General features: G+C 44.8%; 1 protein-coding gene across 1 annotated transcript; it reads left to right on the top strand.

Annotated features, from left to right (window-relative positions):
- Nucleotides 1-27445: 27445 nt before the first annotated feature.
- Nucleotides 27446-119993, top strand: LOC121002204 (kinesin-like protein KIF18B). The gene is made up of 16 exons (XM_040433561.1): nucleotides 27446-27574; nucleotides 40194-40549; nucleotides 61156-61313; nucleotides 62466-62570; nucleotides 67796-67906; nucleotides 69036-69233; nucleotides 80071-80247; nucleotides 80900-80974; nucleotides 81063-81172; nucleotides 89702-89825; nucleotides 110612-110697; nucleotides 113035-113264; nucleotides 116155-116752; nucleotides 117860-117967; nucleotides 118724-118827; nucleotides 119523-119993. Exons 2-16 carry the CDS (start codon nucleotides 40228-40230, stop codon nucleotides 119648-119650), a joined length of 2634 nt encoding a protein of 877 aa, XP_040289495.1. The 5' UTR covers nucleotides 27446-27574; nucleotides 40194-40227; the 3' UTR covers nucleotides 119651-119993.
- Nucleotides 119994-144179: the final 24186 nt, after the last annotated feature.

The raw sequence follows: 144179 nt of genomic DNA on the forward strand, positions 1-144179 counted from the left end.
TATTTTGTTTCACTAATTCATTAAGTTGTACGCGCCGACTCCTGATGAATGGCTGGCAGTGTCCAGCTATGAAACGCGGTGAGACGCGATTTAGAAACAAAAGTACTTATGTAGCCTGATAGTAGTGAGGGCGATTATAATTGGAAACATGTAGGGCAAACACAGTCTTTATAGGCATCTCCAGCCGTAGTCTGATTCAAGTGAGCAATAGTTAGCTCAGGTGATCAGCAGCGGACTAGTAGGTGTGTGAATGGATGTGTGAGTCAAGTGTGCCCTATAATTTTGCACCCTCATTTCAGTTGGAGCTACACATAATAAAAAGTTCACACTTTTCACTTACACCAAAAAGAAACAAAAAAAAAGGGGGGGTCAAAGGACGTGATGGGTATGTGGTTCCCCACTGTTTGATAAAGAGACAGACAGCTAGTTTAAACTGACATTTTAATCAGTGGTTTTGAATGAAGTTTTTTTGTTTTTCTTTTACTTTTGGAGCTCTATCACCTAAATAGTTAAATGGGGCACCTATATGGCCATAACTACTGTGAGGGGGCACATATCTGGGCATAACTACTGTGAGGGGGCACATATCTAACTACTGTAAAGGTGTCACACTCTAGTGTGGGAGGGAAACCACCACACCCAACATAGAAGGGAAAGTGAAAAGGAAATAAGGCCTGAAAACTAAGGAAGGAAGATAAGACACCTCCTAGTGAAAACCCTAACCAAAACCCTGACTGACTACCGGTATGAACAGACCCCAGAGGTAGGTGAGTTCATACAAAGGAATACCTAAAGTCCTATCTAACCCTAAAGGACCCTGGTACTAATGACAGGAATGAGACATCCTGTTCCTGCAAAAGGAAGGATGAACAGGAGTCTCCCTAAGGCCTAATTCAAAGCAACACACAGAAAAGCCAAAATACAAAGGGAAAGGTAACACCTCACTTCCAAGAAGCTATGGCAGCACCAGGAACTCAGCTGAGATCCAAATACCAGCTATCCACAAGTCCAACTGAAGCTATAAACCGCACAGCATTGTGGGAGAAACATTGTCACGGATGGTGTACAGGAAACAAGATAATACAATACAAACAATGACTCACTGGACCCACAACTAAGGAACAAAAGGGAGACCCCTGCAATCGACCTGCCGCTCTCCCTTATTGCTCAGCCTATGCGACCACCCCAAAGGTGGATGGGCGCATATCCACGTACCTCGGCTATCTTAGACCTGAAGGCCCTACAATAGTGAGGGGACACGACCACTGGCTCCCTACACAGACACGGAGGGAGTCAGGGTCACCTGGATCCAGAAAACAGAAAATCATAAATACATAAACAGAACTTATCTTGCAGACGACTGTGGACAGGGAACTGGGAACTGGGAGCTGGGAGCTGGAAACTGGGAACTGGGACAGCATGCACACACACTCCAGGAAGTTGTATCAGCCGCACACTACTGCCTTATGGGTAGGAATTTAACCACCTCCGGACCGCTGTACGCAGATTCGCGTTCCGGAGGTGGCAGCCCTGCGCTCAGCGACGCATATACGCGTCATCTCGCGTGAGCCGGGATTTCCTGTGAACGCGCGCACACAGGCGCGCACGCTCACAGGAACGGAAGGTAAGAGAGTTGATCTCCAGCCTGCCAGCGGCGATCGTTCGCTGGCAGGCTGGAGATGTGTTTTTTTTAACCCCTAACAGGTATATTAGACGCTGTTTTGATAACAGCGTCTAATATACCTGCTACCTGGTCCTCTGGTGGTCCCCTTTGTTTGGATCGACCACCAGAGGACACAGGTAGCTCAGTAAAGTCCCACCAAGCACCACTACACTACACTACACCCCCCCCCCCCGTCACTTATTAACCCCTTATTAGCCCCTGATCACCCCATATAGACTCCCTGATCACCCCCCTGTCATTGATTACACCCCTGTCATTGATCAACCCCCTGTAAAGCTCCATTCAGATGTCCGCATGATTTTTACGGATGCACTGATAGATGGATCGGATCCGCAAAACGCATCCGGACGTCTGAATGAAGCCTTACAGGGGCATGATCAATGACTGTGGTTATCACCCCATATAGACTCCCTGATCACCCCCCTGTCATTGATTACCCCCCTGTCATTGATCAACCCCCTGTAAAGCTCCATTCAGATGTCCGCATGATTTTTACGGATCCACTGATAGATGGATCGGATCCGCAAAACGCATCCGGACGTCTGAATGAAGCCTTACAGAGGCGTGATCAATGACTGTGGTTATCACCCCATATAGACTCCCTGATCACACCCCTGTCATTGATCAACCCCCTGTAAAGCTCCATTCAGATGTCCGCATGATTTTTACGGATGCACTGATAGATGGATCCGATCCGCAAAACGCATCCGGACGTCTGAATGAAGCCTTACAGGGGCATGATCAATGACTGTGGTTATCACCCCATATAGACTCCCTGATCACCCCCCTGTCATTGATTACCCCCCTGTCATTGATCAACCCCCTGTAAAGCTCCATTCAGATGTCCGCATGATTTTTACGGATCCACTGATAGATGGATCGGATCCGCAAAACGCATCCGGACGTCTGAATGAAGCCTTACAGGGGCGTGATCAATGACTGTGGTTATCACCACATATAGACTCCCTGATCACACCCCTGTCATTGATCAACCCCCTGTAAAGCTCCATTCAGATGTCCGCATGATTTTTACGGATGCACTGATAGATGGATCGGATCCGCAAAACGCATACGGACGTCTGAATGAAGCCTTACACGGGCGTGATCAATGACTGTGGTTATCACCCCATATAAACTCCCTGATCACCCCCCTGTCATTGATCACCCCCCCTGTCATTGATCACCCCCCCTGTCATTGATCACCCCTCTGTAAGGCTCCATTCAGACATTTATTTTGGCCCAAGTTAGCGGAATTTTATTTTATTTTTTCTTACAAAGTCTCATATTCCACTAACTTGTGTCAAAAAATAAAATCTCACATGAACTCACCATACCCCTCACGGAATCCAAATGCGTAAAATTTTTTAGACATTTATATTCCAGACTTCTTCTCACGCTTTAGGGCCCCTAGAATGCCAGGGCAGTATAAATACCCCACATGTGACCCCATTTCGGAAAGAAGACACCCCCAGGTATTCCGTGAGGGGCATATTGAGTCCATGAAAGATTGAAATTTTTGTCCCAAGTTAGCGGAACGGGAGACTTTGTGAGAAAAAAAATAAAAAATATCAATTTCCGCTAACTTGTGCCCAAAAAAAAAAATTTCTATGAACTCGCCATGCCCCTCATTGAATACCTTGGGGTGTCTTCTTTCCAAAATGGGGTCACATGTGGGGTATTTATACTGCCCTGGCATTCTAGGGGCCCCAAAGCGTGAGAAGAAGTCTGGTATCCAAATGTCTAAAAATGCCCTCCTAAAATGAATTTGGGCCCCTTTGCGCATCTAGGCTGCAAAAAAGTGTCACACATGTGGTATCGCCGTACTCAGGAGAAGTTGGGGAATGTGTTTTGGGGTGTCATTTTACATATACCCATGCTGGGTGAGATAAATATCTTGGTCAAATGCCAACTTTGTATAAAAAAATGGGAAAAGTTGTCTTTTGCCAAGATATTTCTCTCACCCAGCATGGGTATATGTAAAATGACACCCCAAAACACATTCCCCAACGTCTCCTGAATACGGCGATACCACATGTGTGACACTTTTTTGCAGCCTAGGTGGGCAAAGGGGCCCACATTCCAAAGAGCACCTTTAGGATTTCACAGGTCATTTACCTACTTACCACACATTAGGGCCCCTGGAAAATGCCAGGGCAGTATAACTACCCCACAAGTGACCCCATTTTGGAAAGAAGACACCCCAAGGTATTCCGTGAGGGGCATGGCGAGTTCCTAGAATTTTTTATTTTTTGTCACAAGTTAGTGGAAAATGATGATTTTTTTTTTTTTTTTCATACAAAGTCTCATATTCCACTAACTTGTGACAAAAAATAAAAACTTCCATGAACTCACTATGCCCATCAGCGAATACCTTGGGGTCTCTTCTTTCCAAAATGGGGTCACTTATGGGGTAGTTATACTGCCCTCGCATTCTAGGGGCCCAAATGTGTGGTAAGGAGTTTGAAATCAAATTCTGTAAAAAATGACGAGTGAAATCCGAAAGGTGCTCTTTGGAATATGGGCCCCTTTGCCCACCTAGGCTGCAAAAAAGTGTCACAAATCTGGTATCTCCGTATTCAGTAGAAGTTGGGGAATGTGTTTTGGGGTGTCATTTTACATATACCCATGCTGGGTGAGAGAAATATCTTGGCAAAAGACAACTTTTCCCATTTTTTTATACAAAGTTGGCATTTGACCAAGATATTTATCTCACCCAGCATGGGTATATGTAAAATGACACCTCAAAACACATTCCCCAACCTTTCCCGAGTACGGAGATACCAGATGTGTGACACTTTTTTGCAGCCTAGGTGGGCAAAGAGGCCCATATTCCAAAGAGCACCTTTCGGATTTCACTCGTCATTTTTTACAGAATTTGATTTCAAACTCCTTACCACACATTTGGGCCCCTAGAATGCCAGGGCAGTATAACTACCCCACAAGTGACCCCATTTTGGAAAGAAGAGACCCCAAGGTATTCGCTGATGGGCATAGTGAGTTCATGGAAGTTTTTATTTTTTGTCACAAGTTAGTGGAATATGAGACTTTGTATGAAAAAAAAAAAAAAAAAAAATCATCATTTTCCACTAACTTGTGACAAAAAATTAAAAATTCTAGGAACTCGCCATGCCCCTCACGGAATACCTTGGGGTGTCTTCTTTCCAAAATGGGGTCACTTGTGGGGTAGTTATACTGCCCTGGCATTCTAGGGGCCCAAATGTGTGGTAAGGAGTTTGAAATCAAATTCTGTAAAAATTGACCTGTGAAATCCGAAAGGTGCTCTTTGGAATATGGGCCCCTTTGCCCACCTAGGCTGCAAAAAAGTGTCACACATCTGGTATCTCCGTACTCAGGAGAAGGTGAGGAATGTGTTTTGGGGTGTCTTTTTACATATACCCATGCTGGGTGAGATAAATATCTTGGTCAAATGCCAACTTTGTATAAAAAAATGGGAAAAGTTGTCTTTTGCCAAGATATTTCTCTCACCCAGCATGGGTATATGTAAAATGACACCCCAAAACACATTCCCCACCTTCTCCTGAGTACGGCAATACCAGATGTGTGACACTTTTTTGCAGCCTAGGTGGGCAAAGGGGCCCATATTCCAAAGAGCACCTTTCGGATTTCACAGGTCATTTTTTTACAGAATTTGATTTCAAACTCCTTACCACACATTTGGGCCCCTAGAATGCCAGGGCAGTATAACTACCCCACAAGTGACCCCATTTTGGAAAGAAGAGACCCCAAGGTATTTCGTGATGGGCATAGTGAGTTCATAGAAGTTTTTATTTTTTGTCACAAGTTAGTGGAATATGAGACTTTGTAAGAAAAAAAAATCAAAAAAAAAAAATCATCATTTTCCGCTAACTTGTGACAAAAAATAAAAAGTTCTATGAACTCACTATGCCCATCAGCGAATACCTTAGGGTGTGTACTTTCCGAAATGGGGTCATTTGTGGGGTGTTTGTACTGTCTGGCCATTGTAGAACCTCAGGAAACATGACAGGTGCTCAGAAAGTCAGAGCTGCTTCAAAAAGCGGAAATTCACATTTTTGTACCATAGTTTGTAAACGCTATAACTTTTACCCAAACCATTTTTTTTTTACCCAAACATTTTTTTTTTATCAAAGACATGTAGAACAATAAATTTAGAGCAAAATTTATATATGGATGTCGTTTTTTTTTGCAAAATTTTACAACTGAAAGTGAAAAATGTCATTTTTTTGCAAAAAAATCGTTAAATTTCGATTAATAACAAAAAAAGTAAAAATGTCAGCAGCAATGAAATACCACCAAATGAAAGCTCTATTAGTGAGAAGAAAAGGAGGTAAAATTCATTTGGGTGGTAAGTTGCATGACCGAGCAATAAATGGTGAAAGTAGTGTAGGTCAGAAGTGTAAAAAGTGGCCTGGTCTTTCAGGGTGTTTAAGCACTGGGGGCTGAGGTGGTTAAAGGGAAGTAATCAGTCCGACTGCATGACAGCTGAGATAGACTAACGAGGTGAGGAACAGAAACCAAAACAAAGAAACTCAAGGAGGAGGATCTGGACGGCTCCTGTCAGAGCTTCTCAGCTGTCTGGTTGTGACAGTACCCCTCCCTCTAGGAGTGGACTCCGGACACTCAGGGCCCACCTTCTCAGGATGGGACCTATGGAAAGACCTGATGAGACGAGAGGCCTTAATGTCCGTCACTGGGACCCACATCCTCTCCTCAGGACCATAACCCTCCCAATGAACGAGGTACTGGAGGGAACCGCGGACAAGACGAGAATCCACAATCCTAGAGACCTGAAATTCAAGATTTCCATCAACAATAATCGGAGGAGGAGGCAAAGGCGAGGGTACAATAGGTTGAACATAAGGTTTCAATAAGGACTTATGGAAAACATTATGGATCTTCCAAGTCTGAGGAAGATCAAGACGGTAGGCAACAGGATTGATGACAGACAGGATCTTGTAAGGCACAATAAACCTAGGACCCAACTTCCAAGAGGGAACCTTCAATTTGATATTCTTGGTAGACAGCCACACCAAATCACCAACATTCAGGTCCGGACCAGGCACACGTCTCCTATCCGCCACACGCTTATATCTCTCACTCATGTTCTTTAGATTATCCTGAATCTTTTGCCAAATAGATGACAAAGACGAGGAGAATCTGTCCTCATCAGGCAAACCAGAAGAGCCCTCTTCAGAGAAAGTCCCAAACTGCGGATGAAACCCATATGCACCAAAAAATGGTGACTTATCAGAGGACTCCTGACGACGGTTATTTAAAGCAAACTCAGCAAGGGACAAAAAGAACACCAATCCTCCTGATTCTCCGCCACAAAACAGCGCAGATACGTCTCCAGATTCTGATTGACACGCTCTGTCTGGCCATTCGACTGCGGATGGAAAGCAGAAGAGAATGACAAGCGAACCCCCAAGCGAGAACAGAAGGCCTTCCAGAATCTGGAAACAAACTGCGTGCCCCTATCAGAGACTATGTCTGAAGGAATCCCATGCAATTTGACAATGTGGTCAACAAATGCCTGCGCCAGCGTCTTAGCATTGGGCAAACCAGGAAAAGGGATAAAATGCACCATTTTGCTAAAACGGTCCACCACCACCAGAATCACAGACTTCCCCGAGGAACGAGGCAAGTCCGTTATGAAGTCCATGGACAGATGTGTCCAAGGACGGGAAGGAATGGGCAAAGGAAGGAGAGGACCTGATGGCCGTGAATGAGGGACCTTGGCACGAGCGCAAGTCTCGCAAGCTGCCACAAAACCCTCAACCGACTTACGAAGCGCAGGCCACCAGAATCTCCGGGCAATGAGATCCAGTGTGGCTCTTGTCCCCGGGTGCCCAGCAAGGACCGTATCGTGGTGTTCTTTAAAAATCTTGTGTCTCAAAGCGAGAGGCACAAACAACCTCCCAGGAGGACAAAGATCAGGAACTTCTGACTGAGCTGCCTGCACCTCTGCCTCCAATTCAGGAAAAAGAGCAGAGACCACCACACCTTCAGCCAAAATGGGACACGGGTCTTCAAAATTCCCACCTCCCGGGAAACAACGTGATAGGGCATCTGCCTTCACATTCTTAACCCCAGGGCGGAACGTAACAACAAAATTAAACCTTGAAAAGAACAAAGACCATCTGGCCTGTCTCGGGTTCAGACGCTTGGCTGACTCCAAGTAGGCCAGATTTTTATGGTCAGTAAACACGGTAATAGGGTGTCTGGCTCCCTCTAGCCAATGGCGCCATTCCTCAAAAGCCAACTTGATGGCCAACAATTCCCTATCTCCCACATCATAATTTCTCTCTGCGGAGGAGAGCTTCTTTGAGAAAAAGGCACACGGTTGCCATTTGGCAGGGGAGGAACCCTGAGACAAGACCGCACCCACCCCTACCTCAGAAGCATCAACCTCAACTATGAAGGGTAACGAAACATCAGGTTGTACTAGGATGGGAGCGGAAGCAAAACTCTCCTTGATATTAGAAAAGGCCTTACGCGCCTCTACCGACCAGGAAGAAAAATCTACCCCTTTTCTGGTCATATCAGTGAGTGGTTTAACAACAGAGGAATAATTCAAAATAAATTTCCTGTAATAATTAGCAAAGCCCAAAAAACGCATCAGCGCCTTCTGATTCTCAGGAAGCTCCCACTCAAGCACAGCGCGAACCTTCTCGGGGTCCATGCGAAAACCAGAAGCGGAGACAAGAAACCCCAGAAATTGGATCTCTGGAACCGCAAACACACATTTTTCCAGTTTCGCGTATAATTTATTCTCCCGCAGGATGAGTAAGACCTGACATAAGTGTTCCTTATGAGTCTTGAAATCAGGAGAAAAAATCAAAATGTCATCCAAATACACTAATACAAATTTTCCCATTAAATGATAAAAAATGCTGTTGACGAAATGCTGAAAAACGGCTGGAGCATTCATCAAACCAAAAGGCATAACTAAATTCTCAAAATGGCCCTCAGGGGTATTGAAAGCCGTCTTCCATTCGTCTCCTTCTCTGACCCTAACCAGGTTGTATGCCCCTCTTAGGTCTAATTTGGAAAAGACTTTTGCCCCAACAACCTGGTTAAACAAGTCCGGGATCAGAGGAAGCGGATAAGGGTCACGAATAGTGATACTGTTCAGCTCCCTGAAATCCAGACAGGGTCTTAAAGAACCATCTTTTTTCTTAACAAAGAAAAAACCAGGTGACTTCGAGGGTCGTATGTGTCCTTTTCTCAGACTCTCAGAGATATAAGCACGCATAGCGACCCTCTCAGGTTGGGAAAGATTGTATAAACGAGATTTAGGCAGCTTGGCGCCTGGGATGAGATCAATAGGGCAATCATACTCCCTGTGCGGAGGTAAACCCTGAACTCCACTCTCAGAGAAGACATCCAAAAATTCAGAGAGGAAAGGTGGTACAGTTTTAGTAGAAACCTCAGAAATAGATGTTATGAGGCAATTCTCTCTGCAAAAGTTACTCCAACCATTTATTTGCCTCGCTTGCCAATCAATGGTGGGGTTATGTTTAGTGAGCCAGGGTAGCCCCAACACTAGAGGAGTAGGCAAACCGCTAAGGACGAAACATGACACATCCTCAACATGAGCATCATTCACAATTAAACGGATATTGTGAACTATGCCCTTTAATGATTTCTGAGAAAGTGGAGCTGAATCAATAGCAAAAACAGGAATATCTCTTCCCAAAGTGCATACCTGGAAACCATGAGTTATTGCAAATTGATTATCAATGAGGTTGACAGCTGCTCCACTATCCACAAAAATCTCACAAAAAATGCTCTTGCTCTCTAGCGCCACCCCAGCAGGCAGGACAAAACGGGAACTACAAGCAAAAGGAAAACCTTCAATTTCCGCCTCAACCCTGCCAATAGTAACAGACGGAACATTCTTAAAAGATTTCTTCCTTTTTGTCTCTTTATTACTCCCAGAAAACTGCCTGAATCTCCTAGAGGGACAAACATTTGCCAGATGATTTATACCTCCACAACAAAAGCAAACCCTCCCCTGCGGGCTGAATCTTCTATTGTCAGAGGCAATCAACCCCAGCTGCATGGGCTCCTGCTCAGAAGGGGCTGACAGCAACTGAGACCCATGTGCACAGAATGAGACCGCTGCACTGTCCCGGGACTGAGTATGACAGGAAGGAGAGATCTCTCCTCTCTCTCTAAGACGCCTGTCAATACGAACAGCCTGAGACATAGCAGAATTCAAGGAGGTAGGTCTTTCATGAAAGGCAAATGCATCTCTCAATCCCTCTGAAAGACCATAGCAAAATTGACTTCGGAGTGCAGCATCATTCCAACCCGTATCTGCTGCCCATCTCCGAAATTCTGAGCAGTAAATCTCTGCGGATTGTTTACCCTGGCATAACAGACGTAGTTTAGACTCAGCCAGAGCAATACGATCCGGATCATCATATATCTGACCCAGGGCTAAAAAGAATTCATCCACTGAACGGAGGGGCCGTGCCCCCTCCGGCAGCGAAAAGGCCCAGGACTGAGCGTTACCCCTGAGCAGCGATATAATGATACCCACTCTTCGTTCTTCATCACCAGAAGAATGGGGAAGAAGGCGAAAATGGAGTTTGCAAGCCTCTCTAAAACGTACAAAATTCTCACTACCCCCGGAAAACGTATCCGGGAGCGAAATCTTAGGCTCAGCACAAACTCCATGAACGCAAGCTGAACCGGTCACTTGAAACTGAGAAAAAGTCTTACGGAGATCAGCTACCTCCAAAGCAAGACCCTGAAAGCGTTCAGCCAAAAGTGTAACCGGATCCATGCTTGAGACGGTTTTGGCGGCTGATAATGTCACGGATGGTGTACAGGAAACAAGATAATACAATACAAACAATGACTCACTGGACCCACAACTAAGGAACAAAAGGGAGACCCCTGCAATCGACCTGCCGCTCTCCCTTATTGCTCAGCCTATGCGACCACCCCAAAGGTGGATGGGCGCATATCCACGTACCTCGGCTATCTTAGACCTGAAGGCCCTACAATAGTGAGGGGACACGACCACCGGCTCCCTACACAGACACGGAGGGAGTCAGGGTCACCTGGATCCAGAAAACAGAAAATCATAAATACATAAACAGAACTTATCTTGCAGACGACTGTGGACAGGGAACTGGGAGCTGGAAACTGGGACAGCATGCACACACACTCCAGGAAGTTGTATCAGCCGCACACTACTGCCTTATGGGTAGGAATTTAAAGGGAAGTAATCAGTCCGACTGCATGACAGCTGAGATAGACTAACGGGGTGAGGAACAGAAACCAAAACAAAGAAACTCAAGGAGGAGGATCTGGACGGCTCCTGTCAGAGTTTCTCAGCTGTCTGGTTGTGACAAACATGTCACGACTGTGACTGATCCAGACAGGTCTGGGAGGAGAAGGTCGCAGCGACTTGCTACTCGCGATAGCTTGTGAGTTTGCTCCATGGTTCAGGGTATGTCATCCGGGTTTTGCCTTGTGAACCTTTTTGTCCTGACTGGGAGTTTGTAGGCATCCTTCTCAGGTGAGTCCTGTCTGCCACTCCCAGCTACTATATTAGTTTCAGTTTCACTTGCAGTCATTGCCAGATATAGTCCTTACTTCCAGTTCTATTCTGACCTTTGAAGGAGATCGTTTGATGGTGTTGCTGTGGAGCTCTTGTCCGGCGTGGACTGTCGTGATTGGGATCGCCTTCTCTGCTCGTGACTGGATAAGTCTATCTCTGCTATAGTTTGTTTGTTGCTGTCTTCCCCTGCTGTTCTCCTAGACATGAGTGATGGTGACTAGTGCTCCCATCGGCCTTTCCCCACTCTAGGCTTGTTAGGGTGACTGAGGGTTTAGGCATCCTGCTCGCCGCACGGGTTCACACCCCGTCTAGGGTATCAGGGCAGACAGGTGCCAGCTTAGGGTTAGTCAGGGGTGGCCATACTATTCCCATCCGTAGATAAGGGTCCCCCTTCCCCTCCGTCTGGTGCGACACGACTGCTGCTGGGATAGCGGTCGTGACAGTATATCTGGCCTTTTAAAAAAAAAATAAAAAAAAGGGACATTTCTTTTTTTTTTTTTTTTGCTTGCTGTTTTGCTTTGTATTTTTCTGTTCCACTATGGATCCGGTTACGGTTTTGGCGAAACAATTACAGGGATTATCCCTTGAAGTGGCAGGATTAAAAGCAACAGTGCTGCAGCAGCAGCAATCTTTGGGTTCCACCGTTGCTACGGGAAACCAAGGTACTCCTGAGCCAAAAGTGGCTTTACCTGATAGGTTCTCAGGAGGGAGAGACCAATTTGAAACTTTCAGAGAAGCTTGCAAATTGTTCTTCAGGTTACGCCCTAGATCCTCCGGCGGTGAGGAACAACGGGTGGGCATTGTAATTTCTCTCCTGCAAGGAGATCCGCAGCTTGGGCTTTCTCCCTACCATCAGACTCTCTGGCCTTACGATCAGTGGAGGAGTTTTTTGAAGCCCTGGGTCTCGTATATGATGACCCGGATAGGGTCTCACTGGCTGAGTCTAAGCTACGTAGACTTCGGCAAGAGAACCGGGCTGCTGAACTATATTGTTCCGAATTCCGTAGGTGGGCTACTGATACGTTATGGAACGACTCGGCCCTTAGGAGTCAGTTCTGCCAGGGGTTGTCTGAAAAATTAAAAGACGCGCTGGCAGTATACGAGGTCCCTGGGTCTCTGGAGGCTGCTATGTCTCTGTCCATAAGAATCGACAGACGACTCAGGGAGAGACTATTAAATTTTACGGAGGCCTCTATAGGGCAGGGATCGGTTTGTTATGATCCAGTCGAACCAATGCAAATTGGGGGCGCCACTAGATGGGTGAATCCTCCTAAGTTCCGCCGTAGGTCAGAGGTTTGTTTTCGTTGTGGGGGGAGGGGTCATTTTGTAAAGGTTTGTCCCTCAGAACCCAAGAGACCACAAACAAAGGAGCCGCCGGAAAACTAGAGTCCCCAGATTGTGCGGAGGAGAACAGTCTGGGCGTATTCGTCTCCTCCATACGCATGTCTCAGTTTTTGCTGTCCGCTACCGTTGAGGTGGTCAATAAGACTGAGATCTGTTCCGTCTTTTTGGACAGTGGGGCGGGGGTCAACTTGGTGGATTCACGGTTTGCTTAGGCTCTGGGTTTTACTCCGGAACCGGTATGCAGAACTATTCCTGTTTTTGCCATCGACTCCTCCCCTCTTACTCAGAGAGAGTTAACTCAGATCATCCATAATATCCATCTGCAGGTAGGGGACCTCCATAAAGAGCATATCTCTTGTTATGTCCTGGACGGTCTTCCGGCTCCTATGGTATTGGGGCTTCCCTGGCTGGTGACTCACAATCCAGTGGTGGATTGGCAGGCCGGGGAGATTGTGGAGTGGAGTGAACATTGTAAGGACAACTGCTTGAGTAGTAGGTGCTCTACACTCTCTGTAACATCTTTACCTGCCTTTCTGTCCGATTTTATGGATGTGTTCTCTGAGAAGGGTTGTCAGGGGTTACCACCTCATCGTCCATATGATTGCCCGATTAATCTATTACCTGGGGCAAAACTACCTAAAACCCGGTTATACAATCTTTCCGGCCCGGAGAGGAAGGCTATGAAAGATTATATTTCGGAGAGTTTGGTTAAGGGACACATCAGACCCTCTTCTTCACCTGTGGCTGCAGGGTTATTTTTCGTTAAAAAGAAAGATGGGGGCCTACGTCCTTGCCTGGATTTCCGGGAATTAAACCGGATAACTATCCGAGATCCCGATCCTCTTCCTCTCATTCCCGACCTCTTTAATCAGGTTGCTGGTGCTAAATGGTTCTCCAAAATGGATCTCAGAGGAGCCTATAACCTGGTCCGCATCAAAGAGGGGGATGAGTGGAAGACGGCTTTTAATACTCCGGAAGGGCATTATGAAAATCTGGTCATGCCATTTGGTCTTACTAATGCGCCTGCGGTATTCCAACATTTTGGCAATGATATTTTTAGTCACCTTATCGGGAGATTTGTTGTGATATATCTTGATGACATCCTGGTCTATTCCCCGGATCTGGATACACATAAGATCCATGTGAGACAAGTGCTGCAGATATTAAGGGCCAACAAATTGTTTGCTAAGTTAGAAAAATGTGTGTTCGCCGTAAAAGAACTGCCATTTCTGGGGTATGTGTTGTCAGATTCATGTTTCCGCATGGATCCAGAGAAAGTCCGGGCGATTATAGACTGGGATCTGCCTGAGAACCTGAAGGCATTGCAACGCTTCCTGGGGTTTGCCAATTTTTATAGAAAGTTTATAAAGAACTATTCCTTGGTGGTCAATCCACTGACGGACATGACCCGAAAGGGATCAGATTTTTCCAAATGGTCACATGCAGCCAAAACTGCCTTTGCATCTCTGAAGGAGAGATTCACCTCGGCCCCTATTCTCGTACAGCCAGATGTCTCGCTTCCTTTTATTGTAGAGGTTGACGCATCAGAGGTGGGGGTGGGAGCGGTACTATCTCAGGGCCCGTCCCCTGGTGAATGGCGTCCGTGTGCTTTCTTTTCGAAGAAATTGTCTACTGCAGAAAGGAACTATGATATTGGCAACAGGGAACTTTTGGCTATTAAGTTGGCTTTTGAGGAGTGGCGTAATTTTTTGGAGGGGGCGGTTCATCCCGTCACGGTGATTACTGATCACAAAAACTTATTATATCTGGAGTCTGCTAAACGTCTCACCCCTAGACAGGCTCGGTGGTCGTTATTTTTTACTAGGTTTAATTTTGTAATAAACTATCGCCCGGGGGCAAAAAATACTAAGGCGGATGCATTGTCTCAAAGTTTTCCTGGAGCGGGTGATGTTGAGGTACCAGAGCCCATTTTGCAAAAGGGGGTGGTGGTCTCTGCATTACACTCAGGTTTAGAGGGGAGGGTGTTGGAAGCTCAGGGGGACGCCCCGGCCTCCTGCCCCTCGGGTAAACTGTTTGTGCCAGAAAATTTACGCCTGGAGATACTAAAAAAACACCATAACTCCACACTGGCAGGACACCCAGGTAGTAGGGCAACCTCTGAATTAGTGTCTCGTCGGTTCTGGTGGCCTAAGTGGCGCCAGGAGGTGTTGAATTTTGTGTCTGCATGTGCTACCTGTGCTCGTTCTAAGGTAGATCATACTCGTCCGGCAGGGCGTCTTTTACCTCTAGCCATCCCCAACAGGCCTATCAATGGATTTCATTACGGATCTACCAGTATCAGCGGGGAAGACTGTTATTCTTGTAGTTGTTGACAGATTCAGTAAAATGGTGCACTTTATTGCTCTTGCCGCATTGCCTAATGCTAACACACTGGCTCAGGTTTTTATTGACCACATCGTGAAGCTTCACGGGGTCCCTTCCGATATTGTTTCGGATCGTGGTACCCAATTCGTTTCTAAATTTTGGAAAGCTTTTTGTTCTCGTTTAAGGGTTCATCTGTCGTTTTCTTCATCTTTCCATCCACAGTCTAACGGTCAGACTGAAAGTACCAATCAAAACCTAGAGACATATTTGAGATGCTTTGTTTCCGAAAATCAGGAGGAATGGTCATCTTATTTACCGTTAGCCGAGTTTGCCATTAATAATCGTCGTCAAGAATCCACCGATAAGTCACCATTTTTTGGTGCGTATGGTGTCCATCCTCAGTTTTGTACGTTTAGTGAGGGGGGGCCGTCTGGGATTCCCGAGGAGGAACGATTTGCGTCTTCACTTTCTTCAGTGTGGCAGAGTGTGCAAGAAAGTTTGAAGAGAATTGGTGGTAGATACAAACGTGTGGCTGATAGGAGGCGCTCTGAAGGTCCGGACCTTGGGGTGAATGACTTGGTGTGGTTGTCTACCAGAAGTATCAAGTTGAAGGTTCCCTCGTGGAAATTAGGTCCGAGATTTATTGGTCCTTATAGGGTAATTAAGATCATTAACCCGGTGGCTTTTCGTCTGGAGCTACCTCAGACTCTAAGGATCCATAATGTCTTCCACAGATCTCTGCTTAAGAGATATGTAGAACCTCCTGAACCATTGCCACTACCGCCTCCACCGGTGGTTGTTGATGGCAGTCTTGAGTTTCAGGTAGAAAAGATTGTTGACTCACGATATGTTCGCCGCTCTCTTCAGTACCTGGTGCACTGGAGAGGTTATGGTTCCGAAGAGAGAATGTGGGTTCCAGCTTCAGAGATAAAAGCGGACAGACTCATTCGGGCTTTTCATAGCTCCCATCCGGAGAGGCCTGGTCTTGAGGGTCCGGGGGCCCCTTGTAGAAGGGGGGGTACTGTCACGACTGTGACTGATCCAGACAGGTCTGGGAGGAGAAGGTCGCAGCGACTTGCTACTCGCGGTAGCTTGTGAGTTTGCTCCATGGTTCAGGGTATGTCATCCAGGTTTTGCCTTGTGAACCTTTTTGTCCTGACTGGGAGTTTGTAGGCATCCTTCTCAGGTGAGTCCTGTCTGCCACTCCCAGCTACTATATTAGTTTCAGTTTCACTTGCAGTCATTGCCAGATATAGTCCTTACTTCCAGTTCTATTCTGACCTTTGAAGGAGATCATTTGATGGTGTTGCTGTGGAGCTCTTGTCCGGCGTGGACTGTCGTGATTGGGATCGCCTTCTCTGCTCGTGACTGGATAAGTCTATCTCTGCTATAGTTTGTTTGTTGCTGTATTCCCCTGCTGTTCTCCTAGACATGAGTGATGGTGACTAGTGCTCCCATCGGCCTTTCCCCACTCTAGGCTTGTTAGGGTGACTGAGGGTTTAGGCATCCTGCTCGCCGCACGGGTTCACACCCCGTCTAGGGTATCAGGGCAGACAGGTGCCAGCTTAGGGTTAGTCAGGGGTGGCCATACTATTCCCATCCGTAGATAAGGGTCCCCCTTCCCCTCCGTCTGGTGCGACACGACTGCTGCTGGGATAGTGGTCGTGACAAAACAACTATAAATAGGAACATTTTAACCACCTCCGGACCGCCTAACGCAGATTCGCGTTCCGGAGGTGGCAGTGCTGCGCAGAGTCACGCATATACGCGTCATCTCGCGAGACGCGAGATTTCGCTCAAAGCCGGCCCGCGCATGCGCATCGCGGGCCGGCAAAAGTTAAAGAACAAGTTCGTCACCAGCCTGCCAGCAACGATCATTGGCTGGTAGGCTGGCGATTTTCAAAAAATCCAATCACAAGCCATATAACAGATCATATTAGTAAATATGATCTGTTATATGGCTTCTCTGCTGGTCCTTTTCGTCGGTTGGATCCAGCAGAGGAGCAGACTGAACTGTGAGTAGCACCAAACACTTCACTGTAGCCCCAGATCACCCCCCTGCACCCCAATTAACCCTTTGATCACCCCTTTGATCGCCCCTGTCAATCACTAGTGAAAGGAAAAAAAGTGATCAGTGTAAACTGTCACTTTTTTTTTTTCACTGGTATTGACTGTTAGGTTTTAGGGATAGTTTAGGCCCCTTGGTTAGGTAGTTTAGCGTGAGTTAGCGCCCAGCCCACCGCAGTCACTTATTCGCTGTTTAGCGTATCGCTAATCAGCATTTGTACTTTTATAGTATCTGTAAGTGATCAAAACTGATCACGGTCAGATCTATAATTGTATTAGTGTCACCTTAGCTCGCCCTCCACCCAAAACGCAGTGTTTGCCCGATCAGGCCTGATCGGTTGCCCACACGTGCGTTCACCCACGCCCGCCCCACCGCAGTGACAAAAAATAAAATTTTTTTGATCACTGCACATTCATTTTACACGCACTGCGGCGATAAAAAAATCAGTTTTGATATTTTTTATCAACCGCAGCGGCCTCCGGTACTTCGCTAGCCTCCCCTTTGTAAGACAGGCTTGCTTTTTTTCTTGGGTAGTCCTAGGGAATACCCCTAAATTTAGTAGTCCAAAATGTCAAACAGGGGATATTCTTCTGAAGAGGCCTACAGGATTCTGACCCAGTCGGATGAGGAGTGGGAACCCTCATCTGACGAATCTAGCGGGTCAGAATATGCACCTGTGGAAAGCAGTGGCTCTCTGACCCAAAGTTCGGACGAGGAGGTGGAGGTCCCTGATAGCACCAGGCGTACCAGGCCCCATGTCGCTAGACCACAGGTTATGCAGGATCCGCTTCAAGAGCAGCAGAGTGGGGCTGTCGCTGCCGGATCACATGGTGAGGCATACACCAGCAGCGCAGCCCTCCCTGGACCTAATACCAGCACTGCCGTAAAACATGGTGACGTGGCGAGCACCAGAAGGGCAGTTGAAGCTGGTACGGTGGCACGTGCAGTAGTTACCCCGTCGCAGCCACCGCACAGACAGGCCCGTAGAGCCCCTAGAATCCCTGAGGTGCTGGCAAACCCTGATTGGCAGTCACCAACTTCAGCCGCACCATTAGTTCCCCCTTTCACCGCCCAGTCTGGAGTTCGGGTTGAGACGGCTCAAATCGGTTCGGCCCTGGGATTTTTTGAGCTGTTCTTGACTGCGGAGCTCTTGGACTTAGTCGTGGCAGAGACAAACCGGTATGCCACACAATTTATATCCGCCAACCCGGGAAGCTATTATGCCCAGCCTTTCCGGTGGAAACCAGTCCAAGTTTCCGAACTTAAAATTTTTTTGGGCCTTCTCCTCAACATGGGTCTAACTAAAAAGCATGAATTGCGGTCATATTAGTCCACGAACCCGATTCATCAAATGCCCATGTTCTCTGCTGCTATGTCCAAGGCACGATTTGAGGTCATCCTCCGTTTCCTGCATTTTAGCGACAACACCACCTCCCGTCCCAGAGGCCACCCAGCTTTTGACCGGCTCCACAAAATTCGGCCCCTCATAGACCACTTCAACCAGAAATTTGCAGATTTGTATACCCCCGAGCAAAACATCTGCGTAGACGAGTCCCTAATACATTTTACTGGGCGCCTTGGCTTCAAACAATACATCCCAAGCAAGCGTGCCCGGTATGGGGTCAAATTGTATAAGCTCTGTGAAAGGGCCACAGGCTATACCCACAAATTTCGGATCTATGAGGGAAAAGATCAGACCCTGGAGCCGGTCGGTTGCCCTGACTACCTGGGGAGCAGTGGGAAGACAGTCTGGGACTTGGTGTCACCCTTATTCGGCAAGGGGTACCATCTTTATGTGGACAATTTCTACACAAGTGTGGCCCTCTTTAGGCATTTGTTTCTAGAACGGATTTGCGCCTGTGGCACCGCGCAAACTAGTCGCGTGGGCTTCCCCCAACGGCTCGTTACCACCCGTCTTGCAAGGGGGGAGAGGGCTGCCTTGTGTAACGAAGAACTGCTCGCGGTGAAATGGAGAGACAAGCGTGACGTTTACATGCTCTCCTCCATTCACGCAGACACGACAATACAAATTGAGCGAGCAACCCGTGTCATTGAAAAGCCCCTCTGTGTCCACGACTATAATGCGCTCATGGGAGGGGTGGACTTCAATGACCAGATGTTGTCTCCGTATTTAGTTTCCCGCAGAACCAGACGCTGGTATAAGAAGGTGTCTGTATATTTAATTCAATTGGCGCTGTATAATAGTTTTGTTCTCTACAGTAAGGCTGGGAGAACAGGATCCTTCCTCAAATTCCAGGAAGAGATCATTGAGAACCTCCTGTATCCAGGAGGTTCCGTGGCCCCATCCACCAGTGTAGTTAGCCGTCTACACGAGCGACATTTCCCCAGTGTCGTTCCTGGTACTTCAACCCAACCGTCACCCCGAAAAAGATGTTGTGTCTGTAGCAGGAGTGGAATAAGGCGTGACACCCGCTATTTCTGTCCTGACTGTCCTGACCACCCTGCCCTATGCTTTGGTGAGTGTTTCCGGAAGTACCACACACAGGTACACTTAGCATAGGGATTGCATCTCACAGGACAGGCACACAGGGCTATTAGGGCCCTTTTACTCACAGCTGCTGAAAACCTCTCCTTTCACCTGGGATAAAGTGCATAACGTACTTCGCCACATCTTTGGGCGATTTGCGCTTTGCACATTGTCCCATGGGGAAGGAGAAGTTTGTTCTATAAAGGTAAAAAAAAAAAAAAAAAAAAAAAGTTAACGTTCAGTTAAAAAAGGTTTATATGTTCTGTTCAAAAGTTAATAAATTTATTGCGTTGCAGCCTGGTTTTTTCTTTTTTACCTTCCAGGTGGACCAACCGATCGACTAGCTGCAGCACTGATGTGCATTCTGACAGAAGCATTGCGCTGCTGTCAGATTACACGCAAGTCGGTGTATGCGGCGCTGCAAGACGAGATTTCTCCTCTGCAGTAAAAGATACGTTTGCCGAGGCATATGAGCTGAGGAGGTGGCGGTGTTCATATACTTTGGCAAACACTTTGTATATATAAAAAAAAAAATCCCGGCAATGATTTATTCATCCACATCGATTGATGTGAATGGAGACATCTGTGCCGTTCATTTTTTTCTTCCAGCCCAGAGGCTGAACGGAAAAAAAAAATCGCATTACCCGTATGCTCAATATAAGGAGAATAGCAGAAACTCCTAATGCTGGCCATACATGTAATGATTGCGAAGACCCTCAAATGCCAGGGCAGTACAAACACCCCACAAATAACACCATTTTGGAAAGAAGATACCCCAAGGTATTCGCTGAGGGGCATATTGAGTCAATGAAAGAATGAAATCTTTGTCCCAAGTTAGCGGAAAGGGAGACTTTGTGAGAAAAAAAATCAAAACAATCAATTTCCGCTAACTTGTGCCAATTTTTTTTTTTTTCTATGAACTTGCCATGCCCCTCATTGAATACCTTGGGGTGTCTTCTTTCCAAAATGGGGTCACATGTGGGGTATTTATACTGCCCTGGCATTTTAGGGGCCCCAAAGCGTGAGAAGAAGTCTGGTATCCAAATGTCTAAAAATGCCCTCCTAAAAGGAATTTGGGCACCTTTGCCCACCTAGGCTGCAAAAAAGGGTCACACATCTGGTATCTCCGTATTCAGGAGAAGTTGGGGAATGGTTTTTGGGGTGTCATTTTACATATACCCATGCTGGGTGAGATAAATATCTTGGTCAAATGCCAACTTTGTATAAAAAAATGGGAAAAGTTGTCTTTTGCCAAGATATTTCTCTCACCCAGCATGGGTATATGTAAAATGACACCCCAAAACACATTCCCCAACTTCTCCTGAATACGGAGATACCACATGTGTGACACTTTTTTGCAGCCTAGGTGGGCAAAGGGGCCCACATTCCAAAGAGCACCTTTCGGATTTCACAGGTCATTTACCTACTTACCACACATTAGGGCCCCTGGAAAATGCCTGGGCAGTATAACTACCCCACAAGTGACCCAATTTTGGAAAGAAGACACCCCAAGGTATTCCGTGAGGGGCATGGCAAGTTCCTAGAATTTTTTATTTTTTGTCACAAGTTAGTGGAAAATGATGATTTTTTTTTTTTTTTCATACAAAGTCTCATATTCCACTAACTTGTGACAAAAAATAAAAACTTCCATGAACTCACTATGCCCATCAGCGAATACCTTGGGGTGTCTTCTTTCCAAAATGGGGTCACTTGTGGGGTAGTTAGACTGCCCTGGAATTCTAGGGGCCCAAATGTGTGGTAAGGAGTTTGAAATCAAATTCTGTAAAAAATGACCAGTGAAATCCGAAAGGTGCTCTTTGGAATGTGGGCCCCTTTGCCCACCTAGGCTGCAAAAAAGTGTCACACATGTGGTATCTCCGTATTCAGGAGAAGTTGGGGAATGTGTTTTGGGGTGTCATTTTACATATACCCATGCTGGGTGAGAGAAATATCTTGGCAAAAGACAACTTTTCCCATTTTTTTATACAAAGTTGGCATTTGACCAAGATATTTCTCTCACCCAGCATGGGTATATGTAAAATGACACCCCAAAACACATTCCCCAACTTCTACTGAATACGGAGATACCAGATGTGTGACACTTTTTTGCAGCCTAGGTGGGCAAAGGGGCCCATATTCCAAAGAGCCCCTTTCGGATTTCACTGGTCATTTTTTACAGAATTTGATTTCAAACTCCTTACCACACATTTGGGCCCCTAGAATGCCAGGGCAGTATAACTACCCCACAAGTGACCCCATTTTGGAAAGAAGACACCCCAAGGTATTCCATGAGGGGCATGGCGAGTTCCTAGAATTTTTTATTTTTTGTCACAAGTTAGTGGAAAATGATGATTTTTTTTTTTTACAAAGTCTCATATTCCACTGACTTGTAACAAAAAATAAAAACTTCCATGAACTCACTATGCCCATCAGCGAATACCTTGGGGTGTCTTCTTTCCAAAATTGGGTCACTTGTGGGGTAGTTATACTGCCCTGGCATTCTAGGGGCCCAAATGTGTGGTAAGGAGTTTGAAATCAAATTCTGTAAAAAATGACCAGTGAAATCCGAAAGGTGCTCTTTGGAATATGGGCCCCTTTGCCCACCTATGTTGCAAAAAAGTGCCACACATCTGGTATCTCCGTATTCAGGAGAAGTTGGGGAATGTGTTTTGGGGTGTCATTTTACATATACCCATGCTGGGTGAGAGAAATATCTTGGCAAAAGACAACTTTTCCCATTTTTTTTATACAAAGTTGGCATTTGGCCAAGATATTTATCTCACCCAGCATGGGTATATGTAAAATGACACCCCAAAACACATTCCCCAACTTCTCCTGAATACGGAGATACCAGATGTGTGACACTTTTTTGCAGCCTAGGTGGGCAAAGGGGCCCATATTCCAAAGAGCACCTTTCGGATTTCACTGGTCATTTTTTACAGAATTTGATTTCAAACTCCTTACCACACATTTGGGCCCCTAGAATGCCAGGGCAGTATAACTACCCCACAAGTGACCCCATTTTGGAAAGAAGACACCCCAAGGTATTCCATGAGGGGCAAGGCGAGTTCCTAGAATTTTTTATTTTTTGTCACAAGTTAGTGGAAAATGATGATTTATTTTTTCTTTTTTCTTACAAAGTCTCATATTCCACTAACTTGTGACAAAAAATAAAAACTTCCATGAACTCACTATGCCCATCAGCCAATACCTTGGGGTGTCTTCTTTCCAAAATGGGGTCACTTTTGGGGTAGTTATACTGCCCTGGCATTCTAGGGGCCCAAATGTGTGGTAAGGAGTTTCCGAAATGGGGTCATTTGTGGGGTGTTTGTACTGTCTGGCCATTGTAGAACCTCAGGAAACATGACAGGTGCTCAGAAAGTCAGAGCTGCTTCAAAAAGCGGAAATTCACATTTTTGTACCATAGTTTGTAAACGCTATAACTTTTACCCAAACCATTTTTTTTTTACCCAAACATTTTTTTTTTTATCAAAGACATGTAGAACAATAAATTTAGAGCAAAATTTATATATGGATGTCGTTTTTTTTGCAAAATTTTACAACTGAAAGTGAAAAATGTCATTTTTTTGCAAAAAAATCGTAAAATTTTGATTAATAACAAAAAAAGTAAAAATGTCAGCAGCAATGAAATACCACCAAATGAAAGCTCTATTAGTGAGAAGAAAAGGAGGTAAAATTCATTTGGGTGGTAAGTTGCATGACCGAGCAATAAACCGTGAAAGTAGTGTAGGTCAGAAGTGTAAAAAGTGGCCTGGTCTTTCAGGGTGTTTAAAGGGACACTGACAGGCCTTCTGAGCATAATTAGCTCTTTATATGCCCCCCTAGGTCTTATAATAAGTTCCCAATTCATATAAGTATTATCCCTGTGCGCATTATAAAACGTTAAAAATAATCTTTATAATCACCTCTCCTTTCTGCCCAAGGGGCGTTCTTTGTGGCGCATTTGTGCCCAGCCGCGTCCCAACTGCCGGGTCCTTAGACACGCCCATCTCATTAGTATTCACTTGGCGCAATGTGATCCCAGTGAGCGAGGGTGTCGGGCGCATGCGCATGATCTCCGAATGTCGGGGACTGAGAAATACCGCCCAGCGAAGTGAATACTAATGAGATGGGCGTGTCTAAGGACCCGGCAGTTGGGACGCGGCTGGGCACAAATGCGCCGCAAAGAACGCCCCTTGGGCAGAAAGGAGAGGTGATTATAAAGATTATTTTTAACATTTTATAATGCGCACAGGGATAATACTTATATGAATTGGGAACTTATTATAAGACCTAGGTGGGCATATAAAGAGCTAACTATGCTCAGAAGGCCTGTCAGTGTCCCTTTAAGCCATGGGGGCTGAGGTGGTTAATGACCACAATACCAACATCTGGATGTTAAGGGTGTGACCATTACCAGAAACAACACAGACAAGGTAAACATGTCAAATCCGTATGTCTCGGTATGTCTGTGACAGAAGAGGCACATATCTGGGTATAACTACTGTGTGGGGGCAGATATCTGGGTATAACTACTGTGAGGGGGCAGATATCTGGGCATAATTACTGTGAGGGGGCACATATCTGGGCATAATTACAGTACTGTAAGGAGGCACATACCTGGGTATAACTACTGTGAGGGGGCACATATCTGAGCATTGCTACTGTGAGGGGGCTGATATCTGGGCATCGCTACTGTGAGGGGGCACAAATCTAGGCATAACTACTGTGAGGGGGCACAAATAGGGGCATCGCTAATACAAACCGGATTCCAAAAAAGTTGGGACACTATACAAATCGTGAATAAAAACTGAATGCAATGATGTGGAGGTGCCAACTTCTAATATTTTATTCAGAATAGAACATAAATCACGGAACAAAAGTTTAAACTGAGAAAATGTACCATTTTAAGGGAAAAATATGTTGAATCAGAATTTCATGGTGTCAACAAATCCCCAAAAAGTTGGGACAAGGCCATTTTAACCACTGTGTGGCATCTCCCCTTCTTCTTACAACACTCAACAGACGTCTGGGGACCGAGGAGACCAGTTTCTCAAGTTTAGAAATAGGAATGCTCTCCCATTCTTGTCTAATACAGGCCTCTAACTGTTCAATCGTCTTGGGCCTTCTTTGTTGCACCTTCCTCTTTATGATGCGCCAAATGTTCTCTATAGGTGAAAGATCTGGACTGCAGACTGGCCATTTCAGTACCCGGATCCTTCTCCTACGCAGCCATGATGTTGTGATTGATGCAGAATGTGGTCTGGCATTATCTTGTTGAAAAATGCAGGGTCTTCCCTGAAAGAGATGACGTCTGGATGGGAGCATATGTTGTTCTAGAACCTGAATATATTTTTCTGCATTGATGGTGCCTTTCCAGACATGCAAGCTGCCCATGCCACACGCACTCATGCAACCCCATACCATCAGAGATGCAGGCTTCTGAACTGAGCGTTGATAACAACTTGGGTTGTCCTTGTCCTCTTTGGTCCGGATGACATGGCGTCCCAGATTTCCAAAAAGAACTTCGAATCGTGACTCGTCTGACCACAGAACAGTCTTCCATTTTGCCACACTCCATTTTAAATGATCCCTGGCCCAGTGAAAACGCCTGAGCTTGTGGATCTTGCTTAGAAATGGCTTCTTCTTTGCACTGTAGAGTTTCAGCTGGCAACGGCGGATGGCACGGTGGATTGTGTTCACTGACAATGGTTTCTGGAAGTATTCCTGAGCCCATTCTGTGATTTCCTTTACAGTAGCATTCCTGTTTGTGGTGCAGTGTCGCTTAAGGGCCCGGAGATCACGGGCATCCAGTATGGTTTTACGGCCTTGACCCTTACGCACAGAGATTGTTCCAGATTCTCTGAATCTTCCGATGATGTTATGCACAGTCTTTGCAATTTTTCGCTGGGTAAGGCTACTTTCACACCTGCGTTCGGGTGTCCGCTCGTGAGCTCCGTTTGAAGGGGCTCACAAGCGGCCCTGAACGCAGCCGTCCGGCCCTAATGCATTCTCAGTGGAGGCGGATCCACTGAGAATGCATCCGCCTGCCAGTGCTCAGCCTCCGCTCCGCGAGCGAACACCTGAACGCTGCTTGCAGCGTTCGGGTGTCCGCCTGGCCGTGCGGAGGCGAGCGGATCCGTCCAGACTTATAATGGAAGTCAATGGGATCCGCTTGAAGATGACACCATATGGCTCAATCTTCAAGCGGATCCGTCCCCCATTGACTTTCAATGTAAAGTCTGAACGGATCCGCTCAGACAACTTTCACACTTAGAAAATTTTCTAAGTTATAATGCAGACGGATCCGTTCTGAACGGATGCAAACGTCTGCATTATCGGAGCGGATCCGTCTGATGAAACATCAGACGGATCCGCTCCGAACGCTCGTGTGAAAGTAGCCTAACACCTTTCTGATATTGCTCCACTATCTTTCTGCGCAACATTGTGGGAATTGGTGATCCTCTACCCATCTTGGCTTCTGAGAGACACTGCCACTCTGAGAAGCTCTTTTTATACCCAATCATGTTGCCAATTGACCTAATTAGTGTTAATTGGTCTTCCAGCTCTTCGTTATGCTCAAATTTACTTTTTCCAGCCTCTTATTGCTACTTGTCCCAACTTTTTTGGGATTTGTTGACACCGTGAAAATTGGAATCAACGTATTTTTCCTTAAAAAAGATACATTTACTCGGATTAAACGTTTGATCTGTCATCTACGTTCTATTACAAATAAAATATTGACATTTGCCATCTCCACATCATTGCATTCAGTTTTTATTCACAATTTGTTTAGTGTCCCAACTTTTTGGGAATCCGGTTTGTATAAGTAGCACATATCTAGGTGTAACTACTGTTAAAGGGGGCACATATCTGGGCATCACTACTATGAGGGGCACATATCTGGGCGTAACTACTGTGAAGGGGCACATATCTGGGTAAAACTACTGTGAGGGGGCACATATCTAGGCATCGCTATTGTGAGGGGCACATATCTGGGCATCACTACTTTGAGGGGGCACATATCTGAGCATTGCTACTGTGAGGGGGCTGATATCTGGGCATCGCTACTGTGAGGGGGCACAAATCTGGGCATAAGTACTGCGAGAGGGCACAAATCTGGGCATAACTACTGTGAGGGGGCACAAATCTGGGCATAACTACTGTGAGGGGGCACATATCTGGGCATCGCTACTATGAGGGGCACATATCTGGGCATAACTACTGTTAAAGGGGGCACATATCTGGGCATCGCTACTATGAGGGGCACATATCTGGGCATAACTACTGTGAAGGGGCACATATCTGGGTAAAACTACTGTGAGGGGGCACATATCTGAGCATCGCAACTTTGAGGAGGCACATATCTAGTCATAACTACTGTAAGGGGGCAAATATCTGGGCATCGCTACTATGAGGAGCACATATCTGGGCATAACTACTGTGAGGGGGCATAAGAGGAATAATTACTATGTGAGAGAATTTAGGGGACTGGGTGGGCTTAGGTGTTTAGTTATGTTTTCCGCAGAGTTCGAGGCGTGGCCTAGTGCGTAAAACCTTTGAGCGCCGCACATGATGTCCATCTTCATCCTTTTCAAAAGTTGGGAGGTATGAGAAATTCATATTTCACGCCAACCCTGTCAGCCAAGCTTTTCTCTTCAAATTGCTAAACGTTTTTAAAAACGTTGCAGTCTCATGAGCGTCATAGGAAGGCACCAATAATATATATAAGGACTCCCAATGGCTGGCGTAACTCTGCATGATGTATACAAGACACTAGACTGCACTGACTACACGGCGGTCCAACTTCCGCCGCAATTCAAACATACTTCTAAACAGAGTCAGACTACAACTCCCGACACACACCGCGCAGTTTAATGACGTCACATCTTCGCCAATCAGCGTAGACAGAGGACCGCACCCTCCAATCAGCGTCCGCGTCCGGAAGAGCCCGCTTGATTTGAACTTAGTCTGGCGGAAGTGTGGAGAGATGGGGGCGGGGCCGGCGACTGGCATTAGGAGATAATCATAAAAATATGGAAGATTGATGGAAATTGGAGACGTTATCAGGAGCTGTGTTTATACTAGGTGAGTGGTCACGTGATGGGTGCTGTGCTCAGTGAGCGGGCGGTGGGCTCGCTGGTGGTTCTGCCAGGGAATGCCCTCTAGCACACAAGTCATGGCACAGCCTTTGCTGACCTAGGTGGCCCTGGGAATTGCTGTAATACGTTTACTCTATTGCTCTATATAATATTTCATGGTTTGGTAAAATGGCAGCATTTCTATATTCAGATTAGGTTTGTGCCCATGTAAATGAAAGGGGTTCCATACATTAGTAAGACCTGGTATTAACTGTGTCTACAGGATAAATGCCATTTGCAGTGAGACAACCCCTTTAAAGGGGTTATTTGGGCTTTTACTATTGATGACCTGTCCCCAGGATAGGTCAATATCAGATTGGCAGGGGTCCGACACCCGGCACCTCCGCCGGTCAGCTGTGTGAGGAGACAGCGCACGTGCCGTCTCCCTTGTCCACTGCGGTATGCCTATGGGACAGCTGCACTGTGCGTGCCGTCTCCTCATACAGCTGATCAATGGGGGTGCCAGGTGTCGGACCCCCGCCGATCTGATATTGATGACCTATCCTGGGGACAGGTCATCAATAGTAAAAGCCCTGCCAACCCCTTTAATGAAAGGCACTTCTCTACCCACAGGCTGGGCCATAAAGACACGCTGAGCAGATAGTTGTTGGGAAGGAAGCGTTCTTTCCTGATAACTGCATGCTTGTCAGTGGAGGTGAAAAGCTACATTTCCATGCAGTGATCTCCTCCACTGTATAGGGATGAGCGATGGCTGCTGCTATCTCTCGTCCTCATACAGAACCATTGCTTCTGGCAGCAGATCCCTGTTCACACAGTACTATCTGCTGCCTGGAATCGATGATTGAGCTGTCTGCATGAAAGATGAATTCGCCCAATAAACCAGCGTTTTGCTCCTTCGTTGGGTGATCGGCAGCACCTTTATATGGGCAGAGTAGTCATTTTCATTCTCCATAATCTGCTCCACAATTGGGCCGTGTAAACCTGACATAAGTGTCTGATTAGCGGTGGTCCAACAGCCACGACCCCTGCTGATCACCAGAATAGGGGTTCCCGTGAATAAACGGTGGTAAGATGTCTGCTGCCAATATAGTCCGCTCTATGAGACTGCCGGAGATGGCGCTCGCAGTCTCATAGTGATAAATAAAGCGTTGGCAGACACTGCTCTAGTCAGATAGGGACACAGGACTCGCGTTCTCATGATCATCAGGAACTCCAGCAGTCAGACCCGCCAGACACTTGTCACCTATCCCGTATATAGGGGAGAAGTGTTGTTCATGAGAAAACCATGGGTAATGGTGTCGAGTCACATGACCATGGCAGCCTGTCAATGCGTGGCAATGTGACCATTGCACAGAGCTGTGATTGGCTATAGGAATCATGTGATGTGTGTTAAAGGGGTTTTCAGATTTTTTTTTTTTTACACTGATTACCTATCCTCTAGATAGGTCATTAGTATCTAATCAGTGGGGGTCCGACACCTGGGACCCCCGCCAGTTTGAGAAAGCTGCGGCGCTCACTAAAGCCTTTTTGCTTTTCCTAGGCCAGTGATGTCACGTTCATCGTTCACATGGCATAGGAGCAGCTCAGCCCCATTGAAGCAGCGCTCCTGTTCTCAAAACAGCTAATTGGCGGAGGTCCAGGGTGTTGGACCATCACTGATCATATACTGATGACCTATGAGAATAGGCCACTAGCAAAAAGATCTTGGAAAACCCTTTTAAGTGTTAGAACACGGTACCCCAAGAACGGGAGTCCAGAAGTGGTGTCGAACTGCCCCGTGAAAGTGGAGCGGTAGTGCGCCTGTGCGTCTTTTATCAATTCAGTAGTATGGCTCTGCTGTGACCCCTGTACTCAGCAGTCCCATTAAAGTGAATCGAGCAGAGGATGCACTACCACTGCATTCTCATGGGGCAGTTCAGCGGCTCTTCCGGACTCCCATTCTCATCATCACTAGCAGTCCCAGAGGTTGGACCCCAGTGATCAAGCAGCTATCCCCTGTCCAGTGGATATGGAATGTGTTATTAGTGGAACAGCCCATTTAAAGGGGTTATTCAGGATTAGATAAACATGGCTGCATTCTTCCAAAAACAGCGCTACACCTGTATGCTCGTACGTAGGTGGTATCTGGTATTGCAGCTGGGCTCTGTTGGCTACACAACCTGTGGATTTGGAAGAAAGCAGCCATGATTTTCTCGTCCTGGAGAACCCCTTTAAGCATCGATTCCTGACATTCTAAACAGCTGAGCAGCATGGCGTCTTTCCTGGGAAGACCATGCGTGGCACTTGTTTGAGTGCTCATTCAGGTCAATGGATCTAAACGGCAGTACCTGACACAGCTGTATGGATGAGAGAGGCGCTGTTCAGGGGACAGACTGCCACCATTCATACATGGATGGCGTCTGCTGGGGAAAAGATGTCTTATACCCTTGAAAGGCAGGTAGGTTCACACAACTTGATTAAACTGTGAGCTATGGCCTGAAAGTTATAAGTATAGTAAAGATCGCAGTGATGCAGTTTAATATATTACCTGCTGGCCTCCGCGGGGCGCTGCTGCCGCTTTGTGCTGTTTGCTTTTCATCGCAGTCACAGAAGACATGTACCTGCCCATTACTTCCCTTTGTAAGCAGGTGCTGGTCGGTTAGTTTTGCCAGACTCAGGGCCAGTCCTGAATTTACAGGTGAAACCGAAAAATTTGAATATCGTGCAAAAGCCCATTTATTTCAGTAATGCAAATTAAAAGGAATTTCATTAATGCAGCTTAAAATTAGAATTTTGTGAAAAGGTTCAATATTCTAGGCTCAAAGTGTCACTCTAGTCATCTAATTAATCCATACCCCCTGAGCAAAGGGTACCTCAAAATTGTGACTTTGGGGTTTCATAAGCTGTAAGCCATAATCATCCAAATTATAACAAATAAAGGCTTGAAATATCTCACTTTGCATGTAATGAGTCTATCTCATATGTTAGTTTCACCTTTTAAGTTGCATTACTGAAATAAATGAACTTTGCACGATATTCTAATTTTTTGCGTTTCACCTGTATATGTTGGGCTCTGTTCACATCTGTGCCATACTGTAGATACCAGTGTGCCCGATGGACCTCACTGACTGGAATATGGGCCATCATAGTACTATTCTTGTGTTTGAAGAGTGCCGCATGCAGATCTATTCCTCCCATCCAGTTTTGGCAAAAAAAAGGGTCTTAAAGGGTTTCTATCACTTTGTTTCACCTATTTAGCTTTCAGACACTAGCGATCCGCTAGTGTCTGCTTTATCTAACCATCCTAATATAAGAGCTTATTGTCCTGCCGTTTAGCTAAAAAAATAACTTATATAGATATGCAAATGAGCCTCTAGGTGCTATGGGGGCGTGATTAGCACCTAGAGGCTCCGTCTACCTTAACAAACTGCCGCCGCCCAGCGCGTCCCTCCAGCCCGCCCATCTCCTCCGGAATGCGATGCTCCTCGTATTCGGCGCATGCGCAGTGAATGTCTGATCGCTTCCCTGCTCAGACATCTCCACTGCGCCTGCGCCGATGACGTCATAGTGCTCCGAGGAACAGGCGCAGTGGAGATGTCTGAGCAGGGAAGCATCAGACATTCACTGCGCATGCGCAAAACAGAGACGCGCACGGAGAGGATCGCTTCAGCTGGAGATGGGCGGGCTGGAGGGACGCGCTGGGCGGCGGCAGTTTGTTAAGGTAGACGGAGCCTCTAGGTGCTAATCACGCCCCCATAGCACCTAGAGGCTCATTTGCATATCTATATAAGTTATTTTTTTAGCTAAACGGCAGGACAATAAGCTCTTATATTAGGATGGTTAGATAAAGCAGACACTAGCGGATCGCTAGTGTCTGAAAGCTAAATAGGTGAAACGAAGTGATAGAAACCCTTTAAAGACTACGTACACCTTTTTGGAACAATTTTTTTATTTTTTTATTATTGCATTGCACCTCAATTTTGAGCTAAAAATCTTATTTTTATTTTTTTTCAATTGGGCTTTATGAAAAATGTGGAACCCTTTTTTTGTACATAGCTCAGCCTTTGGTCTTTTCCGTCACCTGAGGAGCAGACAGACTCCTTATCTCTGCTCTCTGACCTGAACACTCACTATAGCTCAGTTCTTATCTCACTGATTAGAATATGGCTTAAATAAGTGTTTACCTCTTGGTAGTTCAGGCTACGTTCACACTCGCGTTTGGTGCGGATCCGTCATGGATCTGCACAGACGGATCCGCTCAGGTAATACAGACGTCTGCATCCGCTCAGAACGGATCCGTTTGTATTATCTTTAAAGGGGTTTTCCCATCTCAGGCAATTGGGGCATATCGCTAGGATATGCCCCCATTGTCTGATAGGTGCCGGTCCCACCGCTGGGACCCGCACCTACAATGAGAACGGAGTTGGGAAATGAACGGAGGGCGAATGCGCAGCCGCCCTCCATTCATTTCTATGGGGCCGCCTAAAATATCCGAGTGCTGGCTCGTGGCCCATGCTCCCATTCACTTCTATGGGAGCAGCGCTTGGTTGTGGACGGACCCCGGGAAATCCGGGGTTCTCCAGCCACAGCTCTCCCTGCTTCGTTCTCCTTGTAGGTGCGGGTCCCAGCGGTGGGACCCGCACCCATCAGACAATGGGGGCATATCCTAGCGATATGCCCCTATTGTATGAGATGGGAATACCCCTTTAACATAGCCGAGACGGATCTGTCTTGAATACCATTGAAAGTCAATGGAGGACGGATCCGTTTTCTGTTGTGCCAGATTGTGTCATAAAAAACGGATCCGTCCCCATTGATTTACATTGTGTGCCAGGACGGATCAGTTTGGCTTAGTTTCGTCAGATGTAAGCAGCGTTTTGGTGTCCGCCTCCAGAGCGGAATGGAGACGGAACGGAGCCAAACTGATGCATTCTGAGCGGATCATTATCCAATCAGAATGCATTGGGGCTGAACTGATCCGTTTTGGACCGCGTGTGAGAGCCCTGAACGGATCTTACAAACGGAAAGCCAAAACGCCAGTGTGAAAGTAGCCTTAGAGATGAGGTTTATAAGATAACAGTGTAAGTAAAAAGTTAACCCTTTGTGACAGAACGGCTCAATATTTTTAATAAAGGCCAACTGAAAATATGATTTTTAGCCAAAAATGAGTAAAAAAAATGCAATCATAAACCATATTACAAGTTTTTATTCTCTGCCTGTTCCCAAAGTTGGTTTAAAAAACCACAAATCCTGGAAAACCACCTGTCCCCTCTCCTTACATGTCTGTTTTAATAGCTTCCTGCATTCCCCATGTAATAACTATTCTGGAACATCTATTCTTATGGCTCTATGTTGTGCCATTCCTCTATTATTCCTTGTAGAAGTTCTGAATGCATTTTTAGCAATTTGTAATAAAGGTCCAAATGGGTGTTTTCAGTTGGGGGCATGTCCCTGTACAGTCTGACACTAGCAGCACTGATTGATTATTGTCAGACTGTGCAGGGGCCCCCCCCCCCCCCCCCCCCCCCAACTGCTATCACCCATCTGGACCTTTATTGCAGACTGCTGGCAATTTTTCCATCACGTTATACTCTGCTCATTTCCATGGTTACGACCACCCTGCAATCCATCAGTGGTGGTCGTGCTTGCACACTATAGGAAAAAGCACTAGCCTATGTGTGCTCCCATGGTCCCAGCCACCAGAAAGACTGACGCTTTTGCCTATAGTGTGCAAGCACGACCACCACTGATAGATTGCAGGGTGGTCGTAACCATGGAAATGAGCAGTGTATAATGTGATGGGAAAAATGAATCTATCCAGCAAAGGAAGCAATATGGACAATCACAATACATTAGTAAGTTTCTCGTATTAACTTTCTCTACATGATAAATGCCACCTACTGAAGTGAGACAACCCCTTTAAGACCCTTGTGTACATAGATTGGCGGTAATGTAATTGAATGTCTCAGGACCCCTTTTTTCATGATCAGTGGGTGCTCCAGCAGTCAGACCCCAGCAATCTGATATTTATCACCTATCCTGTAGATAGGCGATAGGTCATTATGGTAGGACAACCCTTTTAAATATACTGTAGATTATGTGCAATCTGAGGAGGTTAAGATTTGGTAAATTTCATGCCAGACATTTATGCTTAAAGGTGTTTTCTCACTTCAGCAAATGGCATTTATCATGTAGAGAAAGTTAATACAAGGCATTTACTAATATATCATCCATATTTCCTCCTTTCCATCACATCATACACAGCACGTATCCATGGTTATGACCACCCTGTAATCCAGTAGCGGTGGCCGTGCTTACACACTATAGGGAAAGGCTGGAAGTGCGCATAGGCCAACACCTTTACCTATAGTGTGCAATCGCGGCCACCACTGCTGGATTGCAGACTGGTCAAAACCATGGATACGAGCAGAGTATAATGTGATGGAAAGGAGCCAATATGGAGAATCAGAATACATTAGTAAGTGCCTTGTATTAACTTTCTCTACATAATAAATGCCATTTGTTGAAGTGAGACAACCCCTTTAAGTGTGTTACACTTAATAGGGTTAGGCAAAAAATGTCTTGGTGCGTGCATTGCATGTTTCCTATGTGGGATAGGAACTGCATGTGTCTTGTTTCTGAGTGACTTAAGAGCAGGATATTCATATATGTGTAAGGCTACTTTCACACTTGCGGCAGCAGGGTCCGGCAGGCTATTCCAGTGGGGGAACAGCCTGCAAGATCCGTGCTTACGCTAGCCCACTGTGCCAAGGAGGTCCGCTGCAGCCCCATTTACTATAATGGAGGCGGACTGGAGGTCTGGCCGCAGCACGGCAAACATGCCGAGAGGCGGCCAGACAAAAACTACAGCGGACTTCCGGCGGCACGGTGGGCTAGCGTTAGCACGTATGCGGCAGGCTGTTCCCCCGCCGGAACATCTTGCCAGACCCTGTTACTGCAAGTGTGAAAGTAGCCTAAATTCTGCCACATGTGTGTTTGTGCATTTTGCTGTGAGTGTCTGCCATCATACTTCATCTTTAATATTTCTGTTATCACTGTAAGGGCTCATGAACACGATTGTTGGATGTTTTGCAGTCGGCAAATTGTAAATCTGCAAACATGGATACCAGGTGTGTGCATTCCACATTATGCGGAACAGCTGGCCTCTAATAGAACAGTCCTATTCTGTGAGAGGTGAAAAGATCGGATAGACTTGCTGCACGTGAGGCTATCTGACAGGTCTCTCTGTTTTCCTCTATGTATGTTGTTGTTTGGCAGGATCTCACCTCTCCTCAGGTGCCGCTCGTTATCAGTGATGAGGCTCTATTTAGATCCGCCTCACACTGCTGACCATGCGGTTGATAGTTTCTGCTTGGAGTGGCTGGTTTGTCTTGGATCTCCTTCTTCTCCATACATCTCTTGTTGCCTTCGCTGTTTCTTATTATCTGGTGTGTGTTGTTTCTAGGCCTCAGGGAGACGCAGGTTCCTTCATTCTGGAAGGAACCAGCTGTCTCTTCCCCTACTACCTATCCTAGGGATCGTCCGTTTTAGCAGGGCTTTAGGTATCTGGTGTGTGAGTATTTCCACCATCAGGATCTGCTCATACTGGCAGGAGTTAAGGAAAGGCCTAGGGATTACTAGGAGGTAACCATCGCTCTTCCTTAGCTTTTGAGGCCTAGATTGTTGTCTATTCGTTGTGGTGTGTATTTGGTGTTTTCCCTTCCCCTTAACCTGTGACATTATCAACTGCCTAAACCGTTATCCTTTGTTTTATTAGTGCAGCTATGGATACTGTTTCTGCACTGGTCGATCGTATGCAGGGGCTGTCTTTGGAGGTGGCTGACCTCCGCACGGCCGTTGCACAGTTTCAGAGACCACAGGCGGTGGGTTCCGGCAGCGAGAACCAGGCCTGCCCTGAACCAAAGGTTGCTCTCCCGGATAGGTTTTCCGGGGGAAGTGACAACTTTGTTCGGTTCAGGGAATCACGCAATTTATATTTCAGACTGCGTCCTCTCCCTTTTGGGGACGGGAGTCAGGGAGTGGGGATTATTATTTCGTTGCTGAAAGGTGATGCTCAGTCTTGGGCTTTCTCTTTGCCGACTGGTTCACAATCCCTCTGGTCGGTAGATGAATTTTTCAGAGCTCTGGGACTTAGCTATGATGACCCAGATCGGGTTTCCCTGGCCGAATCTAAGTTGCGTTGCTTGCGGCAGGGAGAGTGTTCAGCCGAGTCCTATTGCTCTGAATTTAGGAGGTGGGCAACTGATGCGGAGTGGAATGACCCAGCGGTCCGTAGTCACTTTTGTGAAGGACGCCTTGGCATTTTACGCAAATCCAAAGTCATTGGAGGCGGCCATGTCTCTGGCGGTGCGTATTGATAGACGCCTGAGGGAGAGATCTAAAATTCCTTTCGCCGGGACGTATTATTATACAGGGAAGCGGTCTCTACTGACACTCTGGGTAAAGAGACACTCGAGCTCGTGTCTGGTGAGGATCCAATGCAATTGGTTCAGGTCACACCTGGACCAGGTGATAAAAACTTTACGGTTAAGAAAAGACTTTGCTTTTTCTGTGGTCAAGGAGGACATTTTGTTAACGTATGTCCTTATCAAGGTGTTTTTTTCCAGATTCTGGAAGGCGTTCAGTACTCGTCTGGGGGTCCAATTGTCCTTCTCTTCGGCCTTTCATCCTCAGTTGAATGGGCAGACTGAGCGCACTAACCAGAATCTGGAGACTTATTTGAGATGTTTTGTCTCTGAGAATCAAGATGAGTGGTCTTCATTTTTATCGTTGGCCGAGTTTGCCATAAATAACCGTAGACAGGAGTCTACTGATAAGTCGCAGTTTTTTAGTGCATATGGGTTCCATCCGCAGTTGGACACATTTTCTGGTACTGAGACGTCTGGTATACCTGAAGAGGAACGATTCGCCTCTTCGTTGTCATCTATTTGGTGGAAGATTTAAAACAATTTAAATAAAATGGGCAAAAAGTATAAACGTATGGCTGACAAGAGACGTGTGAGTGGTCTGGACCTGAGAGTGGGTGATTCTGTGTGGCTGTCCACAAGAAATATTAAGTTGAAGTTACCCTCTTGGAAGTTGGGGCCAAGGTTTATTGGGCCATACAAGATCTCTGCCATTATTATTCCGGTTGCTTTTCGTCTTGAGCTTCCACAGGCTTTGAAGATTCATAATGTTTTTCACAAGTCATTGCTGAAAAGATATGTTGAACCTGCTGAACCATCCTCCCTGCCACCACCTCCTGTCATGGTGGATGGTAATCTTGAGTCTCAGATTGCCAGGATAGTGAACCGACGTATCGCTTCAGTACCTCGTGCACTGGAAGGGTTATGGTCCAGAGGAAAGAATGTGGATTCCTGCGACCAACGTGAATGCCAGTCGACTTGTGAGGGCCTTTCACAGGGCGCATCCTGATAAAGTCGGTCCTGGGTGTCCGGAGGCCACCCGTAGAAGGGGGAGGGGGGTACTGTCATGGTCTCTCCTGTGAGAGGGGAGAAGATCGGATAGACTTGCTGCACGTGATGCTATCTGACAGGTCTCTCTGTTTTCCTCTATGTATGTTGTTGTTTGGCAGGATCTCGCCTTTCCTCAGGTGCCGCTCGCTATCAGTGATGAGGCTCTATTTAGATCCGCCTCACACTGCTGACCATGCGGTTTATAGTTTCTGCTTGGAGTTGCTAGTGCTGGTTTGTCTTGGATCTCCTGTTTCTTATTATCTGGTGTGTGTTGTTTCTAGGCCTCAAGGAGACGCAGGTTCCTTCATTCTGGAAGGAACAAGCTGTCTCATCCCCTGCTACCTATCCTAGGGCTAGTCAGTTTTAGCAGGGCTTTAGGTATCTGGTGTATAAGTATTTCCACAATCAGGATCTGCTCATACTGGCAGGAGTTAGGGAAAGGCCTAGGGATTACTAGGAGGTCACCATCCCTCTTCCTTAGCTTTTGAGGCCTAGATTGTTGTCTATTCTTTGTGGTGTGTATTTGGTGTTTTCCCTACCCTCTTAAAGGGAGTCTGTCACCTCCATATGGCGATATACAGTGCTTACATGGCTCTGTAGCACACCTATACAGGATTGTAGTGGTACCTTTTTGTTCTTTTCTTTAGACTTGCACAAGCAGGAAAAACGAAGTTTAATTCATATGCAAATGAGCACTCACAAGTGCCCAGGGTCGGCGTTCACTGTGTAGGTGCCCAGGGGCGGCGTTCACTGTGTAGATGCCCAGGCTGCTCTGCCTTCTTTTCACTTTACTCCTCCCCAGTCTCTGCCTTTGCCCGCTGAAAGGATTTGGACCTTTCTGGACCTCTACGACCACCTTGGTTTGAGACACTGACGTCAGGAGAGATGTTTCTCAGTTGGCAATAATAGACACACACATCACTGAGAAACACTCTAATTTTATTATGCTATAGCTTGGCCTTATATAGGCAGTATAAAAGTTTGCATAACAGCGTTAAACCAATCATAAATGATATACATTGGTGCTCATACAGATACTACCGGAACATCCTTTTATGGGTATGTAATACGTCACATATAAGAATGTATGCAGTTGTGCCGAATGACCCTGAGTGAAACAGAACATTTGTTCTAGTTCTGGGAGATTCTGAGAATCTGTCCTGAGACAGATAAGGCTACTTTCACACTAGCGTTCGGGTGTCCGCTCGTGCGCTCCGTTTGAAGGGGCTCACGAGCGGCCCCGAACGCATCCGTCTGGCCCCAATGCATTCTCAGTGGAGGCGGATCCACTGAGAATGCATCCGCCTGCCAGCGCTCAGCCTCCGCTCCGCTCAGTGAGCGGACACCTGAACGCTGCTTGCAGCGTTCGGGTGTCCGCCTGGCCGTGCGGAGGCGAGCGGATCCGTCCAGACTTACAATGTAAGTCAATGGGGACGGATCCGCTTGAAGATGACACCATATGGCTCAATCTTCAAGCGGATCCGTTCCCCATTGACTTTCAATGTAAAGTCTGAACGGATCCGCTCAGGCTACTTTCATACTTAGAAAATTTTCTAAGTTTTAATGCAGACGGATCCGTTCTGAACGGATGCGAACGTCTGCATTATCGGAGCGGATCCGTCTGATGAAACATCAGACGGATCCGCTCCGAACGCTAGTGTGAAAGTAGCCTAAGTGAACCTAACTCACAGGGGGGGGGGGGGGATGTGAAGTGCGTGGGTGAGATATTATAACAATTCTGTACATGTAAGAGAAGACAAGATGGAGTCTCTTCACCCGCCCTACAAGTCTCTTGCCTCATCGATAGGTCCGGCCGAGGGCATGCGCACTAGGTGAAGTGATGCAGTGCCCACAATGGGCATCACCGTGCGCATGCCCCAGCCCGGCGAAGCAGTGCACAGACGTGGGATCTTGGCCGGACCTAGCGAAGACGTAAAGGACTTGAAGGGCGGGCTAAGGCAGAGGCTGGGGAGGAGTAAAGTGAAAAGAAGGCAGAGCAGCCTGGGCACCTACACACTGAACGCCGCCCCTGGGCACTTGCGAGTGCTCATTTGCATATGAATTAAACTTCGTTTTTCCTGCTTGTGCAAGTCTAGAGAACAGAACAAAGGTACCATTACAATCCTGAATAGGTGGTCTACAGAGCCATGTAAGCACTGTATATGCCATATGGAGGTGACAGACTCCCTGTGACACCTTGTCTGTAAGCCGACAATAATAGGACATGTTCTATAATTTTGCGTAACGGACATACAGACACGGAATGGACACGGAGTCATTTCTGTTTTTTGTGGCCCCCATTGAAGTGAATGGTTTCGCATACAGGCCACAAAAAAAAAAAAAAATGGTACGAACACGGGGAAAGAAATAAGTTTGTGTTCAGGAGCCTTAAGGTGGGCCCCCAGAATCCGTTACACTGGTTGGCTCTAGGTACCCCAGTCTGACACTGAACAGAGAAATGGCACAACATAGAATTATTAAAGTAGATGCTCTAGGCAAAAGCGGACTGGGAACTTAAAGTGGCCTCCTGTTGTAGGCAGGTCCAAATTAAGAAAAGGCAGGGCAACACCCATAGGCGGGGTCAACAATAGCATGGTGCAAAATACCATCCCAGCAGTACCAAATAACAAAGTGTAGCATTATATACTGAACCAAAAACTGTCCCTCTGTGGTGGCCATCACTAGCTGCCATCTTCTGTCCTCCTCCTCCAGTTGTCTATGGAGCAGGGGGCTTAGGAGGTGGGGCTTAGGAGGTGATGTGCAGACTACAGCAGTTGACTTTGGGAGGGCATGTGTGGTCCCTGGCTGATGTACCTGATTCTCACAGAGTTAATTACTGTTGAGAGGTTATTATGTATCTGGTCAGCGGCAGAGAGAAGGGCTTGTGTGGCCCCCTGGGGCATCGGCCCACCGGGAAATTTCCCTGTAGGGTCTATGGCTAATCCGCCCCTGGCTCTAGAATTTTTATTACATGGGGAATGAGTTGTTACTAATGCAGTCGTCAGGAGATAACAGGTCCTCTATAATGGGATATCATCAGTGTGTGAATGAGGCCTTGGTCCAAGGAAAAGAACGTTTATAGATGTCAGTAGTGGGCAGTGTAATGACATGGCTGATAATAACCAGTGCCACTTTCTTGTGTCCCCACAGGCCTATCTGACACCAGTTGTCATATCATTTTAATATGGCTGCTCCTGTGGCCGCTGAAGAAGGGAACGTCTCTGTGGTGGTCCGTGTCCGCCCACCAAACTCAAGGGAGCAGGAAGGAAACCAGTACTCTGTGGTGCAAGTAGTTGATCACAACATTTTGATATTTGACCCTGATGAGCCCGAAACATCAGGTGTCTTCTCCAACCTCAGAGGCCACGAAGGAACGAGGCGCAAAGGGAAAGATCTGAAATTCATATTTGACCGTGTATTTGGTGAACAGAACTGCCAACAAGATGTGTTTGAGCATACTACGAAGCAGATCCTCGACGGGGTCTTAAATGGTTACAACTGTTCAGGTAAGAAATATTAAATATTAATATTTGTGTGGCTTCTCTGACATTTTCTTTGTTTGAAGTGGTCAGCCACCTTTTCGGGTAGGTTTGATAAATCCATTGCTGCAAAATGGAGACATAGTTACCTGCTCCCCACCATTTGGTTCAAGCTGCTTCACTTTCTGTCTTTGGCTACCTTGCTTGGGTCCCCCGCTATCAACATCTACTTTGACACCACTGCAGCCAATCGCTGGCTGGTGATCTGCTCCCCTTGTGTCAGGTCAGTTGGTCACGTGAGACAAGGAAGCAGGTCACTGCTGAGATCAGTGATTGGCTGCAGCAGTGTCAAAGCAGATGTTGACGGTGGGGGACCTGAGCAAGGCTTTAAGGTTGGGGATAGGAAAGTATGGTTCCGTTTTGCTGGACTGGCCAGGTGGGGGGTTGCTCAAAACCCCCTTAAATGGTTCCATCCTCTTTTTAAAGGTGTTGAGTTTTTTTCTATTTTATACTCTTATACTTACCATGTGAACTGCCTCCTTTCCAATGCCGCCACTCCCTCCTACCAGCCAGGTTTTGTTCTCCTGGCTGCAGCAGTGATATACCTGTATACTGCATGTGACTACTGTAGCCAATCACTCCGTTACTGCTCTAGTGCCGTGTACCGCTAAGAGGAGTGATTGGCTGCGGCAGTAATATGCGATATATGGGCACGTTATCACTGCAGCCGAAACATGACATGGCTGCACTGGTGGGGAACATCAGACTGATAGAGCTGGAATAGAGGGAGTTTGGGATTTTTTTTTAATTTGAGATAAAAAAAAATCTCTTGTGAATATTGGATAACTTCAAACAACCGGAATACCCCTTTAAGTACACCTAATAGGGTGAAAGCTAGAGTAAACCACAAATGTATGAATTCTAAAAGGGTAGAGCTTGTCTATACAGAATAATAAAGGCTCATAATTGATTTGTTTTAACCCCTCCTCTGCTGCACTATAGTAGTGTGACATGGAAAGCAGAGTTCATGCCCTGCACTATACCAATACAGGGGATGGCGTGGGTGAAGACTTGTGCCCGTGCCATTCACAGTTGGTATAAGTTGTAATGACTGGTTGGTTAACCCCACTGATGCGGACTACAGCTCTTATGTGCTTTAATATGAAAGGGTGCTCTGTCTGTAAGCCCATCAGCACCCCTGCTACATAATCCTGGGTTGCTATGGCAGCCAGTGTTAGAGCCCTCCCCAGGGCTGCGATGTACAAGAGCATATTAGGCTGCCTGTCAGTGTAACACGGCCTGGCATAATGCACTTCAATACAGACACATTGCAGAAGTGATCAAATGATAGTAGGGTCAAATTCTCAAGTTTTCTAGAAGAAAAGAAAATGTATACGACGGAATATAAAATCCCCCTTTTTCCCTTAAACAATGGTTTTACCATTGTAGATGAATAGGCTACTGACAGGCTGACATAATACACTGCACTACAGAAGTAGTGCATTGTAAGCGACCATTTTGGTGGAAATTATAGATAAACACTAAAATTGCATTTTAACAGTAAGAGTCTTTATTATGTTTTATAAAAAATACAAAAAACACCTATTCAAAATTAGTATTGTCGTGTCCATAACCGCTATCCTGTAGAGGTACAAGCACTCGCACATCTTTATTGCTAAAAAAGTGAAAAAGTTACGGTATATTAGGATTTGGCACCACAAAAACAAACTATTTATACAAAAAAGTGTATTGTACAAAAGTAGTAAATCCTTAAAAGAACTACCGCTATATAATGCTTCACAGAATAAAGGGAACAGATTACTTGTGCCTCTAAATTTATAATGCAAAAACAGTGGCAGAATTACAAACGACTCTTCCCCAGAAGAGTTGTATGTACCCCAAAATAGTATCCATGAAAAATACAACTCCTGCAAAATACGAGGCCTTATACAGCGACATTGACAGAAAAATGGAAACATTATAGCTCTTGGAATGTGACGCTAAATGCCTAAAATGTCCTAAAGAACAGCCCTGAAGGGGTTAAGAAGGTTGTTCCGAGACTTGTAATGAATCATCCCTTTTTGTAACGCTGATAAATTGTCCCTTTATATACTCACCAAGCCAGCTCACCACACGGGACTTCCTTCATGAGCTACACACTGCCGACGTCAGTAAAAGGAAGAATAATGTGTATATTTTTACATTTAGTCAAAGTCTACTAAACGCCTTATTTTTGCATGTGACAGTTAAGATATTAAAACTTCACTTTTATTTTATTCATTAAAAGCATGTGCTGAGAGGTGAAGGTTAAAGGGGTTGTCGGGACACAACCGGATCTGCACTTATTCACCGGAGCTTTTTACATGCCGATGCTCCCGCTTGCCCTGGCTGTTTGTGTACATTTGGACTCTGCTAGGCGGAGGCATCCACCTGGCAGTGATCCTGGTGACGTCACCGCCTCTGATGGGTGGTCTTTAGCTCTGCCCTAGCCTGTGAAAGCAGCGCTAAAGCCCGCCCATTAGTGCCGGTGATGTCACCGGCTCACTGCTAGGTGGAAGCCTCCGCCCAGCTTACCCATGTCGCCAGATCTGAAGAAAATTCCCTTTCCCTGTGCGATTCAGCGTGAAAAGCTCTGATGCTCCGCTCATTCATGGTGAATGAGTGCAGATCGGGTTGTGTCCGGGTTCAGGTCTGAACCTGGACAACCCTTTTATATCAGTGGTTATAGTGTGATCGTGATGGGGACACTGCCGCTCCTCTATCTGCAGCAGTGTAACAGTATGCTGCCATTCAGAGCCAGCGGCTGCGCGCTGCCACCGCTGCTACTCCTACTGCGGTCTCATAATAATGTGACTGGATCGTGTATTTGTAGTCTTAAAGTGGTTGTCACATGGTTAAAGGGGTTTTCAGAGATTTTGATACTGATGACCTATCCTCTGGATAGGTGGGTAAATAAGGGGTGATTTATCCCCTGGATAGGTCATTACTATCTGATCGGTGGGGGTCTAACACCTGGGACCCCCACAGATCAGATTTTTGAGAAGGCACCGGCACTCCTGTGAGCACTGTGGCCTTCTCCCTGCTCACCAAGCACAGCGCCGTACATTGTATAGCGGTGGTGCTTGGTATTACAGCCCAGCCCCATTCACTTCAATTGGGGCTGAGTTGCATCATGTGACTGATGAACGTGATGTCACATGGCCTAGGAAAAGCTGAGAGAATGCCACTGCACTACTGTGAGCACTGCTGCCTTCTCAAACAGCTGAACGGTGGCGGTCCTGGGTGTTGGACCCTCACCAATCAAATACTGATGACCTATGCGGAGGATAAATCACCCCTTATATACCCACCTATCCAGAAGATAGGTCATCAGTAAAAAAAAATAATAATCTTGAAAAACCTCTTCAATCATATATAATCTAGTATATGACAACCTCTTTCTAACAAACCTAGAACCATTCCTGTAGTTCACATAGATCCAGAGATTTCCCCATTCATTGCTCCAATTGCAGCTGGGGGGCATGTCCTGTCTGCTGCACCTATTGGCAGTGGAAGGATGAAATCTGCTTCCACCCTTTAGGAGGCGTGTCCTGCTGCAGCTTGTGGAACTGAAGGATGGGACTGAGCATGTGCTTCCATCTCAGTGAGCAGGACAGAAAAAGTAGAAAAAGGGCGAACAGCAGATGGCGCTGTACAGATAGTTCGTTGAATAACTCAGTGGCTATAATACATTTTTATTTACATGCAATTACAAAAGTATTCAGATCCAGGTCCTAGAATATTATTTGTGGGACAACCCCTTTTAACTAGACTTTCCTTAACCCAGGGAAAACATTAAAGGGTTTCTGTCATCAGAAAAATCGTTATGTAGCTGGCGGACATTATCCATGTGCTAAGGTCAGCAGAACATAACTGTGTGACTTATATCTCCCTGCCGCCGTTTGTGCTAAATAATGACTTTTATAATATGCAAATGAGCCTCTAAGTGCTAGTGGGGCGTTGCTGCAGCACCTAGAGGATCTGTCCTCTCACCGTTTGGCACGCCCTTGTAAAGGTGATTGACCTCCTCAGACTCCTCCGTGCCCCACAAATCCCGCGCCTGCGCCCTCTATTTTAGTATTAGGCGCAGTGAGTGAAGGACAGCAGCAGGCGATTGTCCTTCACTCACTGTGCCTAATACAAAAATGGACGGCGCAGGATTAGCGGGGCACGGAGGAGACCGAGGATATCGCTCACCTTTACAAGGGTGTGCCAAACGGTGAGAGAACGGCGCCTCTAATGCCCCCCAGCCAGCTACATAACGTTATTTCTCATGACAGAAACCCTTTAAGTTTACTACCCAATCCCTGTAGCTAAATATTGTGTGTGCCGTGCTAGCCCTTAGGCCACGTGTCCATTCCTCATTGTCACTGTGACGTCTTATTTCCATATAACTCTTTGTGTTGTGGGTCTTGGTGAAGCTCAGCCGTGCACAATGCCGGTGTGATTGGCGGCAGCAGATCAGCGTGCGGTTCATGTGAGCAATAATCCACAACAAAGAATATGACTGCTTGTTCTCGGCTACGCTTCATTAGCACTTCAGAGAAAGAATCCCTGCCACGTGGCATCTGTTGGTACACGGAGGCATCTGCAGCACACAAGAGGCTTTGTGATCCCATGTAGACAGCCATAGGAGTCTGCAAACGGAGCCCAATTGTTTGTAGCTTGTCAAACACGGAAACGCATCCTCTAATTTGTTTAAAGGGACGCTGTCGTGAATGGGATGTCGGGTTATCGGATGCAAATATTATCTCACCTGCTTGAACTGTTCCCAATGTATCATGGCTATATAATGATTACTGGGGAGGGCAAATGGGACGGCTCTGTAATTACACCGGCTCACCGCTGCGATGTCGACGGCGAGCAGGAAAACAATAAAGGAAAGGCTGCAGTCGCACTGAGGGCAGCCTTCTCTTCAACCAGCTGATCGGCGGGGGTCTGGGTGTCAGACCCTCGCCGATGTGATATTGATGACCTATCCTGAGGATCAATCATCAATATTAAAATCCCAGAAAACCACCTTTACTGAAAACTTTGCAGCTTGCATATACAAGTACTTCTAGGCACAGTTCTTATTATACACACACTTGCTGAAGTAGGCACAAATCTTAAATGTTACTTGTAAAAGGAGAATTTAATTATTAATATTTTGCCTTAATATCAATAATTCATAAATAGGCGTGAGTCGTCTACTGATGACTCCGCCTATTTATGCTATAAATACTATCTAACTTCCTTGTTGCACTTTGAACTGAACTACGTGTGAATTGCTACTACTACTGCGGCGACTAGGGCTGAAGTAAACGATTATTTTAGTAATTGAGCATTCTACCGATTTGTTTTACGATTAATTGAGTACCCTAATAAGAAAAAAGTTATTCGTAGACTGTTTTCCTTTATAAAAACTCATCAGGCCCCCTGCCATCAGTCCCCAACACCCTTCGTTCCCCCCTGTGCGATCAGCCCAAGTGCATCAGTTCCCCCCCAGTGCCTTCAGCTCCTCCCCCAATGCCACCAGCTCCCCCCCCCCCCCCCCCCCACTCCCCCTCCTAGCCATCGGGGCCCAGCCGCAGCGCCAGTGAACTAAAATGTCCTGACGATGTATGTACGTCAGGATCTAAAGCAGCGTTTTGCGAGCTCTTCACTCACTCTGTGGTCACATAGCACAAACGAATCATCGATTCGAGTTTTTTTTTTTTATGTCGAGTTAATTGATTAATTCAAGTAATCGTTTCAGCCCTAGCGACGACTACTACAATAAATGACTATACGCTGTACTATGAATAACGTATTTATTACACAATAACAAGTCTACAGTCTAATTATTACTATAACCATATATATTTATATCAATGGACATGTATGTGTGTGTATATATGTGTATATATATATATATATATATATATATATATATATATTAGTCACACACAGCAGTATATTAACAACACTACAATACACCTAACTACACTAAACACAATACAATATCTTACACAATTACACTTACACCCCACAAACTAAATTTCACAGTTAAACACACCCTATTAGCAGCTTCCTCCCTCCTGACGCTAGACTGACCCTACGGGGTGTCAAGGGGTTAATTACAATACAGGGTGATGATGGCACTGCAAGGGTTAATGCACGTCAGGGTTCAAGGAATGTGCAGGGATAGCAGGGGGTAAATATAGTAGGGTCCCCAGGGATTGCAGGGGTTAATGGTTGGTGACAGTGGGAATCTATTCAGGGTACTGCAGGGGTTAATGTATATTGGTGGTAGTGGGAATGATAGGGTTCACAATGCAGGGGTTAATGCATGGCAAAGCAAGGATTGGTGGTTCAGGGGTTAGGATTGATGTAGGGCACGGTGAAAGGGGTTAATAAACAAAGGATTCATTGGTGGTATAGGGTTATAGTAAAGCAGGGCTTAATGCATTAGTGGTATAGGGGTTGATTCTAGCTGATGCTCGTCTTGCAGGGGATGATTCTCTCTTGGGGGCTGCTGGACTATTTAAATACGGCGCTCGTTTCCAAGCGGCCCCGCACAGCAGGCGCGCCTGCAGGCAAGACCACGTGGGCTGGCTCGGTGATATGACGTCACCGTCCTGGCGCACGCTTTTAGGCAGCGGGATGCGTTGATCCTCTCGCCTGTGAAGTGACCACGTATCTCCGGCGTGGTAATTACTGTGATGGAGATACGCATCAGGGGAGAATGCAAAGCATCTCCGGCACTGCCGGTGGTGCTATCAAAAGGCAGAGGATCTATTAATTCTTTGTCCTTTGAAGTGGCCGAAACTGGATATGATTGTCCAGTCACCTAGGCGTCATTTACCTCCTGCAGGCGCTGGCATGTGTTTGCAGGGGGGGAAATCAGCTGGAGGGGTCACCTGCGATTGGGGGAAATAATAAAGTGTGTGTGTGTGTGTATGTGTATATACACTGCTCAAAAAAATAAAGGGAACACTTAAACAACACAATGTAACTTCAAGTCAATCACACTTTTGTGAAATCAAACTGTCCACTTAGGAAGCAACACTGAGTGACAATCAATTTCACATGCTGTTGTGCAAATGGGATAGACAACAGGTGGAAATTATAGGCAATTAGCAAGACACCCCCAATAAAGGAGTGGTTCTGCAGGTGGTCACCACAGACCACTTCTCAGTTCCTATGCTTCCTGGCTGATGTTTTGGTCACTTTTTAATGCTGGCGGTGCTTTCACTCTAGTGGTAGCATGAGACGGAGTCTACAACCCACACAAGTGGCTCAGGTAGTGCAGCTTATCCAGGATGGCACATCAATGCAAGCTGTGGCAAGAAGGTTTGCTGTGTCTGTCAGCGTAGTGTCCAGAGCATGGAGGCGCTACCAGGAGACAGGCCAGTACATCAGGAGACGTGGAGGAGGCCGTAGGAGGGCAACAACCCAGCAGCAGGACTGCTACCTCCACCTTTGTGCAAGGAGGAACAGGAGGAGCACTGCCAGAGCCATGCAAAATGACCTCCAGCAGGCCACAAATGTGCATGTGTCTGCTCAAACGGTCAGAAACAGACTCAATGAGGGTGATATGAGGGCCCGACGTCCACAGGTGGCGGTTGTGCTTACAGCCCAACACCGTCCAGGATGTTTGGCATTTGCCAGAGAACACCAAGATTGGCAAATTCGCCACTGGCACCCTATGCTCTTCACAGATGAAAGCAGGTTCACACTGAGCACATGTGACAGACGTGACAGTCTGGAGACGCCGTGGAGAACGTTCTGCTGCCTGCAACATCCTCCAGCATGACTGGTTTGGCATTGGGTCAGTAATGGTGTGGGGTGGCATTTCTTTGGAGGGCCGCACAGCCCTCCATGTGCTCGCCAGAGGTAGCCTGACTGCCATTAGGTACCGAGATGAGATCCTCAGACCCCTTGTGAGACCATATGCTGGTGCTGTTGGCCCTGGGTTCCTCCTAATGCAAGACAATGCTAGACCTCATGTGGCTGGAGTGTGTCAGCAGTTCCTGCAAGACGAAGGCATTGATGCTATGGACTGGCCCGCCCGTTCTTCAGACCTGAATCCAATTGAGCACATCTGGGACATCATGTCTCGCTCTATCCACCAACGTCACGTTGCACCACAGACTGTCCAGGAGTTGGCAGATGCTTTAGTCCAGGTCTGGGAGGAGATCCCTCAGGAGACCGTCCGCCACCTCATCAGGAGCATTCCCAGGCGTTGTAGGGAGGCCACACACACTACTGAGCCTCATTTTGACTTGTTTTAAGGACATTACATCAAAGTTGGATCAGCCTGTAGTGTGTTTTTCCACTTTGATTTTGAGTGTGACTCCAAATCCAGACCTCCATGGGTTGAAAAATTTGATTTCCATTTTATTATTTTTGTGTGATTTTGTTGTCAGCACATTCAACTATATAAAGAACAAAGTATTTCAGAAGAATATTTAATTAACTCAGATCTAGGATGTGTTATTTTTGTGTTCCCTTTATTTTTTATACGGGGCAATTGCCAAGCTGGTGAAAATAGATCAACTGTTGGAGCAATTGTTAGAAAATGGAAGAGGCTAAAGACGACTGTCAGTCTCCCTTGAACTGGGGCTTAAACTGGGGCTCCATACAAGATCTCACCTCATGGGGTATCACTGATGATAAGAAAGGTGAGGAATCGGCCCAGAACTACAAGGGAGGAGCTGGTCAATGACATGAAGAGAGCTGGGGCCACAGTTTCAAAAGTCACTGTCGGTAGAACACTACGCCGTCATGGTTTCAAATCGTGCATTGCATGGAAGATTCCCCAGCTCAAGTCATCGCATGTCCAGGCCTGTCTGAAGTTTGCCAATGACCATCTGGATGATCCAGAGGAGGCATGGGAGAAAGTCATGTGGTCAGATGAGACCAAAGTAGAACTTTTTGGTCTAAACTTCTCTCGTCGTGTTTGGAGGAAAAAGGATGAGTTGCATCCCAAGAACACCATCCCTAATGTGAAGCATGGGGGTGGTAACATCATACTTTGGGGGTGCTTTTCTGCGAAGGGGACAGGACAACTGCACTGTATTAAGGAGAGGATGAATGGTAAGATTTTGAGCAACAACCTCCTTCCCTCAGTCAGAGCATTGAAGATGGGTCGTGGCTGGGTCTTCCAACATGACAATGACCCGAAGCACACAGCCAGGATAACCAAGGAGTGGCTCCGTAAGAAGCATATCAAGGTTCTGGAGTGGCCTAGCAAGTCTCCAGACCTAAATACTATAGAACATCTTTGGAGGGAGCTGAAACTCAGAGTTGCTCAGCGACAGCCCCAAAACCTGACAGATGTGGAGGAGTGGGCCAAAATCCCTGTTGCAGTGTGTGCAAACCTGGTCAAGAACTACAGGAAATGTTTGATCTCTGTAATTGCAAGCAAAGGCTTCTGTACCAAATATTAACACTGATTTTCTCAGGTGTTCAAATACTTATGTTCAGCAGTGCAAGACAAATAAATAAATTCTTTAAAAATCATACAATGTGATTTCCGGAATTTAAATATTTTTTTTTTTTAATTCTGTCTCTGAGTGGGAATGCACCTACAATGTGACTTTCAGACCCCTCCATGATTTCTAAGTGGGAGAACTTGCAAAATCGCAGGGTGTTCAAATATTTCTGTTCCTCACTGTGTGTGTGTGTGTGTGTGTGTGTGTGTATGTGTGTGTGTGTGTGTGTATATATATATATATATATATATATATATATATACACTGCTCAAAAAAATAAAGGGAACACTTAAACAACACAATGTAACTCCAAGTCAATCACACTTCTGTAAAATCAAACTGTCCACTTAGGAAGCAACACTGAGTGACAATCAATTTCACATGCTGTTGTGCAAATGGGATAGACAACAGGTGGAAATTATAGGCAATTAGCAAGACACCCCCAATAAAGGAGTGGTTCTGCAGGTGGTAACCACAGACCACTTCTCAGTTCCTATGCTTCCTGGCTGATGTTTTGGTCACTTTTTAATGCTGGCGGTGCTTTCACTCTAGTGGTAGCATGAGACGGAGTCTACAACCCACACAAGTGGCTCAGGTAGTGCAGTTTATCCAGGATGGCACATCAATGCGAGCTGTGGCAAGAAGGTTTGCTGTGTCTGTCACCGTAGTGTCCAGAGCATGGAGGCGCTACCAGGAGACAGGCCAGTACATCAGGAGTTGTGGAGGAGGCCGTAGGAGGGCAACAACCCAGCAGCAGGACCGCTACCTCCGCCTTTGTGCAAGGAGGAACAGGAGGAGCACTGCCAGAGCCCTGCAAAATGACCTCCAGCAGGCCACAAATGTGCATGTGTCTGCTCAAACGGTCAGAAACAGACTCCATGAGGGTGATATGAGGGCCCGACGTCCACAGGTGGGGGTTGTGCTCACAGCCCAACACCGTGCAGGACGTTTGGCATTTGCCAGAGATCACCAAGATTGGCAAATTCGCCACTGGCGCCCTGTGCTCTTCACAGATGAAAGCAGATTCACACTGAGCACATGTGACAAATGTGACAGTCTGGAGATGCCGTGGAGAACGTTCTGCTGCCTGCAACATCCTCCAGCATGACCGGTTTGGCATTGGGTCAGTAATGGTGTGGGGTGGCATTTCTTTGGAGGGCCGCACAGCCCTCCATGTGCTCGCCAGAGGTAGCCTGACTGCCATTAGGTACCGAGATGAGATCCTCAGACCCCTTGTGAGACCATATGCTGGTGCGGTTGGCCCTGGGTTCCTCCTAATGCAAGACAATGCTAGACCTCATGTGGCTGGAGTGTGTCAGCAGTTCCTGCAAGACGAAGGCATTGATGCTATGGACTGGCCCGCCCGTTCCCCAGACCTGAATCCAATTGAGCACATCTGGGACATCATGTCTTGCTCTATCCACCAACGTCACGTTGCACCACAGACTGTCCAGGAGTTGGCAGATGCTTTAGTCCAGGTCTGGAAGGAGATCCCTCAGGAGACCGTCCGCCACCTCATCAGGAGCATGCACAGGCGTTGTAGGGAGGTCATACAGGCACGTGGAGGCCACACACACTACTGAGCCTCATTTTGACTTGTTTTAAGGACATTACATCAAACTTGGATCAGCCTGTAGTGTGTTTTTCCACTTTAATTTTGAGTGTGACTCCAAATCCAGACCTCCATGGGTTAAAAAATTTGATTTCCATTTTTTTATTTTTGTGTGATTTTGTTGTCGGCACATTCAACTATGTAAAGAACAAAGTATTTCAGAAAAATATTTAATTAATTCAGATCTAGGATGTGTTATTTTTGTGTTCCCTTTATTTTTTTGAGCAGTGTATATAAAAAATCTCCTATATATCCTATATACACCCCCTGGGGGATATTATTGGGTCACATTAAATATCTAAGTATATATATTGTGAGGTTTTGCTCTGGTATACAGGCTAGCGGATGTAGTATAGAGGCAATCACAAAGTCTTTAACTTAAACAGTTCGGTGTTTATTCACACATGAGGAAAAACAAAAATGACCGTTCAGTCGTCACACCATGCAATGTCCATAGAACTAAATCTTCACCTGGTTAGCAATTTTCCACCCACAGTCCACAGCAGGCTTTAGGGGCCTGTTTCCCGGCATGCGGCTCTCAGCCCTTTAGCACGGCACAACTTCACAGGTCCCAAAACACAGATTCCCCAGCTTCTCTGTCAGATGGGGATAAACCACACCCAGCTGAGAATGCTGGCTGGGTTTTTTTTTATATAGGCCAAAAAGACCCGGCCTGGAGCGTGGGGAAAAGCCACCCACTCAGCACTTTGGCTACTCCCAGTAAGAGTCTGCTTTACAGCCATACTAACAAATAACAGTGTCGGTCAGCACTAGCTTCCGCTGACACTTAAAACTACCGGCTCTTACCTCACCGAGGGCAGGAATCTCGGTGACACATACCTTCCATCAATGACTGCCCCTTGCGCCTTCCTACTATATATATATATATATATATATATATATATATATATATATATATATACGCACACACGTTCCGGACATAGGGCGTACCAGTACGCCCTGATTTCCCGATCTTTAAGGACACATCGCGTACCGGTACATCCTATGTATTTCCGATCACAGCTGCTCGGTGGGCGGTGATCGGAACCCAGTGCCTGCTCAAATCATTGAGCAGGCACATTGGCTAAATGCAAGGGGAAGGGGGGGTCCTGTGACCGCGGGGATCAGAAACTTCAAATAACCTTTATTTTAATTTTAAAGAGGACCTTTCATTACAATAAAAAATCTAAACTAAGTATGCTGACATGGAGAGCGGCGCCCAGGGATCTCCGAGCCGTTACTATTATCCCTGGGCGCCGCTCCGTTCTCCCGCCATAGGCTCCGGTATCTTCAGATTTTCGGCTCAACTCGGAGGAGCCTGCTCTTGTTCTCTTGGGCGTCTCCTTCTCCCAGGCTGTAGCGCTGGGCAATCGCAGCGCTCAGCTCATAGCCTGGGAGAAAAATAAAACTCAGGCTATGAGCTGAGCGCTGCGATTGTCATGCGGACAGACGGATCCGTCTTGTATCTTTTTACACATTTTTACCGGTCTGCACATGCGCAGACTGGAAGGACGGATCCGGTATTTTGAATGCCGGATCTGGCACTGATACATTCCTATGGGGAAAAATGCCGGATCCGGCATTCAGGCAAGTCTTCAGTTTTTTTCGCCGGAGATAAAACCGTAGCATGCTACGGTTTTCTCTCTTGCCTGATCAGTCAAAATGACTGAACTGAACACATCCTGATGAATCCTGAACGGATTACTCTCCATTCAGAATGCATGGGAATATGCCTAATCAGTTCTTTTCCGGTATAGAGCCCCTGTGACGGAACTCTATGCCGGAAATGAAAAACGCTAGTGTGAAAGTAAAATATTACGTTTAAATCCCCCCTTTCCCAATTTTACATATAGTCACAGTGATGCCATGATTCTAAAATATAACTTTTAATATATATAAATAAAATAGTCAATGAATCCCTCTAAGTAATAGTTAATCAATCAATATAGAAAGAAAAAAGGAAAAATAAATTTGAAAACTAGGGTCAGGATGATATAAGTTGTTTGTTAATGGTTAGTAGATGTTAATGAAACCTATATTAGGGAGGTAATAGCCCTATTAAGGACCCTAACGTAGTAGCCCTACCTATTACGGAATAGCCGCCCCGATAGGGGCGATCCCGTTTCTCGTGCCTCCTAGAGTCCCTAGTTGACCCTGCAGGGACGGATGCCTATATAAGGGGGACCCTATAGAGATGCCTGGGCTATTCTACACAAGAAAAATAATAAATGTACACAGATAATAAAACCCGGTGACAAACTAGACCCAAATATGAAAATATGATATATAGAAAATACAGAAGTGAGATGTCCCTACGCGTTTCGCCTGGTTGGTGTCAGGCTCATCAGGGGACATATTTAGCAAAGAATACCTATCACCATAGAATAATACAAATATTATTACATATATATGTATAGAGATTTTTATTTCCTTTTTATATTTTTCTCCTCCGTTTGAGGGTACGTAAAAAGATTTTAGGAATTAGGATAGAATAGGCCAGTACTTTAGATTAATACTGATCAATAAAGTCAATAGGATGATTAGATCAATTGCCAACAGCTGGAGAGAAATCGTGAAAAGATGAACAAGATGAACAAGAGGCGGTAACGATATTGATGAAAAGCCCCTGCTTATTCATCCAACTCGTGCTGAGGGCTGTGGCCAGACTGAGATACACCGAACCGTATATTTAGATATATACTAGTCTGTCTGTTACATTGAGACTCTGCCTCTAAACTGTTAGCGTCACCACAAATAATGCCCATAACGGACATTAAATATCAATCAAAAATTAGAGATGGTCCTCCTGATATTAGTTAGCTATAGACAATGGCTAACATTTCAAACGGTATATATAGATAGATACCAACACCATTCAATATAGAAACTGTGGACTAGTAGCAGCTGATTTGTATCAATAATACTTGCGTGCCCAGTCGGGGCAGGATGAGTCAATGATAATGTCCACAGCTCCGGGTGTATATGGCAGTAATAGCTTCAGAGAAGACCCTGTGGTGATGGCGTCCGGTGGATAAGCGGCGAGATATTGCCGGCGTTCCTACCTTTTAAACCCTAACTTCCGGGTATCGGGTCACATAAGTGACCACGTGATTATGATGACAGAGAGCGTCCGACGTAAGACGTCGGGCGCCTGAAACCAAGCCTCGTTTGGGAATGAAAGGGATAGCGTCTGACGTGAGACGCACCCAGGGAAGCACTGTATGTCTAGTATTAGAACGTGACTTCCGGATCACAGGGGAGAGTCACGTGATCGCAAGGCTGGGCAGCGTCCGGCGCCATGCTACGATGCGTAGATTGCAGTAAGAGGTAGATCTAATGTGTCAAACGCCATATTTTCCTCAGTGACCGCAGTATCGGTCACATGACTAGCAAAAGTGGGGCCAGACAATTTCTTATTGGGTCAGGCCATATTCAATACGTGGTATAAATAGATCAGTCCCATTGAAAATTAATAATACCCACATTGCCTATAACGTTAAACAGTGGTGGCCCATACAAGATTTAATAAATGGATATTAAGATATATCAGGCTTATGACGTCAAAATTAGACTTGCCAAAATTTATTAGATTTTATTTTAATTATTAGAGAGAATAATTGACAAAAAGTAGATAGATGTATATATAAATGAAGGGTCCATTGATGCAGGGGTGGATCCCTCCCCCATTATTTAATAATAATTATGTTATAAAGGATATAATAATCCTGTAGGATAGATGAAACGTCTTAAATGAAACACGCAAAGTCTATAGATTCGTTTAAACCGGATGGAATAACAGTATAATAAGAAATTGTCTGGCCCCACTTTTGCTAGTCATGTGACCGATACTGCGGTCACTGAGGAAAATATGGCGTTTGACACATTAGATCTACCTCTTACTGCAATCTACGCATCGTAGCATGGCGCCGGACGCTGCCCAGCCTTGCGATCACGTGACTCTCCCCTGTGATCCGGAAGTCACGTTCTAATACTAGACATACAGTGCTTCCCTGGGTGCGTCTCACGTCAGACGCTATCCCTTTCATTCCCAAACGAGGCTTGGTTTCAGGCGCCCGACGTCTTACGTCGGACGCTCTCTGTCATCATAATCACGTGGTCACTTATGTGACCCGATACCCGGAAGTTAGGGTTTAAAAGGTAGGAACGCCGGCAATATCTCGCCGCTTATCCACCGGACGCCATCACCACAGGGTCTTCTCTGAAGCTATTACTGCCATATACACCCGGAGCTGTGGACATTATCATTGACTCATCCTGCCCCGACTGGGCACGCAAGTATTATTGATACAAATCAGCTGCTACTAGTCCACAGTTTCTATATTGAATGGTGTTGGTATCTATCTATATATACCGTTTGAAATGTTAGCCATTGTCTATAGCTAACTAATATCAGGAGGACCATCTCTAATTTTTGATTGATATTTAATGTCCGTTATGGGCATTATTTGTGGTGACGCTAACAGTTTAGAGGCAGAGTCTCAATGTAACAGACAGACTAGTATATATCTAAATATACGGTTCGGTGTATCTCAGTCTGGCCACAGCCCTCAGCACGAGTTGGATGAATAAGCAGGGGCTTTTCATCAATATCGTTACCGCCTCTTGTTCATCTTGTTCATCTTTTCACGATTTCTCTCCAGCTGTTGGCAATTGATCTAATCATCCTATTGACTTTATTGATCAGTATTAATCTAAAGTACTGGCCTATTCTATCCTAATTCCTAAAATCTTTTTACGTACCCTCAAACGGAGGAGAAAAATATAAAAAGGAAATAAAAATCTCTATACATATATATGTAATAATATTTGTATTATTCTATGGTGATAGGTATTCTTTGCTAAATATGTCCCCTGATGAGCCTGACACCAACCAGGCGAAACGCGTAGGGACATCTCACTTCTGTATTTTCTATATATCATATTTTCATATTTGGGTCTAGTTTGTCACCGGGTTTTATTATCTGTGTACATTTATTATTTTTCTTGTGTAGAATAGCCCAGGCATCTCTATAGGGTCCCCCTTATATAGGCATCCGTCCCTGCAGGGTCAACTAGGGACTCTAGGAGGCACGAGAAACGGGATCGCCCCTATCGGGGCGGCTATTCCGTAATAGGTAGGGCTACTACGTTAGGGTCCTTAATAGGGCTATTACCTCCCTAATATAGGTTTCATTAACATCTACTAACCATTAACAAACAACTTATATCATCCTGACCCTAGTTTTCAAATTTATTTTTCCTTTTTTCTTTCTATATTGATTGATTAACTATTACTTAGAGGGATTCATTGACTATTTTATTTATATATATTAAAAGTTATATTTTAGAATCATGGCATCACTGTGACTATGTAATTTGTTGACCATATTCTACTATAGAATTCCCTGAACAGGAATTTGTTCAACCTGTGAATACCAATTTTACATATGAAATATATAAACAGTAAATAAATAAACATATTACATAATGCTGCGTCCGAAAAGTCCAAACTATTAAATTATAAAAAAATATCTCATATGCGGTGAGCGCCGTAACAGAAATAAATAAATCAAAACCATGCGATTCGCCTTTTTTTTTGTCACCTTGTCACCCAAAAAAATAGGATAGGACTGTTCTATTATGGGCCGAACATTTCGTAAAATGCGAAATGCACGCAGGTTTTTTTTTTTTTTGTGTGGTATTGAGTATCGCAATACTTTTTTTTTTTATGGTGACTAAAGCGAATCAAAATTTTGGTATCGAAACAACCCTACGCCGATCTGATCGGCGTAGCGTTGTCACGATAACAAAATTTTGATTCGATTTGGTGACTAAAAATTTAATTTGGCTCCTAAATTTTTCAGTTCAGGAGCCAATGGCTACTAGGTATTTTTATTTTTTTGTCTGGAGCACTGATCAGGGGGGCTTCAAATGGGACATGGTGTAAATAAACCAGTCCAGCAAAATCTGCCTTCCAAAAACCATACGGCGCACCTTTTCCCTCTACGCTTTACTGTGTGCCCGTACAGTAGTTTACGGCCACATATGGGGTGTTTCTGCAAACTACAGAATCGGGGCAATAAATATAGCATTTTGTTTGGCTGTTAACCCTTGCTTTGTTACTGGAAAAAATGGATTAAAATGGAAAATTTGCCAAAAATTGGGGTCATTTTTGGGTGGTTTCTATTATGTAAGCCTCACAAAGTGACTTCAGACTTTTTTTTACAAATTTTTGGTAAATTTGGTATTTTTTTTTTATAAATAAAAATGATATTTTTTTTTTTACTTCCTTTTACCAGTGTCATGAAGTACAATATGTGACGAAAAAACCTATCTCAGAATGGCCTGGATAAGTCAAAGCGTTTTAAAGTTATCACCACTTAAAGTGACACTGGTCAGATTTGCAAAAAATGGCCGAGTCCTTAAAGTGAAATAAGGCTGTGTCCTTAAGGAGTGAACTGGGACATTATATATATCAGTGAAAAAATGGCGGCACAGGCAATGAACAAGTCTGGGTGCACGTCCTTAAGGGAATAAGCTTTTTACCCCAACAATAGTCCAGAAAATGAACGGCACTACAATTGATTATAGACAAATAACTCCTTTAGGGTACTTTCACACTTGCGTTGTTTGATTCCAGCAGGCAGTTCCGTTGCCTGAACTGCCTGCCTGATCAGGCAAACTGTATGCAAACGTATGGGCTCTTTCACACCTGCGTTATTGTCTTCCGGCATAGAGTTCCGTCGTCGGGACTCTATGCCGGAAGAATACTGATCAGGATTATCCTAATGCATTCTGAATGGAGTGAAATCCGTTCAGGATGCATCAGGATGTCTTCAGTTCCGGTACGGAACGTTTTTTGGCCAGAGAAAATACCGCAGCATGCTGCGCTTTTTGCTCCGGCCAAAAATCCTGAAGACTTGCCGCAAGGCCGGATCCGGGATCAATGCCCATTGAAAGGCATTGATCCGGATCCGGCTTTAAGCTAAACGTCGTTTCGGCGCATTGCCGGAGCCGACATTTAGCTTTTTCAGAGTGGTTACCATGGCTGCCGGGACGCTAAAGTCCCGACAGCCATGGTAAATGTAGCGGGGAGCGGGGGAGCAGCATACTTACCGTCCGTGCGGCTCCCCGGGCGCTCCAGAGTGACGTCAGGGCGCCCCAAGCGCATGGATCACGTGATCACATGGATCACGTCATCCATGCGCATGGGGCGCTCTGACGTCACTCTGGAGCGCCCCGGGAGCCGCACGGACGGTAAGTATACCGCTCCCCCGCTCCCCACTACTACTACGGCAACCAGGACTTTAATAGCGTCCTGGGTGCCATAGTAACACTGAACGCATTTGGAAGACGGTTCCGTCTTCAAATGCTTTCAGTACACTTGCGTTGTTACGGATCCGGCAGGCACCTCCGGCAACGGAAGTGCATGCCGGATCCCAACAACGCAAGTGTGAAAGAGGCCTATGTCATTTTTTCTGACTGATCAGGCATTTTTCAGACTGATCAGGATCCTGATCAGGCAGAAAAATGCATTGCAATACCGGATCCGTTTTTCTGGTGTCTTCAGGCAAAACGGATAAGGTATTTTTTTTCTCATTTTTAGAGGTCTGCGCATGCGCAGACCGGAAGGACGGGCCGGCATTCAGGCAAGTCTTCAGTTTTTTTTTGCCGGAGATAAAACCGTAGCATGCTACGGTTTTCTCTTTTGCCTGATCAGTCAAAATGACTGAACTGAAGACATCCTGATGTATCCTGAACGGATTACTCTCCATTCAGAATGCGTGGGAATATGCCTGATCAGTTCTTTTCCGGTATAGAGCCCCTGTGACTGAACTCTATGCCGGAAAAGAAAAACGCTAATGTGAAAGTAGCCTCATTCACCCGTGCGGTGCAACGTTTTGGCTCAGTACTAGTTCCTTTTTCAAGGCTTGAAAAAGGCTCTAGTACTGAGCCGAAACGTTGCACCGCACGGGTGAATAAAGGAGTTAATGGTCTATAATCCTTCGGAGTGCCGTTCATTTTCTGGACTATATATTATATAATATATGCATATAATACTGGTGCATATATGCATATCTATATATGCACATATATAACCATATACTGGGCCCACATACACCTACAAGGGACATATGGGCAAATACTGGGCCCATACAAACATATACACAGGGGATATATGTATATATTATGTAACCCACTGGCCATTCATGGCTAATATATGTATATCTGCAGGCAGCCTGTTATAGAGCAGGAGGAGCTGAGCAGATTGATATATATCATAAATCAGTGGTCCCCAACCTTTTTTGCACCAAGGACCAGTTTCATGCAAGACCATTTTCCCAGGGACCGTGGGGGGGTTCTGGGGCAGGGCTTAGGGGGTGGGCGGGTCTTAGGGGGTGCTAGTCGGCGCTGACTGACTCGCGCGCATAACAAAACACAAAGTGCATATTAAAATATATAACACTATTTAAACTGACTAGGGTCTCTGCTGCACTGGTCTCTGCTGCACTGTACCGTATTTTTCGCCCTATAAGATGCACCTAGGTTTTAGAGGAGAACAATAAGAAAAAAAAATTTTTCATTACACCTCAGGTCAGACCAGCAATCAGACCCCCAATGTTAATCAGACCTCAGATCAGACCCACAATGCCTCAGATCAGCCCCTTATGTCGGCCATCAGCCATGTTGGCGCAAAAAAAAAAACAAAAAAAACACTTACCTCTCCTGGTCCTGGTCACCATGACGATCCTCTTCTTCCTGCTGTCTGCTGTGTATCGCGTTGTGTGACCTCACGCTGTGAGCAGCCCTGCACAGCCGATAGCCGAGCCGAGGACCAGGAAGCGGTGAGTACAGATCCGTCACCGCTTCCTGGTCCTCCTGTACTAATGAAGCGCTTCCATAATGGAAGCGCTTCATTGGTACCACGATAAAGACGGCCCTGATCGCCGAGGCCCGGCTAACAATCTTCCACGGCCCGGTCCTGGGCCATGGCCCGGCGGTTGGGGACCGCTGGCATAAATGGCCAACCTGTGGCTCTCCAGCTGTTGTAAAACTACAACTCCCACCATGCCCTGCTGTAGGCAGTCTGGGCCTGCTGGGAGTTATAGTTTTGCAACAACTGGAGAGCCACAGGTTGGCCATCTCTGATATATAGTTTTGTGGGAAAAGATTCAGTATAAATAATACCGTATTTTATTTTACCGTTAAGACCACCCACTGGACTCCCAAGGATAGATAGAACAGGGGTATAAATGAATAAAATACAAGCTATACATATTCTTTTGCCAGGAAACTACAGCTTATAGAAATCTGCTCCGCTCTTTCTGCTCCATGACACACTGCCTGCAGATGCAGATTGGACTGTATTTTCATGGTGACAAGTTTGCTTTAAGAGCCAACTGATATTCCTAGCCTGGAGTCCAAAGTGCAAAAGTGATCCATTTATTTCACTGGAAAGTAAATTTACGTTCTGTTAAATTATAAAAAATTGTTTTCTTTTTGTTTTTTTTCTAATCCTTTAGTTTTTGCTTATGGAGCTACTGGAGCAGGGAAGACGCATACAATGTTGGGAAGTGAAGCTGACCCTGGAGTCATGTATCTCACTATGGTCGAACTATATCAGCGAATAGAAGCAATCAAGGAGGAGAAGTCCTGCGAGGTGCTCATCTCCTACCTGGAGGTATGGACCAGGAGATCATTGTCAAAGGAAATTATCAGAAAAAAATTACTTACAAGGGAATATGTCATCAGAAGAAAACGGCTATTGTCTAAAGGGGTTATCCAACTTCACCGACCCATGGTGGTGATAGTACTGGTCCCTGCCACTGGGTTCTGGCTCTATCCTTCAATCTCTGGCTGTACATGCAGCACCTGTCTTTCTCGGCATTAACATCCTGTTGCCGGGCAGGGGTCAGGTGACTGCTAAATCCAATCACTGTCCCCAGTGCCCACCCCGTTTACCGGATATTGATGTTGAGAGATATGATGAGATAAAGCCGTAACCCAACAGCGGGGAACAGGTAAGTGTGATCACTACCATGGGTCCATCCACACTCTATGGTCTGAAAAAAGTTGGATAAGCCCTTTTAAGTATGTTTTTAGAAGTTTGTGGTGTTTTTCAAAATTTACATGCTATTATCTGTAATTGGGAAAAAAAAATCCTGAAATCCAACAGTTTTCACTCTTGCCCACTGAGCTTCATGATAGACTGTTCAGTAGTGGTTGCTTTTCTTCAGTCATTTCATTATCACCACAAGCAGGATTACAATGACAGATCACATCAGTAGCACAGGATCCACCATTGACAGTGGGTCATGAAGACATCTCGCCTCCTCCCCCTCCCTGCACAATGACCTCTGCACAGGTCAAAGTATACCCACATCACACTCTCTCAGATGTGCATGAACAACTCCAGATTGCAAGTTCCTTTGGTCCATTTGCTGCTATAAAGGAAGTCTCTGGATGTTGGTAACAGCAGCTCGTGTGAGATGGCTGCCCACATAATTATGTTCAAAGAATAGAGAAAAAAAAATCTACGATCAGGAAATAAAAATACTTACCTGTTGCCGAACCAGAGCAGAAGCTCTGATGATCCCCCCCCAATCTTTTGCAAGTGGCCAGTTCGTCACATGCTATTCTGCTGGCTGATGTTTCCCATCACTAAACGATGATTTTTCTTCTGGCACATGACCCATTAGGTGAATCTACAGAAAGAGAATCTCTAACGTTGGACCCATGCCATTGTCAGAGTTGTCATGTTACTGTCTGTATACTGTAGCAGGATTTTACTCGCTTAAAAACCAACCTTTCTCAGTTTTTTTTTTTTTTTTAGGTTTATAATGAACAGATCCAGGACCTTCTAGAACCCAAAGGCTTTTTAGCAATTAGAGAAGACCCCCAGAAAGGGGTTGTAGTACAGGGCCTCTCCTTTCATCAGGTAAGTGTGTGTAGTTCTGTTTCTCATTTGAAATCCTGAGGTGTTCATTAGGCTCCATTCACACGTCTGCAAGTGTGGTCCGCATCCGTTCCACAATTGTGCGGAATGGGTACGGACCCGTTTATTCTCTATGGGGAATGGATGCGGAGAGCACCCTATATGCTCTCCGCATCTGCATTTCCGCAGCTCGGCCCCGATCTTCCGGTCCGCAGCTCCGCAAGAAAATAGAGCATGTCTTATTCTTGTACGAAATTACGGACAAGAATAGGCGTTTCTCTGGGGGTGCCGGCCGGGTGTATTGCGGATCCGCAATGCACTACGGACGTCTGAATGGAGTCTAAGTTGTTAGAAGCACTACTGGAACTGAGGTGGTTGACTGGGTTGAATAGCTAGTACTTTCGTAGGGGCATGGACTAAACGGCCAGAATAACATTAAAAAATACTCTCCTCACCAATTCCTGGTCACTCTTATGCTGATGCTTCCTGGTTCCCTGCTGGTCTCTACTTCCTGGTTCCTCTCGACACAGGAAATTTGACAACTAGAATTCTACAAATAAATTGTCAACTGATTACCATCCCAATTGTCAAACAGATGTGATTGGACAATGTAAGAGTATGTAGGACACATCCCCAGCTTGTCAATTTATTAATACATATCTAGTAGGAGTAACAGAGGAACAGCACAATGCAGAGTTGTAAGAAAAAATGCTCAAGAATTTTTATATTATGAGTAAGTAATACGGGTAGTAACTAAAATGAAATCTGCACCACTACCGTGACACTTTTGATGTAACTTTTTTGTAAAGAGGAGTTCTTGCCGCTCGCAACAGGTTCTATAGGATTATTATACAGCATATAAAAACTGCAGTTGCAGTTCCCTCTCAGTGAAGTAACGAGGGGGGAGCATACAAAGTGCAGGGTGGTTTGAAAGTATCAATGCATGTTGAGAAGAACCTCCATCTCTGTGCCATACAGCGAGAGGGGTTTTTAAACATAGCTTTCAACTGTAAAACCTAAGGAGTCATTTCTATAGGCACTGTCATTTCAACAAAGCAGAACGTAAGAAATTTTGTAATGTATTTTATTAGGGGAAATGCATCTTTCTCCACCTATGAGCCATGTCTTCTCCCCTGCCTGCTGAACTCCTCATTCACCCTCGGGTCAAATCTAAAATCCAACTCGGGAGATGAGGCTGACTCGGCTCACTGAGGGATCAGGTTGCATACAGCCCATAGAAGTCTATGGAGATGTGAGGGTGGGAGGAGTAGTCAACTTCTTTAGAGAGGCAAAGTCAGATACGCTGCTACTAGTTCTAGTAAGTTTTCTTTCCTGTTTCAGTGCTGGATTCACAGCCACACTGCTCAGTACTGCTGTATATTGTCCTACTGCTGCTATTGTGTGTGTGAGATAGGGGAGCTGGTTCTCCTCTTGTCTACCATACATTGCATGCATAGAGATTATAGCAGTTAGTCTCCATCCAATAGGTTAGGGAAAACTGGCAAAGATGGAGCCTGCAGAGGAGAAATTGGTTAAAAATGAAGGATACACATCATATAATGGCCAGATGTACACACGAAGGATGAGCGAACTGCTTCTACCAGTTTGTGGTTCAGTCCAAATGTTTCTAAAAGTTCAGATTCACACAAAGCCAAAAATGTTGTGGTAAAATTCAGGCAAACGAGAGACCTCAGTACGCATCAACTGTTATATATATATATATATATATATATATATATATATATATATATATATATACAGTTGCAAGAAAAAGTATGTGAACCCTTTGGAATGATAAACATGTAAACATTCACAGTGCAGGTGGAAAAAGTATGTAAACCCTTAGACTAATGACATCTCCAAGAGCTAATTGGAGTGAGGTGTCAGCCAACTGGAGTCCAATCAATGAGATGAGATTGGAGGTGTTGGTTACAGCTGCCCTGCCCTATTAAAAAACACACCAGTTCTGGGTTTGCTTTTCACAAGAAGCATTGCCGGATGTGAATGATGCCTCGCACAAAAGAGCTCTCAGAAGACCTACGATTAAGAACTGCTGACTTGCATAAAACTGGAAAGGGTTATAAAAGTATCTCCAAAAGCCTTGCTGTTCATCAGTCCACGGTAAGACAAATTGTCTATAAATGGAAAAAGTTCAGCACTGCTGCTACTCTCCCTAGGAGTGGCCGTCCTGTAAAGATGACTGCAAGAGCACAGTGCAGACTGCTCAATGAGGTGAAGAAAAATCCTAGAGTGTCAGCTAAAGACTTACAAAAGTCTCTGGCATATGCTAACATCCCTGTTAGTAAATCTACGATACGTAAAACACTAAACAAGAATGGATTTCATGGGAGGACACCACAGAGGAAGCGACTGCTGTCCAAAAAAAACATTGCTGCACGTTTGCAGTTTGCACAAGAGGACCTGGATGTTCCACAGCAGTACTGGCAAAATATTCTGTGGACAGATGAAACCAAAGTTGAGTTGTTTGGAGGAAACACACAACACTGTGTGGAGAAAAAAAGGCACAGCACACCAACATCAAAACCTCATCCCAACTGTGAAGTATGGTGGTGGGGGCATCATGGTTTGGGGCTGCTTTGCTGCGCCAGGGCCTGAACGGATTGCTATCATCGAAGGAAAAATGAATTCCCAAGTTTATCAAGACATTTTGCAGGAGAGCTTAAGAAGATCTGTCCACCAGCTGAAGCTCAACAGAAGACGGGTGTTGCAACAGGACAACGACCCAAAGCATAAAAGTAAATCAACAGAATGGCTTAAACAGAAGAAAATACGCCTTCTTGAGTGGCCCAGTCAGAGTCCTGACCTCAACCCGATTTAAGATGCTGTGGCATGACCTCAAGAAAGCGATTCACACCAGACATCCCAAGAATATTGCTGAACTGAAACAGTTCTGTAAAGAGGAATGGTCAAGAATTACTCCTGACCGTTGTGCACATCTGATCTGTAACTACAGGAAAAGCTTGGTTGAAGTTATTGCTGCCAAAGGAGGTTCAACCAGTTATTAAATCTAAGGGTTCACATACTTTTTCTACCTGCACTGTGAATGTTTACATGGTGTGTTCAATAAAAACATGGTAACATTTAATTCTTTGTGTGTTTAATTCTTTGAGTTTAAGCAGACTGTGATTGTCTATTGTTGTGACTTAGATGAAGATCAGATCACATTTTATGACCAATTTGTGCAGTTTTTCTTGCAACTGTGTGTATGTATGTGTGTATATATGTATATGTATATGTATATATATATATATATATATATATATATATATATATATATATATATATATATATATATATATATATATGTATATGTATGTATATATGGTTGGGTCAGCACAACCTGCCTGTAGGTGCAGATCACTATGGCGAAATACATATATAAACGGAAAATGCAAATGTGATCGCACACTACATCCAGCACTCTGCCCTCCATGCTGGATGAGACATTGGTTTATATTTTGGCCAAAGCATAGTAAGCCACTCACCGCGTCAAGGTCGTCTCATGAGTGGTCCCTAACTCTTGTTCCTACCTGTTCATGGGCCATGACAGCCACATAAAATCCAGGGAATGCAGGTCAGCATGCAAGCCAAGTACACTTTGCTTGTAACCCCGTCCGGTGCCATTACAGCTTTCATCGGATCCAGGGATGCAAGTACCAACATGCATGCTGAACCCACCATATACTTCTCCTGGAGCCAGATGGCTAATGGTAGGTTCTATACAAGCAGACTCAGTTTTATACTGACTTTAAAACCAGCCTCAAGGACAGATTTAACTGGTCAGGTGTGCAATGGCTCCAGGAGAAGTATATGGTGGGTTCAGCATGCATGTTGGTACTTGCATCCCTGGATCCGATGAAAGCTGTAATGGCACCGGACGGGGTTACAAGCAAAGTGTACTTGGCTTGCATGCTGACCTGCATTCCCTGGATTTTATGTGGCTGTCATGGCCCATGAACAGGTAGGAACAAGAGTTAGGGACCACTCATGAGACGACCTTGACGCGGTGAGTGGCTTACTATGCTTTGGCCAAAATATAAACCAATGTCTCATCCAGCATGGAGGGCAGAGTGCTGGATGTAGTGTGCGATCACATTTGCATTTTCCGTATATATATATATATATATATATATATATATATATATATATATATATAATTTTTATTTATTATTTTTATTTATTATTTTGTCTAAGAGGTACCCTTTCCCATTATGGAGAGCCCCTATGGATTTCTGGGAAAGATATTCAAATTAGCTTTCCTAAACCAATTTGATGCCAGCAGATGTTGGCCATGATAACTTGCATATATTTTTGCCAGAAATGAAGAAGGGTTTTGTCTAGCCTACAACAATTATCACATATATCAACTGGTCTCCATAATAGAAATAGTACCCACCCAGAGGTTCCACCTAAGCCCTCGGAACTAGAAAAGCTGTTCTCCTCTGCATTACTCACACATATTCTGAAAAGTCACCTGCATCAACAGGTATGCTTCACATGAATAAAGGAGGGGACCACCCCCTTTTCTAAATGCAGACCTTCAGTGACCAGTTATCGTCGGGGGAAGCATAGTAGGTGCTGTTACACGGTGCCTATTCCACTACATGGTCATGTCGGGTCCTCATGGTTTAGGCACTCCTTTTTATTACTGAAGGCTCATTGTGATACACCTGATTAGGAATCGGACTCCCCTGTCCTTGCACTATGGTTTCTTTCATGGGAAACTATTTTGGTCTCTGGGCATTTCCGTAACAAACAAGTGAGGTTCTGAGTTTTATATGTAAACCATCTGCAAAAGCTTTGCTTGCCGGACATTACTATGCAGCATTACATCAATGAGTTACACTTCCTTGGTGTGCCTGACGGAATTTGTTCTGGGCAGATAGACATCTATACAAGATTCTTGGAAACGGTGTAGTTATGAAATCGCGTGTTTTGCCCCTGGTCATTATGTTCTTCGTTATCCTGAACACTTGCTTTAATGTCCCACAGAGCTCTAAGCTCTGTTCCAAGTCCAGATCTCTCACATTCTTATATTATATAATTACTGTTGCTTTGATCTCTACTATATGTAAGTATGGTTGGGGGTGACATTATATGCCGCCTCCTGGATTCTGCAAGATAAATGGGCTGTTACGTAAAGCGTATTTCCAAGAATCAATTGTCAAGAAGCTATTCTAATAGTTTGTCTTTTTTCCTATCCTAAGCCCAAATCTGCAAAGCAGCTACTGCAAATGTTGGCTAATGGTAACCTGAACCGGACGCAGCATCCAACAGACGCTAATGCAACGTCATCTCGATCACATGCGGTTTTCCAGGTAAGTTTTGGTTGCCTTTTTGATTTTGCTCCACCTTTTTTATACCACGTTTTTGTTGAGGGCTCATTCAGACGACCGTATGTATGTGTCCGCATCCGTTCCGCAATTTTGGGGAGCGGGTGCAGACCCATTCATTTCAATGGAGCCGCAAAAGATGCAAACAGCACACTGTGTGCTATCTGCATCCATACTTCTGTTCCGCAGCCCCGCAAAAAAGATAGAGCATGTGCTATTTTTGTTCGCAATTGCGGACAATAATAGGTGTTTTTTCATCAAAGTGCTGGCCATGTGCGGTCCGCAAATTGCGGAACGCGCACGGGCCTATATCCGTGTTTTGCGGATCTGCAAAAATTTTCGGACTGAAAAACACTTAGTCGTGTGAATGCACCCTGACATTGTTGTCATGGATTTCTTTTTCCAGGGTCCATGATGCATGCGATCCCATTGACTTCTCAAACTTGCTCCAATGCTACTCCACAGTATTGGCCAGGATCTAAGGTTGGCCATACACATTTGATAGCTGTTTGCTAAATGAGCATTTGGCTGACAGCAGCTCACCCAGTTCCTCCCACCCAGATGCATCCTGGGCTCAGCCAAGCATGTATGTGTTCTCAGTGGGGAGATGGGGAGTAAGAATTGTTAGAACACATGACTAGACATGTTTAAATTCAACAGCCCAGTCCTTCTTTTGTCCCATGTCTGCTGTCAGGGGAGAGTTGTGACAACTCCATCCACATTAGATGGTTGTCAGCTTTGGTTTAATGTTGAGGGACAATTATTAAGACTGACGTTCCCATACCCCAGTCTTGATCCCCCTGTGCCAGAGTGAGAGGCATCTCTGGCACTCCGTGGCCAGAAACTGACGTCTACGCCAGTTAGGGGCTGGCGTAGACTTCAGCTATAAATCTGGCAGGCAATGCAAAACCCACCCGCTCCACAAAACCCCAACCCCGTCTCGCCACTTTTCTCCAAAAGTTACAAATACATACACTTTAGTAAATGCCCCTCTATATACCTGCCCATTTAACGCTTTAGTGTCATACACCTCTTTTGAATGCTTTTAAAGGGCCTCACCCAACAGTAAGGAAACCGTGTAATCCCGGCGCCTCTTGTCTTTTATCTCGTCTAGATTTATGTCAAGCAGCAAGATCGTACGGCCAGTATCAGCCAGGACATTCGCGTGGCCAAAATGAGCCTCATCGATCTAGCCGGGTCAGAGAGAGCATCGTCCACAAACGCCAAAGGCGAGCGCCTCAGAGAGGGCGCCAACATCAACCGTTCCTTGTTGGCGCTTATAAATGTCATCAACGCACTGGCTGATGCCAAGGTACCCGCTAGCCTTTGAACTGACATGCCTTTGGTGCTCAGCGCTGATTCTTTTCATATGAGCGCGGTGCCCGATTTAGTATCTTGTTGTGTTTTGAGCCTCATGAGAGCCTGCAGTGTCTGTTGTGTATTAATTTAATCTGCAAGTTCCTGGGCACAAAGCAAACACAAAGTAATCTTTTCCTTGCGTAGGCCATTCGAACACTTGGCACCGAGTCGCGGTGTTTATGTTTGGATGTTCCGCGTCTGAAGGGGACGACAACATCTGTAACACATGCTTCTTGTTTGTCATCAGGAGTATAGAACTCCCAAGAATTCTGTTTGGAGATCTCCCATGCAGACCATCATTCTCTAAATATTGCTATTACTTTTCACGTCCTCCCATGTAAATTTAGATTTACCAGTCTGGTTTTGGCTGCCATTTTTACGTAGGTGATGCTAGGCTATGCAATGAATTACTAATATCTACAGGGACCACACTACTAGCTAGAGGAGTTGTACTAAGATCCACAGGACAGGTCCCACGCTCTTCATATGAATGGAGCAGCTGTCGGGCTTGTGTGCTTCTGCTCCTTTCAACTCTATTGGGCTGACGGAGATAGCCGAGCGCTGCGCTCAGTTTCTATTTAGGAAGTCCCATAGAGTTTAACCCTTTTAGTGACCAAGCACATTTTTTTTAAAAATGCATTCCAAGAGCTAGAACTTTTTTGTTTTTTCATAAATGTACTTGTAGGAGGTCTTATTTTTTGCAGGACAAGTTCTAGTTTTTGATACACCATTTTAAGTACATGTAATGATTGATTAAAGCCAGCTGTTTAGCTAAAACCCCCTTTGTTTACGTCAGTAAAAACACGTATGGGTGGTCACTAAGGGGTTAAATAGAGCCGCAATGTGCATACTTGACTGCTGCTCCATGCATAAGAGGGAACACAGGACTCGTGATCAGCAGTCGCACCCCCACCTGTCAGACGCTTATCCTCTATCCTGTGGATAGATGGTTGGGTTTCCCAAGAATTAAACCTTTCATTGTTGCCCTGCACTCCCACCGTCCGCTGTGCATGGAACTTCAACACAGCCCTGTTCACAGTGGGTGGCTGGAAGAGGAGAAAAGCTGAAGGCTCCTTACCCCCTTCACCCTCTGGTTCAGCAAGGTCTGGGGGTTGAACAATAAGGGATCAGAATGCTATGTTGTATTTTAGTATGCTGTAGTACGCTATGGTGGAAATACACCTTTAACCCCTTTAGGACACAGCCTTATTTCACCTTTAAGGACCAGGCCCTTTTTTGCAAATCTGACCAGTGTCACTTTATGTGTGAATAACTTTAAAACGCTTTTACTTATCCAGGCCATTCTGAGATTGTTTTTTTTCGTCACATATTGTACTTCCTGACACTGGTAAAATAGAGTAAAAAAAAATTCATTTTTATTTATAAAAAAAATACCAAATTTAACAAACTTGGCAAATTTAAATTTCTCAACTTTTATAATAGATAGTAATATCTCCAAAAATAGTTATTACTTTACATTCCCCATATGTCTACTTCATGTTTGGATCATTTTGGGAATTACATTTTATTTTTTGGGGACGTTACAAGGCTTAGAAGTTTAGAAGCAAATCTTGACATTTTTCCGAAAATTTCTAAAACCCACTTTTTCATGACCAGTTCAGGTCTGAAGTCACTTTGTGAGGCTTACATAATAGAAACCACCCAAAAATGACCCCATTTTACAAACTACACCCCTCAAGGTATTCAAAACTGATTTTACTAACTTTGTTAACCCTTCAGGTGTTCCACAAGAATTAATGGAAAATAGAGAATTTCAAAATTTCACTTTTTTTTGGCAGATTTTCCATTTGAATCCATTTTTTCCAGTTACAAAGCAAGGGTTAACAGCCAAACAAAACTCAATATTTACTGATTTACTGATTCAGTAGTTTACAGAAACACCCCATATGTGGTCCTAAACTGCTGTACGTGCACGCGGCAGAGCGCAGAAGGAAAGGAATGCCATACGGTTTTTGGAAGGCAGATTTTGCTGGACTGGTTTTTTGACACAATGTCCCATTTGAAGCCCCCCTGATGCACCCCTAGAGTAGAAACTCCAAAAAAGTGACCCCATTTTGGAAACTATGTGATGGGGTGGCAGTTTTGTTGGTACTATTTTAGGGTACATATGGTTTTTGGTTGCTCTATATTACACTTTTTGTGAGGCATGGCACCGTTTTTTTTATTTTTTTTTTTTATTTACAACATTCATCTGACAGGTTAGATCATGTGGTATTTTTATAGAGCAGGTTGTCACAGACCTGACAATACCGAATAGGACTACTTTTTTCGGTTATTTGTTTCAGTTTTACATAACAAAGCATTTTGAAAAAAAAAAATTATTCTTTAGTGTCTCCTTTTTCAGGGTGAGATGACAGTTTGATTAACACTATTTTGGGGTGCGTATGACTTTTTGATCGCTTGGTATTACACTTTTTGTGATGTAAGGTGACAAAAAATGGCTTTTTTTTTTACACCATTTTTATTTTTTTACAGTTTTCGCCTAAGGGGTTAGTTCATGTGATATTTTTATAGAGCAGGTTATTATGGACGCGGCGGCGATACCTAATATGTCTAGTCTTTTATTTTATTTATGCAAGTATGTAAAAATCATGTATTAGTGTCTCCATAGTCTGAGAGCCATAGTTTTTTCAGTTTCTGTGCGATTATCTTGGGTAGGGTATGATTTTTGCGCGATGAGATGACAGTTTTATTTGCACTATTTTGGGGTGCGTATGACTTTTTGATCGCTTGCTATTACACCTTTTTGTGATTGTAGGTGGCAAAAATTAAAATTTTACACTTTTTTTTTTTTCTTTCTTCTTTTTTACGGTGTTCACCTGAGGGGTTAGGTCATGTGATATTTTTATAGAGCAGAATCTTACGGACGCGGCGATACCTAATATGTGCACTTTTTTTTATTTACTTAAGTTTTACACAATGCCAGCATTTTTTTAACAAAAAAAATTGTTTCTCGCTCATATCATTGGGGGACACAGGACCGTGGGTATAGCTTGCTGCTGCCACTAGGAGGCGACACTAGGCTAAAAGCTGTTAGCTCCTCCCCTGCAGGCTATACCCCCTCCAGCCTGGAGAGAGCATATCCGTTTTTAGCTTAGTGTCGTAGGAGGCAGACCTCCCTGCTTTGCAGGGTGGCGTTTTTCTTTTTTCTTTTATTATTTCTATCTTTAATTCACAGACTACTGGAAGGGGGCACAGGGTCGCCTGCGTCCCTATATCCCCGGGAGGCTGGCCGGTGTATCTAAGTCACCGCCTTGCCTCCCCCCAGAAGACAAAGTGGACCAGGGCAGCCTCGCTCCCCTGCTTCCCCCCAGCAAGAGGGCCACCCTCTCTTCAGCCCTTCTCTGCCCGGACCCCTGTCGCATGGTGCCAGCGGTCATAGGGTGGCCCTGCTGGTGTTGCATCATAGGGTGAAGAACACAGATGAAGACAGGTAAGTAATCTGCTTCATCCCCCTAGCTGCAGGAGAACCCCCTCCATCTTCCACTCCCCGCCCGTCCGTCTGCCCGATCTCCGGCCTCACTGCTCTCGCCGCACGGCCGCTCTGCGGCATATCGGGTCTATTTATTAGAGGCGGCGGCATAGCACACATTACCTTTTAGCTGCAGCGGTTCCAGTACCGCTGCGGTCAGGGCCGGACATGGGGAACATAGGCATTCTGACCTCACTTCAGCATTAGGCTGGGTTCACACTTGAGCGTTTTACAGCGCGTTCAAACGCGCTGTAAAACGCTCAACACATGAAAACCAATGCTTCCCTATGGCCCTGGTTCTCACTTGAGCGTTTTACAGCGCGTTTGAACGCGCTGAAAAACGCCCTACGCTCAAACAAGTTCTTGAGCTGCTTTGGGGCGTTTTGACGCGCGTTTGTGGCCATAGGACACTGCAGTCAATCACACAAACGTGCGTCAAACGCGCGTTTACTATTGCAAAAAACGCGCGACAAAAACGCGCATATCAAATACGCTCAGGTCTGAACCCAGCCTTAGGCTGCCGGGCCCGGGCTGGAAGGGGGCGTGGCTTGCCGGGCCCGGGCTGGAAGGGGGCGTGGCTTGCCGGGCCCGAGCTGGAAGGGGGCGTGGCTCGCCGGGTTGGAAGGGGGCGTGGCTTATTCTCCCGCCCTGATTCAGCTTCCTAATTCTTCCTCAGCGCTGCGTGGGTAGGACACAGGACCTGGGACCTCCATACTGGTAGGCAATCGATACCCCCATCTATGACCATGTCTGACCCCCCCACCAGGCACCCTGTAGGACCACTTACTATGCCTGTTCCTTATGTTCGGAGAAATTCCCTCGTGGTCAGTCACTATCACTGTGCTCTGCATGTCAGAAACCTGCACAGAGCCATCCCCCTAGGGCACAACAGCCCACAGAAGCCCTGGAGCTGCCTGTCCAGGGGGAACCAGACTGGGCAAGGTCCCTATCACGGGCAGTGGAAGACCTCTCAAAAATCTCCCATTCCACCCTTTCATTGCTGGGTCGTTTGGTAGAGAAATCACCACCGGCGCAACCCCCACAGTCGCATAGCGCACAAACCAGAGGCAGACTTCCTAGTAAGCGCCCCAGAGCAGGCACCCGTTCCTCCTCTGACGCCTCAGCATCCCCCCCTGCTCCTGGATCCCATTCACAGGCGTCCTCCCTTTTAGGCGACGCACTGTCAGAAGAAGAGCTTGGGGATTCGGATGCAGATATGGATCCGGAGCACTCTTCTCAGATTGCATCCATGGTGGATAGCCTAATATCGGCAATAAGGGACACCTTCCAGGTTCAGGAGGACCTTCCCTCCACTAGCCAACAAGGGGTGTCATTTCTGCGTACGAAGCAGAACCCCAAATCGTTCCCATTACACGACGATTTTTCTATCGTTGCCACGAAGGCTTGGGACCAGCCAGGTTTGCGTTTCATTATTCCGAAACGCCTAGACCTACTCTACCCTTTTCCACGCGAGTCCGTGGACAAATGGTCCTCCCCACCGAAGGTGGACCCACCGGTTGCTCGCTTGGCAAAATTCACTACCATCCCGGTGGCGGATGGCTCGTCCCTCCAGGATCCAGTGGACCGCCGCATAGAGTCACTCTCTAAGTCAATCTTTACGGCGAGCGGTTCGGCATTGCGGCCGATTTTCGCCTCTGCCTGGGTAGCCAAAGCAGTTTCGGAGTGGTCCCTCCGTTTGAACCAGGACATAGCGTCCGACCTCCCTCCCGCTGAACTTCAATCGTCAGCGCTCCAAATTTCTCAGGCAGGGAAATATCTCTGTGAAGCGGCTCTGGATGCTGGGACTATGATCGCCCGTTCCTCAGCTCTCGCCACTTCCATCCGCCGGGAGTTGTGGCTCAAGGCCTGGAAAGCCGATTCCTCATCTAAGCGCTCCCTGTTGAGGCTTCCGTTCTCGGGGTCTCGGCTATTTGGGTCCAAATTAGATGAGATTATTTCGGAGGCTACGGGTGGAAAAAGCACCCATCTGCCCCAACCCAGGGCAAAGCGGCCTTTTCAGTCCAGAACTTCATCTTCTCGCTTTGTCCTTTCGCCGCTTTTAAGGCACCCGTTCAGCACCCACCTCAGCGGCGGGGCCGCCCAATCAGGATCGGCGGAAAGGACCGTCCTTTAAGCCCCAGCAGGCCTGGCGTCCGCGGCCTCAGCAGCCTCGCACAGCCCCAGGTAAGCAGCCTTCAGCATGAAGGTTTGTCCCCACCCTCACAGGTGGGGGGGCGTCTTCTCCTGTTTCAGGAGATTTGGCACGCCCATATTCCGGACGCATGGGCGCTCGAGGTTGTCTCCTCGGGCTACAAAATAGAGTTCAGGTCTCTTCCCCCCCAACCGCTTCTTCCTCTCCCAGCCCTCCAGGGATCCCATCCGGGCCGCGGCTCTTTTGCACGCAGTCCAGTCACTTCTCTCACGGGGGGTGATTTCCCCTGTTCCCTTGGAGGAGCGGTTTACGGGTTTTTATTCCAACCTGTTTGTGGTCCCTAAAAAGGAGGGCGATGTGAGGCCAGTGCTGGACCTAAAACTGTTGAACCGTTATCTGCGGGTTCAAAGGTTCAGGATGGAGTCCCTCCGTTCCGTGGTTGCTTCACTGGTGAAAGGGGAGCACATGGTGTCCTTAGACATCCAGGATGCATATCTCCACATCCCCATCGCCACAGCCCACCAACGGTTCCTTCGATTTGCCATCCAGGCAGCTCATTACCAGTTCGTCGCTCTGCCGTTCGGTCTGGCGACGGCTCCGCGAGTATTTACAAAAGTTCTTGCCCCTCTTCTGGGGATTCTGCGGTCCAGAGGCATTACTCTTCTCCTGTATCTGGACGACATCTTAATCAAGGCACCTACAGCGGCTCAATGCGAAGAGAGTCTTCAGATTACGATGAGCACCCTCACTCGCTTCGGGTGGATAATCAACCTGAGGAAGTCATGCCTGTCTCCCACCACTCAGATCAGATTCTTGGGCATGACACTGGACTCCGAGGCTGCCGTGGTGCGTCTACCACTGGACAAGAGATCGGACATTCAGAGGACGGTGCGTCTGCTCATTCAGCGCCGCAGGGTGTCGATTCGCAGCTGCATGCGAGTACTGGGCCTGATGGTGGCCTCCTTCGAGGCGATTCCATTCGCCCAGTTCCACACCAGGGATTTTCAGAGGCTCATTTTGTCCTCCTGGGACAAGTCCCGGGATTCTCTGGACCTCAGGATCTCTCTGTCCCACCCAGTGCGCGTGGCTCTTGGCTGGTGGATGGTACTGGACCACCTGTCCTCGGGGAAGTCCTTCCTTCCAGTGTCATGGACGGTGGTCACGACCGACGCCAGCCTCAGCGGCTGGGGAGGGGTCTTCGGTACCCGGACAGCCCAAGGCGTTTGGTCTCAGTCGGAGTCCAAACTACCTATCAATATACTGGAGCTCCGGGCCATCTACCTCTCCCTCTGCCATTGGACCCCCTACTTGCAGGGCCGTCCGGTCAGGATACAGTCGGACAACGCTACAGCGGTTGCCTATATCAACCACCAAGGGGGGACTCGCAGCGGGACGGTGATGAACGAGGCCGCAAGGATTCTGCAGTGGGCGGAAGCCCCTGTTCCGGTGATCTCGGCTATATTCATCCCGGGTGTGGACAATTGGACAGCGGACTTCCTCAGCCGAACGACGGTGGACTCGGGGGAGTGGTCTCTCCATCCGGAGGTGTTCGAGGACCTTTGTCTCCGGTGGGGACGCCCAGAAGTGGATCTGATGGCGTCCAGGCTAAATCACAAACTCCCGTGCTTTCTGTCTCGCGCAAGAGATCCGATGGCGTACGACGTGGACGCCCTCGTGGCTCCGTGGGACAACTTTACTTTTCTGTACGTGTTCCCTCCGTTACCGCTCCTACCTCGGATCCTACGCAGAATCAGGATGGAGGGCATTCAGACGCTTCTGATCGCCCCAGACTGGCCTCGTCGAGCTTGGTACTCAGAGCTCATTCTTCTTCTGGGAGACGTGCCGTGGCCCCTTCCACTCAGGCCCGACCTGCTCTCACAGGGCCCAGTCTTCCACCAGGGTTTAAATACGCTACGTTTAACGGCGTGGCTATTGAAACCTTCCTGTTGAAGCAAAGAGGTTTCTCCGATGCGGTTGTTCGCACGATGATTAGGGCTAGGAAGCCCTCCTCCGCCAAGATCTATTATCGGACGTGGAAATCTTTCCTCAAATTCTGTGAGGACAGGGATCTTCCTCCCAGGCAGTTTTCCCTCCCTACGGTGCTGGCTTTCCTTCAGGCGGGTTTAGAGCTGGGACTAGCTCTGAGTTCGCTGAAAGGTCAGGTTTCTGCTCTTTCCATTTTTTTCCAGCGTACACTGGCGGTGTTGGGTCCGGTCAAGACTTTCATACAGGGAGTGGCTCACACCGCAGTCCCTTATCGGCCCTCGTTGCATTCCTGGGACCTGAATCTGGTGCTGGTAGCGCTCCAGTCCGAGCCATTTGAACCTCTGCGATCAGTCTCCCTTCGCATGCTTTCATGGAAGGTTGCGTTTCTGGTTGCAATTACCTCCATCCGGCGGGTGTCGGAACTGGCGGCTCTCTCGTCCAAAGAGCCCTTCTTGGTGTTTCATCAAGACAAGGTAGTACTCCGGACAGTGCCGTCCTTCCTGCCGAAGGTGGTGTCGGCGTTTCATGTTAATGAGGACATTGTTCTGCCCTCTTTTTGCCCTGAGCCTTCTCATCCTAGGGAGGTGGCTCTCCACCGTCTGGATGTGGTACGGGCCTTGCGGATCTACCTGGCAGTGGTGGCCCCTTTTAGACGTACGGACTCCCTGTTCGTAATCTCGGAAGGTCCTCGTAAAGGTTTGGCAGCCTCGAAGGTGACGATTGCTCGGTGGATTAGATCAGCCATTTGCAGAGGCCTACCGCTCTAAGGGCAAGGTTCCTCCTCCTGGTATCACGGCTCACTCTACCAGGGCGATCGGGGCTTCTTGGGCTCACCTTCACCACGCTTCGGCGTCTCAATTGTGTAAGGCAGCGACTTGGTCCTCTTTACACACCTTCACGAAATTTTACCGAGTGCATTCTTTCGCCTCGGCGGATGCTGCTCTTGGCCGCAGAGTTTTGCAGGCCGCAGTGTAGTGTCTTACCGGAGGGAGTTGTTTTTTTTTTTCTGGGCTAGTGGTTGTTTCCCGCCCCGGGGACTGCTTTAGGACATCCCACGGTCCTGTGTCCCCCCCCAATGATATGAGCGAGAAAACGAGATTTTTGTGAACTCACCTGTAAAATCTCTTTCTCGCTTTATTCATTGGGGGACACAGCACCCACCCATTTTTTCTTTTATTATGAGGCCAGTGGGTCCGAGTTGCCGGTTGGGGCTGGTGTCCGGTTTGGTTTTTTTGTTGGGCAGTGGTCCTTACTGGTTGTGTTTTGTTTCGGTACTGTTTCTCCTACTGCTGAAGCACAAACTGATATGCTCTCTCCAGGCTGGAGGGGCTATAGCCTGCAGGGGAGGAGCTAACAGCTTTCAGCCTAGTGTCGCCTCCTAGTGGCAGCAGCAAGCTATACCCACGGTCCTGTGTCCCCCAATGAATAAAGCGAGAAAGAGATTTTACAGGTGAGTTGACAAAAATCTCGTTTTTAGTTTCTCCATATTCTGAGCCATAGTTTTTTTTATTTTTTGGGTGATTGGCTTAGGTAGGGGCTCATTTTTGATCACTTGGTGTTGCACTTTTTATGATGTAAGGTGACAAAAATGGCTCTTTTTTTTTACTTTTTTACTTTTTTTTTTTTATGGTATTTATCGGACAGGGTGGATCATGTGATTTATTTATAGAGCTTTTTTTTAATAATTATTTTTATTATAAAATAAGGGGAAACGGGCGTGTGTTTTTTTTTTTTTGGTTTGTTTTTTACTTTATTAATTTTATTACCATATTAATTTTATTAAAAACTTTTTTGTAACTTTTTTTTTTTTTCACTTTACTTTACTTTACTTTACTTTACTTTATTTCTGATCCCCTCTGCAATGCATCACAATACATCTGTATTGTAATGCATTGCCTGTTAGTGTATTACACAGAGTAATACACTAACAAGTTGCCTACGAGACCCCAGCCTGAGGCTGGATCTCCTCAGCTCCCGTAGAAGGCAGTTCCTGATGCCATGCAAGGCATTGGGCAGCCTCTGCACGGCATCGGGCTGCCTTCTGAGACATCGAGTCCCCCACAGCAGCGCGGAGACTTGATGGGCTCCCTCAAACAGAAACACGTGGTAGCGGCATAGAAGGGGTTAATCCGAAGCGATCGCCGGTACGGGTGGGGGGTGTCTCACAGGACCTCCATTGGCATTGACCCAGGGTGCCTGCTGATTGATTTCAGCAGGCACCCAGTTCCGATCACCGCCCGCCGGTGATCGGAAATACACAGGGCATACCTGTACGCCCTATGTCCGTAAGAGATTAAAGGGATTTTCCGGGTCGTCTATGTTGATGGCCTTATCCTCAGGATGGGTTATTAATATCATATCTGCAGGTTCCGACTCCTGGGACCCCCACCCATCATCGGTTTGTGCTCCTTGAATGGGACTGAGCTGCACATAGGCCATGTGACCAATAAACGTAACGCCAACGGCACTACCCGGAGTGCTTCCATATCTTCAAACAGCTGATCAGCAGGGGTGCAGAGTCAGACCACAGCCAATCTGATATTGATAACCTTTCCTGAAGACAAGCCATCAATATCAAAATCTCTGAAAACTCCTTTACCCTGTTCAGGACCATGTGCTGCTAATGTCTGGCGTGGATTTATAGCTCCTGTTCATGTTTATAGCTGCTTTGGTCTTCCAATAGTCAGCCTTTATAGCGTGTAATTAGTGCTGTGTAGTGAATGAAGGCAGAGGCAACGTCACGACTTCGGATAAAACATCCAAAGGCGATTCGCATAATACTTTGTTTGAATACTGTACTGAGAGACAGTATTAGAATGTATTGGCTCCTATGAGCCGAAGTTATTACATTGCAAAGTCTTGCGAGACTTCGCATAATAACTTCATAAATTAATTTGTATCGTAAAAAACCATTTCCCAAACTCTGGTTCGGTTCCAAGGTACCACTTCGCGAAGTAATAACTTCGGCTCATAGGAGCCGAAACGAAGTATTATGCGATTTGACTTCAGATGTTTCATGGAAACATAGAATGGAAATAGAGAGCCCAGATATTTTAATTTTAGTCTCAATTTGCAAATATAAAGAACTAGGGCTGTTAAACCACCATTTGTGCAAAACTGCTTAAACGTATGTCTGATTCCCGTCTTCTCCTGTTGTAGAGTAAGAAGGCACACATCCCGTACAGGGACAGTAAACTAACCCGACTTCTGAAAGACTCTATTGGAGGCAACTGTAGGACAGTGATGATCGCAGCCATCAGCCCTTCATGTCTCAGTTATGATGACACCTATAACACACTTAAATATGCCAATCGGGCCAAAGAAATAAAACTGTCGGTGAGTACCTACTCTCTTTACTGAGTGCTTTCAACTTGCCCTGTATCTACCTATACAAGTCCTATGCGATGCTTGAAAACCTGCGGTGCCTCTCTGTGCCCATCAGCATATCACTTTGGTAACGTTTTATTAGGGTCTACCATGGAACATGTGTTGATGCCATAAAGAGCCCTGCTGGCACCTGTATTGCAGTCGTAACACTGTATAAACCTTAAAAATGTAAAACCTTAATTAAACAGCCTTATTAATATTACTGTTAAGAGTGCCACATGGGTGTTACAGGGGTTGTCTGTGATTTTACTGATGTTTTTCTAGTGTTCCCCTCCCCCTTCATCCCCCATCAGAGGTGGCAGTGTAGCTTCAGTGTCAGTGTAGGCTCTTGAACTACTCAGCACTGCCAATGGGCGCAGCGCTGCAGTGACCAGCTTTGTCCACTACAGCGTGTGGAGCTGTACAGTACACGCCAAGTGCAGGGTGTCTGATGCCCTCCAGTCAAATATTGGTGGCCTATCCTGAGGTTAGGCCATCAATAACAACATTCTGGATCCCCCTCAATTGTACATATGTAAACCTTGGATATAAAAGTTGTAAAATTCCAAACAACCCTTGAAAATGTTTTTTTTTATTTTTATTCTGCTTGCCTTGTTTATAGCTGAAGAGCAATGTGATCAATTTGGACTGTCATATCAGCAAATACGCCGCCGTGTGCGAGGAACTGAAAGCAGAAGTAAGTTTGTCAAAAATACCTGAATTCCTGTTTGATGCAGGTAACAGGGCAGTAATCAATATTAAAGTTTTGTCTTTGCATTGAGTAGGTAGCGGAACTAAAGGCTAAACTGCATTCCTATGAAATGAAGGAATCCATTCAGGATACTACTGAAGCCTTGTCTGTGTGCCACAGCCCTGTGCAGAGGAAATCCCCCAGGTACCGTTCATATTACATACGTGCCCGAGAGTAATACTCGGTCACGTAGTTTTATACTCGTTTCTTGCTTCATAATCTGCACTCAGAACTGGGTATCCAAGTGTTTGGCAGCCTTAGGCCCCTTTCACACGAGCGAGTATTCCGCGCGGATGCGATGTGGGAGGTGAACGCATTGCACCCGCACTGAATACCGACCCATTCATTTCTATGGGGCTGTTCACATGAGCGGTGATTTTCACGCATCACTTATGCGTTGCGTGAAAATCGCAGCATGTTCTATATTGTGCGTTATTCACGCAACGCAGGCCCCATAGAAGTGAATGGGGTTGCGTGAAAATCGCAAGCAAGTGCGGATGCGGTGCGATTTTCACGCACGGTTGCTAGGAGACGATCGGGATGGAGACCCGATCATTATTATTTTCCCTTATAACATGGTTATAAGGGAAAATAATAGCATTCTGAATACAGAATGCAAAGTAAAATGGCGCTGGAGGGGTTAAAAAAAATTTTTTTTAACTCACCTTAATCCACTTGCTCGCGTAGCCCGGCATCTCCTTGTGTCTCCTTTGTTGAAGGACCTGTGGTGACGTCACTCTGGTCATCACATGGTACGTCACATGATCTTTTACCATGGTGAATCACCATGGTAAAAGATCATGTGATGGATCATGTGATGACCGGAGTGACGTCACCACAGGTCCTTCAACAAAGGAGACACAAGGAGATGCCGGGCTACGCGAGCAAGTGGATTAAGGTGAGTTAAAAAAAAAATTTTTTAACCCCTCCAGCGCCATTTTACTTTGCATTCTGTATAGAATGCTATTATTTTCCCTTATAACCATGTTATAAGGGAAAATAATACAATCCACAGAACACCGATCCCAAGCCCGAACTTCTGTGAAGAAGTTCGGGTTTGGGTACCAAACACGCACGATTTTTCTCACGCGAGTGCAAAACGCATTACAATGTTTTGCACTCGTGCGGAAAAATCGCGGGTCTTCCCGCAACGCACCCGCACATTTTTCTGCAACGCCCGTGTGAAAGAGGCCTTAGGGTGCCTTCACACGCGGCAGATCTTGTGGCAGAAAATTCTACGTCTGAAAATCGGTTCCATCCACCTTAATGGGGCTTGCAGTCCCGTTTACTTTCTTCCCCATTCAAGTGGATTTTCAGTTGTGGACTTTTCTGCCACAAAATCTGCTGTGTGTGAAGGCATTCTTAATATTGATCATACGTGGTAAGGTGGACTGCTGATCTGAAATGCAGAGTATGTCTAATACGCTCAGAATCAGTAGATGAAAACAGGTCATTTTCAGTGGCAGATTTGTATTTTGGTGGCGTTTTTAGTGTTGAGAGGTTTTCTAAGCATTTTAGAAAAAGTTTTTGAGTTAGGTTTTTCTACCTTTTTGTCATTTAATTTTTATTTTGGTCATTTATCTTCTGGTATCTGATCAGTGGGAGCCCAACACCCAGGACCCCTGCTGATCAGCTGTTTGAGAAGGCAGCGGTGCGCGCAGTAGTGCCGCAGCCTTCTCTAAGCTTTTCGTAGGCTAAGTAACGACATGTTAATCGATGGATATTAAATAAGCCAGCACCTCATCTGCAGACAGCTGTTTCAGGGTGATTGCCCCTGATCAGTGCAGAGCAGAGAGTACTGGCTTGACTGGGTGAGCGGCCTGTCAGGGTTAGGGGGATATTATCTCTCCTTAGGGATGAGAGCACCTTAATCAGCATGAGGAGACTTATAGGCCATACCTGCTCCTCTGGAATTCTGGGAGGAAAGGGATGCAAATGATCTCTTAACAAGCTCTGCCTCTAATGCCACCAGATGTAAGGCAGCTATCCTATAAGTCAATGTTCAGCTCTTAAAATAAGCCTTGAGACATGACTTGGATAGGATATTCAAAACCGTGGCAAAAATGCATTCTTTTAATGATGCATTTTTTAAATCTCATGTCCACAACATATAGTTTAGTTTTTAATTTTTATTTAATATTCAAAAAAATTATGAACAGATATACGCCACTTTTTGGCATATATCTGTCGCAGATTGCGGGTGAAAGGTTATTTGCGCCACAATCTGCAACTTTTTTTGATGTTCACTCTAGATCTCAAAAAGGGGTCGGGAAAAAGGGTGGGCCGGTAGGCCCATCACATTAAAAATTTTCTACGCTTGTTTTAGGAGTAGAAAATTGTCTAAGTCTTCGCCAGTAAGGGAGCTGGTGTAGATTTGGACAGATTTAGAAGTGTAAAGTTATGTAGAGGCCTGCACCATTTGTCTATTTCCACCAGTTATCGCTGCAAGAATAGCTGCCCTACTGTACTTTACAACATCTGATGCCCCCATGCCTCCCCATTCCCAGGGTGATACTAATGTGGGCAAATAAACTTGAGGTTTCCTGCTTTGCCAAAGCTAAGCAGAATCTTTTTCTAATTCACGCAGTAATATTAAGTTAAGGGTATCACTGATTTTCTAAATATATGTAAAATGACAAGTAAAATAGACCTCTTAAGAGCAGATATGCGACCCAGCCAGGAAAGAGAAAGGTTGGAGTATTTATCTAACATCTTAGGTACCATGGCTAGCAATTCCAGGTAGTTGTACTTAAAGTGGTGAGATTAATACCCAAGTACTTACATGAGTGACACTCCACTGAAAAGACTATTGGCATGAGTTTAGGAGGAATTCATCCAAGATTTACTGTCATTTACTTTGTAGTATGAAACCTGTTCAAAGTTTGTAAGAGTTTGGGGCTGGGAGAGCAAGAATGATGTCATCAGCATAGAAGCTGATTTTGTGTTGTTTGTTACCCACATGTCGAATGCTCCCTGTCAGGGGTTTGATAACCAATGCAAAGATAGTGGGAGACGCTGGACACCCCTGGTGGGTGCCATCATGGGTCTGGAAGGGTCTCGTCAAACATCCAGAGGTAAATACTGTATCCTTGCCGATGGCGAGGAGTACAAGGCCGTGATGGGCAGCTCTGAGGATATTCCTGGCTTAGGTAATGTGGTGATTACAGTGGATAACTGCTTTGTTGAATGTCTGAACTAAATATGCGGAATATATATATATATATATATATATATATATATATATATAAATATAACACGGGTCCTCACCCGTTCACTTTATACTGGAAGTGCTGCCTCATCATTCGTTTGAGATAGATAGATAGATAGATATATATATATATATATATAATATAATTTGTAAATCCATCCATGCTCAGGGGATTTATGCAGCCTAAAAGGGTTTTTCGACATCTTCCTACCGATAACCTATCCTCTGTATAGGCCATCAGTTGTCCGACACCCGGCACCCCGACTGATCAGCTGTTTGTGAAAGCAGCGGTACATTGTATAGCGGCTGTGCTTGGTGTCACAGCTCAGCTCCATTCACTTCTATGGAAAAGTTGTGAGAAGGCTGCAGTGCTCAAACAGCTGATCAGCGGGGGTCTTGGGTGTTGGACCCCACTGATCAGATACTGATGACTGGAGGGTTCTTTGTTTGTTTGTTTTTTCTTGTTTTGTGTATGTTACCTCTTTTGTCAAAAAACACTAATAAAAACTATCTAATATCATAAACAGCCCCCCATGTGCCGGGCCCCTCACAGGAAATATACTTACCCCACTCCCTGCGCCGCTCCTGGTCCTTGCATCGCCGCTGCTGCTTCTCTCTGTACACGGATGAAAACCTCCGGTGTCAGGGGGAAGAGCCAATGGCAGGCGGGGATGGGGACAAGTCTCCCTAGTGTCACCCACGACGCTAGGGAGGCTCGTTCCCGCCTGCCATTGGCTGCCTTCCCCCCATCCCTCCCCCAACACCGGATGTTTTCATCCGTGTACAGGGAGAAGCAGCAGTGGCGGTGCGGGGACCAGGAGCGGCGCAGGGAGTGGGATAAGTATATTCCCTATGAGGGGCCCGGCACATGGGCGGCTGTTTATGATATTGGATAACCCCTTTAAGTAGTTACTAAAACTAGGGTTGCCCAATGCATCAACCTTTTGATACTATTTTGATACTTTGATGCACCTGACATTGTCAGTATGTTAGTACTAAGATGCGCTGTTGCACAGATCAGCAGGTCCAACTGACATAACCTAGAGCTCGTGCTACCTGGTGCCCGCCATGTTCTGATCAGCGGCTGCACGTCTGTGGCAGTGGAGGCTGCAGGGGTGAAAGTCGGGGGAGAGCACAGGGATATAGGAAGCACACGATGAGTGCACTTACTATTAATATGAGGCACATGGAGATTCAAAGTTAATAACACCATGTGCCTCACATTAATAGTAAGTAACTCCATCATGTACCTCATGCATTAACCATATGTTGCCCATTAAGTGAGGAGATAATTGATCACCTACTATTTGAGATGCATGGTTTTATCAGTTTGGACCTCCATGTTCCTGACATTAATAGCAAGTAACCCCATTATGTACCTCCTATAACTTCCTACGGCACATCATATAATAGTATCACTTAGGGTGAGGCCACATGGAGTGACATTGGGGTAGCCAAGGCTCCAGGTTATGTTCATCATGGTTTTCTAACTGATTGTGTGGTGTTTGGCTGCTCGATTTTCCACAAAACCTAGCAAGTTTCTAGTCAGGTTTCAATGGCTTCTTGGTTTTATGGGTAAGGCCCCATGCACACGGCCGTTGTTTTGGTTCGCATCCGAGCCGCAGTTTTGGCGGCCCGGATGCGGACCCATTCACTTCAATGGGGCTGAAAAAGATGCGGACAGCACCCTGTGTGCTGTTCGCATCCGTTGCTCCGTTCCGTGGCCCCTCAAAAAAAAAATAACATGTCCTATTCTTGTCCACGCTTTGCGGACAAGAATAAGCAATTATATTGAAGGCTGTCCGTGCCGTTCCGCAAATTCTGTGTTTTGTGGATCCGCAATTTGCGGACCGCAAAAAACTGAACGGTCGTGTGCATGAGGCCTAAGACAGCGGTTTTCAAAATCAAGCAACTGGAGAAGTACAATCGATTAGAAAAACACGACGAACCCATCTTATTCATAGCTTGGCAAAGTGTTGTTTTTGGTATCGATATTGAAGTCCAAATTCTGGTGTAGTGACCATCCTAACTAAAACAGACGTACCTTTCGGGTCCTTTTTAAGTCTGGGTCTACATGGAGACATTTGATCATTGTACTATTGTGGGAAGACCAAAACGAGAACCTCACTAGGAGGAAAGACGTGATGTGTGGCAGTTTTCTGGCTTATAAAAATTGCACCATATTTCTACTGAAACGTGCAACTTCTTACTTCTAGAGAGGAGTGGAAGGACCACCGTCTATCCGACAGATTTACTTCCAGAAATCATGCCTCATAGACTTCAATTTCTGGTGCTCGGACAGGCAAAGACATACCAAGTTTATTTCGAGCGTGTGAGGCTCTTAAAGGGGGATGTCTGGCCTTGGAGCCAACAACCCCCATGGTCTGGACCTGTGCCCTTGAACCTAAAAAAGCAGACTAGCCTGCCTGTGGTCCCACCTCTGGCCCATTCCTACCGGCTTCTGCTCCCAGCAGGGCAAAATGTCCAGGGACCGCTGCAGCGAGTCATATGCCTCATCGGCTTCAACGGGGTCTCATAGCTGTGACAAAACAGCAGCAAGGCAAGTCTGCTTTTTATGTTCAGGGACACGGATCCGGATGACAGAACATCAATAAACAAAAAATTGGATGCATTTTCCTCCTATATGGTTTAGGGCTCATGCTCACGAACGTAAGGGCTCCGTGCCCGTGCTGCGGACCGCAAATTGCGGTCCAAAATGCATGGGCACATACCGCGGGGCAGCCGCATGCGCATCGCAGACCCATTCACTTGAAGGGATCCGCATCAGACGGTCCGCACCGCAACAAAGTAGTGCATGCACTACTTTTTTTTTTGCGGTGTGGAGGCACGGCTATAATCACCACAGAAGCACTTCGTAGTGCTTCCCGTGGGGTTCCGATCCGTGCTTCCGCACCGCATCTCCAGGTTTGTGGACCCATTCAAGTGAATGGGTCCTCATCCGTGATGCGGGGTGCACACGGCTGGTGCCCCGTGTATTGCGGACGCGCTGTATGCGGTCCGCAATACAGCCACGGCGGGGCAACGGCCGTGTGCATGAGCCCTTAGTTTAAGACAGGCTTATGAAACGCAGCCTTATTAAATTTCTTGCCTTGTTCCTTTATAAGAATCAAAACTGCAGGCAACCATTGCAAGTCCTTCCCAGGTGCTGTGTAGACTAGATTTTCCCGAGCCCTTCTCTGCATCCTCCCCAGAAAGCCGATGTGTCTAGATCTCTTGGCCAGGCCCTGTATGTCCTGCTTGTCCACAGTAGTTGCCTTCTCATGTGTCTTGTCCGCCGCTCATGTTTCCCTTGAGCCCCTTGCTTATCCCATCCATTTGACAGTAACATTCTGCTTGTAAGATCTGGGACCATTTAGCTGAAATGCGTTACATCTGCATCAGCTGCAGGGTTTCAGAAACATTACTCCTTTAAGTTATGTTTTTTTTTTTTTTCTTTTATTTCTGGCCATTAACGTAGAATCTGGAACAAGTAAAACAACCAAAAAAAGAAAAATGTATAAATTAAAAATCACAATGTAAGCAGGGGGCGCTTAGCAATTTGCTTTGTTCTTTATAAAAAAATTCCTTTTAGATCGGCTTGTTTTAATTCCTTTTATTTTGTGGAAAGTAGATTCCCAGCTGAGTAATATGGCTTTCCCCCTTTCATGAAATGTTTCTGGCTGAGGGTGATTATTTTTTTTTTTTTTTTATTATGTTTTTTTTTTTTCATAACCGAGGCTGCACATTGTTTATGCTATTATTTGGAAGTTGTGAAATTACCTAATAATGTAGTAGGTTCCACACATTGCGCACCCCTCTCTCCCCCTGGATTACACCCCCACCGCCCAGGTTTGTTTTTGGACCTTCCGTATTTGTATTGTTCACATTGACGGAGCAGCATCTGGTGTACGATTACTTACTATACTATGTATATATGCTTTGTGCTGTTTGTGGTTAGTCATCCTTCTGTCCTGTGCCTTTGCTTTCATGCACGCAGTTGTTGATTTTGGTATCAGCGGGAAATGGCTGGTGGATTGAAATCGGTCCAGATGTTTTTAGTTTTGGAATCTGTTTATGGAGCAGGAATACTGACATCTTTATCAGGTGCGCGCCTGTTCCCCCACATACATTTCTCATGTAGTGTATCTCTCCACTAGCTGCAAACATCTGTGAAAGGGATTAAATATAGATACCAAGGAGGTTCACGTATTTTTCGGAAACTATTTTATGATTATAGCTATTTCCGGCCAAGCCTTCTTGTTCGTTCTTAGCAATTCCGACTTGAGCTGAATGCATTATTTGATGCAGACTGGTTGCTAGGGACAGTCATTGGAAAGACTAGTAGTTAGGCAAAGTATGCCTAGCAATCGGGCTGACACACTCCAAGCTTGTTTGGCACCATGCTGGGGAAAAGCGGCTTGCCAGCAGCCATGGATTCCCTCTATCTATATGAAGGGGAGCAAGAAGGGAAGACATGGGGATAGGGGTAACAATACTGTAAGGTTATGTACACAAAACGGAGAAAATACACCCCAAGACCACTTAGGCCTGATCTTACATCTGCGTTATGCACATCCAGCAGGCTGTTCCTGGCGGGATCCATCACTGCCGGGCGCTGTTGGAATTCTGTTCACTATAATGGGGACCAGGGGAGATCCGGCTGCAACCCGGTAAATATGCTGAGAATTGGCCAGACGGAAACTGCTGCACGATGGGGAGATACTTCTTTGCATATTCCTTTCCCATGGAACATTGCCAATAAGTCCTCATACCATGGAGTACTTCCAGTCAGTCTCCATACAGGACTTGTCTCTTTAAGGAGATTCAAAACTCTGCCTAAGCCGTTACTGAATGGGAAAATTCTGTGCAAAACTGCCATGGTACTTATAAATTTTAGTTGTCTAGGATTTGAGTATTGATGGTCTATCCTAAGGATGGGTCATCAAGATCTGAGGTTCATCACTGCAGCACTGCTCCCATTCACTTCAGTCGGAACAGCATTGCCATAAGCAGCTTCGTACACTACACACTCAGTTGATGGCATGTCAGACCTCCACCAATCAGATATTGGAATCCTGGAATACTCCTTTAACCGTAGCAATAAGCATCAGGCAGCTGCCGCCAAGGCTAATACAATCTTGGGGTGCATCTATAGAAAATACATGCACATGACAAGACCATAGTTCTGCCGCTTTACAAGTCACTAGTCAGATCGCACATAGAGCCTTGTGTGCAATTTTGAGAACCTGTGCACATGAAAGAGCCTGAGCTCCCACAATGCACTGCTGTCTGGAAATGGCAATAAAATAAAATGTTGTGTAGCTCAAGAATGCAGATTTTTTTTTTTTTCTTTGTAAAAGTGATATTTTGAAGATATGCCTGGATTTCTGATACTTTAAGATGCTTATTTGACCTTTTTCATGAATCTCCATTGTCGTTGTTTTTTGTTTGTTTTTTTGTCACAGCTTGGAAGAGCCTTTAGATACGTCAAGTCCCGAGCAAGGTTTTAAGAAGCCATTGCAGTCCCTGAGCGAGCTGTCGTCAGAACATTTACATTACAAGCGACATTCCAAGAAAAGAGAGAGTCAGGTACAATGGATTCCTGTATGTATACATGAGCTGGATGAGTGTGATCCTGATAAATCACTGTCTCTATCGGACCAGTTCATCCATAGTCATGGACATTTTGGGGGAGGGATAAAAATTAAAAAATCCGATCCACATCTAACTTTTCAAAGGGTAAAGCTGTATTGGAACATGTCATAGTAACTTAGTATATAAGGCCAAATAAAGACATTTGTCCATCTAGTTCGGCCTGTTATCCTGCAAGTTGATCCAGATGAAGGCAAAAAACCAAGCCAATTTTCCCCACTTAAGGGGAAAAAAATTCCTTCCCGACTCCAATCAGAATAACTCCCTGGATCAACGACCCCTCTCTAGAAGCTATAGCCTGTAATATTATTACACTCCAGAAATACATCCAGGCCCCTCTTGAACTCTTTTAGTGACCTCACCATCACCACCTCCTCAGGCAGAGAGTTCCATAGTCTCACCTCAGTCGTCTTTTTTTCTAACGTGAATAACCCTAATTTTGATAATATTTCAGGGTACTGTAGGCCCCCCCCCCCCCCCATTCCAGTTATTACTTTAGTTGCCCTCCTCTGAACCCTCTCCAGATCTGCTATGTCTGCCTTCTTCACAGGAGCCCAGAACTGTACACAGTAGTCCATGTGTGGTCTGACTAGTGATTTGTAAAGTGGCATGACTATGTTCTCATCACAGGCATCTATGCCCCTTTTGATGCAACCCATTATCTTATTGGCCTTGGCAGCAGCTGCCTGACACTGGTTTTTACAGCTTAGTTTTCTGTTCAGTAAAATTCCTAGGTTTCTTTTCCATGTCAGTGTTACCCAGTGTTTTACCAATTAGTATGTACAGGTGACTTGCATTATTCCTTCCCATGTGCATAACCTTACATTTGTCAGTATAAACCTCATCTGCCACTTATCTGCCCAAGCCTCCAATCTATCCAGATCCATCTGTAGTAGTATACTGTCCTCTTCAGTGTTAATTACTTTACACAGTTTAGTGTCATCTGCGAAAATTTATATTTTACTATGCAAGCCTTCTACAAGATCATGAATAAATATATTGAAGAGAATAGGGCCCAATACTGACCCCTGAGGTACTCCACTAGTGACGGTGACCCAATCTGAGTGTGTACCAATAATAACCACCCTCTGTTTTCTATCACTCAGCCAGTTACTTACCCACATACAGACATTTTCTCTCAGTCCGAGCATTCTCATTTTATATACTAACCTTTTATGCAGTACGGTGTCAAATGCTTTGGAGAAGTCCAGATATACGACATCCATTGATTCGCCGCTGTCAAGTCTAGAACTTACCTCCTCATAGAAACTGATTAAATTAGTTTGACATGACCGATCCCTCATGAAGCCATGCTGATATGGCGTTATTTGCTTATTTTCCTTGAGGTACTCCAAGAAAGCATCTCTTAGAAAACCTTTAAACATTTTACCCACGACAGATGTTAAATTTACCGGCCTATAGTTTCCGGGCTCTGTTTTTTGTCCCTTTTTGAATATTGGCACTACATTTGCTATGCGCCAATCTTGTGGAACACTCCCTGTCAGTATAGAGTCTGCAAATATCAGAAATGAGGGTCTGGCTATGACATTACTTAATTCTCCTAGGAAACGGGGGTGTATGCCATCTGGTCCTGGTGATTTGTCTATTTTAATCTTTTTCGACTCCGCTGTACTTCTTCCTGGGTCAGACAGGACACTTTTAATGGGGAATTAACTTTTAATTCTGCATTTCGTTTATTTTCTTTAGTGAATACAGTGGCAATTTTTTTTTTTTTTAATAGCTTTGCTTTCTCCTCATCGCTCTCTGCAACTCCTCCCTCATTACTCTGTAGAGGGCCAACACCTTCAGATTTATACTTTTTACCATTTTTATATAAGCAGTTTGGCTGCTTTTATTAGTTTTTTTTTTTACATATTCAATTTTTTTCCTTTTATAGTGTTTCAGTGCTTCCTTGCTACCCTCCTGTTTTAGTGATTTATCTTTTTGTCATTTATTGCTTTCTGTACAGTTCTATTTATCCACATTAGTTTTTTTTTTTCTTGTTCCTTAACCCTTTATTCATATAAGGTATGTACCTCTCACAATTAGAATTTAGGATGCTTTTAAAAATAATCTATTTTGCGGCTGTATTTTTATTTTTGAGCACTTTGCCTATGGCCTCTCTTAGTTGGCTAAATTTTAGCTTTTTTGAAGTTTGGTATTTGTGTTCCTCCCTGTAGAAACGCTCTTTTGAATGATAATTGGAAGGTTATTACTTTATGGTCACTATTTCCCAGGTGTCCACCGTCGGTGTTTATATAATTGATGAGGAATCTTATATTTCTATGTAAATATGGCTATAATATAACGTACTAAACCAACCTCATCCACCGGATAGGAATAAATGTATCATCTGTGGGGGCCCCACAGCTGGGACTCCCACATATCTGTATACTGGGGTTCCTACCCAATTAAAAGGGTTATCCAATCACTATAATGACCCAGCTCCCTGGCACCCGTTTCGCTCCTGATGCCCGCATGGCTACCACTGCATCTCCCTGTCGCACGGATCAAAACATCCAGCAGCGGGGGGAGCAGCCAATAGCAGTCTGCGACGGTGACTAGTCTCCCTAGCATCACCGGGAATCTGTCAGCTCCGAAACACTCCCCAAACTTATAGTAAGCAGTGTATAATGTAAGTGATGCCGAGTCTGGTTAGTCAATTTTTATCTTCATACTTGCATGCCGGAGCTGTGCTCCCACAAACCAGCAGTAAAGTGCACTGAGGGGACTCCTGCCATCGCACACATAATGGAGAGGACTCAAAGAGGAGTACCCTCAATGCATTTTACTGCTGGTTTGGGGGAGCACAGCGTCAAAATGCAAGTGAGTATGAAGATAAAAATTACATAACCGGACTCAACATCAGTTACACTATATGCCACTTACTGTAGTTCTGAGGGTGTTTACCTTTAAGGGTACCTGTGCAGGTCTACAAACTGATTTTCACCGATCTCGGCTTTTGCATTGCAAATGGGGAAATCCGCACTAAAGATCCGCAGAAACAATTGACATGGTGTGGACTTCAAAATCTGCCCTGAAGGAATGTGCAAAATGTACATGAGATTTGTCAAATATTATTCACTTTGCTGGTACTGTATTATGTTGTGGTGCGTGTGCAGGTACCCTAAGGAGGAGTTTGAATGGAGTGGCGATAGAGCATGTGCCCTGCCGCCCCATTCAGTGCCTATCGGACTGAATGCTGTAGTTCTTTCCCTCAGACCCACGAACATTGACAGCATTTATGGCTACCACTCCATTCAAACTCCCCTTCACTGCATTAGGCCTCATGCACACAACCGTTGTTTTGGTCCGCATCCGAGCCGCCGTTTTGGCGGCTCAGATGCGGACCCATTCACTTCAATGGGGCCGCAAATGATGCGGACAGCACTCTGGGTGCTGTCCGCATCCGTTGCTACGTTCCATGGCCCCGCAAAAAAAATATTACATGTCCTATTCTTGACCGCGCTTTGCGGACAAGAATAAGCATTTATATTAAAGGCTGTCCGTGCCGTTCTGCAAATTGCGGAACGCGCACGGACGCCATCCGTGTTTTACAGATCCATGATTTGCGGACCACGGTCGTGTGCATGAGGCCTTAGGCAGTGAGGAGGGATAGGGAGCTCAGGACCCCCACGGTAGTGCTCATTGCCCCCATAATATTCTCTGAATAATGACACATTTAATGTTTAGACTCTCTAAGGCTGGGTTCACACTTGAGCGCATTTTATATGCGCGTTTAACGCGCGTTTTTGTCGCGCGTTTTTATGCACGTTTTTTGCAATAGTAAACGCGCGTTTGTGTGATTAACTGCAGTGTCCTATGGCCACAAACGCGCGTCAAAACGCCCCAAAGAAGCTCAAGAACTTGTTTGAGCGTAGGGCGTTTTTCAGCGCGTTCAAACGCGCTGTAAAACGCTCAAGTGAGAACCAGGGCCATAGGGAAGCATTGGTTTTCATGTGTTGAGCGTTTTACAGCGCGTTTGAACGCGCTGTAAAACGCTCAAATGTGAACCCAGCCTAAGAAATTTAGTCTTCATTGCTGATGGAGAGCACTGCTACGGGACTGCCGGCACTCAGCTATTATATGAAGGCTCCTATCGGTGAATGTAGCACGGCTACTCATGTGTGGCTGCTCCCTGTTCTCTTCCGAGGTCCTTCCTGGACATAGAAGAGGTCCCGGAGGTGGGACCCGCACCCATCTGACATGTATATAATGTAATGCAGATTCTAGCTGATTGCTGGGGGCCCAATCAGCCAGTTACTCTGGAAGCAGCACATTCTTCCGGAGAATCCCTATAAAGAAAGTGCAGCCCCCTGTGCCGGCAACCCATCTGGAGAAGAGCTGTACAGCAGCCACCCTGCATTAACCCTTCATAGGAATAGCTGGCCACTGCGGAACCGCTACAGCAGCACAGGGTGATGTTGGGAGGCGCCTATTAAATTGGACCCACGTGTAAACTAATGTACACATCACTGGCCTAATTCTTGCGACTCCTCTCCCTGAAGTCTGGTTTAGCAATATCTGTTATTTATGGCTCGGGACAGGAAGTACAGGTACAATATGGCTGACCCGTGGAAGGACTTGGCTGCAGCCCCCCCTTGTCAGTACGTTATTTGTATACGTCTGCTTAAGTCTCTGCACACAGCCTTCAGACATGGAGGAATTTCTCCCGAATGTGTGGATACATTTATGTAGAGTGTGGGAGTTGTGGATGTGCTCAGCGCTAAAAACCTCCCCTGATTTATAGGGTTACTTCCGTGTGCCAGTCCACGTATGGCCTGTAACCGCTTTAGACAGGAGGAAATGCATTTCATGTGATCGGACGTAAAGAACGGCGTATTACAAATGGCTATAGACTGTCTACATATTAAATGACACTTGGAATATCTACTGCAGAAAGAAAAGCAGCTTGTCTTGGACTGGCCAAGTCTCCCTGGATTCTTCTTGGCCTCTGGTGGCGCTTAAATATTTCAGTAAGACAGGTTACAGAGCGATGATATAACTCACTTCTCAGTCTTGGCTCTTACATGATATTAAAAAAACACTTATCGCCCACAAACGTGAATTTGGTCCTCCCCAATTCCACTCACCGGTATCTGAAAATAATTTTGACCGCATTTCCCGTTTTAAATCCTTCCCAACCTGACCGGAGCTTGGCTATCGCATGTCTGTGTATAGAGACGATATATACAGACTACGTCTGTGTGAAGAGGGAAATGTGATTCCAGAGGATCTGTCAGCTCTCCTGACATGTCGGATTTAGGAAATACTGGAATTCCCCATGAAATAAAGATTCGGGTGTCTCTTTTGTAGAATATTAGGCTGTTCCTCAGTTATTACTCCTGCAAATGTTTAAAAGGAAAAAATCATTTTATATATATTGTGAGGCAGTGACAGGCCTCCTAGCTGTTAGGGAAGACGTGGAAAAACCTGCCATACATCTCCCCTATCAGTCGTCAGGCCTGAAGCAGGACCAGGTGCCACAATCGCCTGGGAATGAAAGTATCCTGCTTGAGTGAGAGGGGGTGAGGCTCTGTGAGTGTGGTCTCAGCCGGGCTAGGCTGAGGGACCACGAGGCTGGGAGATAGCCTGGAGGTTGTGGGACCAAGCGACTCCTGCTGAGAGGGTCGCACGGCCAGAGTCAGACGAACTGCTGAGCCTAAATTACCTAGACGTACGGACTTTGCTACAGCCTGGGAAAGCCGCACCTGAGACGGTGTGTGAACTGTGCTCTGTAGGCGATTCAGGGAATATGTTATGTATTAGGTAGTGCCTAGCCGGGCAGGTGTTCATTTGTATCGTTTTGGGTGTAAAGACTGCCAAATAAATGCACCTTTGTCTGGAAGGAAGTTTGTGATGATGATCCTCTGTGAGAAAGATGATCCCTTACAATATATATTCAATCCCCTTATTAACCACCTCCGGACCGCCTAACGCAGGATCGCGTTCCGGAGGTGGCAGCGCTGCGCACAGTCACGCATATACGCGTCATCTCGCGAGACGCGAGACTTCCTGTGAACGCGCGCACACAGGCGCGCGCGCTCACAGGAACGGAAGGTAAGAGAGTTGATCTCCAGCCTGCCAGCGGCGATCGTTCGCTGGCAGGCTGGAGATGTGTTTTTTTTAACCCCTAACAGGTATATTAGACGCTGTTTTGATAACAGCGTCTAATATACCTGCTACCTGGTCCTCTGGTGGTCCCCTTTGTTTAGATCGACCACCAGAGGACACAGGTAGCTCAGTAAAGAAGCACCACTACACTACACTACACCCCCCCCCCCCGTCACTTATTAACCCCTTATTAGCCCCTGATCACCCCTAATCACCCCTGATCACCCCATATAGACTCCCTGATCACCCCCCTGTCATTGATTACCCCCCTGTCATTGATCAACCCCCTGTAAAGCTCCATTCAGACGTCCGCATGATTTTTACGGATCCACTGATAGATGGATCGGATCCGCAAAACGCATCCGGACGTCTGAATGAAGCCTTACAGGGGCATGATCAATGACTGTGGTGATCACCCCATATAGACTCCCTGATCACCCCCCTGTCATTGATTACCCCCCTGTCATTGATTACCCCCCTGTAAAGCTCCATTCAGATGTCCGCATGATTTTTACGGATGCACTGATACATGGATCGGATCCGCAAAACGCATCCGGTCGTCTGAATGAAGCCTTACAGGGGCATGATCAATGACTGTGGTGATCACCCCCCTGTCATTGATTACCCCCCTGTAAAGCTCCATTCAGATGTCCGCATGATTTTTACGGATGCACTGATAGATGGATCGGATCCGCAAAACGCATCCGGACGTCTGAATGAAGCCTTACAGGGGCATGATCAATGACTGTGGTGATCACCCCATATAGACTCCCTGATCACCCCCCTGTAAAGCTCCATTCAGATGTCCGCATGATTTTTACGGATGCACTGATAGATGGATCGGATCCGCAAAACGCATCCGGACGTCTGAATGAAGCCTTACAGGGACATGATCAATGACTGTGGTGATCACCCCATATAGACTCCCTGATCACCCCCCTGTAAAGCTCCATTCAGATGTCCGCATGATTTTTACGGATGCACTGATAGATGGATCGGATCCGCAAAACGCATCCGGACGTCTGAATGAAGCCTTACAGGGGCATGATCAATGACTGTGGTGATCACCCCATATAGACTCCCTGATCACCCCCCTGTCATTGATTACCCCCCTGTCATTGATTACCCCCCTGTAAAGCTCCATTCAGATGTCCGCATGATTTTTACGGATGCACTGATAGATGGATCGGATCCGCAAAACGCATCCGGACGTCTGAATGAAGCCTTACAGGGGCGTGATCAATGACTGTGGTGATCACCCCATATAGACTCCCTGATTACCCCCCTGTCATTGATTACCCCCCTGTAAAGCTCCATTCAGATGTCCGCATGATTTTTACGGATGCACTGATAGATGGATCGGATCCGCAAAACGCATCCGGACGTCTGAATGAAGCCTTACACGGGCGTGATCAATGACTGTGGTTATCACCCCATATAGACTCCCTGATCACCCCCCTGTCATTGATCACCCCCCTGTCATTGATCACCCCCCTGTCATTGATCACCCCCCTGTCATTGATCACCCCTCTGTAAGGCTCCATTCAGATATTTTTTTGGCCCAAGTTAGCGGAATTTTTTTTTTTTTTTCTTACAAAGTCTCATATTCCACTAACTTGTGTCAAAAAATAAAATCTCACATGAACTCACCATACCCCTCACGGAATCCAAATGCGTAAAATTTTTTAGACATTTATATTCCAGACTTCTTCTCACGCTTTAGGGCCCCTAGAATGCCAGGGCAGTATAAATACCCCACATGTGACCCCATTTCGGAAAGAAGACACCCCCAGGTATTCCGTGAGGGGCATATTGAGTCCATGAAAGATTGAAATTTTTGTCCCAAGTTAGCGGAACGGGAGACTTTGTGAGAAAAAAATTAAAAATATCAATTTCCGCTAACTTGTGCCAAAAAAAAAAAATTTCTATGAACTCGCCATGCCCCTCATTGAATACCTTGGGGTGTCTTCTTTCTAAAATGGGGTCACATGTGGGGTATTTATACTGCCCTGGCATTCTAGGGGCCCCAAAGCGTGAGAAGAAGTCTGGTATCCAAATGTCTAAAAATGCCCTCCTAAAAGGAATTTGGGCACCTTTGCACATCTAGGCTGCAAAAAAGTGTCACACATCTGGTATCGCCGTACTCAGGAGAAGTTGGGGAATGTGTTTTGGGGTGTCATTTTACATATACCCATGCTGGGTGAGAGAAATATCTTGGTCAAATGCCAACTTTGTATAAAAAAAATGGGAAAAGTTGTCTTTTGCCAAGATATTTCTCTCACCCAGCATGGGTATATGTAAAATGACACCCCAAAACACATTCCCCAACTTCTCCTGAATACGGCGATACCACATGTGTGACACTTTTTTGCAGCCTAGGTGGGCAAAGGGGCCCATATTCCAAAGAGCACCTTTAGGATTTCACAGGTCATTTACCTACTTACCACACATTAGGGCCCCTGGAAAATGCCAGGGCAGTATAACTACCCCACAAGTGACCCCATTTTGGAAAGAAGACACCCCAAGGTATTCCGTGAGGGGCATGGCGAGTTCCTAGAATTTTTTATTTTTTGTCACAAGTTAGTGGAAAATGCTTATTTTTTTTTTTATTTTTTTTTTCATACAAAGTCTCATATTCCACTAACTTGTGACAAAAAATAAAAACTTCCATGAACTCACTATGCCTATCAGCGAATACCTTGGGGTCTCTTCTTTCCAAAATGGGGTCACTTGTGGGGTAGTTATACTGCCCTGGCATTCTAGGGGCCCAAATGTGTGGTAAGGAGTTTGAAATCAAATTCTGTAAAAAATGACCTGTGAAATCCGAAAGGTGCTCTTTTGAATATGGGCCCCTTTGCCCACCTCGGCTGCAAAAAAGTGTCACACATCTGGTATCTCCGTAATCGGGAGAAGTTGGGGAATGTGTTTTGGGGTGTCATTTTACATATACCCATGCTGGGTGAGAGAAATATCTTGGCAAAAGACAACTTTTCCCATTTTTTTATACAAAGTTGGCATTTGACCAAGATATTTATCTCACCCAGCATGGGTATATGTAAAAAGACACCCCAAAACACATTCCTCAACTTCTCCTGAATACAGAGATACCAGATGTGTGACACTTTTTTGCAGCCTAGGTGGGCAAAGGGGCCCACATTCCAAAGAGCACCTTTCGGATTTCACAGGTCATTTACCTACTTACCACACATTTGGGCCCCTAGAATGCCAGGGCAGTATAACTACCCCACAAGTGACCCCATTTTGGAAAGAAGAGACCCCAAGGTATTCGCTGATGGGCATAGTGAGTTCATGGAAGTTTTTATTTTTTGTCACAAGTTTGTGGAATATGAGACTTTGTATGAAAAAAAAAAAAAAAAAAAAAAAATCATCATTTTCCACTAACTTGTGACAAAAAATTCTAGGAACTCGCCATGCCCCTCACGGAATACCTTGGGGTGTCTTCTTTCCAAAATGGGGTCACTTGTGGGGTAGTTATACTGCCCTGGTATTCTAGGGGCCCAAATGTGTGGTAAGGAGTTTGAAATCAAATTCAGGAAAAAATGAGGAGTGAAATCCGAAAGGTGCTCTTTGGAATATGGGCCCCTTTGCCCACCTAGGCTGCAAAAAAGTGTCACACATCTGGTATCCCCGTACTCAGGAGAAGTTGAGGAATGTGTTTTGGGGTGTCTTTTTACATATACCCATGCTGGGTGAGATAAATATCTTGGTCAAATGACAACTTTGTATAAAAAAATGGGAAAAGTTGTCTTTTGCCAAGATATTTCTCTCACCCAGCATGGGTATATATAAAATGACACCCCAAAACACATTCCCCACCTTCTCCTGAGTACGGAGATACCAGATGTGTGACACTTTTTTGCAGCCTAGGTGGGCAAAGGGGCCCATATTCCAAAGAGCACCTTTCGGATTTCACAGGTCATTTTTTACAGAATTTGATTTCAAACTCCTTACCACACATTTGGGCCCCTAGAATGCCAGGGCAGTAGAACTACCCCACAAGTGACCCCATTTTGGAAAGAAGAGACCCCAAGGTATTCGCTGATGGGCATAGTGAGTTCATAGAACTTTTTATTTTTTGTCACAAGTTAGTGGAATATGAGACTTTGTAAGAAAAAAAAAAAAAAAAATCATCATTTTCCGCTAACTTGTGACAAAAAATAAAAAGTTCTATGAACTCACTATGCCCATCAGCGAATACCTTAGGGTGTGTACTTTCAGAAATGGGGTCATTTGTGGGGTGTTTGTACTGTCTGGCCATTGTAGAACCTCAGGAAACATGACAGGCGCTCAGAAAGTCAGAGCTGCTTCAAAAAGCGGAAATTCACATTTTTGTACCATAGTTTGTAAACGCTATAACTTTTTACCCAAACCATTTTTTTTTTACCCAAACATTTTTTTTTTATCAAAGACATGTAGAACTATAAATTTAGAGCAAAATTTCTATATGGATGTCGTTTTTTTTGCAAAATTTTACAACTGAAAGTGAAAAATGTCATTTTTTTGCAAAAAAATCGTTAAATTTCGATTAATAACAAAAAAAGTAAAAATGTCAGCAGCAATGAAATACCACCAAATGAAAGCTCTATTAGTGAGAAGAAAAGGAGGTAAAATTCATTTGGGTGGTAAGTTGCATGACCGAGCAATAAACGGTGAAAGTAGTGTAGGTCAGAAGTGTAAAAAGTGGCCTGGTCTTTCAGGGTGTTTAAGCACTGGGGGCTGAGGTGGTTAAAGGGATGTGTCGCTGCACAGTCTGCTCGTACGTCTCGGACCTCATTGTATAGTCGGCCTTTAACATTGAGGACCAACTAAACACTGCTGCTTATTGGAGAGCCTACTGTAGCCCGTCTGGCTGCAACGCAGCTGCGTCGTGCCCTGACACCTACCAGTTCTGGCCATGTCGGACTGTGTGCAGAGAGACGTCCCTTTGATAAGGGGAATGGTAGCACACAGTTGTCCATTTATTTAAATATTTTCAGGAGGAATAACAGAGGAGCACCTTAATGCAGAGTATGCATGAAGTGTTATTTTATTGCGAGTTCATGTCATTACTAAAACAAACACATCAGGACAGCAGACAGGTCCTCTTCAGCATACGAGGGCCAGGTTTCCTGGTGTGGGACAGCCATGAGATAGGTCTCTAGCTGCCACAATGTGGGACAAATGTGTAACCGCATGCCAGAAGGCATGTTGGTGGGGATCATTCTCTCTACAACGCTAAAAGGTTGCAAAACTAGATTTATTTCAAGTCGTAATGGTCATTTTTATGCCGTTTCTGAAAAAGGGGCCTGCTGGGGACAGAGCCAGAAACTGCGATAAGTTATTATGAGATCTATGGCAGCTACGAGCTGAAGTAGATTTTACAGGGTTTTTTGAGATCACTGGCCTGTGAAAAGCAGAGAGAAGGCTGCCGCTCTCACAGGTGCACTGGTGTCTTCTCAAACAGCTGATGGCAGGGGTCCCAGGTATCGGACCCCCACCGCTCAGATACTGAGGACCTATCCTGAGAATAGGTCATCAGTAAAAAATAAAAATCTTGGAAACCCCAGGTGTCGGTCCCTCACCGATCAGATACTGGTGACCTATGCTGAGGATAGGTCATCAGTGGGAAAAAAATCTCGGAAAACCCCTTTAAGTCTGGCACATGGAAAACCAGAGGATGCATTTATTTTATGACTAGGCCTGCATCTCTGCCCGCAGATCATGACTGATGTTGCAAAAGCCAGACTTGGTAAATCAGGGTCAATGTCTGCACAATATGGAGTTAGAGAACCAAAAGCTGTCTCTTCTAAGGGTACTTTCACACTAGCGTTATTCTTTTCCGGTATTGAGTTCCGTCACAGGGGCTCTATACCGGAAAAAAAAACGCTTCCGTTTTATCCTAATGCATTCTGAATGGAAAGCATTCCGTTCAGTATGCATCATGAAGTGTTCAGTTCAGTCCCTTTACGGTATTTGGCCGGAGTAAATATCGCAACACTTGCCGGAATGCCGGATCCAGCATTAATTCCCATTGAAATGTATTAATGCCGCATGCACAGACCTTTAGGCCCCTTTCACACGAGCGATTTTTCCGCGTGGGTGCAATGCGTGACGTGAACGCATAACACCCGCACTGAATCCGGACCCATTCATTTCAATGGATCTGTGCACACGAGCGGTGATTTTCACGCATCACTTGTTCGTTGCGTAAAAATCGCAGCATGTTCTATATTCAGTGTTTTTCACGCATTGCATCCGCGAGCAAGTGCGGGTGCGAATACGTTTTTCAATGATGGTTGCTAAGAGATGTTGTTTGTAAACCTTCAGTTTTTTTATCACGTGTGTGAAAAACGCATTGCACCCGTGCTATAAAAACTGAACAACGGAATCGCAGTCAAAACTGACTGAATTTGCTTGCGCACTTGCATGGGTTTCCCGCAAAGCACACGCGACGCATCCGGAGCAAATCCGGATCGCCTGTCTGAAAGAGGCCTTACTCTCAATGACATAAGTTAGGAAATGGCTGAGCTGCCTTCATACACGTTAGAGATAGGAGCAGAACATCGAATTTGGCACGTAACTGACATGAACAGGGCCTAACAGATCCCATTGACTATGTCATCCGTTTGGTTTCTGTCCAGCAGTCCATTTTGTTAGCGGAGAAAAAAGTCTTGCATGCCCCACTGTTTTGACCGATTTCTGTGACTGAGGCTCCTGAACGAAGCCTCCGACACAGATGTGGACAAGCCCTGATCATGTTCTTCTCTGTGCTGGTGATGCTGTCTCTGCTCTCGTCAATGCACATGGCTTCTCTATGGGGAGGCTGCTTCTGCGTCCCACATCAGTATGTAAAAGGGACACCTTAAACATCTGCTTATTTATCTAATGTATCTGCAATGTATGGTATTTCCTATTATATGTCTGGCAATGTCATTTACACCCACTCGCCCGTAGGTGGTGCTGGCACCACATAATATATATAGTGGGGTGTGTTCTAGCTTAGAGCAGAATGTAGAGGAGAACAGGAAGTTAGTAGTTAGTGAGAGGAAAAGAAGCAAGTTCATGGAGGAGAGGAACAGGCATCGTCCACCATGTAGTCTGCTATTTTTACATCTTGGTCATGGCCAGGTTAAGGGAGTACGCCTAACATTTATCTACAACAGCGTAGAACAGACAAGTAAGTCTGTGTCTGGCTATGGGGAGGGACTAGTGAGGGTTACAGCTGAATCTAGCTTATGGACCTCATTAGCACAAGTGCCTGAGAGCAACTTTCCGAGTGCTAGAGTATCCTGCAAATAATGAAGCAGAAGTGTTTGCCTGCCGCAAGGGGAACGCCCTTATTGGATAACTAACAATTATCATATCCAGTACCAGAGTGCTAGAGTTGGAACTTAAAGTAAATCTTCAGTTTGCCTGTAGAGTATCAGCAGTAGAAGAATCCCTCCATTGACAGCTGCCACTACCTGATAATAGGATTAAAATTGAACTTATTGTTACTTATGCAATACAAAAAGCTTTCCATTGATAATCTGTACCAACTGTCAAGAGACTATTGATTTTCAGTAAATGTTCAACTGGTTTACAGCTGACTCCTCATCCTTTCTACTACACTCAACATTTGTACCTTACGGTGCTGGCGTCACGAACCCGGGGCCCAGCCACCAATGCACCTTAAACACCAATTTCCATCAAGGGCACCTCAACCAACATCTGGCTGGTGTTCCCTGCAACAGAGTGTGCCCTGTAGGATTTCGTGCTGTCTTCCCATCCACTGTACGCCAGCCCAGGGAGGCATCTGCTTACCGGGAGTACAAACAACTACTACCCCCATCGGCCCACCGTGAGTCTTACGTGCTTCCCCTGTGGTTTGGTAGCTCTACACTGCCACAGTAACTACCTAGGAATTATGGAAATATCTTTTCTGAGTGCACAGATGAGAAGTCGATCCTCAAAATATGGGACAAAATATGTAGCCATGATCTATCTAGTCATCAATCCCAGCAGATGTCTTCATGACCCTTATACATCTTAGGGTCCATTCACACGTCCGTTGTTTCTTTCCTGATCTGTTCCATTTTTTGCGGAACAGATCTGGACCAGATCTGGACCCATTCATTTTCAATGGGTCCTGAAAAAAATCGGACAGCTCAATGTCTGATTTTTTTTCAGGAGCCATTGGAAATGAATGGGTCCATATCTGGTCCAGATCTGTTCCGCAAAAAACGGAACAGATCAGGAAAGAAACAACGGACATGTGAATGGACCCTAAGGGTGCATTCACACTACCGTATTTTTGGCTCCGCATCCGTTCCGCAATATTGCAAAAAAGATAGAGCATGTCCTATTCTTGCGGACAAGAATAGGCATTTCTATCATGGGGCCGGCTACATTCACACGGCCGGTATCCGTGTTTTGCGGATCCGCAATTTGCGGACCGCAAAACACATACGGTCGTGTGAATGTACCCTAAATGTGCATGTCTGGATGTAAAAACAATTCAAGTAAGACACATTCTTCATAACCCTGCATGAAACTGTAAGTGCTGTAGAAGTAATTCATCATGTCGGAGCTTCATAGAAAGTGCCCTGGCCATTTGTCTTTGTTCCCTTGATGTGTTTAGCATATGCAGGTTGTTTTTGGCTCTTCAAGGAAGTCCAGGTCTTGAGGCCTCCTCTCCTCCATGTGGCTCCTTGTCCCTGGGTTGAACAAGGTCACTCGCTGGAATACTTGTGCCTGGATTTTCCTTCTATTTAACTGATTGTTTTCAGCTAAGGGGGCTATAGTTATGCACAATGCAAATGAGCCCCCGAGTCATCCTCCTGTTCCATCTGTTATTACCCTGGCCAACCATCTCTGAATGGGCTTGTAGCGCTATGAGATAATGTAGCATCTATTATAGGGGTGATAGAGGCAGTCACCTAGTTCCTCATAGACTGAATAGGATGTAAGTTTCCATTCATATCAAGAGTCACCCCCACCACCATCCCTCCTCCACCAAATGTAATAGAATCAATTATTATTTATCCGGGCTATTTGGTCACCATCTTGGCTTAGTGGTTAGCACTCTTGCCTTGCAGCTCTGGGATCCTGGCTTTCAGTCCGATCAAGCACAACATCTGCCCGTGTCTGTGTAGGCTTCCCACAGGTATTTGTAAATTTGGAACAGTACGACTGAGCATGTTAATGCCGAGTACTCATTTAATGGAGATGAGTAATTATTTTATTTTTTTTTACTTTGATTTGCCTGTTTTACCTGCCACTTCATTTCATCTTGGATTTCTGTTTTCTGCATGTGCCAGAACTCCTGCGGTGCCCTCTTGCAATCACTTAAGCCTGTATTACACTGGCAGATTTTCTGCCAGATGATCGCTAATGTGCGTTCGTAGTAACGATGGTTAGCGATGATCTGGCATTGTAATAGTGCCGCCAATTACAGCATGAACGAGCAAATGCTCATTCATCGGACAATAATGATCGCTGCTCCTCCTCATGCTGTGGAGGAGATTGCCTGCGGCACATTTACCCACATATGTTGCATCTGGGCCTGTAGATCCTGCACACTTGTAGGTTTTACCAAAGCTGGTGTCCCAACTGTTCCCGTAAATACTTATTTGGAGATAAATCTGGGGACCGGGCAGGCCATGGAAGTGTTGCAATCTGGTAAAGACATTCCTTGCTGTGTGTGGGCGGCCGTTATCCTGCTGAAAAATGCCAGTTGGAAGCCCTGCCATGAGAAGCAACATGTGGCTGCAGGATGTCCTGCATATATCGCTAAGGCTGGGTTCACATCAAATTTTTCCCATCTGTTTAACATATACGTTAAACGGATGCCTCGGACTGATGCCACACAGTTCCACCCGTTCACCATAGAGTTCCATTATAAAAAAATATATATATTTATTATACTGTATTTTTCGCCCTATAAGACGCAACTGCCCATAAGATGCACCCGGGTTTTAGAGGAGGAAAAAAAGAAAAAAAAATTGGGGGAACTTAAGGTGTGTTAAAATGTTTAATAAAATACCAAAACTATATTTTGACAATAGAAATATGAACAGTAGCATCAGTAACAACTGACAAGTGAGGATAGACCAGGACATATTGCTTCTCTAATAGTCAGGGAACCCTATAAATTCGTCCTTACTGCTGTCCACATTTATAATGCTCAATTCGTCAGAATCGTCTTCAGGGTCTTCATAAAGCATGCTGTCTTCTTATCGGTCCAAGGTGTTACTGATGCCACATTTTTGAAGGATCTTATGATCTCATCCTGATGGGGGGTGCACACGGCCGGTGCCCTGTATTGCGGACCCGCTGTTTACGGGCTGGGGGATTTGCTGTGACACACTTATGGGATGGCTAACACTTATTGGGGGGTTATCCAGTGACACACTTATGAGGGGGGCACTTTAATAACACTTTGTACCAGTTTCACAGCAGAGCCTCTTTACTGTATACCATTGCATGTCAATACTAGGTCAGTAATGAACACTGTGGACTGGCCTTCTGCTGTAGAGGGCCGCACGTACAGTTGACCAGTTACATGGGAGGATGTAGAGGTGGAGCGGGCAAGTATGCCGGCGGCTCTCCCCTCCTTACCGAAGCCCCGCTGCTCTCCCTCGCACATTGGAGCACTGCTGCCCTCTTCTACCTAATTGCGGCACACAGACAGGTTGGGATTATTTTTTCAGGTACCCTACGTGTTGGGATCAATGTCCAGTACATCGCAGGCTGTTGTCCTTATGCAGTACAGCCTGCGATGTACCGAACACATGCAATGAGACGGACATATATATTTTTTTTCTTCCTGTATTCGTCCTATAATGTCATTTTCCCCCCACTTTTTTTTTTTTTTTGGGGGGGGGGGGGGGGGGGGGTTAAGTACGTCTTATAGGGTGAAAAATACGGTACTTTAAAAATATATATATTTTTACTGCAGGATACAGGAACGTGCTGTGCTGCGTTTGTGTGTGTGTGTATATATATATATATATATATATATATATATATATATATATATATATAGAGAGAGGAAAAGTCAAGGCAGCACTCCTAGTAAAGTTGGTTGGGTGCCAGCGGCGACAACACCTTGCCAAGGTGTACAATATAGAAGAAAGAAAGACACCGCAGCACGTCCGTTGAAGTGAAAAAAGTGGGACCCTTTATTCACCTGTGCGACGTTTCAGTCCGCTTACTGGGACCATTTTCAAGCAATGAAAGCTTGAAAATGGTCCCAGTAAGCGGACTGAAACGTCGCACAGGTGAATAAAGGGTCCCACTTTTTTCACTTCAACGGACGTGCTGCGGTGTCTTTCTTTCTTATATATATATATATATATATATATATATATATATATATATAAATTTATTTTCCTAATGTATACACCATATGGATGCATGAAACGTGATGTGAACCCACCCTAAGCTGTTAGGGCTCTTTCACATGAGCGGATCCCGCGCTTGGAATCCACTGTGTGAAAGAGTGCCAAGCCCCGCTCCGGACAGCAGAGACACGGAGCATTAACATGATTGATAATGCTCCGTGCCTCTCTGTGACCTTTTTTACTACAAAATCACAGTGACAACTTTATCTTGCTGTGATTTTGTAGTAAAAAGATCACAGAGAGGCACAGAGCATTATCAGTCATGTTAATGCTCCATGTCTCTGCTGTCCAGAATGGGGCTTGGCTCTTTCACGCAGTGGATTACCTGCACAGCATCCGCTCGTGTGAAAGAGCCCTTAGTGTCCTCGTATCTCTACTAGGGGTGACCGACTGTCGTATGTAATGCTCCCAGATCATCACACCAGCAGTTTTGGCAGTGTGCTGCTCCACAGCAAAGGCAGGATTGAAACCTTTGCCACAAGGCCTACATACTGGACCCCGAAATGGTCCAGCTAGGGACAGGGGTGTGGAATGAAGGCACCACCTGTGTCTGGATGGTGGACAACAAAACTTTGGGAGCCGCTCATGCTGTTGATCAAAGGATCCTCTCTACTGGTGGTCTGTCTAGGTTGTCTGAAGCCTATTTGCTATGTGTGCCCTCACATAACCACTGCTCCTAACAGCTAGGTACGGAATCGCCTAGATGGCGGGCAATTCAGCGAAACAACCGTCCAGTAACGCGCCCCTCCCCCCATCTCAAAGTCTGTCAACTGTCATAGAATTATGTCTAGCAGTCAACAATCTCTCACCAAGAGGTACACTCTCCAAAAGTAGCCTCTGAGATACTTTTTTAGCGTAGTGGAGAACTTTTACACCTTCTTGTGGCAAGACAGTGTCTAATCAGACCATACCTGTAATCATTTACATAGCTGCCTGAGATATAACTGCAGCAATATACAGTATATACAGCAAACCAACATTTCTATCTGGATGCTTTATTTATTTCCTAGGTCAATGAGTGTAGGTAGCATTGAATGGCAATTATTCAATTGAATGGCCAACCATGTAATGCATGGACGACCTGGGTCCAGAGCAGGTGCTGCCGTGCATTGGCGTGAGGAAGAAAATTATGGCTATATGCCTAGCAAATTTGCACCATTTTTGCCAATCTGTCCGCAGCTCTATAACCGAAATTGAGGTGACAGAATCCCTTTAATAAGTCTCCCTATTATCATCTTTTTCTGCTATCCCTTTAAATAGCCTGTGTCTGCTATTAAACACTGATCTCATTCATTGGGGTTTAGAAAATGCTCCATAAATTCTATTTTAAAATATTTATGTAAATTCATTATTTTTTTTTTTTTTATGAGAGAATTCAATTAATAACCCATAAAAATGTTAATTGGCCAATGTTCTGACGGTCTTGGATTTGCATGTTATTTAATCTGCCTGACAGGCAGTTGGCGGTTTTCATGTTTTGATGGCTGGAGCTGTGATGCAGCTGGGACTAATAATTGGGTATACGCCCTGGGATGCAGCGTACCAGTGACCAGCATCATAACCAGAGTGTTTCCTATTAATCCTTTCCTCTGAAGACATAGGAATGTATTAAACCCCACAATTTAAGTGTCCCTAAATACTATAAATCAGATTTACTAATCCTGTCTAAAATTTAGACAGTCCAAGTTTAGACTAACCAGTCTAAAGATGTCCGATAAATTTGGTGCACAACTTTATGTGCCCTATTGGTTGGCTTGCCTTGCCCCCAAATTTTGGCCTCTCTCCAGCATTGTTCCTTTCCTCCTAAGCCAGACGAGTCTCAACAGGTGTCTAGAACACAGTTTTTTGGTGAAAATTAAGGGGGTTTCGGGGAGTAGAATACTGATGACCTATCCTCTGGACAGGTCATCAGAATCTTATTGATGTGGGTCCAACTCCTGTTACCCCCACTGATCCGCAGTTTAAAGTGGCCACAACCTCCAGTGAGCACTGCGGCCTCCTCACATTGCCGAACATTCACTTCAATGGTACTTTGACCAATGAACATGACATTACTGATCTAGAAAGAGCTGCAGCCTCTTCAAACAGCTCATCGGAGGGGTTGGCAGCATTTGGACTCTCGCGATCCTATATTGATGACCTATCCTGAGGAAAGGCAATCAATACCGACCTCTCCGAAAAATTCTTTAGGCCAGAATACTGGCCCTTTTTAGTTTTGTAAATCTCCTCCAATCTTTATAGTTTTATTACAAATAGTGGATAAATGTGTGAACCCCACATAACGCTAAGACAACCAAGAACAAGCAGGAATCTGGTGGGAATTTAGTTGCGAGGTGGAATTTAAGGGACATTGTCTGCTTTATATTAAAGGGATTTTCATATTGATTACCTATACAGCAACCCCACCGATCAGCTGTTTGAGGAAGCCACGGTGCCTAATGGCGCTTTGGTGAGTGCCAGTGGCCATCTCTCAGCTTACCAAGCACCATGCCATCTATTTGATAGTGGCTGTGCTTCGTATCTCTTGAATGAGACTGATTGCGGCTAGGTAGTGTGACACGGCCTAGGAAGAGGTCTAAGCGCTCACAAAGCGGTGGTGCTGGGTGTGGGACCCCCACCAATCTGATCTTGATGGCCTATCCATTCCCCCTGGTAATTTACAGTCTTTATATATGCAACATAATGTGCCTCAGACACCATGTAACCATATTGTAGTTTGAGTTATATACTGTGTGAATTTTTGCTGAAGTCACTTTGCGAATATTTTTGCATGAAAAACGATCCTACTGGTTCGTGTATGCAGCTCCTGTGCATACCTGGTCTAGAAGTGTTATTCAATCGAACCATGAGGAGTCTAGGTGTTGAGACAGTAATATATATGCTAAAATTTAGCTGACCCTTTGTGATCATGTTAAAAGTAGGAGGCTCCAGCACGCTGGTGGCAAAGTGGTTAGCATTTTAATGCCTTCGAACGTTGGGGTTCAGGTTTGAACCTGACCAAAAGCAACATCTCTAAAGCTTGTATGTGTGGGCTTCCTATGGGTTCTCCAAAAACCTGCTGATGTTTGGGTTTCTAGGATATTGGCCCTGCTGTGTGTGACACTAAAGAAAGGATATTGTGAGCCTTATTGAGGACAGGCTCCGATGTGAGTGATGACTATCTCTAAAATGTTGTCACCAATAGAAAAATACATTCATAAATAATGCCATATTATTTCCTTTCAGGATTCTGGGTCCGAGAGCTTTGACAGTGGAGCAGGAGAGACCAATCTTAGTATCCTGCTGGCTCCCCACAAACATAGCACCGAAAAGTAAGTGACTTGGCAAAATCCTTTTTATTGCAGTAAGGGTACATTCACATGGCACTTTTTGAAGCAGATATACCTCCCCAAAATCAGCATCTCTTCAGTTTTAATGGAAATCCGCATTGATTTGTGTGACAATGGATTTAAAATCTGTGTTAAGAAGTGACAAGTTTGTCCCCACTGAATAGGCTAAATCTGCACGTGGACCCGTGGCAGTTCAAATTGCAAACCCATGGCAGAAATATGTGATTACACTCTGGATTTGGATTCTGCATCAGATTTTCCCACATGACAGACAGGTCATGTGAACGCACCCTAATAATCTTTATCTCCATAGAATAGTAGTGCTCTACTTACTGCTATAAAATATGTGACCCATATTCTCAGAGTCCTGCAACTTGTTAGTATATGTAGTTTCATTCATTGCCGGTTTCACTGTTTGCTGTCAGTGAATGACAGCTTTCACGTTTACACCCTGAGGCTGACAGTGTGTACAGAGGAGAGATGGCCATCTTTGTATCAGATTGGCCAATCTCTCTTGGTGAACTCCATATTACAGGAGCACGGATCTCCACTGGATTCTAAGCTTGTCTGACCTAGGAGCCGACAACCCCAATGCTCCTAACCTGTGCCCCTTTTTAGAAAAAAAAATAAACACTCTCCTATCTGGTTCTGCTGTGCCCACACCACTGCCCCATTCCCGACTTCTTCTTTTGCAGGACCTAAAGTTTGGTCCCATGAGTGCTGCGGCCAATCACATGCCACAGTGATCAGGTGCTTGAACTGCACGTCACTAGGACATCACTAGCAGTGATGTAACGTTCAAACACGCGTGACTGCTGAGGCCAGTGATCGACCACAGCAGTTGCAAGACCAAACGACTTTCAGTCCTGCAAGGACCGAAAGAAGACTGGAACTGGGCAGCAGTGTTGGTACTGCAGAACCACTGACAGATGAGTGTTTATTTTTTCTTAATGGGGCACAGGTTAGGACCGCTTAGGTTGACTGCTCCTAGGCCGGACAACCCCTTTAACACAGATGGACTACCTAGGTTGGATACAGTTGAAAAGGTAAGTTCAGACTGAGTCCTTAGGTTTCTGCCATGGTTTTGCATGTTGAATGCAGTAGGTCCGTTTGTGGTATTAGCCTCATTCAATGGAGATAATCCACGAATGGACGCCCACCGCATAGTCTGCTTTTGTCTGTGCGGAAACCATGACAAGAATGGATGTGTGAACAAGCCCTAAGGCCATATATGGCAGCTTAAAAGCTGCATCAACATTGGGTTTTTACCACTAATCAGCCTGGCTTTCGTATCATTTGGTAATGGCTGCAGGACTTTATTGCAAAAATATGTTTTTTAAGAAATGAAAGCATTTTCAGTAATAAGTAGTATTTTAAATTTTGGTGTAAAGCCTGTATACCTGCCGATTTTTCAGCAGATGATCGATGACGAGAATTCGTATGAATATTTAATACTGCCGCCGATTGCCCGATGAATGAGCAAACGCTCATCCATCAGGCAATACAAATCTTTTGACGTTTAAAAATTATCGTTTGCAGACGGCAGGTCATGGTGTCTAATAATGATCTGCCGGCAAGCCACTATACAGCATGGGGACGAGCGATGGCATAACAATCATTCCTCCCCATGCTGCGGAGGAGATCGCTGCCTGTAATACCAGCTGTCTCCTCCACTAGTGAACAGGCGATTGTGGAATACATCCTTAAAGGGGTTGTCTCACTTTAGTAAGTGGCAATTATCATGTAGAGAAAGTCAATACAAGGCACATACTAATGTGTTATTGTCCATATTGTTTCCTTTGCTGTCTGGTTTCATTTTTCCATCAAATTATACACTGCTCGTTACCATGGTTACAGACCACCCTGCAATCCATCAATGGTGGTCGTGCTTGTACAATATAGGAAAAAACACTAGCCTAAATGCGCTCTCACAGTCCCGGCCACCAGAGAGGCTGACTCTTTTTCCCATAGTGTGCAAGCATGACCACCACTGATGGATTTGAGGGTGGTTTGTAACCATGGAAACGAGCAGTGTATAATGTGATGGAAAAATGAATCCAGCCGGCAAAGGAAACAATATGGATAATAACAATACATTAGTAAGTGGCTTCTATTAACTTTCTCTACATGATAAATGCCACTTACTGAAGTGAGACAACCCCTTTAACAGACCTGAAAACTGCATGGCTAGTTAACACCATTAACTAAACCACTTGAGGTTTTAACAGTGCGTCTTTTGAATACGGTTTAGAAACGCTACATAAGCACATCTTAACCAGAAGGTGTAAACTCAGCCTTTAAAATTGTTTGTGTTTCCAGGCTGGTCACTGCTCTCTTGAATGTTGCACGAAAGCAGTACGCCATTCTGAAACGAGCCAACTTACAGACCCCAGAAATAGATGCGGAGCTACAAGCATTGGAGATGTTAGCCGCGGGGGATCGGCGAGTCACTGAGACAATGCAGACCGATAAAGAGGAGAAATCTGATCTGCAAGAAGAAAACAGTAAAAACCTAAAAGAAGATGACAATCGGCTGCCATCAATGGAAGGTGAGTTGAGTCAAGAAAACTAGTAAGTATTGGGGAGCAGCGCATTCTGGGAAATGCTATAATAGGAGGTGGGTGAAATAATCTATGGACAAGCACTGTCCAGGAGTTGTTTCAGTTTTCAGATTTGGGCCTCATGCACACACGGCCTTTGGGCGGGTTGGCAGTCCACGGCCGCCTACCTTGTTCGGAGATGCTGAACGGAGTCACGGAACGGAACACCAGAAGCACTACGTGGTGTTTCTTTCCGTTGTTCCGCACCGCAAATAAATATGACATGTCATATTTTTTTTGCGGTGCGGACAGACCACAGACCCATTCAAGTTGAATGGGTCCGGCCCGCTGCACGGATGTTGTCCGTGCATTGGGGGCCGCAATTGCGGACGGAACTGCCGCACAACGGCTGTGTGCATGAGGCCTTGGTCTCTGTTTTGCTTCAGTATTTTGGATGCAAAAATGAGAAGTAATGTAAATCTTTCCATTGTGACTCCACTCGGGTTTTGTCTGTTACTGATACAAAATACTGACCAAATCTGCAGTGTGTGAATAAAGCCTTAGACAAAATACTGGATGCCATAAATAACAGACCACAATTTACTGGTAGAATTATGGGAGAAAGATAGATATTTTGGTGCTCGCTTCTCCCTGTATTCACACCGCAGTACAGTGTCCATTTGGTGCTTGTGCTGGAGGCGCTTCTGGCGCATACGCCAATTGTATCTGCAGGCTTTTTTTTTTTTCTATCTATATGGACTTTATGATCTATATGGACTAAGCTATATGATACAGAGGCATCCAGTACAGACACCATTCTACAAGATATACATTTTTTTTTTAACATAGGACTCTGGAAAATGGATATACATGAGAGCTATCTGATCAGTGGATGTTTGACACCCGGGGCCTCTGCCGATCAGCTATTTGAGAAGGCGGCACGAAAGCTCGCAGTACCGCCGCGGCCTTCTCGCAGCTTTTCCTAGCACATGTGACGTCTGTTTCATTGGTTACATAGCCCAGGCGCAGCTCAGCCCCATAGAAGTGAATGGGCTGAGCTGCAATACAAAGCGCAGAGAAGAAGATCACAGCGCTACTGTGAGCGCCGCAGCCTTCTCAAACAGCTGGTCGGCGGGGGTCCCAGGTGTCGGACCTCCACTGATTAGATGCTGATGACCTATCCAGAATGTGATTGCGTTGCGGCCCCCAGGTTGGTGTGCAGGTTTGGATTTCTGTCTGCTTGCGTGCAGCTGCAGTTTGTGAGGTGCAAATCGGTTTGTTTCGTCAAACAGTTTTTGAGCAGAGAGGGGCTCCCCGCCACCACATCTCACCCAGCCCTGACCATCTTTCGCCTGTCCCACTGCTCCGAGTAGCAGCACAACCACATTCCCTTTCATTATTTGCTGCGTAGCCCTAGTTCTACCGTCAGTCCAGACATAGTGGAAGAAATCTGTGTTAATTCACTGGCAAAATCCACATGTTACATGCAGATTTCACTGCAGACTCAGTGGATTTAACCCCATACATTGAAGAGATGAAAATATCATCCAGTATCCTGTCATTTTCTGCACAATCCTCACTGCAAATCTAGAACATCTGACCTCAGCCTTATACAGTTGTATGCATGGGGCTCATACAAGTATGATTTCCAGACATGTCATCGGACAATTTCTTAAGAACGTGTTGCCATACTGATTGTTCTCTAATCAAAAGAATGATCCGTGTTTAGCATGTGAAAGCGATAGTGCGATGGTGGCTGGAGGGAAGGTGGAGACAAGCTGCTGGGATAGGTGGGAGTGAGACTTGTGGTGGTCCGTACAGTGATTTGCTAAATGATGGATATATAACTGCATCTATTCCCAGGGCATCACGAGGCTTACAGTTCTGTGTGCACCGAATGTCGTAGAACTGTTCTTGCCAGGGTTTCCCGCTTTGCAGTCAGCGCATCTGATTTAAATTTTTATTCTTGGTTTAGCTTTCCATTTATAATGCTCCATTTCCAGTGCTGGCTGGAGAGCTGTAAAGCAGTCACTCTGCCTCCCCTATGGAGCATAGCCAGACTCTTTGGCCCGTGTAAGTTTAGGTCTAGATGAACTCAGACATTCACTCTGAGGTCTTCTGAATGGATGATTCATCTGTATTTATTACAGCAGATTAAAATGCCAGAAGCTGTGGAATGGAATAGAGATATATATATATATTATAGTCAATATTTGTGCTGCTTTACATTAATGCTGCCACTTATCTGGAAATAAAGATTTAATGAGGACCCATCACCATTCCTGACATCTCTCTTTTAGTACATACATGTTTCTCTGCCTTGTGATGTTCCTGTGTACTGGTGCTGCACTTAGAACATGGAGAGAATTCCGTGGCCTCCATTCACTTACACTGTGGACGGACGGGAACTAGTGCATGCGCAGTCCATATCCAGTGTAAATGATTGGGGACTGCTGATGTACGGAATCCTCTCCATGTTCCGAGTGCACTAAAAGAGACATGTCAGGAATGGTGATGGGTCCTCTTGAAATCATTATTTTCAAATAAGTGGCAGCATTAATGTAAAGCAGCACAAATATTATATATTATATATATATATATATCATATAATATTATATTATAATATATATATATAATATATAATATTATAATATATATATTTATATTTATATTATCTCCATATCTCCATCCATGTTCTGATCACAGTGCCGGCACGCAGGTCAGGGGACCTACATGTAAACATGAATTATTCTTATCAAACTATCGGACATCAGTGCCGATATTGTATTAATGCTTATTGCTAGCTGCATGGATAGGCTATTATTTGCACATGTGTAACTAGTAATATAAACTGACCAACCCCTTTTAATATTTTGTTTTTACTTTGGTTGTATTTCAGACATAATTCCAGATATTAAAGATGAGGAGCCAGTTGTCCTGGCCCCTCCTACCAGGAAACGGCATCCTACCAAACGCTGTCATCAGGAGCTGCTCCCGGACATCAGCCCCACACTCCGCAGCCCTGTGGTGCCAGTGAAAAGGAGAAGAGCTGAAACACACACCCCGTCTAAATCGCGCCAAGCCCATCCCAGCACCCCAGAGGTGCATGTCAAACGACCAAGAAAATCCTCCATCCCTAGCCGACAAAACCTCCGATCAAGTGCAAATCCATTTCCTAATAAACCCACTGACCTTCCTGCCGCCTGTCAGTCTAAACAATCTCTCTGTACGCCAAAGCAAGGTTCGCAAACCGCACCAGTTGTGCTGTCTCAGACAGTCACAAAAGGCCGGGTACCACTCGGAACGTCTGCTCTCCAGAACAGTGCGATGGTTCACACTCAAGCTCTGAATATCAGGGACATGAATACCACATTTGACTTGTCGGAAGAAGGCTGGATGGTGTCAGAGATGGACAATACTGTGACTTTTGGTCCCTCAGAAATTTCTGGCTGGAAAAGTATTGGCGTGCCACAAATTGACTGCAGATTTGTAAAAAGGTTGGTAGCTGGTCACCATTGAATTTTATTGGGGTAATGTTTGTGGGGTTGTGTATTAGATGAAATATTGTCATGTGATTTATTGGCAAGATATTAAAGGGGTTCTGCAGTTTGTTTAAACTGATGATCTTTCCCTGGATAGATCATCAGCATCTGATCTTGCCTGGGCGGGGCTAAGCTCTGTTCATTTGAATGGAGCTTAGCCCTGCCCAGGCCATTGATACAAGTCGTGATGTTACTGGGCCTGCGGTAAACGGTGAGAAGGCCGCGGCCTTCTCAAACAGCTGATCGGCGGGTGTCGGACGCCCGCCGATCAGATGCTGATGATCTATGCAGAGGATTGATCATCAGTTTAAACAAACTGCAGAACCCCTTTAATATATTTGTGTTTTAATATTTGTGGCTTGATTATAAAGGTCTTTGAATTATGTGAAGTCTTTTGCATTTTTTGGTTCTATATATACAGAAAAAGTCCATTAGCTGATTGAAAAGTGGGGGAAAAAGTAGCATGCTATTTGTGCCCAATGCGATTTATCAGGCGTTTTCAATTGACTAATGGAACTTAATCTAACACTTAACCTCCTTGAGGTCCATGGGGCATCCCTGGCAGCTGTGGTCTCCTCACCAGGGTCACCGAAGAACTGACGCTGATGTTGATATCATTGAATAAAGTTGGTGCTTTCTTATGTATTTGCATGACCATCATTAGTCGCTGCATTAGTCACCACTTTAAACCCTAGAATGTTGTAGACCTTCATGGATCTGCCACCAGGGATAATTCATGTAGCCACATTCCACTCTGACCAGGAGACAGGAGTACTGAACATAGGTCCCCCTCTATTAACTCAGAATAAGGGTCCATTTACACGTCCGCATCCGGTCCGCATTTGCGGATCTGCACTTCCGGATCCGCAAAAAAATAGAACATGTCCTATTCTTGTCCACAATTGCAGACAAGAAAAGGCATTTTCTATGAGAGTACATTGCCGGTGTCCGTGTTTTGCGGATCCGCAAAACACATACAGACATGTGAATGGACCCTCATCTGAAGATGGGTTATCTAACCTGCAAAACATCTTTAACAGTGAGAATCTCTTTCACCCACAGCTCCGATATTCCTGTGTTTACCACAAATGCACTTTCAGTAAAGGGTACCACTGCTTCATGTGCTTCAAGTATGAAATCGTACAGTCAGAGAAGAAGGCGATCTATGAGGTGAGTACTTGAACACTATGGTGTAAATTACACATGTATGTCGCGGGGTCTGAAAATACAGAAGTAAAACACAAGGCAACAGAACTTAAATATAATATATGGATTATACATTTTACTAATGTTCTATTCACTATATAAATGAATATAAGGCACTTATCCACCACTGCAAAGTGACCTCTTTTAGATGGGATCCTACTCTACAATGACTCCTCTCTTTGTGCCAAAAAGCCTAAAATGAATTCACAGAGAGCAGGCTCCAGATATATACTGCACTAATGAAAAGTGCATGAAAGAGCCTTCTTTCTCTGAATTCATTTAAAGTCTGTTGGCACAAAGCAATGAGTCCTTGTAGAGTAGGGTCCCATCTAAAGAGGTCACCTTAGCGTGGTGGATGGTTATTGCTAAGTGCTTCATATTCATTTACATTGTGAATATAGCATAAGGAATAGCTACAATCCTTATATTCAATGTTAGCAGAGTGCCTTTGCATTGTATTTGGTTTTACTTCAACACTAGCTCTATTACTTCATTGGCCTGCGCTAACTGTTACTGGTTTTGGGCAGCTGGAAACAGTGATCATTATGACTTTTTCATATATACATTATCCTCCAGATATACCAGTACAGCCAGTGATTTTTATCTTAATCCTGTAAATAGAGAAGCCACACATGCTGTGCGTGTAAGTAACTTGTGTCATCCGTGTCTTCACCTTTAATGCTTTTCACTGACCTCTCCAATGTGTCCATTCTTCACCAGTGCAACTTCCTCACGTGTTGGCAATGGGACAATCAGCCAAAGTCGTATTGGCAGGTTACAGTTGAGCACAGGAAAACTGGTAAAACGGCCACCAACTATAGCAGGTGAGATAGTGTAAGGATGGCAAAAAGAAGATTCTCAACAGATTTGGTTGGTGCACTGTAGGCACAAAATGAACACTCCAGGGATAACTAAACTTGTGCATCTCCACCTTAGACACATAGTCCTTTGTTAATTTCTTAATATATCTTTTTAATGGTCAGGGGTCATTTTTTTCTGATACAGAATTCCAAATCCACTGCATAGACATAGATTTAAAAGAATAATGTGTGAGCTACGTGCATCTACCACTAGAGGGAGCTCAGCTTAATGCATGCTGTTATTATTCAGTTCAGTGTATAAATTAGTATGCAGTAAGCTCCTGAGCTCCCTCTAGTGGTGCCTGCAGGTAACAAACATGTTATATTTTAATTCTATGTCTGTGCCAGGGAGGTACATGTAGGGAGTGCAGAGAATGTGGTTGCTCCTCGGCCCAAGAGAACCACAAAATCTCTCTTCCCATTTAAGGAGACAGTACTATTAATGAAGCATGATATGTGGAAGCCCTGTTAGTAATTTTGTACTGGAGTCAAGGAGCATCTGGTGTATTCAGCGGTTTCGGGTAGCTGTATTAGAAAAACTGAGCTCTAACTATTAAATAGATATATGGTTATATACCTGACATGGCTGAATGTACCTAAATCTAATGTATAATTCTACAATATAGAATTGTAATTCTAATTCTTAGTTCTCTCCACAGAGAAAGTAACCTGCAGCCCCCGGGGACAGAGTACCAAGAAGACAGGAAAGGGGACTGTGGCCTTTGGCCGGTCATTAGGTGGCGCTCCAATGACTCGATTAATGCAGCTTGCAGCATCTAGGACTTGAAGACTCCAGTTGTTCATATGCTAACGAAACTTTTTTTTACCTCAACTCCCCGCTGCCTTTTAATAGCTCTTAAATGGGTTTACACGAGCATCACTTCTTGTTAAATGCCTCACCGCCAAATGTTCTTGACAGAGGTGGCTCTTCACTGTATTATTTAGATTTTCGGCTGAGCTAGTGATACATTCCTGAACTGGCCGGACCTGAATCGGACCTGAAACATTTTAACTGGATTGTAGTATAATTTTATCATTTTATTTGCTGCAAAATGGAATAGAAAATGTTAGTGGCATTACATTTTTTGATAGTTTTGATATAATTTTCACTTTGGCTGAATCACAGAGGAGGACAATAGAACAAAGAAGGGTAATAGGTGGAATAAATCAGATTGCCATGTGAATTCTGATCAGTAACTTCAGTTTGGATCCACATATCTAGCAATACTAAGGCTGGGTCATGGGCCACCCGCATTGGTTTGACTCAAAGTCACACTATTTACTTCACCTGTACAGACCAGGAGACCACAGTGGTTCTCACCAACTACATGGAAACCAAGCCTAAACCTAAAGTGGTTGTAGTAGAACAGATACAATTACGACTCTGCTGAAAAATCATCCTGATTGTGCCCAACTCGGGTCCTAAGCCAGTTGCAGTGTATCAGAGCTCTAGAATGACCAGTCTCACCACTATCAGATTGATGGAGGTCTACTGATCACGAGAGGACAGGGATCCTGCTGTACTCCACTATCTCTGGCAGTGCCACAGCTATGAAGGGAGTGGCAGTGTGCATCACGGACCTGTTCTCGTAAACAGTTGTGGTCCAAGCAGTCAGACCCCCACCGATATAATAGTTCTTCCTTATTCTGTGACTAGGGGATAGGTTGATATACCCGGAATAGTCATTACTAGTGTTGAGGGAACTTCTGTTTTCAAGTTTGGTGTACAAGGTTTGGGTTATCTAAGAATTCCGTTATGGATTCCACTACCACGGACCATAAAACTTATAGTCCGTGGTAGCGGAATCCTTAACTGAATTCTTAGATAACCCAAACATTGTACACCAAACTTAAAAACAGAAGTTTGCTCATCCCTAGTCCTTACCCATTCCCTCTAATTGACAGGCTGCACCTTGACTTGCCATGATTCTAAGTTGTAAACCCAGGTGTCACCTGGGAATTAGTGGTAAATCGTGAGCGTTATCCATGTCTGCAAATTCAAGTGTGATAGCACCCTAAGGTAGGTTATCTGTGGAGGTAAACAATGAATGTTTCCATTCACTAAGAGCAAGCATAGATCTTGAAAATGTAGAGGCTTTCAAACACAAAGTATATTAGAGAGCTGCAGGTTTTCATTATATGATATAGATAACTGGAATTTATAGGAGTTCAATACTTTTTCACAAATGTGTGTAGTATTTGAATATCAAAGTATATTCGCCACTGATCTCTGAGATCACAGCTGTGGGGGAGGGGTGCGGTGTATGTATACTCGTCCCTTAGTCATGGGATGCATCCATAAGAAAATGTGTACAAAATACATCCACATGTGTCTGTTTAAACCTACTCCTCCTATCTGATGCTGAGTATATGATGAAGATGCTAGTAAATGCATGTCTATTGAAAAGTAATGGACCCATCTGGATTGCCCATTGTTTATGACGTAAGTAAAATAGTGGCTTATGGATGGGCCAGTTAACCACAGCTTATCAATGCTAGGAACGATCCTCTTCCTAGGATAGGATGTGACCTTTATACTTAAATTCTGCCCCTGTCACATGACTCCAGTTTAATTTAAAGGGGGTCTTCATGACTAAAGCCTGTATTACACTGCCCGATTTTTCGGCTGATAATCGCTAACAATCGTTGGCAGTGTAATACTGCTGCCGACAATCGTCTGCTGTGTGATGCAGCTTTCAGCCCAATGTAAATGGTCACCTCTCCCTACGACACATCCTTACCCACATAGAGAATAGAGCAAACCTCATCTCACTGCTCTCTATACCAATGATTCCTATTCTTATTACCATGAGGGACTATGTGAAGATCGACACTCCCACAGAGTCTCTGCTCTCATTTGTATTTCAATAATGCTTTGTGACTCTCAGTGAATTTTTTTACCGAAAAATATACATTCCATTATTTATATTTTACTACTAGTAAATTTGATTTTATTATGCTGGGTAGTAATATTTTTATATCCCACAGGTGGCGTTTCCACTATTGACATATATAGCTGGGTTCCATAAGGCATGTTCAGGATATTAAAGAGAACTTGTCACCTTGGACATGCTGTGCCATCTATGGGCTATGGGTATAGCCTGCATTTTATTCACTGAAGCCACTGCTCCTTTTATACTTCTTAACAGTCTTCTGACAGCACATAGAAATAGCTGTCAATCACTAAGCAGGACCGCCCCCTGGACTCTTAGTCGTAGACAGAGCAGGATTTCAATGAATAAAATGCAATTTATACTGAATCTTTCCCCACAAATCTGCTCAGCTCCTCCTGCTCTATAAAAGGCTGCACATCAGGCACTGTGGGGTGGGGGGGGGGGATTTATCAAGACAGGCACTTTCTGTGCCTGCCTTAAAACCCCCTGCATCGTCGGAGGATACGCAGACCTTATCATAATTTAGGTGCATCCTCTGGCAGTCCATGCGCCTAAACAGAAGTCGGAGCTGTCATAGATTTCTGGCTTCATTTTCACCAGAAAACTAGTAAATTTGTCACTGCTGTTGGCCACGTCCTTTTCCCGCCCTTGCCATGGAAAAGTTTGTGACTTTTTTGAAGCCACTTTTCAGGTACAAGGGAGATGAATAATCTCCTCCTATGTTTAATGTGACTGGTTCCCTCTAATATGTTTCAGCTAGTGACACAGCACATCAAGCTAGACTCTCCATGATTTTTATCTTTTACATTTTAAAAAGGAGAACTATAGTATAATCATTAAAAGGGTCCAATTTATTCTTCTAACCTATCCACCACAGAGATCCAAATCTGCTGTCTAGACATATAGTAAAAGGAAAACCTTTTGGCTGCCTGCACCCACACTAGAGGAGCTTGAGCTCACTGGAATTTTATAATTGCGTTAAATATATAACGCAATAATCTTCCTCTAGTCTCTCAGACAGAATTTTATCATTTCTCAATTGTACAAGGCTTTTTATGTTACATTTCTAAATATTATATATATATATATATATATATACTATATATAATATATAATTATAAAGTAAATCTATCAGCGAACAAAGTTAGATCAAAACCTAAACTGTGTTAAAAGATTGACAATCTTGTCAAGCCTCGTAACTGATTTCTGCACTCAGTTCAGTGGTAATTTTTGCCTTGAGGTGAAAGCCCTTTATGTAATTAGACACTGGTTGCTAGGGATGTGCTGCTTTAGAGTAAGTTCACACTGAGGTTTTTGGAGGAGGTTTCGAGGCAGGTTTTCCTACATTTTTTTTTTTTTTTTTTTTTTTTTTTTTTTTTTATAAAGCCAAAAGTGGATCCAGCAGGAAGGAGAAGTCTTAGGCTACTTTCACACTAGTGTTGTTTAAATCCGGCGTTCAATTCCGACACCGGAACTGCCCGCCGGATCCGGAAAAACGTGTGAAAACGGATTACATTTGAATCCTGATCAGGATTTTGATCACAATGAAAAAATGCATTGGGAAAAACGGATCCGCCATTTATGGACTTTAACTTTTTTTTCACATTTTTCTGGTTTAACATGCAAAAGCCGGATCCGGTTTGACTGAACACACGGATCCGAAGTTAATGCGAGTCAATGGGAAAAAGACCGGATCCGGCGTTCAGTCAGTGTTCAGGATTTTTGGCCGGAGGTAAAAATACAACATGCTACGGTTTTCTGAGAAGCCTGATCAGTCAAAAAGACTGAACTGAAGACATCCTGATGCATCCTGAACGGATTACTCTCCATTCAGAATGCATTAGGATAAAACTGATCAGTTCTTTTCCGGATTTGAGCCCCTAGGACGGAACTCAGCTCCGGAAAAGAAAAACGCTAGTGTGAAAGTACCCCAAGTCCGTCTTTTATATTTCTGATTCCTTTTAAATCCACATTGGCCTAAAAACCTGCAGAACAATCAGCTTTAAAGCCTCCTCCAAAAAACTGTGAGACCCTACCCTAAAAACTCCATTGATAAGTTTGCATCTGTGGAATCACTTAGGTGGATTTATATGGGGCAATATTCAGGCATATTATTGGGAACAAATGTTCCTGCAAACACTCGTTCCCCACAATCTGCCTGTCTAAAGATGCAGCCAATCAACTGATGAACGAGTGAAATGCTGGTTCATCGGGTGAAATTATTGTTATTCGTTTGCAAGTAAATTATCCTTTCTCGGTAGGAAATTGTGGTGTCTAAACAGCGATCTACTGCCTAGAAACAATGCAGCTGTATAAGGACAAGTGGTTACAGTAGCGACCCCTCATCCTCATACTGTGGAGGCGATTGCTGCATATAAATGCAGCACTTCACCCACACGAAATGAGCAGGAACGCTTCCGTCCCGACAGTCTGTTGCTCCTCTGTCCATCTAAATGTGTCTTAGCTGGCAGTTTGACAAATGCCACATGCTTCTCTGCAGGAGTCAGATTTTTCAAAAAATATATTTGGGTAGAGAACCTCCTTGAAATGATTATCAATGCTTTTTAATTGTTGTATTTTTATAGTATCTCGTAGTACCGTGTTTCCCCAAAAATAAGCCCTAGATCCAGCCGTATTTTCTTTATATAGAGGGAAGGTGGGGAAATGTGCGGGCTGCAGCAGCTCCTGAGCCGTCATGAAACTGGGAGGGCAGCGCAGGCTTCAGTGATTAGCCTTCAGTGAGGCCGCCAGCCCACGCCTACATCACGGCACTAAGCAGCACCTGGCGGCTTCACTAAATGCTAAATTATGCCGGCATCCTGCACTTCCGTTCACTTTCACGTTGGGCGGGCTGGCGGCTTCTCTGTATGCCCTGTACTGCCGCCAGCCCCCACGTTCTTACTTACATGAAGGAGGCAGCAGGAGGATCTCTTTCTCCTCTCTACTGCCTGGAGGAGCCCCCTACATCTCTCCCGTGTCGTATCTGCTCTCCCTGGTACCGTAGATTGCTGCCTAGGTCCCTTGGGTAAGGACAGCTCAGGGGCAATATACGGTACCAGAATGAAAAATGTGTGGCAAATATGACTATAACCCCCCTCATCCATAGGAATGCACCCATGTACTGCAGTATATGGGTGCATTCCTATGAAAGGGGAGTTAGTCATATTTAATATAAACACTGTCCAGGGACTGTTCTGTAATTGGCATGTGTCTATATAAAATATGTTCATGGAGCCAAAATAATCCCTACCCCAATAATAAGCCCTAACCCTTTTTTTGGAGAGAAAAATAATATAAGACCCTGTCTTATTTTCGGGGAAACATGGTAGATTTCCTCCATTCCTCTTGTGAGCACAGGAGAAGCCATAACGTCCACATCATTATCATTCATCCATATAGTCATGGCAAATACACTGTACAGTCAATCGGCTGCAGTACATGTTCTGCTAATGATAATCTGCCATTAACAAAGTTCCAGATTTAAGCCTGAAATCTCAGGTTTTAAATTTGAGTCTCATGCAGATGTCTTAACCATCTCTTCAATAACCGGACATAAATGAAAGCCGAATTGTTTACATATGTAACCACTCTGACGGACAGTCTCGGTCTGTTGTATATGTTCTGGTGTTTGCTTTTACATGACTGACATGGAGAGCCGTCTATGTATATTATTTGTGTTTCTTCCCACCGTCGGTTCCACTTTTCCGGGCGTTATTGTATCACGCTTCACTTGATGTAAATTCCTTTTTATAATCTATTCTATGATTTTTGTAAACATTTTAATTTTTCCCGTGCTTTGTTAGACCTGTAAATATTTAATTGTATATTCCTCATGGCTAAATTTTTGCAAATGTTCTTGCCTTCAGTGTAATCTGAGTGCTGTGTTTTATGCTTGTGTGTAATGTAAATTGCTTTGATAAATGTTAACACATTTTTACAATATTCACTGCAACTTATGTCCTTCATATTTCCCAAAGCAAGGGGCTGAAATCAGTCATGTATATCTGGTCTGCGCATTAGATATCTGTAACTGTGCACAGCTTTAACCTCAAGCTCTAAAGGCATTTTCAAGGAATAATATATATTGAGGATCGATACTCGGATCGGTCGTCAATATCAGATCAGTGGAAAGGTTCGACTATGCTTAGTGCAGCACTACTAAGATTTTTATGACATGTCCCCTGTTGATCGCTGTCTATTGCAGTGTTATCATGTGGACATTGTGGGTATTTAAATGATAAAATACAGAAACGTTCCCCTCATAGAACTTTCGCTGCTTATGTCAGGTAGGATGTAGACAACAGTGTTTAGGCTTCTGGGCTCCAAGGCCAAATCTATAGAATGGTCCTCACCTACCCTGTGCCATTTAAATTAATGGTGTCTTATTTTGTGGGAACCTGGGTGAATTTTTGGTGCAACTGCTACATCTGCAATCCATTTAGCTACAACTCTGAATGAAGATACTGCTACATTTTGGGACCACTACCCACATAAGGCCTCAAAGACACAAGAACTGTACCCATTCCAGCAGTAGTCGGTGCCAGCTGTAACATATAACTGACATCCCATTGCAACAGCCAGGATCGGAGCTATAGCCAATCCCAAAGGCACAATCAAAATGATTAACCGTAAAATAAAAAATAACATCATTTAAACAGCATAGTGCGTGGTGTAGAAATAAAGCCAAGTGCAAAAGAAGCAGCTGACCAGCCTGACATTTAGGTCCTATTGAAAGCTGGGTGCCAGGTGAAAATTAAAGAAAAAACACAGGCAGATTTTTTTCCCCCCAGATTACATACTCACCTAAAGAATTATTAGGAACATCATACTAATACGGTGTTGGACCCCCTTTTGCCTTCAGAACTGCCTTAATTCTACGTGGCATTGATTCAACAAGGTGCTGATAGCATCTTTAGAAATGTTGGCCCATATTGATAGGATAGCATCTTGCAGTTGATGGAGATTGAGGGATGCACATCCAGGGCACGAAGCTCCCGTTCCACCACATCCCAAAGATGCTCTATTGGGTTGAGATCTGGTGACTGTGGGGGCCATTTTAGTACAGTGAACTCATTGTCATGTTCAAGAAACCAATTTGAAATTATTCGAGCTTTTGTGACATGGTGCAGTATCCTGCTGGAAGTAGCCATCAGAGGATGGGTGCAGCGTACTCAAGTTGTGTGTAATAGAGTTTCTGAGTGTAGTAGTGCAATGACACTAACCTGAGACGGCTGACTCTCTGCATAGGCAGGTGATGGTAAGAAAATGTTCGTGACGCCAGTGCCAATTAAACGGTGGCACGCCGTTTGCTGATAGCAGGAATAAATGAGGAACACCGTGATGTTAAAACAGAACTCCAACTTTAGTAGTTTTAAATATAGAGACATTCACGGAAGCGCAGTTCCTTTGCATAGTCGATTTTTCAATACGGTTGATGCAGGCAATACAGATTGAGCAAGGTGACTACAGAGTGTTAAACACACAGGACTTGCAGTACAGGAGCTTGCACTCTATCTCTGACTGATCCTGGAACATAGCAAATCTTCTCCAAGGCCCAATACCTTAACTCTGGCGTATATCCTTGGTTTTAGCTTCATAAAGTACCTCCTCTGTTATCCTGAGTACCTCTTGCTTCTCTGGATTTTGCCTCTGTCTCCCTCTTTCCTCAGACTCTAGAAGCTTCTGAACGGTGGTCTTCCTGCTTCTGCATATATATACTGTATATTCAGGAGGGGAACCTTCTACTTGGATTCGGAACCCGGTTACAGGGACTGCAATACCCTCTCCTGGTCCGCAGGCTTCAGGCCTGGACTTGTCTCTGACATAGTCTAAGCTCCAGCTTCAGACTGCAGGCTGCAGCTTTAGACAGACACTTAGACTAGACTGACTTTTTCTTCCCTGACTGGGCCTTATATAAACTAGGGCTCTCTAGCTCCCTCTAGTGACTAGAAGCTGGAATGACACCCCTAGCAGGCCTGTACATGCAAGTGTCACAGTAACAGGGAAATACATAACATTACATTACATGACAATTTATAAAGATGACATATACCAACTTCCCCATAAATAAGGGGGGGACGACAGCACACCAAGTGACACTTTTGTAGTGACGGGCATTACAGTCCCCGTACACTACATGGGTACATGTTCTCATTCTGTTTACGCCAAATTCGGACTCTACCATTTGAATGTCTCATCAGACCAGGCAACATTTTTCCAGTCTTCAACAGTCCAATTTTGGTGAGCTCGTGCAAATTGTAGCCTCTTTTTTCTATTTGTAGTGGAGATGAGTGGTACCCGGTGGGGTCTTCTGCTGTTATAGCCCATCCGCCTCAAGGTTGTGCGTATTGTGGCTTCACAAATGCTTTGCTGCATACCTCGGTTGTAACGAGTGGTTATTTCAGTCAACGTTGCTCTTCTATCAGCTTGAATCAGTCGGCCCATTCTCCTCTGACCTCTAGCATCCACAAGGCATTTTTGCCCACAGGACTGCCGCATACTGGATGTTTTTCCCTTTCCACACCATTCTTTGTAAACCCTAGAAATGGTTGTGCGTGAAAATCCCAGTAACTGAGCAGATTGTGAAATACTCAGACCGGCCCGTCTGGCACCAACAACCATGCCAAGCTCAAAATTGCTTAAATCACTTTTCTTTCCCATTCTGACATTCAGTTTGGAGTTCAGGAGATTGTCTTGACCAGGACCACAACCCTACATGCATTGAAGCAACTGCCATGTGATTGGTTGACTAGATAATTGCATTAATGAGAAATAGAACAGGTGTTCCTAATAATTCTTTAGGTGAGTGTATAGCCCCAAAATGGTGTAAGAAAATTGCAACTTGTCCTGCAAAACAGCAAGTCCTCATGCAGATTTGTCAGTGGAAAGATTAAAAGTTTTCTTAGACTAGTTTCGCATCTGCAGCAGAAATCTCAGCTGCACGCAGAAGTTTTCGTCTGGTCGATTCCTGGAATTGTCTACTTAAAGGGGTTATCCCATCATAATCACTGTTAAATCAGTTAATGATTTGACAGTGATCATTTTTGTAAATATACTTGATTAACAAATTCCCACCGTTTAGGATAAAATTCATCCCCACTTACCTTATTGTTGTGACTCTGTCTCCCCTGGTTACGGCCACCGCTCTTCTCCGGAATCCCGATTGTCGCGCTTGCTCAGAAGACTCCTTCTTTTCTCCCGGCCGGGCCGCTCGCTGTCCTGAACGCGCACGCTGCCGCGCATGCGCGACGGTGACTTCTTCCCGGCCAGAATAGTACAGAGCTGCGAACGTGCATGCCGGCTCTGTACTATACTGGCCAGAAATAAGTCACATGGCGCATGCGCGGCAGCGTGCGCGTTCAGTCCAGCGCGCGGCCGGGAGAAGACTTCAATCAAGATGAAGCCCGCCCCCAGCCAGAATCCAGGAAGTGAACGGCGCGGTGGCAGCAGGCAGGAATAAAAAGGCGAAGTGGGATAACCCCTTTAAATACCTGGCCGCAGGAGTGAAAGTAGCCTCAGAATGTGTCAATGAAGAAAATAAATCCACTGAAGGTCTCGAAGGTCCAAAATAGGCCAGATCTTAACACATAATGGCTGTGCTTCTTTGTACAATTATAAGTGTACTGAAGAAACCGTTATGCTGTGGCCTCCCTAAAGTCCTTTTAAGCCATATTATTCCCTGTTTCAGCTGCACAGCTAGATGCATTTCTCTCACAGACAGTGAATGTCTCCCTTCTGCCAGCACTGTATGCAGTGACCTTACTTCCCACTATGTTTATTTTCCTCTAGGGAGTGCAAAAAGCTGTTGAGGAGGGATAAATCATACTTGCAGAAAGGCAGGACACTCATGTGATGTTCAGAGGCTGTGTAGAAGCAGTTGTTTTTATCATGCTCAGGAACCCCACTTCCAGGGACGGATCGTGCCTGACAACAGGCAGTGGAATGCAACGTAGGTGGAAGTGAGACCCCTAGTGACCATGACTAGTTACACCAATCTCTAGAAAATGAAATTAAATTGTGTGAAAGTACAGTGACTCTTTAAAGAGTTAACATCATACAACATAATGTTCGCACATCAAGACTTTCATCATGAGAAGAAAATATCTGAGGCACAGTATTGGCCTATTGCGGTGGTGTGTCACGTGGATGAGTATGAGACCTAAATCTGCTCCATTAATGCAGTGGAACAAGACCCACGTTCTCATGATTGTTGGGGGTTCCAGTGGTTTGATCTAGTGGTTACCTGCTATCCAGTGAATGGGGTGTATCGGAATGCTGGAATACCCCTTTAATGAGTAAGATGACACACCATACATGTCTTTCTGCTGTGTGCTTAGCTAAAACAGCTGGATGATGTACAGCACTTCTAAAATCCACTAAATGTTATATTACCAAATCATAACCATCTTGTCATAAGAAACCACAAACAAGTGGCAGTGATACCGTGATTGTGTAAGGTCTAATGTGACAGCGCCAGCCAAATGCCAGTTATATGATCCTGGAGCCAAGTGACAGTGATAAGATCCTTAGCCTGGTGTCAGCTGCCACTTATACGGTTCTTAGTGCCAAGTACCAGTATTACTATGTAAGCCTTTTTCATTAAGGGCTCATGCCGTAGAGCCTCCCTGTTGTGTCATACAGGTTCAGTTAGACTGATGTAATATTTCTAGGGGAGAATGCCTCTGTAATAACGAGGTACAGTTTCGTGCACCTCAATTCAGGATACTGCCTGCATAAACCCCAATGCTTCCCAGTATATCCAGCTACCAACATCCCAGGAGCTACATTCTGGGAGAAGTCGGAGAACCATATGGTTCTCCAAACTATTGGTTTGAGACGGTGGTCTAAAAAAAAAAAAAAAAAAGGATGTAACTCAGATCACATTATACATCATTATTTTATGCACATTTTTATATGCAGAAATTATGTCCGTTTGTTATGGCGACTGGTGTTGCATGTAGTGTGGAGGATTACCGTAAATATTGCAATGGAGCAAACACCACAGAGAATTGCTTTAAGACCAGTATGGTGAGATGTTTTGTTTTGATTTCTTTTTTTATTATAAATTTTTTATTTTGTATCAAGAAATTACGGAGAGTTGGGTTAACTGCAGTTCTATCTGAATTCTGTGAGAAGTCAATATTGGCCTTGTCTGTGCCCAGTTTTGTGTTCATAATGAGGCTCCAAATCCCTGAGTATGGGTCTAATATCCTAAACTAACAGTACCCATCAGGTCATGCGCCCATGCAAAGCATAGGACATGTTCTATTTTTTTTCGGGAACGGATTTGTGGACCTGGAAGTGCGGATCTGCAATTCCAGATCCGGGCAGCACATCGTGCGGCCCCATAGAAATGAATAGGTCTGCAATTCCGTTCCGCAAAATGCGGAACAGAATTGCGGACGTGTGAATGGAGCCTTAATTTGAGGGTATTTACATCCAAATCAGGTGAACGGTGTAGGAATTACAACAGTTTGCATATGTGCCTCCCACTTGTTAAGGAACCAAAAGTAATAGGACAGAATAATAATGATAAATTAAACTTTCACTTTTAAATACTTGGTTGCAAATCCTTTGCAGTCAATTTCCAGCCTGAAGTCTGGAACACATAGACATCACCAGACGCTGGGTTTCGTCCCTGGTGATGCTCTGCCAGGCCTCTACTGCAACGGTCTTCAGTTCCTACTTGTTCTTGGGGCATTTTCCCTTCAGTTTTGTTTTTAGCAAGTGAAATGCATGCTCAATAGGATTCAGATCAGGTGATTGACTTGGCCATTGCATAACATTCCACTTCTTTCCCTTAAAAAACTCTTTGGTTGCTCTTGCAGTATGCTTTGGGTCATTATCGATCTGCACTGTGAAGCGCCGTCCAATGAGTTCTGAAGCATTTGGCTGAATATGAGCAGATAATATTTCCCGAAACACTTCAGAATTCATCCTGCTGCTTTTGTCAGCAGTCACATCATCAATAAATACAAGAGAACCAGTTCCATTGGCAGCCATACATGCCCACGCCATGATGACACTACCACCACCATGCTTCACTGATGAGGTGGTATGCTTAGGATCATGAGCAGTTCCTTTCCTTCTCCATACTCTTCTCTTCCCATCACTCTGGTACAAGTTGATCTTGGTCTCATCTGTCCATAGGATGTTGTTCCAGAACTGTGAAGGCTTTTTCAGATGTCGTTTGGCATACTCTAATCTGGCCTTCCTGTTTTTGAGGCTCACCAATGGTTTACATCTTGTGGTGAACACTCTGTATTCACTCTGGGGGAAGTCTTCTCTTGATTGTTGACTTTGACACACATACACCTACCTCCTGGAGAGTGTTCTTGATCTAGCCAAATGTTGTGAAGGGTGTTTTCTTTACCAGGGAAAGAATTCTTCGATCATCCACCACAGTTGTTTTCCGTGGTCTTCCAGGACTTTTGGTGTTGCTGAGCTCACCGGTGCGTTTCTTAAAAAGAAGGATGTTCCAAACAGTTGTTTTGGCCACGCCTAATGTTTTTGCTATCTCTCTGATGGGTTTGTTTTAGTTTTTTTTAGCCTAATGATGGCTTGCTTCACTGATAGTGACAGCTCTTTGGATCTCATCTTGAGAGTTGACAGCAACAGATTCCGAATGCAAATAGCACACTTGAAATAAACTCTGGACCTTTTATCTGTTCGTTGTAATTGGGATTGTGAGGGAATAACGCACACCTGGCCATGGAACAGCTGAGAAGCCAATTGTCCCATTACTTTTGGTCCCTTAACACGTGGGATGTTTATTTACATTTGGTCACTATGGACCAGTAGTCGTCTCTGGGTTGACACGTGTTATGACTTTATATTTAAAATATAACATTTATTACTTATCCCTAAAATTATTTACTACCTAGAACTAACTTGGTTAAAATTATCAGCAGCGTCTGCACTACCGCTTTGAATGGCTTAGTTTAGCAATGTAGCTGGCTGGAGGGCTGCACTACACTATGATCTGTCTGATTTCCGCCTCAGTTACCACACGGCATCAGCCGTGTACGATGTGGTGCCTACTGTTTATTCACAGTCCGCTGCCCTGAGATCAGTGAGTGCTCCTCCTAGCACTCTCTATACGCTCATTCTCATTGCTTGGCCATAGCTTGGCAGAACACTAACTGGCTAAAACACATTAATTACAGTCTGCCCCCTGACATGTTTCGCCAAACACTTGGCGTCTTCAGGGGTTTGGGCAGTGAACTGTGAAGGGGGGCGGGACCGGGCTTTTAAAACCTGCCTCTCAGTGTCCTAATTCTACTGGCTAATGTGTAACTTTGTTGTTACTAGCTATGTATGTCGACCAATCTCTATCCATTTCTTAGGATCTTCCTATCCGATGGTACCTCCCACACTTCTATCCTCCAATGAGTATCGGCTTTGCTACTGCGCTTGTGAACGCAAGTAGTTAAGAAGTTAACAAAAGCTAAGCTCTGATTGATAGATTCTGAAAAAGTTTGGAGCAGTCACCCATAGGCTGCTGCTGGACAGGTGACCCTATTTTGAGTCCAGAAGATCTTGACAACCCCTACCTCAACTCCTTGCCCATCAGAACTAGATTATTAGTATTTAAAGGCTACAAACACATTTGGGGGAAATTTTTTATCATTGTATTCTATTCATTTTAGGTTAAAAAAAATTTTTTTTATTGGTTTAAAAATTACACATTTTCAATCGTTTTTCCTCTACAGCTTTCAGTGCCTCTGCAGACTTCTGCTTCTTGGTGAATCCTTCAGGGAGCTGCTCGGATGGATCGATATGTAGAGCTTATCTCTGAACTTCCGACAACTCATAAACATACATTTTAAGCTAAATTATGAAAATTATTTAACAATGAGAGTTTGAGTGGACTGGAAAATACAGATAAGGCGGCAGATCAAGGGATAGGGTTTGAAAAACAATTGTCACCCCATCCCTCCCTCCCCCCCACCCCCAAAAAAAGATTGTTCCACAACATCTGTTTTCCCCTTTCTATCATGTATTGTACGGTATACATGGTTTTGACACATGAGGGCCTCTGGGTTACAGGCTATGCCACAAAAAGGACATTTTTTTTGCATATTTTCTCATGTCTGCACAATTTGTATGCGTTTTGGATTATTATACTAATTCTAGAACATGCTGAAACATGGGAAATTAGAAGAAAATGAAGTGGAAATCCTTTCAAATGTTACGGGACATCATGTAACTTATTTCCCTGCTTTTAATGCTTTTGTTCTGGCTGGAAAATTGATTTTATGACTGCAGGTATCGGCAGCCTGTTGTGGAACATAATAGACCCGCATGTGGTTTGGTTCTGCAACAGCCTCTGGTGGTGTGATGATGACTGTGATAAAATAATGCCATCTGGGCCCTTGGACTCCCAAGCGTCTACCTCATGAACTTCCATCTATTCATAACGGACGTGTGATTTCTTCTTTATCAAAGCCATGTTGAAAGGGCCAGATACGTGTGGGGCTGTTAAATGACGGCACGTGTTGCTATAGTTTTTCCATAAGTCTAGCCCCTTCCTCACTAACCTAAAACAGATGTGGGTGATTTTTCTGCTATAAAAAGTTTTAAACCAATATTAAATAGTTTGGAGAAGGTTTTGGTCCTTATTTTTATGGTATCTTTGTTCCCATCCTTCACTTATTACGGGATGTTCTGCCTGAATTCATATCTCTCAAATCTTGCACATGTAGCTTTACCACGCAAATTATATTACTGGTTTGAGGTTAGGACTTTTCCTGAACAGTGCTTATCACCAATTTCTGTACTGTTCTTTTTTAATCTTATAAACTGCTGTTAAGGCTAAGATCGAACAAGGAGAAGAATGAGCAGTGTTCATTGAGCAAGTCAAGTTAGCATTGTAGTCTCTTAGACTAGGAAGTACTTGGTATCATGATAAAATATACAGTCTGCCACAAGGTAGGTCAGATCTAGAGTAGTATGACTTACTTATATGGCAATGGTGGGTAGCAGGCAGCCAAAGGGAGCATATGTCCTTTTAATCCTCTCCTTAGGCCGCTGGTTCCACCATTCCCAACATTTACAGTTTGCAGTGTAGACAAAGGCAGTATACCATAGTGAGCATTATAATGGGAAGGGGGCATTTTGATTTTTGTGGTCCCCTGTGATCTAGGCATAGCACCCCAGATACAGAAACAATTGAGTCGATCACTCTCTTGTGTCCCATAGACTGTAATAGAAAAATTACATTGGAGGCCCCTATTATATGGTAGGTTGATCACTACTGGCATATGGCCTGATATGTTGTCTAAGGAACTAATGTGAGTTGGAATGGTCACATAATTGACACCTAAGTGAAGCTGAGGCGAAACGCGCTTCGAGGTTCCTATCCTGACCTGCGCTGCTTTTTTCCCCTCCCCCCCCCCCCCCCCCCCATCATGTCCTGCGGTATGCACTGATTCTATTACTGTCATCTTTATGGCTCATTTTACCCTATTACTATAAGTTTTTCAGTTTTGTTATTTTTTTCAGGGGATTTACTTTTCTCTTGTTCTTATATTTAGGCTTTGCTGTATTTTTGCTTTTGGCTATTTGCTCTATTGAGTGATAGGTTTCACTTTAGAGTTTTGTTCTTTCTGGGACCTGTACACATTGAGTGGAATATCCCTATATGCTATATCTTTAGCTTCCTTATGGTGTATAGTTATCTACTTATTTAGTGTTTTTCTATGTTGGGCAAATTCATTATTGATATTACCTTTTTGATCTGATTGTGCATACGTCTTTATTTTAGCTGTGCCGGACATGTTTAACATCTGTTGGTGGGTGATAGCAGCTTAGGCCAGTATATTATGGGATTGCCATTCTACTGTTGTTCCCTGTTATTTTTATTTTGTATATTATGATGTTATGAATTTTCTTGTAATAAAATGATTTATATTTTTGATTATCTTGGGCATTCTGTTTGTAAACAACACTGTAGGTATATGTTGGTCTTTAAATTTTTGCCCAGATTTATTGTTTCATACATTGAGGCTTGTTTTGGTTTTGTATTACTCCCTTAAGTCTGTTGCCTGTCAAACTTGTTACTCCATGTGAGTCAAGCAAACGCCACTTTGTTTAAAGGGTTTTACGAGATCTTTCTTACGGATGACCTATCCTCTGGATAGGTCATCAGTATAGAAACATAGAAACATAGAATGTGTCGGCAGATAAGAACCATTTGGCCCATCTAGTCTGCCCAATATACTGAATACTATGGATAGCCCCCGGCCCTATCTTATATGAAGGATGGCCTTATGCCTATCCCATGCATGCTTAAACCCCTTCACTGTATTTGCAGCTACCACTTCTGCAGGAAGGCTATTCCATGCATCCACTACTCTCTCAGTAAAGTAATACTTCCTTATATTACTTTTAAACCTTTGCCCCTCTAATTTAAAACTGTGTCCTCTTGTGGTAGTTTTTCTTCTTTTAAATATGCTCTCTTCCTTTACCGAGTTGATTCCCTTTATGTATTTAAAAGTTTCTATCATATCCCCTCTGTCTCTTCTTTCTTCCAAGCTATACATATTAAGGTCCTTTAACCTTTCCTGGTAAGTTTTATCCTGCAATCCATGTACTAGTTTAGTAGCTCTTCTCTGAACTCTCTCTAGAGTATCTATATCCTTCTGGAGATATGGCCTCCAGTACTGCGCACAATACTCCAAGTGAGGTCTCACCAGTGTTCTGTACAGCGGCATAAGCACTTCACTCTTTCTACTGCTTATACCTCTCCCTATACATCCAAGCATTCTGCTGGCATTTCGTGCTGCTCTATTACATTGTCTTCCCACCTTTAAGTCTTCTGAAATAATTACTCCTAAATCCCTTTCCTCAGATACTGAGGTCAGGACTGTGTCAAATATTCTATATTCTGCCCTTGGGTTTTTACGCCCCAGGTGCATTATCTTGCACTTATCCACATTAAATTTCAGTTTCCAGAGTTCTGACCATTCTTCTAGTTTTCCTAAATCCTTTTCCATTTGGCGTTTCCCTCCAGGAACATCAACCCTGTTACATATCTTTGTGTCATCAGCAAAAAGACAAACCTTACCAGCGAGGCCTTTTGCAATATCACTTATGAAGATATTAAACAAAATCGGTCCCAGTACAGATCCCTGTGGAACTCCACTGGTAACATTACCTTGTTTTGAATGTTCTCCATTGACTACAACCCTCTGTTGTCTGTCACTCAGCCACTGCCTAATCCACTCAACAATATGGGAGTCCATGCTCAATGACTGCAGTTTATTGATAAGTCTTCTATGTGGGACAGTGTCAAAAGCCTTACTAAAATCTAGATATGCGATGTCTACTGCACCTCCACCGTCTATTATTTTATTCACCCAGTCAAAAAAATCTATAAGATTTGTTTGACATGATCTCCCTGAAGTAAACCCATGTTGTTTTTCATCTTGCAATCCATGGGATTTTAGATGTTCCACAATCCTATCCTTTAATAGGGTTTCCATTAATTTGCCTACTATTGATGTCAGACTCACTGGTCTATAGTTGCTCGATTCCTCCCTACTACCTTTCTTGTGAATGGGCACGACATTTGCCAATTTCCAATCTTCCGGGACGACTCCTGTTACTAATGATTGGTTAAATAAATCTGTTAACGGTTTTGCCAGCTCACCACTAAGCTCTTTTAATAATTTTGGGTGTATCTCATCAGGCCCCTGTGACTTATCTGTCTTCACCTTAGACAGCAAACTTAGAACATCTTCCTCTGTAAAGATACATGCATCAAACGATTTAATAGTCATTCTTTCTAGTGGAGGTCCTTCTCCTTTTTCTTTTGTAAAAACTGAACAGAAGTATTCATTAAGGCAGTCGGCTAGCCCTTTATTCTCTTCTACATACCTTCCGTCCTTTGTTTTTAATTTAGTTATTCCTTGTTTTAATTTCCTTTTTTCATTTATATATCTGAAGAATGTCTTATCCCCTTTTTTCATAGACTGAGCTAGTTTTTCTTCTGCCTGCGCTTTAGAAGTTCTTATAACTTGCTTGGCCTCTCTCTGCCTAATCTTGTAGATTTCCTTATCTTCATTGCTCTGGGTTTTTTTATAATTACAAAATGCTAGCTTTTTATTTTTAATGATTTGGGCCACTTCTGCTGAGTACCACATTGGTCTCCTCCTTTTTTTGCTTTTACTGACGAGTCTAATGCAATTTTCTGTTGCCTTCAATAATGCACCTTTTAAGTAGTCCCATTTCTCCTGGACTCCATGTAATCCGTTCCAGTCTGATAAGGACTCATTTATGACTAATTTCATTTTTGAAAAGTCTGTTTTTCTAAAATCTAAAACCTTTGTTTTTGTGTGGTGGGACTCTTTCACAGTTCTTATATTAAACCACACTGACTGGTGATCACTAGATCCCAAGGTTTCGCCTACAATGACATCATATACCGAATCCCCGTTTGTGAATACCAAATCCAAAATGGCCTCCCTCCGGGTTGGCTCCTCAACCACTTGTTGTAGAGATAACCCCAGTAGGGAATTTAGAATATCTGTACTCCTGGTAGAACTTGCTATTTTGGTTTTCCAGTTTATATCTGGAAGATTGAAATCTCCCATAATGATAACTTCTCCTTTCATTGTCATTTTAGCTATTTCTTCAACTAGTAGATCATCTAGTTCTTTAACTTGACCAGGTGGTCTATATATCACACCTACACGAGTTACTGCATGGTTAGCAAACTGCAACGTAACCCAAACTGACTCTATGTTGGCCTCACCAACTTGTATTAGGTTAGATTTAATGCTATCTTTCACATACAGGGCCACTCCTCCTCCTTTCTTGCCTTCTCTGTCTCTTCTGTATAAAGAGTACCCTGGTATGGTTATGTCCCAGTCATTTCTTTCATTAAACCATGTCTCCGTAACAGCCACTAAATCTACATTCTCTGATCTGATCAGTATCTGATCAGTGGGGATCTGACACCCGGGGGATCAGCTGTTTGTGAAGGCATCAGCGGTCGGAGTAGCTCTATGGCCTTCTGTCAGCTTAGTCTAGGCCATGTAATGACACGTTCATTGGTCACGTGGCCTAGGCGCAGCTCAGTCCCATTGAAGTGAATGTCAGGGCCATTTGGGGACACATGGCGGCACACTCTGTATAAGCAAATTTTTTGTGGTTTCAAATTATATGTATATGGTGGTACATTTTTGGGGTTTCTCGTTATGTCTCCCCCCCCCCCCCCCCCCCCCATTCTCATATATGTATATGGAGTCCTGAGAAGATGGGGTCAACTTGAGGTCAGCTGTACTGAAGTATGAGCCTGTTCTAATCTGCCCCTGGTTGCTAGGGTTTTTTATTGAATGGTTGAAGCAGATTGGGAAAATCTGACAGCTGTGATTTGTTGTGATCTCCAATGGCAGGAAGGATTCCTCCATTTAAACCCGGTTATCTGGGGTTTCATGTAGAAGAGTTATAATACAGTGCCCCGCCCACGATCCCCCTGTTCAGTCGCGATGTTTGTTGTAGGGGTGTTGTCGCCAAGCTTTTGCTGGGTGGACTTGTTTTATGACTGCAGTATGGTATGTTGGTTTTAACCAGTTATTTATTAAATTATATATTTTTATATTTATTCTGGTTTTTAATTATTTAACCCTAAATAAACATTGTGGCCAATTTTATACAAACATAGACGTGTCTGTGTCTTTATTTATTGTTTCTATTTTATAATATTCTTGCTAAGTAATGGGAGTTTTGCTGCCATGGGGCTGAGCGCGATACCAACCACAGACGCTATACAATGTACGACGCTGTGCTTGGAAAGCTGACAGAAGGCCGTGCCACTCCAATCAAATACTGACGACCTATCCAGATCAGTAAAAAGATCTTGGAAAACCCTTTTAAGTTAGTGTTTCCACCTTATTCCTTCTGCCATCCTAGAGTTGGGAGCCATGCATGTCACTCAGGGCCAAAAAAATCCTCCCTCTGTAAGTTGTCTGACTACATACCCATTACCCATTTATGCATTTGAAAAGGTCACCAAGGAACCAACATTACTTGAACAGCCTTTGTGCGAAATGTCCGGATGACATAAAAAGTTGCAAGTTTGGCTATTTTTAAAGGTCTCCGATGTGAGCCCCATTCTGTAGAGATCCTAATTGTGCTCACTTCTGGAGACTGGGTGTGCTTTTCTTAAAGGTGAGGACTAATTGAATTAAATTACTGCCCTGCAGACCTCACACTCTCTTAAGCTCAAATTTGCTTCTACTTGCTAAGAAATGTGATGTAAACCCCTCCAGCAGCGAGGGATTACCTGGAAAGTGTTATTTACAGAGTGCTACTTAGCTGTAAATAGATTTTTGCCCTATTTTAGCAAACGTTTGCTAAGGAATGTGTGAGTAGACTTTCCATCTTCCCCTGAAAAGTCACTGCGTGCAGTAATGACTATTCATACAAGTATGTGATGGGGAATTAGGGAGACGCTTGTGTCACTCATTGGGGTCATTTACTATCAGCAATATGAAAGTTTTTGCGTAAACAAAAAGTTGCAAGACCACATTTTGGGCCTTTTTCAACACCCGTGTGACAATATTTTGTTGCATGGGCATTTTTGCGCCATGCTTGGCACTTGGGAGTGGTGGGTTCGGAACATCAGCCCTGCAAATTTACCTGGAAACAGGTGTAAATGTTAGAGAAAATTTACTCCAGTCGGGGATGTAATTTTTACTCCTGGAGCAGGAACTGACAGAGTTGCACCTAATTTATGACGAGGCCTGTGCCTTGTCATAAATTAGGTGCTTCTTCTGGCAGTACAGGGGCTTTCAAAGACTGATGTAAAAAAGCCTCATGCACACGACCGTTGTTGTGTCCGTTCCGTTTTCCGTGATTTTCTGCGGACCCATTGACTTTCAATGGGTCAGTTGAAAGATCGGATAATGCACCGTTTGTCATCCGCGTCCGTGATCCATGTTTCCAATCCGTCAAAAAAATGACCTGTCCTATTTTTTTCACGGACAACGGTTCGTGCACCCATTCAAGTCAATGGGTCTGTGAAAAAACACAGAGGCACACAAGATAGTCATGCGCGTCCGCGTCCGTTTTTTTCCCTATCATTTGCAAGGCAAACTTGACTTAGATTTTTTATTCACTTTTCATGTCTGGTGATCCTCCAAAAATCAAGGAAGACACACTGAAACAAAAAAGGAAACGGAACAACGGAACAGCTTTTTGCGGACCGCAAAATAATACTGTTGGGTGCATGAGGCCTAAATGACTCCCATTGGAACACATTTATCAAGGTTGCCTGTTTTTAGGCTTTCAATTAGACAGGTGTATTTGCTTCATCTGTCTGTCTTTTGCAGTCTATTTATCAAGCACTTCATAAATTAGACGAGGTGTATTGGCATTAGTTTGACCTCTAGAGGTGCTTTATCAGTACAACAGGTTTATATTCACTAAGACTGGTCTAATTCATATGCGCATGAAAATGTGGTGCAAGCAAGCTGAAATTAGGCACACATCTCTATATTTTTTTGCCAAAATGTGGTGCAACTAAACACTCAAAACAGACGCAGAAAAGTACAACAGTCCCGGAGTGGAGTAGAAATGAAACTGTTTTCACAGGTGCAAAATAAGGTGCAACTTCACAAATGGGTCGTAAAATAGGCACAGAAGTTAGAAAACTTCAGAATTATTCTATAAAAAAAATCTAAATAGGTGCATTTTCAGTAGTAAATGAGACCAAAAAAAATAACACGTTCTAAGGGCTCATGCACATGAATATATTTTCTTTCCGTGTCCGTTTTTTTTTTTTTTCGCAGACCGTATGTGGAACCATTCATTTCAATGGGTCCACAAAAAAAACGGAAGTTACTCCATGTGCATTCCGTATTTCCGTTCTACAAAAGAATAGAACATGAGCCCTAAAACAGCATTTGTACAAATAAAAACAGCCGCAGACACTATAGTAAATCTGCCCCACTGTCCTAATCAGAAACTGGTCATTCTCTTCCTAGCCATGTACATGACAACAGGTATGACATGTACCCCAAGGTCCAATCCTAAGACCACTAATATTGAACTTAGGGCTCATGCACACAACCATGTTTTGTGGTCCTCAAATCGTGGATCCGCAAAACACCAGTCCAGGCCGAGTACAAGCCACTAATTATTTATTTTTAACTGCTGTAAAAATGTGCTATACTTTTCTGCAAAACGGACAAGAATAAGAAATTTTCTACATTTTTGGGGGCTGCGGATGTGCTGTCTGCATTTTGGGGAGCCCCATTGAGATCGGAATCGGATGCAGACTGAAACTACGGCCATGCGCATAAGCTCTTATTCACAGAATGTAGGATTAATAACACTGTTTCCATTATTGAAGAAAACACTGGGGGTCATTTACAGAGCATGCCATGCCACTCTTTGGCAAAAAAAAAAAAAAAAAATTTGCAACTTTTTTAATTGCGACAGTATTTAGTCACACAGGTGTTTTTGAGCCATCCTCACCACTTGGGAGTGGCGAGTGATGATGATCCGGTGCCAAAGTCAAATTTACCATCTTTACGCCTGTTTCCAGTCAGGGGCTGGAGTATTTTTTTACTTCGGGCACAGGGACTTCCTGCTGTGCACCTAAATTATGATGAGGCCTGAGCCTCGTCATAATTTAAGCGCTTTCTCCACCAGTGCAGGGGAAAACAAAGATAGTCATAAAACATATACTTGGAGATCATAGACCATCATAAAGACAGAGAAAAAAATGTGTTATTTTTTAAATATGCAAACTTACACCAACATAAATGATTAAAATGGGTTCCCTATTTTCTGTCGATTGTTTTGACATATATGGTCGAAATTGTGTTGTTTTTTTTTCAATTTCAGCCTACAAATAATTTTTTTCCCCGTTTTTAAATACAAGACATGATGAATTAAATGGTGACATAAAAAAATATAACTTAACTAGCAAAAAAAAATATTGCTCTCATATTACAATATGGCTATTGGAACGTGGGGAAGAAAAAATGGGCCTGGACCTGTGGGGGTCACTGACACTTTTTGTTTTTATCTTGCACTTTTCCACTGTACCTGAAGAATCCAAAGGACCTTCAGTTATAGAAGAAAACTGCCCCTTGTGGGGAGTCATACCTAAAACATGTGATCGCTGGGTCTAATAGAGAAAGCGGCATAGCCTGGAACTCATTGAGCACTATTTACAGAAGGAAGGAGAAGACAGAAGCGGTAATAAACGGCTTCTGTATTCTCCTGGTGTTCCCCAGCAGTTATTGTTAGCCGGGTTCCTGAACTGCTCCTGCTAGAGTGCTGGTGCAAGAGCTTTAATCCAGCACCGTGATTTGTTAAAGTATACAAATGGCCGGTACAAAATAATATAGTGAAAAGATGTTCCATATAACATCCTGTCAAAAGATCAGGGGCACCGCCTCAGCTGGAGATGCAAAGGTTCAAACTGTAGAGGTGGCCTGTACTATAGAATAATCATAGAATAGTATTCGTCAAACTAGTTAGTTGATGGCTTCAAGAAAGACCTACAGTCTCTGATTTTGTAGAATAAGCCAGCGGTCTGACTGGCAGCTGGGGTCAGATTTTTAACCTTTTTAGGACAGATTGCCCTATGTCCTATGGCATCTTTTGCATTCCTTTGGATCAACATGAATAAAACTGCTTTGGCACGTCACTCTCCCCTCCACTTGATAGACATGTGTCTTTCTTCACCCGTAATAACTATGTAAATATTCAAGACGATTTCCCATCCATGTACAGATTTCCACCCTGGAACACATGTGGGACCTGCACTGGGCCTTGTGCCAGTTTGGAATGTTAATAATCAGAGAACGAAGGGAGGAATGAATTTTGCCGGAAGCAATCTGACAATCATCCAGAACCAGTAAAAAGGTATCTTCCCAACTGAACGTGTAAGAAATGTAAATGTTTTTCTATTTGAGCCTCAAGAGGAACAGCAAACATTCAGGATCATGTTATTCAGAATTTAGGTTCTGTGCAGACTGTGTCTGAGCCTTTCACCAGAAGTACACGTCGGGAAGATTTCTCAGTGTATACCTCTCAGACAGAAAGCTCTGATACGGTGGCATAGTTGACTGTCCCCACCATGGCATCAACAGTAAAAATGAATGTAATACATACTGTGTAGCTTACATTTTATGGCCCCTTGTATAGGAAAGGGCAGTGTGCTTGGTTAAAGAAAAATATAATGATGTATACAACCTGGACAGGGGCCAAAAGGTCACTGTTTTGGCCCCGATAGTGTGACTGGAGCCCTATGATACATTTGACGTACAGTACAGACCAAAAGTTTGGGGACACCTTCTCATTCAAAGAGTTTTCTTTATTTTCATGACTATGAAGGCATCAAAACTATGAAATTAACACATGTAGAATATATACATAGCAAACAAGTGTGAAACAACTGAA

This window comes from Bufo bufo, chromosome 1 (assembly GCF_905171765.1).
Source record: "Bufo bufo chromosome 1, aBufBuf1.1, whole genome shotgun sequence".
Classification (NCBI taxonomy): domain Eukaryota; kingdom Metazoa; phylum Chordata; class Amphibia; order Anura; family Bufonidae; genus Bufo; species Bufo bufo.

Coding starts and splice junctions, on each gene's coding strand:
- LOC121002204 (XM_040433561.1), top strand. CDS start 40,228: ATGGCTGCTCCTGTGGCCGCTGAAGAAGGGAACGTCTCTGTGGTGGTC. Junction 62,571..67,795: donor AGGGCCTCTCCTTTCATCAG/GTAAGTGTGTGT, acceptor TCCTATCCTAAG/CCCAAATCTGCAAAGCAGCT. Junction 69,234..80,070: donor ACGCACTGGCTGATGCCAAG/GTACCCGCTAGC, acceptor CTCCTGTTGTAG/AGTAAGAAGGCACACATCCC.